The sequence below is a fragment of the Phascolarctos cinereus genome, unplaced genomic scaffold (assembly GCF_003287225.1).
Source record: "Phascolarctos cinereus isolate Bilbo 61053 unplaced genomic scaffold, phaCin_HiC Scaffold_2;HRSCAF=192, whole genome shotgun sequence".
Classification (NCBI taxonomy): Eukaryota; Metazoa; Chordata; class Mammalia; order Diprotodontia; family Phascolarctidae; genus Phascolarctos; species Phascolarctos cinereus.
The window spans coordinates 228,543,058-228,681,263 of record NW_027555625.1 but is presented as its reverse complement, the minus strand read 5'-3'; the positions used below and the strand labels follow the sequence as shown (position 1 = coordinate 228,681,263).

General features: G+C 42.5%; 3 protein-coding genes across 3 annotated transcripts; all 3 read left to right on the top strand.

Annotated features, from left to right (window-relative positions):
• Positions 1–3,169: 3,169 nt before the first annotated feature.
• On the top strand, positions 3,170–5,166 carry TP53RK (TP53 regulating kinase). The gene is made up of 2 exons (XM_020983743.2): positions 3,170–3,527; positions 4,625–5,166. The coding sequence occupies exons 1-2, from the start codon at positions 3,212–3,214 to the stop codon at positions 5,101–5,103; spliced, it is 795 nt and encodes a 264-aa protein (XP_020839402.1). The 5' UTR covers positions 3,170–3,211; the 3' UTR covers positions 5,104–5,166.
• A 32,378-nt stretch (positions 5,167–37,544) lies between these two features.
• SLC13A3 (solute carrier family 13 member 3) lies at positions 37,545–115,835 on the top strand. The gene is made up of 13 exons (XM_020984139.2): positions 37,545–37,704; positions 73,032–73,297; positions 75,969–76,132; positions 85,803–85,869; positions 87,717–87,902; positions 90,167–90,292; positions 91,686–91,781; positions 92,946–93,050; positions 97,140–97,237; positions 99,487–99,599; positions 102,669–102,830; positions 106,322–106,459; positions 112,400–115,835. Exons 1-13 carry the CDS (start codon positions 37,594–37,596, stop codon positions 112,583–112,585), a joined length of 1,818 nt encoding a protein of 605 aa, XP_020839798.1. The 5' UTR covers positions 37,545–37,593; the 3' UTR covers positions 112,586–115,835.
• Positions 115,836–127,099: 11,264 nt separating this feature from the next.
• On the top strand, positions 127,100–135,588 carry OCSTAMP (osteoclast stimulatory transmembrane protein). Its single transcript, XM_020984138.2, has 3 exons — positions 127,100–127,253; positions 131,889–132,882; positions 134,209–135,588. The coding sequence occupies exons 1-3, from the start codon at positions 127,210–127,212 to the stop codon at positions 134,584–134,586; spliced, it is 1,416 nt and encodes a 471-aa protein (XP_020839797.1). The 5' UTR covers positions 127,100–127,209; the 3' UTR covers positions 134,587–135,588.
• Positions 135,589–138,206: the final 2,618 nt, after the last annotated feature.

The following is a 138,206-nucleotide window of genomic DNA, read 5'->3' as shown; positions in this document are numbered from 1 at the left end:
CCCTAAAAAACACAATTGGCCAGTTGAAGAAGGAAGTACAAAAATCTAACAGAAGAAAACAATCTGTTAAAAACTAGAATTGGACAAATGGAAACTAATGTCTCTATGACAGAGCAAGAATCAGTCAAACAGAAACAAAAAAATGAAAAAATAGATGAAAATGTAAAATACCTCATCAGTAAAACAACCGACCTGGAAAATCGACTCAGGAGAGACAATTTAAAAATTATTGGACTACCTGAAAATCATGATGAAAAAAAGAGCCTGGACAGTATCTTTCAGGAAATCATAAAGGAAAACTGCCCGAAGTCCTAGAACCAGAAGGGAAAATAACCATAGAAAGAATCCACCGATCACCACCTGAAAGAGATCCCAAATTGACAAGTCCAAGGAATATAATAGCAAAATTCCAAAATTACCAGATGAAAGAGAAGGTGCTGCAAGCAGCCAGAAAGAATTTAAATATCATGGAACCACAGTCAGGATTACACAGGACCTTGCAGCTTCTACATTAAAAGACCACAGGGCATGGAACATGATATTCCCTTAAGGCAAAGGAGCTTGGAATGCAGCCAAGGATCAGTTACCCAGTAAAAATGAGCATCATTTTTCAAGGGAGGAGGTGGATATTCAATGAAATAGGAGACTTCCAAACTTTCCTGATAAAAAGACCAGAGCTCAACAAAAAATTTGATCTTCAAGTACAGGACTCAAGAAGGACTTAAAAAGGTAAATGGGACAGAAAGATACAATATGTTGTTAATAAGGGGGGGGCTGTTTAAACCCCTACAAGGGAATATGAGACTTGCAACCCTTGAGAACTGTATTGTTATTACACCTTGTTAAAGGAGTATACATAAAGAGGGTGGATATTAGTTGACTTTGATGTAATGATAAAAAAAAATCTAATCAAGTGGGTTAAATGGATCCAAATAAGTGGATCAATCTAATCTTAGAAAAAGTACTGAGAAAGGAGGAGGCAGACAAGGGTAAATTACATTACAGGAAAAGACACAAAATCCTATTACAGCAGAGGGAAAGAAGCATTGTTTGAACCTTACTCTCATCAGATTTGGCTCAAGAAGGGCATAATAATCAGTTAGGTATAGAAATCTAACTTGCCCTATAGGCAGTAGGAGGGAAAAGGGGAAAGAAAAGGGGGGGGAAAGAAAAGGAGGGGGAAAGAAGGGAGGGAAGAGCAGTAAGACTAAAGGGGAAGAAAAGGGAAAGGGATAATAAAAGGGGAAGGGACTGAAGGAGGCAGTGGTCAAAAGCAAAACACTAGTGAAGGGGAGAAAGGAAAAAGGAGAAAGAAAAGCATAAATGGGGGAAAAGGATGGAGAAAAAGACACAGATAGTAATCATAACTGTGAATGTGAATGGGATGAACTCTCCCATAAAACGGAAAACATTGCAGAATGGATTAAAAACCATAATCCTACAATATGTTGTTTACAGGAAACACATTTGAAAAAGTGACACATACAGGGTAAAGGTAAAAGGCTGGAGCAGAATATATTATGTGTCAGCTGAAGTAAAAAAAGCAGGGGTAGCAATCCTGATCTCAGACAAAGCAAAAGCAAAAATAGATCTAATCAAAAGAGATAAGGAAGGAAACTACATCCTGCTAAAAAGCGCCATAGACAATGAAGTAATATCATTACTAAATATATATGCACCAAATGGTATAGCATCCAAATTCTTACAGGAGAAGTTCAGGGAGTTACAGGAAGAAATAGACAGAAAAACTATACTAGTTGGGGACCTGAACCTCCACCTCTTGGCACTAGATAAGTCTAACCACAAAATAAACAAAGAAGTTAAGGAGGTGAATAGAACATTAGAAAAGTTAGGTATGACAGACCTCTGGAGAAAACTGAATGGGGATAGAAAGGAATATACTTTTTTCTCGTCAGTACATGGCACATACACAAAAATTGACCATGTACTAGGGCATAAAAACCTCACAATCCAATGCAGAAAGGCAGAAATATTAAATGCATCCTTTTCAGATCATGATGCAATAAAAATTATATGTAATAAAGGGCCATGGAAAGATAGACTAAAAAATAATTGGAAACTAAATAATCTAATCCTAAAAAATGATTGGGTCAAACAACAAATCATAGAAACAATCAATAATTTCATTCAAGAGAATGACAATAATGAGACAACATACCAAAACCTATGGGATGCAGAAAGCAGTTCTTAGGGGAAGTTTTATATCTCTAAATGCTTACATAAATAAAATAGAAAAAGAGGAGATTAATGAATTGGGCATACAACTAAAAAAACTAGAAAAAGAACAAATTAAAAATCCTCAACTAAACACCAAATTAGAAATATTGAAAACCAAAGGAAAAATTAAAATTGAAATTAAGAAAACTATTGAACTAATAAATAAAACTAAGAGCTGGTTTTATGAAAAAAACAATAAAATAGATAAACCTTTGGTTAATTTAATTAAAAAAAGAAAGAAGAAAACCAAATTACTAGTATCAAGAATGAAAAGGGCAAAGCTACCACCAAGGAAGAGGAAATTAAAACAATAATTAGAAATTATTTTGCCCAACTATATGCCAACAAATTTGACAATCTTAGTGAAATGGATACATATTTACAAAAACATAAATTGCCCAGATTAACCGAAGAGGAAGTAAAATACTTAAATAACCCCATCTCAGAAAAAGAAATTGAACAAGCCATTGATGAACTCCCTAGGAAAAAATCTCCAGGGCCAGATGGATTTACATGCGAATTCTATCAAACATTTAAAGAACAGTTAATTCCAATACTATATAGACTATTTGGGAAAACAGGTGAAGAAGGAGTCTTACCAAATTCTTTTTATGATACAAATATGATGTTGATACCTAAACCAGGAAGAGTCAAAATAGAGAAAGAAAATTATAGACCAATTTCTCTAATGAATATGGACGCAAAAATTTTAAATAAAAAAATTTTAGCTTCCAATTCTCTCTGCCTCCAGCCTCTCCCCCAACCACTGAGAAGGCAAGAGCTAACAGAAATAAATGCAGAGTCTGGACTCTCAGACCCCTCCCAACTCCCCATCTCTAAGCCCGTGAAAGTTCCGAAGAGGAGGCGCAGCTTCCGGAAAAAGCCGAAGCATTCCGAAGAGGGGGGCCAACCACCGAGGGCTTCCGAAAAGAGCCGAAGAATTCCAAAAAGCGGTCGTGGAGAGGCGGGCAAGATGGCGGCCGTCACTGAGACGGGGAGGGAGGCGGCTGCGACGGCGACTGTGGCAGAGACTGCGGGCTTCGCCGTGCCCCAGGAACAGGAGCGGAAGCTAGAACGGGAACGGAAGCGGAGCAGTGACTTCCTGCGGGGCCTGGAGCTGGTGAAGCAGGGGGCAGAGGCGCGCGTGTACCGCGGCCGCTTTTTGGGCCGCGCGGCGGTGATCAAGGAGCGCTTCCCGAAGCGCTATAGGCACCCGACCCTGGACTCGCAGCTGAGCCGGCGGCGTACGTTACAGGAGGCTCGGGCCCTGCTGCGCTGCCGACGCGCCGGTGAGCGCGTGCGCGCGTGTGTGTGTGTGGGGGGGGGTGTGGGTGTGGGGGGCGGTTGGTGGGGGGGCAAGGGGCGGGGCATTTATCCAGCGTCTCGTGTGGGCCTAGCGCGGTGCTTACCTAGGCGAGGGCCTTCCCCTGCCCTCGAGGAGCTTCCATTCTAATGCTAGAGGGCTACCCACCTAAGGAAGAGAAAGGGGCGAGTGGGAAGGGGACGGGGTTTTGGGGCCCAGAAGAGTAGGACTTTCAGGCCCTGCCCTCCAGCAGCTTACCCTCCTGGTGGAAAAACGGAGTATACACATACTAGTAAATACAAAAGCTCCAGAGTAAGAAAAGCGGCTAGATGGTGCTGTGGATCAAATGTGGCCTCAGACACTAGCTGTGTGACCCTGGGCAACCCATTTCACCTCATTGTCCCCTTTCTCAGCTGTAAAATGGGGATGATAGCAGCACCTTGCTTCCAACGTTATGTGCAGATCCAGCGAGCTTAGTGATAAAGTGTTATATAAATGCTACACATTATTACTGTTATGTAGAGCATAGCCTTAGAAGCCGAGGAAACTGCTACGTCTGGTTGGGAAGCCTTAATTTCAAGTTTTTATTAACAGAAGAACCGCAGTTTACTGTGTGTAAGCTCCTTGAGAGCGGGGACGGTTTTCTGCATTTTCACTTTTCAGAGTTCCTGGCCCCTGGCAAAAGCATCCATCAGTGCTGTACCCTGACTGCAGGGAGGTCTTCTTTCTTGTACAGAAAGTTTAGAGAAGATACAACCCCAGTCCTTCTAGTTTTGTTGCTCCTGCAGAAGTTACTTGGCACAATAAGAAAACTCTTAGACCTTCACAAATACATTTAATAAAAGCTTTCTCTTTTTTTAATTTTTCATTCATTTATTTATTTTTGGTGAGGCCGTCAGGGTTAAGTGACTTGCCCAGGGTCACACAGCTAGTAAGTGTCAAGTGTCCAAAGCCTGATTTGAACTCAGGTCCTCCTGACTCCAAGGCTGGAGCTCTATCCACTGTACCACCTAGCTGCCCCCAAACTTTGAAAAATTATTAAAAATAATAAAAACTACCTTTTCCTGTTTGTCTCTCCTACAGGGATATTAGCCCCAGTTGTCTTTTTTGTGGACTATACCTCCAATTGCTTATACCTGGAAGAGATTGAAGGATCCTTGACTGTCAGAGACTATATTCAATCAATTCAAATGACTGAAACAGATCCTGAAAAACTCTCCCTCTTAGCAAGAAAGATTGGGAAGGTTCTGGCACAAATGCATGATGAAGATGTTATTCATGGAGATCTCACCACCTCAAACATGCTTCTGAAAACGCCTATTGAACAACTGAGCCTGGTACTCATAGACTTTGGGCTCAGTTTTATTTCTGCCCTTCCTGAAGATAAAGGTGTAGACCTTTATGTCCTAGAAAAGGCCTTCCTTAGCACACATCCCAACACTGAGACACTGTACCAGGACCTTCTAAAAAGTTACTCATCAGAATCCAAAAAGTCAGGCCCTGTGCTAAAAAAGTTAGATGAGGTGCGACTGAGAGGAAGAAAGCGGTCTATGGTTGGGTAGAAGATTCTGTGGTAGTACCACACAATTTATTTCCAAATAAATTTTTCAGGGAAGCTACCAAAACTTGTGTTGAGGTTTTATTTTTAATTTTTTTCTATTCTAAACTTAAATACCCTCAAAAAGAGCATTTCTGTACATACAGTAGAACATAAGAAGAGGATCTATGTGAAATTATAAATCTATTTCATACTACTTTTTAAAAAGTATGTAATTCTATAGTTACTTTCAAAATTCTCCTGCTTGTCTGTCCTTCCTTCTGAATGAACATCTTTCCATTCTGTGAATTTAAAAAATGTTACAATGCCCCTCTTTTTTTAGTATCTCCATTGCTAACCCCCCTTACTTAACCTTACTCCTTAAAATTAAAAAAAAGAAAGAGAAAAAAAAACCTTTGTAACATAAGCATAGACAAGCAAAACCAATTTATATGATGTCCAAAAATATTTGTCTCTGTGTCTTGTGGACATCATCAACTCCCCCTCCCCCGGGTGGTTTTACATGCTTCATCATGCTTCATGCTTTGATTATCCCTGCTTCCCCACTTCAAACCCTAGAACATAACCAATCCACCCCCCCCCACACACACACACTTGTTTTTTCTGTCAATACCTAGTGAAGACATTAAGATTCTGAAGAGGCACTTATTTCTTCTCTCTTTATTAAGATATCAGAACTATAACTTCCAGTTGCTCAAATAAGTTTATTTTTGTCTCAACTCATTGAGAGAAAACTCAACTCATTTTCTCTCAATTCATGTTTATATTTAAAATTTCTACTCAGCTCTTGTCTTTTCATCATAAATACTTGAAATTTCTTTTCCACCAAAGGCAATATCCCCCTGTAGGATTATACGTAGATTAGCAGGTTAATTTCTTGATCATAAGCCTTTCTATTTTGCCTTTTGGAATATTATATTCCAAGATCTTGCATTTGTAGTAGAATGGGATGTGCCAACTATATAGTTCTTAGTACTTTTAACTGCTTCATTCTGGATACTTGCAGTATTTTCTCTTTGATGTGCAAGCTCTTGATTTTAGCTACAACATTCCTGGGACTTTTCATTTTGGGGTTCTTTTCAGGAGGTGTTCAATGGATTCCTTTTGTCTTCACTTTGCCTTATGGTCCTAATAGATCTGACAACAAGCATTTATTAGATCTGAGCAGTTATCATTTACGATTTCTTGACATGTAGTGTTCTGACTTTTTATTATGGTTTTTAGTAAGTTTAATGAATCTTCCCTTGATCTGTTTTTTAGGTCAGTTGTTTTTGATATTAGGTATCTTATTGGTCATGTTGCAAAACAAACAAAACACAACAAAAAAAACAAGTAAAAGCGGTGGGGGAGAACGGTGGGGGGAGGCAGGGGGGGACTATGCTTCACTCTGTCCTCAGAATCCATTAGTTCTCTCTTTGGGGGAAGATATCATAAGCCCTTTGGAACTGTACATCATTTTATTGATCAGAGTAGCTAAGTTTTTCATTGTTGACTATTACAATATTGTTATTACCATGTACAAATGTTCTGGTTCTGCTCACTTCACTTTTTGTGAGTTCATATAAGTCTTCCCAGGTTTTTCTGAAATCATCCTGCTCTTCATCTCTTATAACACAATTATATTCTATCATGATATATACCATAACTTGTTCAGCTATTCTTCAATTGATGGGTATCCTTTCAATTTCCAATTCTTTGCCACCATACATACATGTAGATCCCTTTTTCTTTGATCTTTTTGGGATATAGACCTATTAGTTGGGTTGTTGGGTCAAAGAGTATGTAGTTTTATAGCCCTTTGGGCATAGTTCCAAATTGTTCTCCATAATGGTTGGACCAGTTTACAATTCCACCAACAGTACATTAATTTCCCTATTTTTCCACAGGGGGAGTCCATTTTGAAAGCTTTAAGCTACTTATTCTCCAATTCTTTCCTCTAAAACTTCTGTTTCTTTTTTGGCCTCTCATTTCTTCTAGGTATTCATACAGTCCTTGTAGAAAATCTTATTTTTTACTTTCAATCTCTAGTTTTCATTGTTACAGAGCTACTTGCTCTTTTGGAGTGATCTTTAGATTTGTAATAATTTTTGATACTGGTTGGTGTTTGATTTATTTATCTGTCTAGCTTTAGTCTCTGAATTAGGGTTTTGTGCCAGGGCCTAACCTGCCTCCCCTCTCCCCCTTGTACTTTTTTTTTGAGGGGGGAGGTTAATAGGTTCTGCTTGGTCTTATTCTGGTTGACCTGGGTTTCTCCACCTGCCAGCATTTGATCTCCCTTAGATCTTTGAGATTGAGCATCATGAGGAGGATCTGGCTGGCCCTAAGCCCCAGGTCAGGAATTAAAGCTAGAGAGATAAACTAGATTTTCAGGGCCCTCTCTGGCATCTCATTTCAAAATGTTAGGGATCTCAGCTTCTGGGCCTAGGCTATCCTGGTCTGAGCATTATGGCACCTTGCTGGTCACTGTTTCCTCCCTGAACCTTCCAAGTTTTCCACTCTGGAGTTTTCTGATCACCTGGAAGTTATCTCAGGGAAACTTGTCTACGCTTGTTGCTTCCAAACACTGAGCTTCGAAGGTTATATATGTTTTGCTTCTGCTCATTCTCTGGTCATGTTGGGAGGCTTGGCCAATGGGCCCCCTTTCCTATTGCCCATGGGCTTCTGGCTGACTTTTAGTGCAGTTCTGAGGTGGAAGAAGTCACTGTAGTTACTCATTGCATGTCTTGCTTATTTGGTCTCATTCAGACTTCAGGGTTTTGCTGGATTAGGTTTGTGAAAGCTGGTCCAGAAGCTGTGGTGGGATATTTCTGAGCAGTGTTTTGGCATTTTCCTTCATTGTCATCCTCTTTGCCACTGTAGATTGTTTTATCAAAAGTTATTCTCAGGGTGGTCCTTAGTGAAACAATACATTAAATATGATTTCTTCACTTGTCTTTCAGAGGGCTCCAAGGGATTTAGGAGTAAGGCTAACTTGTTTTCCTGCCACCTCCATCACAGCCTGCTAGACAAACCACCTGCCCTCCCCCTCCAGAGACTGTGTCCTGGAGGAACTGGAACCCAAGACTCTGCCTTCTCCCCACTCCCCCTTGGATAGCTGCCTCCCCTGGAGCACTATTTTAGGAGAGTTCCATCTGTGCTTCATTCACTCTCCTTTTCAGCTACCACCTTCAACTGATCAATACGTATTTATTATAGGCATACCTCATTTTGTTGCACTTCACAGTGTCATTTTTTTTTTTTACAAATTGAAAGTTTGTGGCAAGCCTGGGTCAAGCAAGTCTGTCAGCGCCATTTTTCCAACAGCATGTACTCACATTGTGTCTCTATATCATATTTTGGTAATTCTTCCAATATTTTCAAACTTTTCCATTATTATTATTATATATTCTGGTGATCTATAGTCAGTGATCTTTGATACTACTCTTGTAATTGTTTGGGGGTATCACAAACCATGTCCATAAAAGACAGAGAAAATAAATATATGTGAGTTCCAACTGCTACACTGACCGGTTTTTCCTTTTCCGAAGGCCTCCCAATTCCCTGACACATAACAATATTGAAATTAGGCCAATTAATAACCCTACAGTGGCCTCTAAGTGTTCCAGTGAAAGGAAGAGCCCTACTTTTCTCACTTTAAATCAAAAGCTAAAAATGATTAAATTTAGCGAGGAAGCCATGTCAGAAGCTGAGATGGGCCAAAAGCTAGGCCTCTAGCAAAGTCGTGAATGTAACGGAAAAGTTCTTGAAGGAAATAAGACAATACTATTGCACTTAATAGACTACAGTATAGTGTAAACATAACTTTTATATGTACTAGGAAACCCTAAAATTCATATGACTTGCTTTTTTGGGATATTCACTTTATTTTGGTGGTCTGGAACAAAACCTGCAATACCTCCAAGGTATTCCTGTATATACCTATTATATTCTAGACACTGTACTAGGGATACAAGGTGCTAGGGATATAAGGACAAAGGATGAGAACTCTTGGGGTCTCTAGTTCTGACAAGGCCTTTAAGAGATGTTCTAAGCCAGGATTTCTTAATCTTTTGCATGTAATGAACCCTGAGGCATTCTGGTGAAACCAATAGACCCCTTCAAGAAGAATGTTTTTACCAACATAGGATAAAACACATAGGATTAGAAAGGAAACCAATTAGGTTGAAATAGTTATCAAAATATTTTTTTAAAAAACCGAAACATCAGGTTTGTAGACTCCAAGTTAAGAACCTATGATCTAGACCATCACTCTTTTTGCAGAGAAGGAAATAAGGCCCAGAAAGCAGGAAGTTAACAACAACAAATATTTAAGGACAGCTTGGTGTAGCACAAAGTACTTAGCTTTGGAAAGAGAAAAAATTCAGATAAAAATTCACTCTTCAGGAGCTCCCTTTTTAGTAGGTGTGTGGGATATATGTGTGTAAAGATAGTTTCAAAACACAAGGAAGGAATTTAGGGACTGGACGTTTAATTTTATTGACATGGGGAACTACCAGATGAGGAAAATCCCTCTACCAAAGCAGGTGGGGACCTTCTCTGCAATTTATAATTCTAGGATTTGCCCAGAGCAGCTGTTTTCAAAACTTTTGGTCTCATGATAGCTTTATACTCTTAAAATTACTTTGTACTTCCCAAAGAATTTTTTTTTGTTATTGGTTATATCTGTTGATATTTACTGTATTGGAGATTAAAACATCTTAATATCATTATGAAAATAGTTTTGACCTTGAAAGGGTCCTTGGGAGTTCCACTTTGAGAACTGCTGCCCTAAAGTTCACACAGGTAGGATTTAAACCCTGATTTCTCTTACTCTAAGACATTTCCATTATACCATGTTGCCTAACACATGGTATTGCACAATAAATGAATTACAGTGTTAGAAAACAAAATGAAATATGAAGTCTGAGGCAGTAGGTTGTTAGCAGCAAGAAGGATCGGATAGGCTTCCTGAAGGAAGTAGTATTTGAGTTGCCAAAGTTCTCCCACATATTGGGAGAGCTGGTATTTCCCACAAGATACAGCCTGTTTCTACCATTAGTGCCTCTTTCACAGGAGTATCCTGTCCTGTCCATCTTTACAGTACAAAGACCATAGTCAATAGATCATTAAACACAAAGGGAAAATGGAGATAATCTTATAGGTTTATAGGTAGGGACCTTACAGAGATTGCCTAGTCTCCAATTCCCTCATTTTATAGTTTGGGAAAACTGAGACCCAGAGAGTGTCACATAGCTAGTGAGTAAAGCCTAGTACTAGAAGAACCCAGGTCTTCTGACGTCTAACTCATGGATAGAGCTCTATAAAGTTCCTCAGTAATTTAACCTATACAGTTGCCTCTCGGGAGAAGAGTTATTTCTCAGAGGACATGGGATAGATGTCTCATCCGACATTTGGGGAACTGAAGGCATGGAGTGGACCACACAGAAGAATCCCAGCAGAGGGGGGAACTCTGCTCTCCAGCCTCCCCATCAGGGAATAGTCACACAGTATGTACACGTCAGATGGGATTTGCACATTAAGTATACAGGGACTGGCTCCTTGTCCTCTATCCCTGTTTGTTCTTGTCTATCACTTTAATTTGCACACAGTGGGCATCTGGTAAATCCTGAATTAAATTGAATTCAGAATCAAGTGAAATTGAGATATGACAGCTCTGTTCCATTTGGGAATGGAATGTCATAATAACCCTAAAGGAAATATTGACCACTTCGTCGTTATTTAGTCATTTTTCAGTCTTGTCCAACTCTTCACGATCCTATCTGGGGGTTTCTTGGCAAACATACTGGAATGGTTTGTTATTTCCTTCTCTAGCTAATTTGACAGATGAGGAAACTGAGGCAAACAGGGTTAAGTGATTTGCTCAGGGTCACACAGCTAGTAAGTGTCAGAGGCCACATTTGAACTCAAGTCTTCTGGACTCTAGGCCTATCATTCTATCCACTGCCACTTAGCTGCCCTAATATTGACCACATGTATATTTGATATTTCATGGTAAATTGGCAATTAATAAGCATTCTTAAGACAACATGCAAAATCCTTTTCTGTTTTCTCCTCAGAAAAGTAGTAGTGAAAAAGTAGTAGTAGATCTGACATCTTATATGAACTACTCAGCACAAATCAAGCATATTAGTGGCTCTGGGATACCCACACACAGGCTTTCAGACTAGTGACCTTTGCTGTCTCAGAAGCAGCTATAAGTTTTCCAAAACATGTAAAATACTGTGGATGTTCAACTTTACTCTAGAAAAGCAAGTTTTTAAATTTCTCTAAAACTTTTTTTTATTGATTTTTGGATCCTAATTTGAACTAGTTTGAGGGTCAATAGAATGTTGGAGTCAGGAAGACAGATTCTTACCTTTATCTGTGTGATCTAGGGCAAGTCAATTAACCTGTGCCTCCTGAAACTATAGATAATAAGAGCTGACATTTACATTGTACTTTTTCTCATTTGGCTGTCTTACAGGTGTGAAAGCCAAGGCTCAGAGAGCCTAAGTTACTTGCCCACAGTAACACAAATAGTAGATGTTGGTCAGGAATCAGGTCTATTACCAGGATGTAAGAATTCGCTTATCAAGGAAATCAGAGATTTTGGAAATAAATTACTTTCTCTGAAAGGCCTCACAGGGAGTGAACTAAAGTGTGTTGAATCTTGGCCCTTCAATGACGATTTGAGACATTAGAGATCTTCTAGTCTAACAGTCATATTACAGATGAAATTGAGAGCCAAAGGAGATGTGGCTTGGCAAATAATAATTCACATTGATAAAGGTTTGTACAGTATGTTTTACATACCTTCTCTCATCTGATCCACAAGTTGAAAGTAGCCAGGAGCTGGGGATCTCTTGCTTAGGTTATCCAAGATAATTTCATCCCCAATTATTCCTAATGTCCTTGAGGAGAACCCTTGTCCAATTATCCTCAGATATATAGCTGGTGCCTGTGCAAAAGAGATTGAGAAAATATTTGAAAGGGCCTAAAATTGGGTAAGTGGCAAATTAGGCTCTGATTTCTAGTTGTTCATTTATTTGGACCTAATCATCTGGAATTTGATATGGCAGGGATGGTGGGGGTTGAAGTGTGAGATGACATTATACAAGAAGACTTCCGTGATTACTTAATATAAGCTATGGGGCTGTGGATTGAGAAGAAAGAAGACAAAAGAGGGAGTTCACAAAGGCACATTTGAGGAAGACCATAGCATCCTACAAATAAATGGCAGCTAGAAGGAGCCTTGGAAATCTCTTATTTACAGGTGAGAAAGCAGAGGGTGAGTTCCTCTTTGAGATCACGTGTTTGCCCAACAGCTGAGGCTTAAAACCATGGAGAAGATAAGATCCTAAATGTAGAGGGGAAGAGACCCAAGAGGTCATCTAGTCCAACTACCCCCCCACCTTTTTTTTTTTAACAGATTAGTAAACTGGGGGCCCAGGAAGATTGTGACTTGTCCAAGATCAAACAGGTAGAGTCAAAAGTGAATGATGAACCCAGGTTCTTTTACTCCAGAGCTGTCCATTTCTTATTTTAAATGGTAGCACTCCTTTATATAGTGCTTAATTTAAAGTTTACAAAGTTCACAACAACCGTGTGAGCTAAGAGTGCAGGTTTTGCTATCCTCATTTTACAGGTGAAGAAACTGAGGCTCAGACTAGTTTGCAGTCACCGGCTTAGTCAGTGGAGTTAGGATTTAAACCGAGCTCCTCCGACCCCAGGTCCTTCCAGCATGTCAATCATACTGCTCTCAAGCCCAGAAAGGGAAGGAGCTTGCCCTAGGGTCGGGATCACAGGTAAGTGGGCTGTGGTGCTGTGAAAGGATTATCAGTGTGCCCGGATAAGAAGCTCGCCCAGAGGCGGAGTCCATTTCCTTTCATTTTCTTTGTAAAAGGACGGCGTAGGGAGAGGCTTTCCATTCTGCCTCCTAACTCCAACGACGTAGGAATCTGTTATGAAATGAGAGGCGAGCCCGCGGGCGATCCTGCTAAGAGGAAGGCGGGTGGTTTGTTACGCTGCGGTTAATTCTGCTCTGGAAACCAAAGAACGCGGCGTTGCGGAGGCTGGAGCAGCCCGACGAGCCGAGCACGGAACACCCTGCTTGGGCAGCCGCTGGGCGCTGCGCCTCGGTGGCGCAGCGACCTCGATGTGTGAGTTGAGTGTGTAGACCCTGATGTGATCTGTTTGCGAGTTCGAGACCCGCCGGCCCCGCAGAGGTCCGAGCACGGCAGGCTCTCCGTACCTGCTATGGTGTATTTCACTACTCTGCCAGAGTACCCGCGGTGGACCGAGTACCCGCCCTCCCTCCTCCGTGAGGCGCGGCGTTCCGCATCTCCCACCCCCACAGCCCTTTTGGGAAGGGAACTGCTCCGTCTTCTCATTGCGGTCACGGGCCCGGCGAAGATTTTACTTGGGACCAACTCCAGCTCCTAGCCTAGCTCCGCGTTGCAAGCACCAGGTACCAGCCCAACCTGGGCTTATGGTAAAAGGTTGGAGGGAGCAAGGGGCTCTCCGGAAGCGCCTTGAGAACAAGATATACACGGGATTACGTGCCAACAATATAGAGGCAGGATTGCCCTGCCCCTACAAAGACGATATATACAAGATTATTTGCAAACAAGTTGTAGACAGGATTAACAGGCCCAAAGAGTGTTAGAAAACCATCTTCTCACTACGGGGCATTCAGGAGTCACAAAACTGGGCTGCGAATCCTGCCTCCCAACTCTTGGGGCTTGTGAGCTTGGACATGTTGCTGTCCTCCCCTTGCTGGGTTCCAGCTTCCTCATATGAAAATTAAAGGTGATCTCTAAAGTCCTCTCCAACTCCAAAGTCCTCTGTGATTGACCTGACTAGATTATATTAAATTGAAAGGGTTTTGCACGAACAAAACCAATGCAACCAAATTTAGTAGAAAAGCAGAAAGCTGGGAAACAATTTTTACAGAGAGTGTCTCTGATCAAGACCTCATTTTTCAAATACACAGAGAACTGAATCAAATTTATAAGACATTTCCCAGCTGATAAATGCTCACTGGACAGTCAGTTTTCAGATGAAGAAACCAAAGCTATCTACAGTCATATGAAGAACTGCTCTACATCACTCTAAATCACTGATTAGAGAAATGAAATTTAAAACAACTCCGAGGTACCACCTTACACCTATCAGATTGGCTAATGTGACAGAAAAAGAAAATGATAAATGTTGGAGGGGGTAGGATGTGGGAAAATTGGGATACTAATGCATTGTTGATGGAGTTGTGAACTAATCCAGCCATTCTGGAGAGCAATTTGGAAGTATGTCCAAAGGGTAATCAGACTGGCATACCCTTTGACCCAGCAATACCACTATTAAGTCTATATCCCAAGGAAATATAAAAAGAAAGGTGGGGGAAAACACTTATAGTCACTCGGTTATTTTGGCTAGGCAATTGGGGTTAAGTGACTCGCCCAGGATCACACAACTAGTATCAAGTATCTGAGGCTGGATTTGAACTCAGGTCCTACTGATTCCTGGGTGGTGCTCTATTCATTATGCCACCTAGCTGCCCCCTACAATTACTTTGTGTGTGTGTGTGTGGTGTGTGTTGGCAAAGAATTGGAAATTGAGCTGATGCCCATCAACTAGGGAATGGCTGAACAAGTTGTGATATATGATTGTAATATTGTGCTACAAGAAATGATGAGCAGTATGCTTTCAGAAAAACCTGAAAAGACTTACATTAACTGATGCAAAGTGAAGCCAGCAGAACCAGGAAAAAACTGTACAGTAACATTAACATTCTACGATTAACTGTGAATGACTTAGCTATTATATGCAATACAATGATCCAAGATAATTCCAAAGGACTTATAATGAAAAAGGCTATCCACCTCTAGAAAAAAAAAAGCTAAACAAAATTGATGGAATCTTAAAGAGATGGAAACATTCTATTTTGTGTGTGTGTGTGTTTGGGGAGGTCTGTGTTTTCTTTCACAACATAACTAATATGAAATATGTTTTGTATGACTACACATATATAATCTAGATCAAATTGCTTGTCTTCTCATTGAAGGGGGAGGGGAGGAAGGGAGGGAGAGAATTTGGAACTCAATATTTTTAAAAATGGATGTTAAAAATTGTCTTTACACATAACTGGGAAAAAATATTATTCAAAAAATGCTCTTACAATCCATTTCATTCTTTTGTTCCCAGGTGTTTTCAGTGTTTTCACCACTACCTCTTGAGCAGTTGGAGAGTATCCATTGCCTATTAAGCCTCCAAAGGTGAGCCACCTTCTTTGGAGGCTTAATAGGCAATGCCCTATTGCAGTGAGAGCTCGTAGCTCCCCCAAATCCAGCTCCACATTTTTTTCCTGCACTTCTGATTTTATCAGTATGGGGAGCTTCCCATAATGCAGATCAGTACCTTCTCTACAACTCAGAGTCTTAAAGAGTTGGCAGCCATTAGAAGAAATTAAATTACTTGCCCAGGTGTTACAGAGCCACTCTGCATCACAAGTAGACTTTGAACCAAGGTTTTCTGATAAGTCCAGATTTCTATCCACTGTTTGATTCTAATAATTCCACTAATGACTTAAAATTCAGGATCCAAATCAACTAACATTTCTTATGCTCCTATTATGTCATGCTATAAACATTTATTAAGTACCTACTATGTGCCAGGCACTGTACTAAGTGCAGGGGATTCATAGAAAGGCAAAGGACGCTCCCTGCTATCAAGTCACTCACAGTCTAATGGAGGAGATAGCATGAAAACAATGGTGTAGAAGCAAGATCTAGACAGAATAGATTAGAGCTAATCAACAGAAGGAGTTCTCTAGAATTATGGGGAATCAGGAAAGATCTCTTGTAGGAGATGAGATTTTGACACTTCATCTCTCAGCTCCAGACTCTTTCTCTGGCAGGCCAAAAGCTCTGCCTCTTCATATCTGCTTCCTGACTTCCCAATCCCATCTTTTACAGGAAGCCTTTAACAATCCTCCTTAATTTTAGTGCCGACCCTCTTTTATTTATTTATTTTTTTCCCCTGTATATAGCTTGTGCTGTATACAGCTTTTCCTGTAGTATGTATGTATACACACACACACACACACACACACACACACACACACACACAGTATATAGTGTATATAGCAGGGACTATCTTTTGCCACTTTTTGAATCCCTCGTGTTTAGGACAGTACCTGGCACATAGTAGATGTTTGACAAATATTTATTAACTGATTGGCTGACTGTCTGGGACTTGCAGGAAGCCGTAGAAGCCACGAGGTGGAGTGGAGGAGGGAGAGTATTCTAGTCATGGAGAAGAGCTAGTGAAAATTCCCCAAGTTGGGAGATAGTGTCCTATTTGAGGAACAACAAGGAGGTCAATGTCACCAGATCCCAGAATACAAACTGGGGAGTAAAGTGTAAAAAAAAAAATTGTAAAGGTAGGAGGGGTCCAAATTGTAAACGACTTTGAATATAAAGTAGGGGATTTTATATTTGACCCTAGAGGTGATAGGGCGCCACAGAAGGTGGACTAAAGAGGAGACGGGGGAGTGGCTGACATGGTCAGACCAGTGCTTTCTTTTTTTTTCTTTTTTTTGATGAGGCAGTGGGGTTAAGTAACTTGCCCAGGGTCACACAGCTAGTATCAAGTATCTCAGGCCAAATTTGAACTCAGATCCTCCTGACTTCAGGGCTGGTGCTCTATCCACTGTGCCACCTAGCTGCCCCGATTTTTTTTTTAATAGTTCTTTTGGCAGGGCAACTGGGGTTAAGTGAGTTGCCCAGAGTCACACAAGACCAGTGCTTTAGAGAGATTAATTGGGCAGTTAAATGGAGGATGGATTGGAATGGGGAGAAACTTAAGGCAGAAAGATGAACTAGCAGGCTATTGAAATAGTCTAGGGCGTCAGGTGATAAGGGCCTGCACCAGGGCTGTGGCAGCATTGGAGAGAAGGGAATGAATATAAGAGATGTTAGGAATATAAAATCTACAAGAGACTTTGCTTGGTGCTAGGGCTATAAAGGTTTAAAATGATGCAGTCTTTGTCCTCAAATAAATTATATTCTCATTGGAGTATATGACAAAAAAACCAAAAATAAATATGACATAAGATAAAATGTGATAAGGACAAATGAAAAAATGCTACGAAGAATTTGAAAAGATAAAGATCAAATTCGGGGGGGGGGGGAGGAGGATGTAGAGGGAGAGGGAAGGCTTTGGTGGTGTCAGAAATGATAATGATAATGGTCATAGTAATTGTAGCTAACATTTATATAGTATACCGTAAGGACTATACTATATACACAGTGCCGGGCACTGGGCAAACTGCTTTATAATTTTTACATCATTTGATCTTCAATGGGCTTTGAAGGGAGGGAGTGACTTAAATAGAGATAGTTGGGATCCAATCTCTTTCATGTAGTAGCTAGCATTTATTTGGTGCCTACTATACAGGCACTTTACAAATATTGTCTCATTTGGTCCTCACAGCAACCCTAGGAGGTAGGTTCTATTATTTTTCCCATTTTACAATAGTAAAAGAAACTGAGGAAGCCAGAGGTTAAGTGATTCATTCAAGGTCACACAGCTAGTGTCTGAGGCTAGATTTGAACTCAGGTTTTCCTAACTCCAAGCCCAGAGCTCTATCTACTGTATCACCTAGCTGCCTCTGCATATGTGAGGGATAGCACAGATGGAAGACATTATTAGAGTTTGGGGATGCTGGCAAGGGAGGAGTGGTGCTGCCCTTTAGGCATGACAGACTGCTCACAGCTGACCCTTTTTAGGAAGCTACCATAAAACTACCTGTTAGAAATGTACCCTTGACCTTGGTGTTAAAGGCATTGGTTTTGGAAACTAGACTGTAATGTGGTGAAGATGGAATGTGGATGGGGAAGGAGAACAGGGATTGAGTTGGTAGTAATTCAATGTAATTAAATTACATTCAACAAATATTTATTGAAGCTCTACTACGTAGCATGTATGGTGCTGGGTGATGGAGAGACAAAGGCAAAAATGCAGCAGCTTTCAAACTGCACATACACAGATAAAAGTATACAAGATCTGTACAGAGTAGCTACACAATAATTTTGGGTGGTGGGAGAGAACAAACAATCAGTAAGATCAGTGAGGGTCTTTTGTGGGTGTGCACCTGAGCTGTGCTTTGAAGGAAAGTGGGGATTTCATATAGTGGAGAGGCAGAAGGATTCCATTCCAGGTATGGAGGAAAGCCTGAGGGAAGAATGACTAGAGTGTGACATCAGCAGTACTTGTAGCACTACAAATAGTCCAAATCAGCTTTTATGCTGCTGTCTAAAGACTGTCATTGTAGTCATTCGAGGAGGTACAGTATCCGAGTTGTCCACTAGGTGGTGCTCCACTCAAACCTCCAACCCAGTGGTCTCTTCACAGTCTCTCTGGCATGCGTATGGGATAGTCTTCCTAAAAGGCTGTGATATTTTCAACCTGCAATAGAGAGTTCTTAGGCTGCAGACACTTAGCTGCCACCACCAAGCCTGTGGCTTTAAGTGACATACCTGGTTGGGTTTGGAATTGAGCTAGAAAATAAAATGGAATATTAATGAACATGTGAAAATATGGAACCTACAGCCTGTACCAAGTTCTAAAACCGTCATTTTTGTGTCTGAACTGGAATCTTGTTTCTCAGATGGCAACTCTCTCTACATCCACAGGACTCAAGATTCTTAATGTACTGTGGTCCCATGATTTACTGAACATATTGAAATGGAAAGGAAATAGGTCGTACATTCTCATAAAGAGCTGAGTTAACTGTATCTCACCATCTCATCAGCCTCTTTCTACTAGTCTTCTAGATCGTTGGGGAGTTGAGAGGAAATTTCCACACTAACCATATCTATAGTTCATGGAAAGTAGAGGAAAGTGTGTGTGTCCTGTATCCCATCGGTGGAGCCCAGACTGTGGAGAGGGAAGCCGGTAGATGATCACTGGAAATCAGTCTCCTCTTTCCAGCTCACCAACCCAACTAACTTCATATAGTAAGAGTTGGCAGTCATGACACACCAGATTGCCTTTTCCCCTCTTCCATCCCTGCTGTAGGATCAGGTTCTTCTCTGCAGCGCTAGTCTCCAGCGGTTTCAATCATTATAGTCTCCGTTACCGCAGAGGCTGAGGCTGCTGGATCACTTGAATCTGGTAGTTCTAGAGTGTGCCTCCATGTCCAGCAAAAGGTAATTTTATAATCTTAACTGTAAGAATTCAAATCTATCCTTATCAAGTTTCCTCTGATTAGATTGGTCTAATATTCTAACCAGGAGTGGGCAACCTGTGGCCGCAAAGCCATACGTGGTCCTTTGACCAAATCCAAACTTCATAGAAAAACTTTGTTGTCAAGGGCCACACTTGAGGACCTAGAGGGCCACATGCGGCCTTGAAGCTGCAGGTTTCTCACCCAATCTATTAAGATCTTTTTTGGTTCCTGACTTTTTTTTTTTTTAAGTGAGGCAATTGAGGTTAAGTGACTTGCCCAGAGTTGCACAGCTAGTGAATGTTATGTGTCTGAGGCTGGATTTGAACTCAGGTCCTCCTGATTTCAGGGCCGGTACTCTATCCACTGTGCCACCTAGTTGCCCCTGGTTCCTGACTTTCATCCAGCATATTAGCTATGCTTCAGGGTTTGTATCATCTACAAATATATTGTTTCCTACCTATGCCATTATCCATGTTATTGGCAGAAGAGTTAAACTACATAGGGCCAAGCACAGGTCCTTGATGCACTCTGCAATGCCCTATATCATTTCCAAAGAGCCATTAAACCATTAAAAACTACTTTTTGGGTTCAACCATTCAACTAGCTCCAAATTCACCTTATTGTAGCATCTTCTGGCCTACGTTTCTCCATCTTATATGCAAGAAAAACATGGGAGACTTTGTCAAGTGCTTTGCTAAAATCTAGACCATATACTATGGTATATATACAGTATTTCCCACATTTATCAGTTGAATAAGCCTGTGAAAAAATGAAATAAAGATAATGTTGATGTGATATTCTTTTTTTCATTTTATTTATTTTTTATTAATTTATTTTTAGTTTTCAACAATCATTTCCGTAAGCCTATGAGTTTTGTGTTTTTTTTTCCACTCCCTCCTCTCTCCCCTCCCCAAGACAGCACTCAATCTGATATAGGCTATACATGTACATTCTTATTAAACATATTTTCGCATTAGTCATGTTGTAAAGAAGAGTTATAACTAATGGGAGAAACCACAAGAAAGAAGCAACAAAACGCATACACAAAAGGAGAGCAAACAGCATGCTTCAATCTGCATTCAGACTCCACAGCTCTTTCTCTGGACGTGGATAGCATTTTACATCATGAGTCTTTTGGAGTTGTCTTAGATCCTTGTATTGCTGAGAAGAACTAAGTCTTTCAAAGTCAGTCATCACACAAAGTTGCTGTTACTGTGTACAATGTTCTCCTGGTTCTGCTCATTTCACTCAGCATCAGTTCATATAAGTCCTTCCAGGTTTTTCTGAAGTCTACTTGCTCATCATTTCTTATAGCATGATGGTATTCGATTACATTCATATACCACAACTTATTCAGCCATTCTCCAATTGATGGGCATCTTCTCAATTTCTAATTCTTTGCCACCACACAAAAGAACTGCTATAAATATTTTTGTGCATGTGGGTCCGTTTCCCTTTTTTATGATCTCTTTGGGATACGGCCCTAGGAGTGCTATTGCTGGGTCAAAGGGTATGCACATTTTTATAGCCCTTTGGGCATGGTTTCAAATTGCTCCCCAAAATGGTTGGATCATTTCACAACTCCACCAACAATGCATTAGTTCATTAATATTTCTGCAAAAGTATTATTATCCTCATTTTACAAATAAGGAAACTGAGGCTGAGAGAGGTTAAGTAATTTGCCTAAGGCCACATAGATATTAAGTATCTGAGGCAGGATTTGAACTCATGTCCACCTGATGCTAAGTCCAACATTATCCACTATACCACCTAGCTGCTTTTACTTGTATGTTCTAGAATTTTGACAAAAATCAAACTCACTGACCCGCATAGCTCGCAGATTCTCTTGTCTACTCTTTTTCAAACATGTCCTTCTTCTATCTTGTGGGACTTCTCTCATTCTCCATGATCTTTCAGATATCTCTAACAATGAATGACTCAGCAGTCCCATCTGTCAGTTCTTTTCAGTACCCCAGGATGTAGTTTATCTTGGCCTGGTGACTTGAATTCATCAAAAGGAAACTAGGTACTCTTTTACTCTCTCCCTGTTTATCTTGGGCATGACCTTTCTATTAACTTTTTTTTTCTATTCTTTCCAGTCTAAAGATTAATCTTCTTTGTGGAGAAAACAGTAGAAAAATAAGAGCTTAGACATTTGAGAAATATGCTTTTTCTGTCACTGATAGGACTACAACTCTGAGGAATGGGTGACAAAAGATTATCCATATACTTGGGCCACACCAAAGCAAACCCAAGTTTGATAGAAGCTGTTAATATCAGCAGGACAATACCCTGGTCCTGATGTGTCTGAGCCCAGAGAACATCTCAGGAGTCTCATCATCGGTTGTTATCAACTCTAGCTTATCCAAGACACTAGCAACCTATTGTAAGCAACCAGCTTGAGCTCAATGCACATCTTAACCACTCATAGAGCCTGGGTAAAAACCTACAGGAAGATAGAAGAGAGTGGGGTCAGAAAAAAAAAACTGATTTAAAAAAAATTTAATAAAATAAGCAGCTAGTCTGTTCTTTGAAAAAAGAGCTAGGACAACCCAATTGTTACTATCAAAAATGAAAAATGAGAATTCACAACAATTGAAGAGGAAACGAAGGAAATTATTGGAAACTACTTTGCACAATTATATGCCAACAAAATTCATGATTTATAGGAAATAAATAATAAAAGAAAAAGAAAAAGAAACATACAGATTGACAAAAGAAGAAATAGACACTTTAAATAACCAAACTAATCATATTGAACAAACCATAAATGACTCCCCAAAGAAAAAATTTCCAGGACCAGATGGATTTACAAGTGAATTCTATTATACATTTAAAAACAGTTAATTTCATTATTACATGAACTATTTGCAATAATAGGAAAAGCAGACACCTCTTTCAGTCTCTTTTTTTGATGTATCAACGGGACCAGAACTGGCCTCTAACCTGTGGATGGCCAAAGCTGAAATAGAGCAGGCCAGAGGCAGGAGAGTCAGGACACAAACAGAAATGTAATTTATGTCAGAGTGAGGAAAACAACTTGCAAGCAAGGAGGCCCCCCCTCCTGAGGAAGGCTTAACATGTTGGGGTACAGGCAATGCTTATACACTTAAGTGGGCTGGACTATGACATGATCATTCTTAGGTCTTGAGTAGCAGTTTCCCATGGCAGGTTCGGGCATGAACCATGCAGGAGTTCCTGGATCTTGTGGGGATGGTCTCCAAGCTGATTGTCTCACAGTGGGGTATGGTAGCTGGTTCAGTTCATTTAGCTGTTACAAGGAGCAGGGATTGTGAGCAAGTCAAGCAAGGTGATGGACAGCTTTCAGGTCCCTGGGAAATAGGGGACAGTGAACACCTGGTGCTTGGTCAAAGCAGTACACTTTGCTGGGGGTGAGATCATCCAGAGTGCAAAGGACTGTTGTTATGCCAAGCTCAGGGTATAGCCTGCTTGTTGAGCCTTAGCTCTGGGAAACAGGGTGCCTCCAAAATATTTTGACAGATACAAATATGGTTTTGATGCCTAAACTGGGGAAAGACAAAGCAGAGGGAAAAAAATTACAGATCAATAGAAAATTGATATAAAATGTTTAAATAAAATATTAGCAAATAGGCTATCATAGCACATTTAAAAAGTTATATATTGGGGCAGCTAGGTGGCGCAGTGGATAGAGCGCCGGCCCTAGATTCAGGAGAACCTGAGTTCAAATTCGGCCTCAGACATATAACACTAAATAGCTGTGAGACCCTGGGCAAGTCACTTAACCCCATTGCCTAACCAAAAAAACCCCCCAAACAATAAAAGGTTATATATTATGACTAAACTGGATTTATACCAGGAATTCAGGAATGGTTTAACTAAGGAAGATGATGAGTATAATGAATCATGCTAATAATGTAAATGATAAAACATATGTTTATATCAATAGTTGCTAAAAAAAACCTTTTGATAAAAGGTAACCCTTATTCCTGTTAAAAACACTAGAAAACTTAGAAATAAATGGATCTTTTCTTAGGATAGTAATGTTTGTCTGAAACATTATGTGTAATATAGAAAATTTAAAAGTCCAAGAAGATCAGGGGTAAAGCAAGGATGCTCATTATTACTGATACTATTCAACATAGTACCCAAAACGCTAGCCATAGCAAAAAAGACAAAAAAGAGAAATTGAGGGAATAAGAATTTGTAAAGAGGAAACAAAATTGTTTCATTTTGCAGTTCATGTGATGATTTACTTAGAAAACATTAAAGAATCAACAAAAATTAATTGCTATAATTAATAAATTGAACTAAGTTGCAGGATATAAAATAAATCTATATAAATCATCAGCATTCCTGCATCTTATTAATAAAACTCAGCACGAAGAACTATAAAATGAAATTTCATTCAAAATAGCTATGAAAGGTATAAAATATTTTGGGATTTGACTGGCAAGATATATCCAGAACTATGTGAATTTAACTTTAAATACATCTGAAACAGTTATATATTATAAATTTGAATAAATCTCATATATCTTGTATTTGAGACCTTTGTCAGAGAAACTTACTGCAAAGTTTTCTATTACCTATTTCTCCTCTAATTTTAGGTGCATTAGATTTGTTTGCAAAGATGAGAAATAAAGATGGAACTAACTAATAGGAGAAATGTCATTTGGTTATGAATAGGTAAAGTCAATATAATAAAATTCAATAGTATCTAATTTAACTTATTCATTCAGTATCATCCCAATGTAACTATTATTAAATGGAGATAGAAAAAGCAAAAACTATTGGAAAAAACTGAAAAGCCTTTTGGGAGAAATTGGGTATAGAACAACATCTTAATCAGAATACCAAGATAAACTCCAAATGAGTCCATGACTTAGACATAAAAGGAGAAATCATAACCAAATCAGAGGTAAAAAAGAAGTCATCTTTCAGATTGCTGGATGGGGAAGAGTTCATAACTAAAGAAAGGATAGAGAAGATTACAGAAAGTAAAACAGACAATTTTGATGATTTAAGGTCAAAAAGATTTTGAACAAACAAATCTAATGCAGTTAAAATTAGAGTAGAAATCGGTAATGGAAAACTTTGAAATAAGTTTCTCCGATAAAGGTCTCATATCCAAGATATATAAGGTATTGGCTCAAATTTATAAGGAGAAGAAGAGCTATTTCCTAGTAGACAAATGGTCAAAGGATATGAACAGGCAATGTTGAGGAAATCCAAGCTATCAATAATTATGTGAAAAAATGCTCCAAATCACTAATAAGTAGAGAAATTAAAACAAAAATAACTATGAGGGTTTACCTAATATTCATAGGATTATAAAAAATGACAAAAAAGGAAAGTGGCAGATGTTGGCGGGGTTGTGGGAAAACAAGAATACTAATGCATTATTAGTGAATTGGTCCAGCCTGGAAAGCAGTTTGAAATTTTGCTCCAAGGGGCAGGTAGGTGGCACAATAGATAGAGCACTGGCCCTGGAGTCCGGAGAACCTGAGTTCAAATCTGGCCTCAGGTACATGACACTAGCTGTGTGATCCTGGGCAAGTCACTTAACATTGATTGCCTCAGCAAAAACAAAAAAACAAAAACAAACAAAATGAAATTTTGCTCCAAAAATTACTAAACTATGCATACTCTCTGATCCAACTATATCATTACTAGGCCTATAACCCAAAATACTGAAGAAAGAAGAAAAGAATCATGTATATAAAGATGTCTGTAACAGTGCCTTTCATAGTAGCTAAAAACTATATCCTAAGGGGATGCCTACCTATTGGAGAATGGTTAATCAAATTGTGGTATATGAAGGTAGTGGAAAGTTATGGTGCCATAAGAAATGACAAAATGGATCATTTCAGAGGAAATGGGGAAAATGTCTATAATGTGACATAGAATTCAGTGAGAACCAGCAGATTAATGTACACAATGACAATGAAAAAAACTTTCAAAGGCCTTTGAATTCTGATCAACACAGTGTTAAACCAGGAGTCTAAAAGAATGAAGGTAAAACACATCACTCATCTCCTGATAGAGAGGTGACGAACTTAAAATGCGTGTGAGATTCATTAGATATGCATAAGACATACAAATTGGACAGTGGCCAATGTGGGAATTTGCTTTGCTTGACTGTGTGTTTATTGAGAAAGTTTTAAAAATTGTCCTGCGAGGAGCAGTGGGAGAGAGATAATAATTTTTATAATTTAACAAACCACAAATTTATTATAAAAGTAGTTTAATAAATAATAACAAATAATACATTTAGTAAATACTTTTCAATCTTTTTTCTTCTTTTTTTCTTTTGGCTAGGCAGTGGGGTTAAGTGACTTGCCCAGGGTCACACAGCTAGTAAGTGTTATGTGTCTGAGGCCATATTTGAACTCAGGTCCTCCTGAATCCAGGGCCGGTGCTCTATCCACTTCGCCACCTGGCTGCCCCAATTTTTAATCTTTTAAAAAAGTTACTAGGAACATATTGTAAGCACCAAGCTTGATCACAATACCTGACCGTTTCAACTATCCAAACAGCCTGTACAAAAATCTAGAGGAAGATAGAAATCAAAGGGGATCAGCGGGGCACCAATACTTCCAAATTAGGAAGGGATCTAGAGAGGCTTGACTTTGGTAAGCTGCCAGTGCCCAAAGAACGGAAGGGCCATTTGAAGGAGAAGCTCAGTAGGACAAGAGTGCTCACATTAATTGATTGGGATAGGAAACGTGCCATACGAGCACCTCACACAACTTTCACCTTTTTCAAGACGTGTCATGGAAAATTCCCCTATGTATAATGGAATATCTCCAAAAGCATTTCAAAGAAATGCTCAATAGTAGTATCATCACAGAATCTGTATGCATTACTTAGAGTTGTGCTACAGAAAAAGACTGTGAAGATCTGGGTGCCTGTGGACTGCTGGATTTTGAACAGGAGGACAAAGATGGACCAACATTCCATGCCAAGTGTTCAAGATACCTTGGATTATTGGCTAGGCAGCCAGTGCTTTTCAGTATTATATTTATGTAATGGATACTACTAGATCCTCAAAGCAGAAGAAGGCAAAGAGAAGATGGGTTGCTTTTATTTGTCTAGCCGTTTTTTTTAAACCAATTTGATCATATACCTTACCTCAAGGCATCTCAAGAGCATCTGCTACTTTTCAATGACTTATGGAAAAGGTAGTCAGAGTAATGAACCATTTGGATGTTTGGTACATCTGATAACCTCATTGCCTTTGGAAGAATACGAGGAAAGACTGATGAAACTGTTGGACCAGCTAGAAGAAACTAGTTTAAAACCATCAATTGTCCAGTGGCAGTTTTACAAAGTATAAGCACTAGCAAGTCTCTGTGATTGATGTATATTGACTTTTTGTTCCTGGAAAGAGATAATAAGAACATGAACTATAAAAAAAAAGCTTATTAAAAATATCATGAGCCATATTTTAGTGTTGACTGACTATTTCATGTGGCATGCATAAGTATATCCAACCAATAACCAAACAGTAGGAAAAATATTAATCAGTATATGGCTTTCTTTTCAGTATCTCTGGATTTTAGAGATCTGCTACATACAATGAGGGAGCTGGACTAAATAAACAGTCTCTTATATTGGCTCTCTTATATTCTGGAATCCTAACACTTAGCACAATGCCTGGTATAGAATAAGCACTTAGTAAATGCTCTTTGAGAAGCAGCTGGGTGACTCAAGGGTTAGAGCACTGGGCCTGAATCAGGAAGACCTGAGGAAAAATCGGGCTTCAGACACTTCCTAGCTGTGTGACCCTGGGCAAATCACTTAACCCTGTTTACCTCAGTTTCCTCATCTGTAACATGAGCTGGAGAAGGAAATGGTGAACCACTCCAGTATCTTTGCCAAGAAAACCCCAAAAGGGGTCATGAAGAGTTAGACAGGACTGAAAAAAACAAACCCCAAACTAAGATCTTTGTTGATCAATTGATTGTTGATAGATCTAGGATTCTTATAAAACTCCTTCCCCAGCTTATGCCATAAACCTGATTCTGACAAAAGAGCAAAATCAAGCAACCCTGAGTACAGCCTCAGCTCTAAGGGCAGAGAGCAGGAAACAGTGAGCAAATGCTGGCCCGAGCCTTGGGACAAAACACAGCCAGAGGCCCCATAGACTCAGGAACAGGCCAAAAGAGGCATATTGTTTTTGAACTTTCTCCATCACGTCAAGGTGACAGAGAAGCCAGGATCGTAGCTGGGGGCCTAAGAGGACCCAGAATTCTAGCTCCAGGGGTTGCCTAAGCTTTGGCCCCCACACAGCTGCAGAGCCTGGATGAAGGCTGGGTGACCCACGAGACCCTCTGGGAGAAGAGATGAAAGGACTGGTTGGACCCCTGCCTGGGCCTGGGGCCTCGGGCCTGGGTCTCCCCTGCTGTGGGTTCTGAAAAGTCAGTGTTGCTTTTGGAACTCAAAAATCATCAACCAAGATCAGGCTGAAGGCAGCTGATGACAGGGTGAGCCTGCAGCACAGGCTGAGCCAGGGGAGGGAGGGAGCCAGCCTGGGGCTCAGATGCATCTCAGGCAAAGAGCAAAAGTGCTAGAGAGCCACGTTCAGGTGTTAGCTCCATCGCTCATGAGCCCTGTGACCCAGGGTAGCCACTTCAGCCCCTCTGACCAGAACTTCTCTTTGTCTTCAGTGTTCTGCACACAAATGTTTACTGATTGAGGCTGAATTCTTTGACTTCAGTTTCCCCATTTGCAAGATGGGGCTATTAATAACACACTGCCCTCCTCACATGGTTTTTAACAGAAAAATGCTTTGTGAACCTTCAAGAGTGAAAGGGAGGAGAACTTGTTATGGCTACTTCTAGCTGTGTGACCTTAGGCAAACCATCAATCCTCCAAACTTCAACATCCTTCCTGTCTCTCAGACCTGAAACTTCAGAGTCAGGCTGGCTTCCTCACCACCCCCAGCCTTAGCCCAAATCCTATTAGTCACCAAATCTTATCATGACCTCCCTTCTGTATGTTCACACAGCCGCTGCCCTAATACTCATCCCTTCTCCCTTGGATTGTGACCAGGATGATAGTAGCCAGCACTTATATAGGTCTTTAATGTTAGCAAAGCAAATATTATCTCATCCCATCAGATTAGGAGCTCCTTGAGAACGAGGATTTCTTTTACCTCTTTTTTGTATCCCTCCAGCTTAGCACAGTGCCAGGCACACTAGTTGCTGTTGGTCCTCTGTTTTCAAAGAGGACAAATGACTTCAAGGGGTGATGTCTTGACTCACGCTTGAATTGTATTTAAGAGGCAGAATTGCACAAAATTGTCAGCCTCACTGTCTCTTCCAAACTCATGGAAGTCCAGTGGCAGGACAAAAGTCAGGAGGACTGCTGATGACCCGGGATGCAGTGGATGGCCTTGGCATCTTTGATGTCTGACCAAGCTCTAAGTGCTCCACTGCACCAGCTTCAGCTGGTGGTTGGAACAAATTGTTCTCATCCGCCCATTCTGCTGGGAAAGTCTTCTCAGGTAAACATCCCCCTAACTCACTGACAGCGTTTGAGGCCTGTCGGTGACCCCCAACCTGGTTTAGCCCATATGCTCAGACAATTTTGCCAGGATGGGGCTGCTGTACATGCTACAGGTGAGAGTTGGGTGACAGGTGGACACCAAAGGTAGATGAGCAGCCCTGAAAAGGGCTCAGCAGCCCTCATCCTGGAGATGCTAGTCCTCCTGACCACCCTAAACACCCCTGACACAGTAAGTGCTTACTAAATGTTTACTGACCATCTGATCCTCATACCAACCCTAGCGATATTATTATCTTCGTTTTACAGATGAAGAAACTGAGGCTAAAGTGACTTGCCAAGTTGTCGTACTGTTAGTTAAGTATCTGGAGTGGGTTTTTTTGTTTTTTTTTTTGTGGGGGGGCATTGGGGTTAAGTGACTTGCCCAGGGTCACATAGCTAGTAAGTGTTATATGTCTGAGGCCGGATTTGAACTCAGTTCCTCCTGACTCTAGGGTGGGTGCTCTATCCACTGTGCCACCTAGCTACCCCTAGAGTGGGTTTTGAACTTTATTTCTATGTATGCATGCACTTAGTTGCGTTTCTAGATTTAGACTGCCACTGCAAAAGTTTCCTCATTAGTTTCCGTGTCTCAAGGAGACACCAAACCGTCCTCCACACAGCTGCCTCCAAAGATTCTGGGCTCCCCATCGCTGGAGATCTTCAGACACAGGCTAGATAGCTGTTTGTTGTTGGGTTGGGAGCAACAGCTTATGATAGTTCCCCAGGCAGGTAGAACTGAAACTGCTCCCAAGATTTAATTGGCTCAGGAGACTAAGGCTTAGGCTGTTGACGTAAGATCAACTGCATTCTTGACAAACATGCCTTCTCTGTGTGGAACACTCTTCTTCTGCTTGTTGTTGTGTTCAGTTATGTCCAACTCTTCAAGACCCATGGATCATAGCACGCTGGGCCCTCCTATCCTCTCTTATCTCTCCGAGTCTATCCAACTTCATGGTCATTGCTTCCGTTGCACTATCTATTCCTCTCATCCTCTGCTGTCCTCTTTTTCTTTTGCCTTCAATCTTTCCCAACATCAGGGTCTTTTCCAGTGAATCCTGTCTTCTCATTGTACGGTCAAAGTATTTAAGCTTCAGCTTCAGTATTTGACCTTCCAATGAATTATCTGAATTAATTTCTTTAAGTATTGACTTGACCTCCTTGTTGTCCAAGGGACTCTCAGAAGTCTTCTCCAGCACCACAATTCGAAAGCATTGCTACTGGAAAAAGCCATAGGGACATTTTGTTAACTGTTGGATGGACCCTGGCAAAGTCTCATTTCATTCCACTTCTAAACCTGAGGTGTCTGACTGTGACATCATCAGGTTGGCATACAGTATTTGAGAATGGAAGGGACCTAAGGGTCATCCATTACTCTGTTTATTTCAGAACTAAATGGTATCAATCTTGCCTTTGGGAAGGCCAGAAGACCTTAGTTCCTCATTCATTTTTCTTTCTGTTAAGCTGATTTCTGCTCAGGTAAGGATGGGACTAAATGGCCCCTGAGATCCCTTCCATGAATCACTCAATCAACAAACATTTATTTAAGCACCTACTGTGTGCCAAACACTCTGCTAGGCACTGCAGATACAAAGACTATGAATGAAATAATTCCTATCCTGAGGAACTTTCAGGCTAAGGGGGGAGACAAGTGTATAAAACAATGATAATGATAAGCATTTACATAATGCTTTAAGGTTCGTAAAGCACTTTACATCTATCATCTCATTTGATTTATTCCTCACAATAGCCCCATGAAGTAGATGCTATTATTATCCCCATTTTTTCAAATGGGGACATTGAGGCTGAGAAAAAGTGACTTGCCCAGGGTCACACAACTCATAACAGCCTGAGGCTGGATTTAAACTTGGGTCTTGCTTACTTCAAGTAAAAAGTCATTAAAGACAAAGTAGCCCACTAGAGAGGTGACTTTCTAGAGTTCTTAGACCCTAGGTTGGGGGCATTAGGAAAGGCTTCATGTAGAAGGTGGTGCTCTGAGATTCTCTGGGTAGCCTCATGCACCAATGTCACCTTTCTTAGGCTTTCTCACCCTCCCACCCCACCACCTCCCCAGCTAGGCTGCCTATGCTCTTACCAATAATCTCTTCTATTTAAAAACAAGAAAGGTCTTTTAAATGGGTTAAGAAGAAAAACAAGTAAAAACTCCAGTTCCATAACATATTTCTCATGTCCTTTCCCTTGGACCAATAGCTACAATAAAGTAACTAGTTTTCAGGCTGTCTACTCATCTCTACCGCACCTGGAATGGTCAGAGAGAGGACTAAGATGGGACCTTTCTTAGTGTCATTGAAAGAACCACTATGAACCTGGGTTTTTTTGTTTTGTTTTGTTTTGTTGCCTGTGTACTTTGCTCTGAGCCCAGGTCTGTTTACATTTTTTACCAATGATTTGGATGAAGGCACAGATAGAAAGCACTTAGGAAATTTATAGATTTGGGTAGGAAATGAGACAAATATGTGTGTTCTCCACAGCAAGGGGAAAGGGGACAAGAGCAGAGAATCTTTTGGGCATGTCCTATTCTTTTTCTTACTCATCGACAAGGGTAGGGTTGAATTCCTGAGCCCCCAGGCTCACACAGGAGCCAGCAAGCCCAGGGCCCTAGGTCTATAAACCTTTCAAGCCAGCACTTCCTAAGCAAAGATACTGTCTTAATATTGTTATAAATGATTAACAAATGCCCTATAATTAATAACATATTAATTAATAATGTCTAATAATAGATGTTATGACTTAAAGATAAGATGGTCTGGTCACATGTAAGATTGAGTGATGATGGGTGGGTGCTTAGAGTGCTCCCAAATTTCTGAAGTTGGGAAAAATTGCGTAAGGCTTCCAGCACATTGTGCGGACCTCTTCCACATTGTGGGGAACCCTCTTCAGAAAAAATAGGGAGAAGACTTGCAAAGGATGGGTAGGATGAGGTTGAGATCTGCAGACCTGTATTGTTGGAGGAAATTTTTGAATGAATGAGATCACAGATCCATTTAAATAATAATATTTGGAGACAACTTGGCATAGTGGGATAGATTGCTAGGGTTGGAGTCAGGAAGATCTGGGATTTGGTCTGGAGTTAGGAAGACCTCATAAGATTGTTTTGAGACAATATGTGTAAAGTTGTTCACAAACCTTATATATGTTACCTATTATCATTAATAATAATATTAATAATAATAATAATAGTAATACTCTACTAAGTAATAGGTTATTAATCTATGTTGGTGGAATGAGTTCCCAGACAATAAATTCTTCATGATGCTAAAATCATAGATCCCTTGAATATTCATGTTAATATGAAAAAAATCCACTTTTTGATAGTGCTATAAAGTTTATAAAGCACTTTCCTCTCAACACTCTCGTTGTGTATTTAGTTTATTATTTTCCCATTTTTTTTTCACAAGACTCTGATTTCTTTGGCATCAGGAACCCTCAAGCAAGGAAGTTCTCTCTGCTAATGCAAATTCTCAACTGACTTGCAATTTATAGCCATGGAGAGTTGCTTGGGACACTAAGAGGGTAAGTGACTTTCCCGTAGTTCCATAGCCAGTGTGTACTGAAGATAGGACTTGAATGACTCATTATCCTGAGTTCAAATCTGACCTCAGACACTTACTAGCTGTGTGACCCTGGGCAAGTCACTTAACCCAGTTTGCCTCAGTTTCCTCATATGTAAAATGAGCTGGAGAAGGAAATGCAAACCACTCCAGTATCTTTGCCAAGAAAACCCCACATGGGGTCACAAAGAGTCAGACATGACTGAACATGGCTACCTCTCATCCCCATTTTACTGAGTCTCATCTCTGAAAAGTTAAGGGACTTGTCCATTTCCACATAGCCCTGAAGTGGTAATCTAGGATTCCAGCCCAGATCTTGTTACTCTAGTTCCACTGATCTTTCCTTGACACATGACGGCAATTCAGAAAATGGCATATTACTGTCCAGCTGATCCATATCATAATCATTTACTTCTCCAGGGACCCCTGAGGGATGGGGAAGAGAACACTACTCTGTAAGCGGTAGCTTTGTCACCCCCAAACAGCTGCCTCTCCTTTTATGCCTTGATCCCTGGCAGGGTTAGTTTTTAGTATTTTTCTGTTTGTTTGCCTGATCCCTGGGCTCCTCTTGCTAGCTTTTGATGACAACAGCTTTTGCTGTAACTGGTTATCTGTTCGGAGACATGGTGGGTGGGCTAGGAAGGATAGTTTCAAAGCAGGTGGGCAAGAGAGAAACAGAGGATGGATAGGAGCAACAGCTGAATGGTCTCAGAGAACCATGAGGCATGTACTTAGCCTGGGAGGCTGAAGGGACATTATCAAGATGGCCCTTTGCTCTGGAGGGAGGAGGAACAGGGACTTTAATCTAGTCCCAGATCTACTAATGTGACTTTGAGCAAGTTACTGATCTGCTCTAGGCCTCCATTTTCTCCTTTGTAAAATGAAAGGGTTGGTACTTCTAGGGCTGTATCCCAAAGAAATCATAAAAATGGGGAAAAGACCCACATGTACAAAAATATCTATAGCAGCTCTTTTTGTCGTGGTCAAGAATCAGAAATTGAGGGGATGTCCATCAGTTGGGGAATGGCTGAACAAGTTGTGGTATATGAATGTAATGGAATACTATTGTGCTATAAGAAATGATGAGCAAGCAGATTTCAGAAAAACCTGGAAGGACTTATATGAACTGATGCTGAGTGAAATGAGCAGAACCAGGAGAGCACTGTACACAGTAACGGCAACTTTGTGTGATGACTGACTTTGATAGACTTAGTTCTTCTCAGTGATGCAAGGATTTAAGACATCTCTAAAGGTCTCATGATGGAAAATGCTATCCACATCCAGAGAAAGAGCTGTGGAGTCTGAATGCAGATGGAAGCATGCTGTTTGCTCTCTAGTTTTTGTGTGTGGGTTTTGCTTCTTCTTTCTCACGGTTCCTCCCTTTGGTTCTAATTCTTCTTAACAACATGACCAATGTGAAAATATGTTTAATAAGAATGTATATGTAGAGCCTATATCAGATTACGTGCTGTCTTGGGGAGGGAGGCGAAGAAGATTTAAAACTTAAAAGTTTATGGAGGGGGAAGTTAGATTGCACAGTGGTTAGAGCGCCAGCCCTGGAGTCAAAAGGACCTGAGTTCAAATCTGGCCTCAGACACATAACACTTATTAGCTGTGTGACCCTGAGCAAGTCAATTACCCCATTGTCTAGACAAAAAACAAACAAACAAACAAACAAAAAGCTTATGGAAGTGAATGTTGAAAACTAAAAATAAATAAATTAATAAAAAAACCTAAAAGGATTGGATCAGCTGACCCCTAAGGGCCATTCCAGCTGTGCCGTTCTAATTTTCATGTTCTAATGTCCTTTTCAGCTCTGATATTCCATGTCCTGTGATTCCCATATCCATCTTGGAAAAGGGGGTATTGTAGCTTACATTCCCCCTGCTCCAATTGCTAGTGCTATCCCCCCAAATTGTTTTATATTTAACTACTTTGTATTTATTTTCTCTATATACATATATATATATATGTACACATGTATATATATATTTTGTGTACATTTATATATGCATTTGTTTCTCCCATTAGAAGGTAATGTCCTTGTGAATAGGGATTATTTCAATTGTTGTCTTTGTATCCTCCTGGGCCTAGCACATAATGGGCTCTTAGTAAACTGCTTGTTGGATTGGATTGTTTACTGTGCATGAAGTCCCACGGTTGGTGCTGGTGATACAGAAATGGATGAAATCCAGTCCCTACCTTCATGAAGTTTATAATTTAGCTGGGGAGATAAGACACACACACATGAAAAGATAACAATAACAACAGCAGATCGAGCAATCTTTGCTAAGTGTCCAATAAGGAGTAGACAGCAAGTCTAGTAATGAGCTGGAGTAGTCAGGGAAGGCTCAGGGGACATTTGGAGAAAACAAAGGAGGCATTGGAGGAACAGTTAGGATACCCCTTGGGCTTAAGCATGAGACACATAGTAGGGAGTGGTATGAAATAAGGTAGTTTGGGGCCAGATGATGGAGTCCTTGAAGTCCAGGACCTCGTGGGTTATCTGGAGCAAATGGGTTCCCCTCTCCAGCTTCTCTGACAGTTCCAGCTTCAGTAGGAATCATTGAAGGTATATGACCAGGGCTGAGATGTGATCAAAGTACTGTGTTAGGAAGATTACGCTGGCATCAGTGTATAGGATGGGCTGGAAGCAGGAAGACCGGTTTGGGCTAGTTGTTAGGATTATAATTATTATGATGATGATTGCACCTAAGATCTTCCCTTTGCCAGGGCAGCTCTTTATACATCCTTCTATCATGGCTTAATTCCACTCTGGGGGCTTAAAGTGGGATAGTGCTGGAAGAGATTTCCTAGGATCCAGACAGCCTCCCAGCACCCCTGAAGACAAATTCTTTGGGGAAAGGAGGGAGATATTGCTGATTAGGAAAGGAAAGCTGGACAGAGCCTGGGGCTTGAGAGTCAGAGGACCTGAGGCCCACTTTTTGTTCCTGCCACTAACTTGCTGGGTGACGTGGAACAAGTCAATTAATCTGTCTGGGCTTCTCGTCTCAGCTCTTCTATTAATCCCCTATCTCTCATCTGTAAAATGGAGAGACTCACATCTCTTCTAACTGCTTCAGAGGGTTGTGAGGATAAAACATTGTGGCAGACTGAAAGGGGTCTGAAAACTATGAAGCATTATATAAATGCAAAGAATTGTAATTAATATTATTGTTCCTGGAACAGTTTTAGGTTGTGTGTGTGTGAGGGGAATCAATTCCACATTTACTTCTGGCTCTTTCAGAGAGCCAGCAACTCTCTGAGCTTTCCTCTCTGACAAGATTCATCATCTCCCTTTCCTCTAAGGTCCTTCTAGGTCCTCTTACCCCAAGGTTATAAATGTAAAGCTATATGGGCCTTTAGAGATCATCTAGTCCACCCCTTTTGTTTTACAGCTGAGGAAACTGAGGATCAGAGAAGATGTGACTTTTGCAGTGTCACTTGTGAGGCAAATGGCAGATCTGGGACTCAAACCCATTCCTCTGACTTGAAATCCAGTGGTTTTTCCATTGCACTTGAATGCCTCCAAGGATCCTGGAATTTCTCATCTGATTAATCAGTCAATCAATCAATCAATCAATCAATTATTTAAGTGATTACTATATGCCAGATACTATGTTAGGCACTAGGAGTACTAGTACTAAGAATTTAACTATCCTTATTTGCAATGAACTTAATTCTAAAGGGAGCAGACAACAGCAAATATATATAGCACATACAGAAATAAATTTATACAGCAACAATAAATATATACAACAATAAATACATACACCATAATATAAAGTGAATAAATACAAACATACACACACAAAGTAGTTAAATACAAGGCATTTTGGGAGGTAGGACACAAGCAACTGAGGCGATCACGAAAGGCTTAATTTAGAAGACACGACTTGACTGAATATTAAAGGTAAAGTGGCACTGGATGAGGTCGAGGTAAGAAGGGACTGTATTCCAGACAGTGGAGATAGCTGGGGCAAAGAGGTGAAGTTAGGAGATGGAGGGCTGTGTGTGAGTGAGGGAGATGGAGGGCTGTGTGTGAGTGAGGGACAAAAAAGGCCAATTTGTCTGTATGGCAGAGTTTGGGAGGAGGAATGATGTCCAAGGAGGCTGGAAGGATAGATTGGGGCCAGGTTGCTTGGTAGATAAAAGCTAAATTGGTGGTACCACCAACACCTTCCCCCACTCCCAACATGAAAGATAAGCCTTTTGGGAGATAGGAATCTTCCCCTCCTTTTTTTCTTTCGGCAAGTCTTCTCCTTCTCTTTTTCTTTCGGGAAGCCTGAAATTCTGTAAAGGCAATTTCACCGGAAGCCGTGGAAAAATCCAGCATAGAATCCCAAAGACTGTGACTTTTATAACTCCCAATAGGTATCTTCCTCTTGGAATAATAGTTTTCCATAAGATATATTGTAGTCTTCTGATGCCTCTTCGAAGCGAGTTGACCCTGGGTTCTAGAAGGACATTCTGGTGGACTTTCCTAGGAGAGCTAGCGGACCTAAGCTAAGTTCCTTGGTGTTTTTTTTTTCTTTTTCTTCTCTCCAGTCATTCATTTTTAAAGCCTAAAGAACTCCTGTAGACGGAAGGCTTGGAAGGGTTGCGGTCTAGTACCAGCGACATCCCCTACACTGAATGTCTTTGTTAAAGTTACAAAGTATTCCGATCCATACTATTTCATTTGATATTCAACAACCACCTAGTGAAGAAAGTATTAGTTCCATTTTACAAGTGAGAAAACTGAGGCTCAGAGAGAAGTGACTTGCTCGCAGCGTAAGACGAAGCAGTGTCAGAGCCGGGACTTGAACCCAGATCTCTGAACTCTAGGTCCAGGTCTATCTGGCGCCGCAACACCTGACCACTCCGAAGTGGCCTGAGTCCTAAGAGGTTCTTCGGCCGTAAGGGTCCTTGGGGATCCCACTGGGGCAGATGAGGAGCTCTGGCTCCGGGGCCCTTCTCGCCAGGGACCTGCTGCCCCTGGAGTGGGCGGAGGGAAGGAGCTCCGAGGGGGCGGGGAGCTCCGGCTGGGCGGGCGGCTGGGGCCGCCCCACCGCAGACCCCTCCCCCGCGCGGACCCTCCCCCCCGCGGACCCTCCCCCTGGCCATAAAGCCGCTGTCCCCGCGGCCGCCCCACTCCCGCTGCTGGCCCCGCGCTTAGTTGGGTCCCGGGTCCGGGTTCTGCCGGGCTATGGCGGCGCTCGGGGCGCTGGCCACGAAGTTGTGGTGCATCCGGCGTCTGCTGGTGCTGGTGGCCACTCCGCTGGTGCTGCTGCCCATCCCCTTCAGCCTCCCGCCCCAGGTAACGCCGGTCCCCAAGCCCAGCTCCAGCCCGGGGCGCCAGAACCTGCGTGCGTCTTGTCTGTCACCCACACAGGTGGCCCAACTTGCGTGTCCCTTCCCCGCGGGCAGCCTAGCCCCCGGCTCAGAGCGAGAGCGCCATATCCGCGGGCGAGCCGCCCCTCTACTTCCCACGTTCCCTCTTGTCCTCCTTTCTCCCCTGCTCAGGGTGTCCTCCCCAGTCTTCCCCCATCCCGGTTCCTGCCCTCCGCGGTCGGGAATCCCAGGAGTAACCAGCTTCTGCGGGAGAACGCATTAGCTCCTTCCCTTTCTCTTCGACAATTTGTCAGTGCTCTCTGTCTGTCTGTCTCTATCTCTCTGTCTGCTTGACATCCCTTTTCTCAGGTCTCTTATCAGGCTCTGTCGTCTCTGCACCCAAAGAGGCCTTTGGGTCTGGGTTAATTTTATGAAGTTTGGGGGAATCCGGGAACCTTGTTGGGAGGTGTGAGTTTGAGGCTGTAGAAGAAATTTTCTGCTGTGAACAGTTCTTCTGGGCAGTTTTTCTTTGCTGGAAAGAGCATTGGATTGATTGGGAGTCAAGAGAACTGGGTTCTAGTCCCAGCTGTGCCTCTAATTAATTGTACGACCTTGGACAGTCACTTCCCCTCGCTGGGTCTCAGTTTCCCCATTTATGAAATGAGGCTGTTGGACTAAATGATCTTTAAAGACTTTTCCAGCTCTGATATAATTTGATTTCAAATCCCTTGCCTGTGCCCTGCCAACCTAGCTCCCACCTGCTGTGGGAAAATTACTCTCCCTATTCCTCTCAACGGCATATCATATGCTGTTATTGCTTCTACTTGATAGATCACTTCACCTTCAGTTTCCCTTGCCCTTGGAAGAAATAGCCCCCTGTTCACACTAGTTTCTAGGGGTTCCTCTCACTCTTTTCCATCAGTACCTCCCCGTCCCCCCCCAGTGCCCAGGATTCACCCACCTATGCCTTCCTGGGGATGGAGTACCTGTCTTCCCACATTTGGACTAACCCCCAACTTTGTCTCCTTCCCTCTCTCCACAATGGAGTCTATTGTCTCCTAAGCCAACACTGTATTTAGACATCTTTGGACTTAAAGTCAGAAACCACATCTCCCTTATCTTCTGACTTCCGCTTCCATCTTCTTGGTCTTCCTAACTTCCCTGGAGCAGAATTATTTGGACCCCAAAGGGGATAGACTGACTCCCAGAGGTATGGCTTAATGACCACTCTTTGGGGATGGGAAGGGGACTCTTGCTCACCTGGGATGAGTTTCAAGTGGATTCAGGAGAGCCTCAGCAGAAGAAATTTCCCTTTCCCTATCTTGAGGGCTTGGAATGATACATAAAGAAAGCAAAAATGGGTAGACCTTATAAAACATCAGCATTTTAACAGGGGTCTGTCTCTCATACTCACTAGCTGTGAGCAAATCATTTCACCTCTCTGAGCCTGTTTCCTTATCTGTAAAATAGTCATAATAATACTTGCACAGAGAAAGAACTCAGAGTCAAGAAGACCAGTTCAAAGACCCACATCTGACACTTTCTGTATAATTGTCCCTAGACAAGTCATTTCATCTCTCTGTGTTCCAGGCAGCCAAGACTATAAGTTGCAGAAGAGTTAGTTGCTAATCTGTATCTGTGGAGGAAGTTCAGCATCCAGGAACTCTCTGACACCAGAGAAATGACAGGTCTGGATCCCTTCTGGGTATCCCCACCCTCTGCCCAGGCCTCTAACAGCTTACCTTACAAACTGTTATGAAGGAAGCACTTCATAAAATATGAAGAACCGGAGCAGCTAGGTGATGCAGTGGATAGAACACTGGCCCTGGAGTAGGAGAACCTGAGTTCAAATCTGGCCTCAGACATGTAATACTTGCTAAGCTGTATGACCCTGGGCATGTCACTTAACCCTATTGTTTAGCCAAAAAAATAAATAAAAAAGGAAGAACTATGCAAAGATCTAACATTTACCGCTGAGAAGCCATAAATACCATTTAGGTAGGTAGGCTGTGTCCACTCACACTACTTGTTCCAATTCCTCATGGGGAAGAAAGGCAACTGTTTTGAGTTCCAGAACCGTTTGTTTTCTCCACTAATGAACAGTGCAATTGGGAGGGGAAAAAAATAGGCAGAATATTCAGAAAGGACTGATACAATAGATCTCAGGAATTTGCAGTACAAATAATCAATACATGGATTTTTTTTAGCAGATTTTCTTTTTTCTCTCTCCTCTCCTCTCCTCCCTATTCTCTCTCCTCATTTCCCTTATCCTCTACTCTTCTCTTTTATCTGTCCTTTCTTACCCATTCTTTTCTTTCTTCTTTTCTCTCATTTATCTCTTTTCTCCTCTTTTCTATTCTTTTCTCCTATTCTATCTTCCTCTCTTCTCACTTCTCTTCCTTCTTCCTCTCCTCTCTTCTTCTCTCCTCCACCTCTCCTCTTCTCAACTCCTCTCTTCCCTTCTCCCTTTGTCCCCTTCTTTCCCCTCTCTTCTCCTCTACCCCACTCCTATCTTCCTCTTTCTTTCACTCCTCTTCTTTCTCTTCCTTTCTCTTCTCTCTCCTCCTGTCTTCTCACTTCTCTCCCTTTCTTCCACTCCTCTACCTCTCTTCTTCTCAACTCCTCTCTTCCCTTCTTTGTCCCCCTTTTCCTCTTTCCTCCACTTCTCTCTTCCTCTATCCTTATCTCTCCTTCTCTGATCTCTTCTCCTTTCCTCTTCTCTTCCCCTCTCTGTTTCTCCTCTCTTTCACCTCTTTTCTCTTCTGATCTCTTCTCTCTTTCCTCTCCTTCTTCACTACTCCTATCCTCCCTCATTTTTCTCCTCTCATCCTCTCCTCACTATCCTTCCTTCTCTCCTCTCTTCTCTTCCTTTTCCCCTCTCTTCCCTCCTCTCCCCTCTACCTTCCACTTTCTGCCCTTTCTATTCCTCTCTTCCCTTTCTTCTCTTCTCCTTACTTTTCTACTTTTCTCCTTTCCATTCCTCCTCTCCCCTCCTGTACTCCTCTCCTCTCCCCTTTCATCTTTCCCCCATTCTTCTTTTACTCTGTTTTCCTCTCATTTCTTCTCTTTACTCTCTCATTTCTTTTTCCTCTCCCTACACTGTTTCAACCTAATCCCATCAAAGTAGTGCTTTTCATTCCAAAGTTATGAAGGAAGGAAGCATTAAGCACTATTTTAAAATCCTCATTTTTAAGGCAAGAGAAGAAGCCTGCAGAGGAGTTTGTCTTCTCCCAGGTTAAGACACACAGCGTATGCAGAATTTAAGGAACAAATTGGCTCCATCTGAAAGCAGAGAATTACTGGAGGAGACTATACCTTAATATTATTCAACATTAATTTAAAAAACATCCATAAAGAATCTACTGTATAGAGTATCCAGGCAGCTAGGTGGTGTAGTGGATAGAGTACCAGGCTTGGAGACAGGAAGACTCATCTTTCTGAGTTCAAATGTGGCCTCAGACACTGTTTGCCTCAGTTTCCTCATCTGTAAAATGATCTGGAAAAGGAAATGGCAAACCACTCCATTATCTTAACCAAGAAAGTCACAAATGGGATCACAGACAGTCAGATATGACTGAATAATAACTCAACAACAATGACAACAACAACAAATACAGAGTATTCTAGAAGTCTTGGCACAGTTTTATTAAAGCCTAAAACTGTACCAAGACCCTGGTATAAAGCACTGGGCTAAGTGTTATGAGAGATACAAGATATGCTGTATTTCCTGCCTTCGAGGAACTCAAGGCATTATTTTTACTTGGAGGAGGGAGGTGGGGCATGAAGGGATAGATCATTGTGTGTATGTGTGTGTGTGTGTGTGTGTGTGTGTGTAGTGCTCTGAACCTGTCATTACATGGGTGTGTAGGTAACTCCTCTGTACCTTATAGTCTTAAAGAGCTGTCCCAGGCACTGAAAGTTTAAGTGACTTGCTCATGGTCACACAGCTAATATGTTTCAGAGGTAGGATTTGAACTCAAGTTATTCCCAAGTCAAGGCCTTCTATCTGCCATCACACACACACTTGTATCAACAAATCAAATAGAAATCAGACCATGATAAACAGGGAAGTGGAGTATAAAGTGCTATGAGTTCAAAGGAGAGACAAATCCCTTCTGGTCTGGGGTACCTGGAAAGGTTGAAATGTCACTTGCAGTGTCTAAAAGGAAAAGTGAGTCAAGCAAGTGTTTCCTGAAAGCCTCCTCTACGTGTAGTATTGTGCAAGGCTAAATTGTGGGCAGTATAGAGAAAAAGAAGCCAGTCAGTTCCCTCAAGGTATTTGCATTCTAGGTGGCGAGACAAGATAGATAGCTGGGAAATAGCAAAAGATTCGAGATTGGATACAACCAATTAAATTATAAAGCACAGACTCCAAGTGCAGTGAAGGAAGAGGGAGAGAAATGGGGCCTGGGATGGTCAGGAAAGCTTCATGAAGAAGGTGGTGGTCATCAAATATGACTTCCTTGAGTGCAGGCTTGACTATGTCAATCTCCTCCTTATTAGACTTCAGTACCTCTCTATTGCTTTGGAAAAGAAGAGTCCTATAAACTCCTCTGTTTGGCTTCTAAAGCACTTCACAGTCTGGCCAGGACCTACCTTTTCAGCCACAATACTTTCCCTCACTCTACAGTCCAACCAAACTGACCTTTCTGTTCTTCACACCTAACACTACATCTCTCATCTCCATGCCTCTGAGCTGGTAGTCCTCCCATGCCTGGAATGCACTCCTTTCCCTCCACTTCATAGAATCCTTTATTTTTCTTCAAGGCACAGTTCAGTCAAGTGGTGCTTCATAAATGGTACAGGAAGCCTTTTCTGATTCCCTCCCTTCCTCCCTCCCCCTTCTCCCATCCAGCTGTCACTGCCTTCCTTCTCCAAGCTCTCTTGTATTTGTTTGTATTCAATCTATTCTTACATATACATACATACATACATACATACATACATACATATATATATAATACATATATATATATATATATAATATCTTCTGATAGATTATAAGCTTCTTGAGGGCAGGCACTACTTTGATTTTGTCTTTGTGTCTCCAATACCTTCAATATCTAGCACAATGCTAGGCACATAAGCACTAAATAAATGCTGGTTCATTGACTGATTGAAGGATTTGGATTGGCAGGCTCTATATGGGCAATGTCTGCAGAACCAAAGAGAAGTCAAGATGAAGGTAGCCCAGGTTTGAGAGTTGGAGCTCACTGAACTGTTCTTCTTGGGATGCAGCTGTAATGGGTGGGGGAAGTTGAAAAACCCACAACTTTAGGGGTCATGGGCACCAAGTTTGAATCCTGACACTGCTACTGATTCTCTGGATGGCTTTTGGTAAGTCATTTTCTTTTCCTGAGCCTCAGTTTCCTCATCTGTAAAATGGAAATAATGATACCTCCTTTGCTAACTTCAAAAAAGTTATTGTACAAGGAATGAAGGAGAAAATAGGCACCAGAGTGTTTGAACAAACAAAACTTCCCTGTAGGGGACATAGGATGACATCCCATAGGATGTCAGAAAAAATATGCTGGATTTGACATCAGAGGACTTGGGTTCCAACCCAAATTCTGCTATTGCTCATGTGATCTTGGGCAGATCACTTTCCTGAGCCTGTTTCCTTATCTGTAAAATGAAGGGCTCAGTCTAGAGCAGGGGTGGGGAACCTGTGGCCTCAAGACCACATGTGGCACTCTAGGTCCTCAAGTGTGGCCCAAGTTCCCCACCCTTGCTCTAGAGCAAGTGTTCTTGACCTGGAGTCCATGAACTTGATTTTAAAAAATATTTTCATAACTATATTTTAATATATTTTCTTTTGTAATACAAGGTATTTCATTTTACTCATTTAAAAGACATTATTCTGAGAAAGCGTCCATGGGCCTCATCAGATTGCCAAAGGGGTCCACAATACATACACAAAAAGCTTAAGAACCCCTCTTAGATCTCTGTTCTAATGTGCCAAGGCTGTAGACTCCTGAATCCAACGTACCAAGAGTGAATGGTCATTTCATTTGTGACAAATCTCTCTGTGTTTAAACTTGGGATGGCCATGAGTCTACAAACGATCCTCCCCACCCCCCACCCCCCCCAGGGGCATTAACTAGTAAGTGCCTTCCAGGCAACATCAGGAATACTCCATTGTCCGCTGCCATTCAGAGAAAAATCACGGCATTAGCTCAAGTTTTTAATGCCCTTCTGCAGGTTACAAAATATCGTCCTCACTTCATCCTTAAGAGTAAATTAGATCATGTCACATACCCTTGCCCCCTCACTAACCTCCAACGGCTCCCTGTTACTTCCAGGATCAAATATAAAATCCTCTGTTTGGTTTTAAAGCCCTCTATAACCTGGTCCCTTCCTACCTTTTCCTCCTGTGATCCAGTGACATTGACCTTCTCGCTGTTACTTGAACAAGACACTCCATCTGCTTCCAAGCATTCATACAGTCTCCCTCCTCATCTCTGCCTCTGGCTTCCTTTGAGTCCCAGCTAAAGTCCCACTTTCTGCAATAGGACTTTCCTGATCTCCCTTAAGGCTAGTGCCTTCCTTCTGAGATTATTTCTAATTTATCTTGTGTGTATCTTGTTTGCACATAGTTGATTGCATTAGACTGTGAGGTCCTTGAAAATAGAGATGTTTTCCCTCCTTTCTGTGTATCCCTAGTGCTTAGCACAGTGCCTAGTACATAGTGGTGTTTAATAAATGCTTGCTGTTGACCGACTGATTCCTTTGAGGTTGTTGCAAATGTATATTGTACCCATTTTACAGAGGAGGAAATAGGTTCACAGAGGGGGATTTGATTTGCCCAAGGTCACTTGACTGACCTAAGTCTACACTGAAGTAGATGTTGAATGTAACTGACCCTCTAAGAGGCAGTGTAAGCTGGAAATGTAAATAGGTTCAAAGAAATCCCCAGATGACAAGCCTCTACTAGGCCACCGAAGGGAAGTTTAGGATCCGTTTCAAACGTTTTGAGGTAGGTGGCACTGAGGGCAACCCTACCTTCCTATACCCTGCTCTCCTGCCCCCCCCGGGCAGTCCACCAGAGACAGAATTCAGGACTGTCAGGCCAAGACTGACCCAGGGGGAACAATTCTTACATTATGTCCTAACTCGGGAATGTTGTCAGCAGGGATGGAAAGAGAGTGGGATGCCGAGCTGGAATGCTGAGATTGCAAGTTTCCATCTCACCAGGAGACCCTGCTTTCATTACAAAGAGTGCCTTAACTCTGCCTGAAAGGGACAAGCCAGTTTGGCTGGAGGGTAGAGTGTGTGTGGAAATGATGTGAAGTGCTTGTAAGCCTGGGAAACATTGTCCTGGAAGATACAAGTTGGGGAATTGGCCTTGGGAGGACAATAAGATCACGTAAATTACACCCTTGCAAATAAGGAACCCAAATTTACCAGCCTACATTTCTGAAGCAGCTTAACTTCCCTCTAGGAAGCCCACAGAGAGCAAAATAACTCAAACTGAATATCTTTATTACTAATCTGGTTGAAGCATGAATTCGTCAGAGTCAGATAGGCAGCTCTGGATGACGCAGTGAATAAAGTGCTGGGCCTAAAGTCAGGAAGACCTGAGTTCAAATCTGCCATCAGATGCTAGCTGTGTGATTGGGACAGGTCATCTAATCTTGGTCTCCCTTGGTTTCCTCATCTGTACAATGGAGATAAGAATAGTACCTACTTCTCAGGGTTGCTGTGAAGATCAAATAACATAATATTTGTAAAACACTTAGCACAGTGCCCAGCACACAGTAGGTGCTTTATAAATGCTTGTTGCCTTTCTAGAGAGATAGAGGTGTGCTGTAGTAGGAAGAAGGTTGAGCCTGAGTTTGAATCCTGGCTTTGTCACTTATAGCCAGGGGATCTTTGGAAATCCAAGCCACCTTCCTGACTCTTAGTTTTCTCCCCTATAAAGTGGGCACAATAATACTTGTACTGCGTATCTCACTGTTGTAAGGAAAGTGTTTTGTAAATTGTAAAGTGCCTTTGTAGAGGCCACATAGTACAATGGAAAGAGCACTAGATTTGAAGTGAGAGGACCTGGGTTCAAATCCAGCTGCTGTCACTTAGGATTTGTGTGACCTTGGGAATATGACTTAACTTCTTGAGACTTCAGTTTCCTTATCTGTAAAACAAAAAAGTTGGACTAGATGATGTCTGAGTTCCCTTCCAGCTCTTAAATCTACAATCCTATAGGCCAATGCTATAGAAATCTATTGGGATTAAATTTACAGACAAACTGCTATTGCTGCCAGCTCTGAGGCTTCAAACAACAGGGGAAGACAGGATTCTCCTTTAAACAGGGCTGACAAATCTTCATTCCATTCTAAATTGTTTTTGGGATGAGAGGATGGACAAGGACGAGGGTCTTGGTGTCAGAAGAGACTTAGGTATGAAACCCAACTGCAACGCTTACTTACTAGCTATGGGTACCTTACACTGCCTCTCCAAGGCTCCATTTTTCTGTTCATAAAATGTGTCATAGGATTTCGAGCTGGAAGGGACCTCAGAGATTGTGTAGTGGATTTTCCCATCTAGCAGATGAAAAAACTGCTAGCCAGACAGGGTCACAACTGACCCAAGGGCCCACAGATGGTAACTGAGCTGTGGATGTCCAGTCTTCCTGCACTCTTTGGGGCTGAGGGTACTGTGCTTAGTACAGTGCTAAGCATCTAGTAGGTGTTTAATAAATGTTTATTGACTTAATCTGCCATTGTCTAATGGAAAGAACACTGGCTGTAGAGGTAAGGGGCCAGGATTCAAATCCTTGCTCTGTACGCATCTTAGGCAATCCACATCCTTTCTCTGGCCCTCAGTTTCTCCATCTTTAAAATAAGAGAGCTGGCAATTCTTGGTAAATTAGATTATAACACAAAGCGTATTATCCTGCTGGAAAAAAAAGGGTTGGGAAGGAGGAATTGAGCTAAATGATCTCAGAGATCTCTTCCCAGCTCTTAATCTTGTTATCTTACTTCATAGAGCACTTTACAAACATTAATATGCTAAATACTAATAGTGTGTTGAGGGGCACATCATAGGATTCTAGATCTCAAGATGGAAGGGACCTCAAAAACCATCTAGTCCAATGCTCTCATTTTACAGATGGGGAAGTTGAGGCCCAGAGAAGTCAAGGGATTTGCCCAAGGTTGCAAGTGTTGTAGGCATTCGAGGCAGGAGTTAAACCCTGTTCTTCTGCCTCTTTCCACGTCACTATACCATTGCTATTATTGCAATTGCATTTGGAGAATGATGATTAGAAAAAAGATCATTTGAGGCCATTTTCAGATATTCCCTTCTTTGGTGGAATCGCTCCCACATTGATAGCTTCTGGGTCTAGTCCTCTCCCAGTTCTGTGTTTTGGCAGCAAGGAAATTTGGGGCTCTCATTCTCTCTCTCTCTGTGTAAACAGAGAAAAAAAAAAGCCTGGCCTTAGCCCCAGGCTGCTGGGGGACTGGGCTTGAGGTAGGGTGGGGGAAGGGAGGACAGAAGCTGGCAACCCTAGGACTGCAATAGAAGAAGGTGCTAGGGGAGGTGGGGTGTAGAATTTTGTGTTCTGGTGCAGCGGGAGTTGGGAGCTGGAATGGCAATGGGTTGGGCTGGGAGAAGGGAAGAAGCCCAGGGTGGAGGGGGGCCCTTGGCAGGCCTGTGTGGAGTTCAAGATCTGAATAGCAGAGGGTGCATAGTTTAGGATGCATGAGGCATGCTCAGCACCACAAGTGAGAACAGGAAGGGGGAGAAACCCACGGGGTTCCCTCCCGCCCTTCCTTCCATCTTGAATAGAAGAAAGAAGTGCCAAGGCCAATGGGACTCAAGGTAGCTGAACTTTGTTCAGCAGCGTGCCTGAGAGCTCTCTGCGTTTCCTAAGCCCGATGTTTACTTTGGTATATTGCAGAAATACAATCTCTGGGGCTACCAGCATCCATTTGCTGATTAGGAGCCAAGAGTATATAGAATGTAAGCTCCTTGAGGGCAGGGACCATGTCTTTTTTTTTTGTCTTTGTATATATACCCCAGCCGCTAACACAGTGGCAGGTAGATAGCAGGTGCTTAATAAATGCTTATTGATTGATTGATTGTCTGTTGCTATTGGGTAGTGGGAAGCATCCTGGATTTGGAGGAGAACCTTGTACCAGTCCCGGTTCTGCTATTTACTATAACAGGGCTAGCTGTGCTTGCTCTTTTTATATGACCTTGGGCACATTGCTTCATCTTTCTTGGCCTTTGTCCCCTCTTTTATAAAATGAGGGAGCTGGACCAGAGCAAGAGCTCTTAATCAAGGAATGTGGATAGATTTCGGAGCTCTGTGAACTTGGAAGGGAAAAAAAGAACATCTGTATTTTCACTAACCTACTGTTGAGATCTAGCATTTCCTTCCATTTTGAATTAAACCACAATGGCAACAACAAACCAATCATGTTTGGAGAAGGGATCCTTAGGCTTCCCCAGACTGGCAAAGGGGTTCATGATACAATAAAGGCTGAGAATCCTCGGACTAGAAAATCCCAAAGAAATCTTCCAGCTCTGATGATCTATGGCAACTAGTGGTTAGATAGGGGAATGCATCGGTGAACCACAGTATTAAGACCCGTGGAAACACATCCTGATTCTAGTTGGAGTCTTTAACACTCAAATGCAAAACTAGGGTGGGGTACCTGGGGCCTCATCCAGGGCACTGAGATTTATAGGGTGCTGACTGTTCTTGCAGTCCTTCACAGTATGGAAACAACAGAGGTTAGTACCTAATTGCCAAGAATAAGAGGATAAAGTAGGAGGCTGCTACATGGCATGCTCCCTCCTCCATATAGTCCCAACCATTTGTTTCTGTTTTCCATTCCCCCTCCCCCCACTTTGAAATAGGGTCCTCGGTGGTGACTGCACAGTGGCATGTAGTTCCCTCTCACTCCCTTGTAGCTAATGAATTTGTCTTAAAAATCAATTTAGTGGATGGAGCACTGGCCCTGGAGTCAGGAGGACCTGAGTTCAAATCTAACCTCAGACACTTATTAGCTGTGTCCCTGGGCAAGTCCCTGATTGCATAAAACAAACAAACAAACAAACAAATATCAATTTAAGGGCATATTTTGGGCCACTTGCCCTAAGTGCAAAAATTTGTTCATTACAGCTCTCTGTAACTCAAGTATGAATGTAGCATGGGCACAGGACTGGGACCTGGGAGACGTTGCTTCTAGTCCTGACTTAGGCTTTAACTCATTATATAGCCTCAGGCAAATAACTCCCCTCACATATGGACCTCAGTTTTCCCATCTATAAAATTAGAAAGTTGAGCCAGACTAGATCATCTTGAAGGTCTCTTTCATCCTGGACACCTCATGATTCTAAGTCAGATTCTGATCCAAATCAGACCAGTGCTTCCAGGGGAGGGTTTGGTAGCCCGGTCCAACACCCAGCCACAAAGCCACCTCTGGGTGTGAGCATTCCAGCCTGTCTCTGCCTCCTCCTTTTTCAGGCTGAGTTTTTTTATTTGGGACCTCAGGGAAATCATTTTCCTTCTCTGGGCCTCAGTTTCCTCCCCAGTAAGGCTGGCACTAAATGACCTCCAGGCACTCTGACGTGCCATGTTTTAAGCTTATTGATGCCAGGATAGAAAATAGCAGGGTTTGCTCTTGTTGTTAATAAAATCCATTTCACAATGGACCCTTTGACTCTAGCTCTGATGGAACCCCATGTCCTGCTGGGGATGAAAATGAAAATAACTCACCCAGGGGATGAGAGTACATTGAGTTGTACTTATCTCCTACTGTCCCTTGGGCCCTAGGGCTATCAGCTCTGCTCTGAGCCCTAAATAATAGAATGTTGTAAGTTAGAGAACAATTTGGCTAAAGCCCCTTCTTTTAAACAAATGGGCAGCCAGAAGACAGGAAGAGACTTGTCCAAAGTCATTCAGTTGGTAGCCGATCAAGGTTTAAAGTAGGTTGCCTGACTCCCTGTCCTGGCCTCTTTTCCCCTTTGCAGAGATGTCAATCTCAGCCACAAAACTCTTGTAACTGAGAAATGTTTAACAAAATAAATAAAAATGCAATACAATAGAATATTAATCTGTGGTTTTCCAAGTCAATATGCCCCTATAGAGATAATTTCTATTTGAGTTTGGCAGTACTGCCCACAGAATAGTGTCCCCTCTTCCTAGTAAATGGTTATCTAGGTAAATGGCACCTCATTTTTTTTTTATCACTAGATGTCCCCAGCATACCCAAACTGATGAAAAAAGCTATTCATCCTAATTGCTTAATGTGATAGTCTCTAATTCAATCAGATACTGGGCATGGACTGGGCACTCAGCCTTCTGCTCAACTAGATGGGGAAGATAAAGGCATATGAGAAAATCTCTGCCCTCAAGGAACTCCCCCTCTATCTGGGAAGACAATGTTTACCTACAAAACAAATAGAATTGTAATATAAGGTGGAATAACAACGTTTCCTTTTTTTTTTTAAACTATTCTTTTATTTATTTATTTTTAAAATAATTTATTTTTAGTTTTCAACATTCACTTCCATAAGACTTTGAGTTTTAAGTTTTCTCCTCCTCTCTTCCCCCCTCCCCAAGACTGCATGTAATCTGATATAGGCTCTACTTATACATTCATAGTAAGCATATTTTCACATCAGTCACGACAAGATGTACTTATTAAGCCCACAAGGTACAATAGAAAAAACACTCACGCTCAAGTCAGAGGGTCTGGAAATTCTAGAGCAGCAGAACCCACAAAAAGACAGAGTGAAACAAATTTCCAGCCCATGTCAGAGGGTCTGGGTTCAAATCTCAACTCTGGTGTCTGCTCCCTGTGTGACTAGGTAAGTCATTTCATTAGTCTAGATCTGTGAATGGAAGGGTTTGACAAGATAGCCTCCCAGGTTCATCTCTCCTCCAAGTCTATGGTCCCAAGTTCAAAGGTCTGTGTTAGGTGGTGGGGAAGATACACAGTTTAGAGAAGACACAGTATTTGTCTCATAGAATTTATAATCTAGCATCACCATGAGATACCAACACAGATGATTCCATTGCTTTTGCATATAATAGTTGTGTCAGAGGAGTGCTGGGAAAAGGGAGGTCAGAAAAAGTTGAGTAAGATAACTGTGGCCTAGTGTGGTTACTTTGGAAGTGTGACTGAGCGTGACCTTCAAGGATGAGCAAGGCTTGTGCAGGAGGAAGGCAGAGGAGGGTATTCCGGGTCAGTCAATAAGCATTTATTAAGTACCCACTGAGTGTCAGGTACTTCAATAATCTTGGGGAATATAAAGAAAGGCAAAAGACAGGCCGTGCCCTCAAGGAGCTCACAGTCTAACGGGAGAGTGGAGAGAACAAAGATCAGACGCATGAAGATGAGAGCTAGCCTGTTTTGGCAAAGGAGAAGTTGGAAACATGGGCTTGGTGGAGGTGACCGCGGAGAGCAGCTACTAGCTGGCAGGAGAGTTTGTCTCTCTTCACACCACAGCCCTGGGGCAACGAAGGGAAGGAGCTTCGACCTTCCCATTCTCTGAAAGGCACTGTTGAAACTCTTTGTCCCCTCGTCTTGACTGCCCTTTTTGGCCAAAGAGTTTTTATTCTGTGGCTCCACGCACTTTCTTAAACAATTCCCTGCTTTCTTCATGTGTCCTGGCCAGATGGGTAAATAGACTGGTTTAATTCATGGGGACACCTGACTGTTTAGCAAGTGGCTGCTTGCTGTTCCCACTGCAGGGAGTAAGATCACGTTTCATGAGTGAGCCAACAAGACACTACGCACAAAATCGCACGGGAACATGCTGAGCATCTAAGATTCAATCTGGGGGGATCGGTACACAGCACACAAAGTCAGGGCCCAGCTATCCACCAAACAGTGGAGTCATGGAATCTGAGCTGGAAGGGAGCACGTGGAATGTTAGAGTTGGGAAGCATCTCATTCTTTCAACAAATATTCATTAAATGACTCTAGTGCGTAGTGTGCTAAATTTAGCAAAGACATAGTCCCTGGACTCATAAAGTTTATAATCCAGTACAGGGATAAAACGCAAACACAGGTGACTATAATATACAATGTTGCACAGTAAAGGCATTAGAAAAATGCAAAATAAATGTTTGTGAGGAACAAGGAAGAAAGTTGTTATTGATTAGACAAAAATTTCTGGAAGGGGTGGTATTTGAGTTGGGCTGTAAAGTATGGGTAGGAATTCAACAGGAAAAAATGGAGAGGGAGGACATTTCAGGTGTAAGGAACAGCCTGAGCAAAGACGTGGAAGTGGGAGATCTTAGTGCACTTTTTGGGGCTGAAGAGCGGTTTAGTTTCACTGGACTGTAGAATTCAAGGAGATGCAGAGCAGTGACTTGCAGTTCTGGTGCCTAGGTTGAGCTTGGGGTCAGGAAGACCTATGGGAGAGATTTTTTTTCAAATATTTTGTTTTTTTCTAATTACATGTAAAGTGGTTTAGTGTTCATTTTTAAAAATTTTGAGTTCCAAATTCTCTCACTCCCTCTTTCCCCTCCACCCTCATTGAGAAGACAAGCAATTTGATATAGGTTATACATTTGCAGTCATGCAAAATATTTCCATGTTAGTCATGTTGAGAAAGAAAACGCAGACCAAAAAACCCAGCTAAAATAAAGTTTAAAAAAAGTATGCTTCAATCTGCATTCAGACTCCATCAGTTTTTTCTCCAGAGGTGGACAGCATTTTTCATCATGATTCCTTTGGAATTGTCTTAGATCATTGTATTGCTGAGAATAGCTAAGTCATTTACAGGTGATCATTGTATGATATTACTGTGACTGTGTACAATGTTCTCCCGGTTCTGCTCACTTCATTTTGCATCAGTTCATGTAAGTCCAGGTTTTTCTGAAAGTATCCTGCTTATTGTTTCTTGTAGCATAATAGTATTCCATTACAATCATATATTACAACTTGTTCAGCCATTCCCCAATTGATGGATATCCCCTCAATTTCCGATTCTTTGCCACCACAGAAAGAGCTGCTATGGATATTTTTGTACATGTAGGTCCTTTTCCTTTTCCTTTTTTAAATCTCTTTGGGATACAGACCTAGTAGTAGTATTGTTGGGTCAAAGGGTATGCACAGTTTGATTACCTTTTGGGCAAAGTTCCAAATTGCTCCCAACAATGGTTGGATCAGTTCACAACTCCTCCAACAATATATCAGTGTTCCAATTTTCCCACATCTTCTCCAACATTTACCATTTTCCTTTTCTGTCATATTAGCTAATCTGATAGCTATGAGGTGGTACCTCAGAGTTGTTTTAATTTGCATTTCTCTAATCAATAGTGATTTAGAGCATTTTTTTATATGACTATAGATAGCTTTGATTTCTTCATCTGAAAATTGCCTATTCATATTCCTTGACCATTGATCAGTTGGGGGATGACTTTTGTTCTTATAAATTTGACTCAGTTCTGTATATATCTGAGAAATAAGGCCTCAGAGACACTGGCTGTAAAAACTGTTTCCCAGTTTTCTGCTTTCCTTCTAATCTTGGTTGCATTGGTTTTGTGTAAACACTTTTAAATTTAATGTAATCAAAATTATCCATTTCATATCCTGTAATTCTCTCTATTTAATGTTTGGTCATAAATTCTTCCCTTCTCCATAGATCTGATAGGTAAACTATTACTTGCTCTCCTAATTTGCTTATGGCTGCACCTTTATGTTTAAATCATGTACCCATTTTGACCTTATCTTGGCATACAGTGTGAGATGCTGGTCTATACCTAGTTTCTGCCAAACTGTTTTCCAATTTTCCTCTGGGAGAGATCTTAGAAAACTTGGCCCTAGGAGGGTGGGACCCTGGGATACCCCCTTGGAGGGGAGACAATGACACCAGGAAACCCTGAGACTGCTTCTGGAGGGGTTGCTACCTAGGGAAAAATCAAAGACCAGTTAAGGAGGAACTCACCTGCAATCCATGAAGGCTTCAGGATCCCACCTTGACTGGTGTCCACTGACATTACCTTTATTTTGTCACAGGTGGCTTCATGTAAGCAACTCATAACTGGGTGCATTTGTACCAAGGGAAGGGTGGCCCATTCCCCAGAGATTCTTATCCGTACCTCTGCACCGTGGCCAATGACCCCTAGATCCCATGAGAATCATAAGGAGTGAAAGGAAGGCAAATAGGTGGGAGAGGGGTCCTGCAGTGGAGTTGGGGCAGGAGGGGGTGGGGGGAAAGGTACAGTTGAGCACCTGTTTCCTTGGACTCTAGAATTCCTTGAAAACAAGCTTTGGCCAGCCTCTAGCCCCAAGATAGTGGTGGTCCAGGAAGGGATGAGGGAGTGGTGATGGCTGGGTCACAAGTGCGGAGGACTGAGCATTGGAAGGAGGACTTCTGGGGCTAGGAAATGTGCCCTCTCTCTGACAGGGCACTTGCCACCCTTATCTGGTTACAATCAATCAATCAATCAATCAATCTACAAGCATTTATCATAACAGTACCTACCTCCTAGGGCTATTGTGAGGATCAGATGAGATAAAAACTGTAAAGCTCCTAGCACCTTGCCTGGCACATAGTAAGTACTATATAAATGTTGTTATAATAATTATAATAATAATAAGTATTTTATTATTAATGTACTTTCTCTGTGGAAGATGCTGTGCTAAGCACTGGGGATACAAAGAAAATGAAAATGCTTTCAAGGAGTTTACAATCTAATGGAAAAGGTAACATAAGTAAATAGCCGATATATACAGTGTAGTTATAGATATATGGAGGGGAATGATATGAATACATAATATATACATACAGAGAGAGAAAGGGGGAGAGAGAGAGAGAGAGAGAGAGAGAGAGAGAGAATGTTAATAACTGCTAGATTGTTTCATGAATGGACTTGAAAAACAGGTAGAGGAACTTGAATTGAATTTTGAAGGTAATAGAGAGCCAATAGATTTTTGAGCAGGAGAGTAACATGATGAGATCTGCAGAAATATAAAAGATTTATTGAAGTAGAGAGCAAAGGTGGAAAGACTTGTTAAGAGGCTACTGTAGTGGTCTAGATGGTTGGGCGGTAGTCTAGATGGTTGGGCATGAGAGCTGGCACTAGGTTGGTATTGGCCAGAACAGAGAAGAGGAGATGGATATAGGGGATGTCAAAGTAGTGGAAATGACAGGACTTGGTAACTGATTAGATGTGAGAAATGAGGAAGAGGAAAGATGAGCCCAATTTGAATATTAAAGATCATATCATGGAGGAATTAGAAGAGAAACATCAAGAACCTTTCATAGCTATGACTAGAAGGTGATTTCTTAGCCAACCAAGAGATAGAAGCTATAACAAGAGATAAAGTAGGTCATTTCAATTGCATGAAATTGAAAGGTATTTGTATGAACAAAATCGATGCAACAGGATAAGAAGAGAAGCAATTAACTGGAAAGATATTTATATCAAATATCTGTGATATCTAATCTACATAGGCAACTAACAAATATATGAAAAAAGCATTTTACGAAAGACAGTCTATGGATATGAACAGACAGTTCTTAAAAGAATTTCAAACTATTAACAACCATATGAAATAATGTTCCAAATCATTGATTAGAAGAGAAATTTTGAAAAACAACAACTCTTGAGGTTTCACCTTATGCTCAGGAGATTGGCAAAGCTGCTAAAAGACAGGAACAGGCAATAATGGAGAGATTATGGGAAAATGGACACACTATCAAAGAGGTTAACAACAATACATCTCAATGGTGATGGAGTGCTCAGGTGGAGGTGTCCTCTAGACAACAAGAGACATAGCTACAGAGGTCAGGACTGGAGATTATAGATTTCATCTACACAGAGATGGTGTTTGGAGCTGTAGAAGTGAATGAATGAGATTGCCAAGGAAGTGAAGAGGGTCCAGGACAGACCATCTGGGAGCGCTCCAATTATTAAGAAAAAGGATGAGCTAAAGAAAGAGAGGTTGGAAAGATAAGAGGAAAACCAGGCAAGTATAGTGTCTTTGAAGCCAAAGGGGAAGAGAGTATCTAGTTGTAGTGGTGGTGGTGGGGGCAATAATAAGAAAAGCTACAGAGAGGTCACAGAGGATGAGGACAGACTATATGCCATTTGATTTGTAAATTAGGAGGTCAGTGGTAACCTTTGGGTGGACATGAAAGCCAGACTACAAGGGGTTAAGGAGAAAGTAGGTAGTGAGGAAGTGAAAGAATTCAATCTGCTCAGCACAATCATCTTGCCATCTGCCCTGTCCCTTCTCCTCCTCTCTATGTGCTCCCATATTAGAATGTAAGTTCCTTGAGGTCAGAGACTGCCTCAGTTTCATATTTGGATCTGCAGTATGGGGAACTTATGTGGCAACATGCCAGGAAGATGGCTGCAGTATCTCATGGAAAGTCTGAAGGCACTTAGATGGTGAACTCTCACCAATCTGGAACTTAGAACCTCAGGGAGGGAATTAGACTGCTGAGTCAGAAGTGAAGGATTGAATGCCCAACATGGCAGGAAGATGTCCTCAGTCTTCTCAGCAAAACAAGAGGCTGGGTTATTGTTCAGTCATTCAATTGTACCCAACTCTTTGGGACTCTGTGGACCCCAGCACACCAGGCTCTTACATCCTCCAGTCTCTCTTGAAGTCTGTCCAAGCTCACGTTTGTTGTTTCCATGACACTATCTATGCCTCTCATCCTCTACCAACCTCTTTTCCTTTTGCCGTTAATCTTTCCCACTATCAAGGTATTTTTAATGAGTCCTGTCTTCTCATTATGTGGCCAAAGTATTTAAGTTTCAGCTTCAGTGTTTGACCTTCCAGTGACAGCCTGAATTAATTTCTTTAAGTATTGACTGATGTGATCTCCTTGCTGTCCAAGCGACTCTCAAAAGTCTTCTCTAGCACTACAGTTTGAAAGCGTTGATTCTGTGAAGCTCAGCTTTCCTTATAGTCCAACTCTCACAGCCATGCAATGCACTGGAAAAACATAGTTTTGATTAGAGGGACCTTTGCTGGCAAGGTTATGTCTCTGTTTTTCGGTGTGCTGTCAAGATTTGCCATTGCTTTCCTTCCAAGGAGCATCTTGCAGTGATCTTTGAGCCCAAGAGTATGAAATCTAACACTGCTTCCATTTCTTCTCTATTTGCTGGGTCATCTGCTATCAACGTGGAGTGTGCTGGCTATGATTTGCGTGGGGTCAGGGGGGAAGAAAAGGTTTGTGGCAACTGTTGTGGGAAATGTGATAGAGAATCAATTAGGGTAGAGTAGAAAAATTGTCAAATATCAAAAAGAGCTGAAATGAGGGCCGATTAATAATGATAATGGTAACTCACATTTATTTAAGGTTTGCAAAGTATTTTCCTCGAAAGGACACTCTGAAGTTTGTTTTGTGGGTATTATACAAATTTCACAGATGAGGAGGCTGAGGCTCTTAATCCACAGGAATTTTTTATGGGTTAAATCATCTCAATTTCATGACTTTCTCCAATGATTCTCAATATACCTAGAGTAGGAGAAGAGAAAGGAAATGAAGATTAGCCAAGGATAGGGATTTATAGAGCAGGAGCTAGTAGGTCAGTGAGCAAGGGATTCTAGGATAGCTAGTGAAACATTGAAATAGAAATCTGGATGTAGATATAAGTGAATATAGAGTTCAGAGATAGATTGGGAGACTAGGGTTGGGTCAAAAGATCAGAGGTCAACATATAGATGAAGAATAGGTTTAATATGAATGAGGGAGTGGGAGAAGTGGAAGGACAGGAGGGTGTGACCACAGATTGGAATTTTAAAGTTCCAGTTCTTGGAGATGGCACATTCTAAGGTATGACCTTGTAAATCTAGGTGAGCTGGATTGGAGAAGGAAGTTACTGTAGGCAAGGAGGTGGAGAGATTATGTGGTCAGATTGTTAGAGGGATCATTAATTGGAAGTTTCTAAGGATTATGAAAGGAAATGGATTAGAGAAAGACCAGGATCCAAGTGCTAAGCAAGAAAGTGCAGAATAGGAAGAATTTTGGGGCACAGGGGTGTTGTGGTAAATGTTTAACAACCAGCTCTCCAAAAAATGTAGCTACAACACATTATTAAGTTAAATCTGCATTATCACCATTTTCTCCATCACTTTCCTAAGTCTAGACAATCAATAAAATAATAAATCAAATCATGATTTGTAGTGTTTACCAATTTCTGAGATGCAAATGCTCGCACTGAAAATTTAACAATTGGTTCTTGAGAACCAATTTGAGCTGGCACATTCCTGGGGATGGGATAGGAATGAAGATCCAGCAAAGGAGACTGAGGAGAGGTCAGACAGGTAGAAAGAGAACAAAAAGAGAGTAGTGTAATGAAACCCTAGAGAGGAGGGAGTCTCCAGGATGAGAGGGAAGTTAACAGTGATTCATATGCAATAGAGAGGTCAGGAAGGATGAGAATTGAGGACAAGTCACTGGATCTGTCAATTCAAAGATCGTTGGTACGTTTGGAGAGAGCAGTTTTAATTGAGTGATGGGTTTGGAAGCAGGATTGCAAAAGGGATGAGAAGTGAGTGAGAGAAGAAGTTGGAGCATTGAGTTGAAACAGGTTTTTTTTTTAATTTAGTAGTTTAATTCTGAATGGGAGTAGAGATATAGGACAACGCTTGAGGGGATGGTTGGATCTAGAGAGACCTTTTTAAATAAGAAGGAGAGTTGAGTGTATTTGTAGGCAACAGGGAAAGAAATAGTAGTTAAGGAGAGATTTAAGATAAGTAGAGAAGAAATAATTATAGGTTCAATTTTCTAGAGAGTACCGGGGAGGCTATGTTCATGGGTTAGCATGTGGAGGCGTTGGCCTTGGCAAGAAAGGTCACTTCATCAGAATGGAAAAGAGAATAAGGGATGATGTGAAATGGTGATGCCTATGACGCTATGTTTCATCAATTGTGCTCTGTACAGGACCAGGCAAAACACTCACCTGTGTGGGATAGTGTGAGAGGCTTAAGGAGAGAAAACAAGGTTTGGAACAATTGTTAGGGGTATTGGGACAAAGAGTCAATTAGAAAGGAGTAAAAGGGGTTGCTTTGCCACAGTGATGGCCCAAACAAGTTTGGAGAACATAAATAGTGGATCCAGTCACTTCATTTACATGATTTCTTCCAACTCTGTTTAGCAACTGAAAGGGACCCTAGTTAGAACATTGAATTCCATAACCTTGGAACATGTAATATTAGAGCTAGATGAGAGACTCAGAACACAGAATATTGGTTGGAAGGATCCTTGGAATAGTAAACATAAGAACTGGAAGAGACTTTCTTATGTAGACTGTCAGAAATAGAAATCCTCTAGTTCAGTGGCTCTCAAAATTTGGTCTCTGAGACCCTTTTAGAGGGTCTGTGAGCTCAAACCTATTTTCGTAAAAATGCTAAAACCATTTAATTTCTAATATGGCAAATATTGATAGATACAACATACATGAACCAAAGCTCTCTGAGGAATCTTGGATGACGTTTAAGAATGTAAAATGGTCTTGAGACCAAAAAGTTTGGAATGGCTGATCTAGTGCACCCGTCCCTTTCATTAGCAAAGGGTACAACTGTTTGAAAAAGACCCAAACAGGGGAAGTTGTTTGTTCAAGGTTTTACAACAAGTCAGTAGCAGAGCTGGGGCTGGAAGCCAGGACTCCAGGTTCTTAGGCCAGTGACCTCTTCCTTGACCTCAACACTCTAATGTTAAGGGATCCAAGTTAGAATGAGCAAGACTGGTTTTCTTAATTCCAGCAAGTCCTGTAGGTGCATCAAAGAGTTCACCTTTGCTCTGATTTCATCTTGCGTTGTAGGGCCCTTTATCAGTGATGGAATACTGGTAGCCCTGAGGATTCAGTTTTTGCAGCATTAAATGTTACTGCCTGAATTAGTGGTTAAGGTAGTGCAAAAAACTTAGCCCATTTGGGAACTGATGCACCTGAGTCCAGAAGGTGTGAGGGCAAGTGCCAATCTTTCCTTCTCCTTCTTTCCAGGTTTAATGAGAAGGTACAGTTATGACACACCGTATTTTTCTTTTCTGGGTCAGGGACAGGTCATGTCCTACCTTTTATTTCTGGCCAACTTTTTTTTTTTAGATCAGACCTGGAGTTTGAAACTTGATCAATATATCAGCCAGTGTTTTTGTCCACCACCTACTATTTGTTCTGCCTCCATACTGGACACTGTGGGCATACAAGAATTGTAGATTGCCAGATCTAACTTGCAGTGGGACCATGTGGGGGAAGTAAGTCATTTTCTCTCTCTGGGTCCCTGCTTCCTCATTTGCATTATGAGGGTTAGATTAGATCATCTTTAAGGTCTCTGCCATAGACTCATTGAACGTTCAATGTTTAGAGTTTTTGTTTCAAGTCTCTCCCCACTCTAGTCCATTTTCCACTCAGCTGTCAAATTAATCTTCCTAGAGCCCAAGTCTTACCATTTCACACTCCATGCCCCAAATAAGTAAACTCCCATGGCTCCTATCACCTCCAGAATCAAATATAAAGTCTTCTATGTGGCATTCAAAGCCCTTCATAATCTGCTCCCCTCCTGCCTTTCCAGGCTTCTTGTGCCTTCCACCCCCTTGTCCCATGGTCCATTGACACTGGCCTCTGCTGTTCTTCACAGAAGACATTCTACCTTCTGACTCCAGACATTTTCCTTGGCTGTCTCTCAGGCCTGGAATCCTCTCTCTCCTCATCTCTGCATTTTGACTTCCCTACACGCTTTCAAGTTCCATCTAAAATCCCATCTTCTATCTACAGGAAGCTTTGCCCAAACCCCCTTAGTGCCTGTGATTTCTCTTGTTGATTATCTCTAATTAATACTGTATCTTTCTTGTTTGTAAATAGCTGTCATCAAGTTGTTTCCCTCATTAGTCTGTGAGTTTCTTGAGGACAGAGACTGTCTTTTGCCTTTTTGTATCCCCAGAGCTTAGCACATTGCCAGATGCATAGTAGGCCCTTAATAAATGCCTGTTGACTTGTTGACTCAGAGCCCCTTGAGACCTTGCTCTAGCCCATCTTTCCAGAGTGACTTCATGTTGCCTTTCCTCCTGGAATTGACATTGCAGACAAGATGGCCTACTCACTGTGTCCTGAACAAGACATCCCACCTCTGGCCTCCGTGCCTTTTCCTCTAATGTCCTCAGTGCCTGGAATAGAACAAGAAAAATTTTTGAGTCAACAAGCATTTATTAAGCACCTAATATATCCCAGGCACTTTGCTAAGCCCTGAAAATTTGAAGAAAGGCAAAAGATAGTCCCTGCACTCAAGAAACCCGCAGCCTAATGATGCAATGCAAATAACCGTACATTCAGGTCACAGAAAGTGTAAATGTGCTCCCTCCTCCATTTAGTTCTAGCACCATGCCACTGCCCCACCTCCATGCTGAATTATTTCGCATTTATTTTAGATGGATTTTGACTTATCTGTGTACTTGCTATTTCTTCCAGGTAGAATGCAAGCTCTTTGAAGGCAGAAACTACTTACATTTTGCTTTTCTATTTGTAAAATCTAGAAAGTGCCTGACATATGTTCAATCGTGTCTGACTCCTTGTAACCCCATTTGGGGTTTTCTTGGCAAAAATACTGGAGTGGTTTGCTGTTTCCTTCTCTAGATAATTTTACAGGTGAGGAACCTGAGGCAAACAGAGTCAAGTGACTTGCCCAGGGTCACACAGCTAGTGTGTGGGTCTAGATATGAACTCAAGTCTTCTTGACTCCAGGCATAGTACTCTATCCACTGCACCACCTAGCTGCTGCTTGACATATAGTAAATATTTAATAAGTGTTTATTGAATCAATGAATCTGCTAAAGAAAGCTCAGAACAAGAGATGGAAGGAAGCTCAGAGCACAGAATGCCAGGCCTAGAAGGGGCCTCACAGGTTGTTTAATGTTACCTTTTAAAGGTGAAGACATCAGGGCCCAGAGATGTCTAAGGTCACACAGCCAATTGAGAAAGAGAAGATGGAGTTTCTGACCTTAATAAGCTTGCAGTTTCATTGGGAAGGCAAGACTCAAGACATATGAAGCTGAATAATGTGTGATACCAAATATTAAGTTCTGAGGTGACAATTCTAAATACCATCTGAGTCTCCATGAGAGGGGTGCTCAATGATATCCAAACAGGGCAGGCAGCCTGACCAGAGGAGGTGGACCTTGAAGGACGGGTACAATCAGTGTCACACAAAGGAAGTTAGATCTAATAATGCTCTAAGTTGGTGCTCTAATGATGCTGAATATAGTGAGGTAGAAAACCAGGTTAAATTCTGAGTATATGAAAAAGAATGAAGGATTTCACATAACCTCATTTCCATGCAACATTTTTGGGGACAATTTAAAATAGATACATTCGCTGATTTTAAGGCAGGAAAATCTACACACCTTAAACAACATGGTAGAATAGAATGAAGGTTGGCTTTAGGGTCAGAGGAACTCAGCTATCTGCCTACTATCCATTTAATCATGGGTCAATCATTTTATCTCTTTGTGCCTTGGTTTCTTCATCTGTAAAATGAGGGGAGAGTGGACTGGTTTATCTGTCAGGTCCTTTCCAGCTCTGAATTGATGGATGGACAGAGGGCATTTTGGTCAGAAAATAACAATTTTCTTCCCTCACTTTCCCTACTAGGAGCATGTGTGTTCTGTCTCTGAGGTGGGTGGAGGTGAGTGCTCCCCATCTCCATTCTGCTTTGGCTCCTGAGGGACAGGATTCTCTAGGATTTCCCCTTTCTCAAATGAATAAGAGAGATCATTGTTGGACTATCCCTGTGGTCTTGAACACTCCGCTTACAACCTTAACAACCTTTAATAGGCTTTGCCTGCTTTTCTTGATCCCATTAAGAATGAAAGGCCACTCTCTTTCTTCTCCCAGCCATCCATTTTTTGCAGAGGTCTTGAAGGATAAACTTCAGCTACAGTGAGCCAGGGTGGCTTAGCTGCCATCTGGCTTGGAGGATGCCGTGGGGGGAGGTGGTGGGGAGGGTGGTGAATTGCAAGATCACTCAAGCTTCCTTAATAAGGAAGACTCACATTTTTATAGCCCTTTAAAGTTTACAAAGCACTTTCCTCATAAGACCCCTATGAAACACAGAAGGGAGAAGGGAGAGGGAACAAGCATTAGTACCTACTATGTGCCCAGCACTGTGCTAAGTACTTTACAAATCTTATCACATTTGATCCTCACAACAGTCCTGGGGTGTAGGTGTTATTTTTATCCCCATTTTAAAGTTTAGGAAACTGAGGCAGACAGAGGTAAAGTGACTTGCCTAGGGTCATACAGCTAGTAAGTGTCTGAGGCTAGATTTGAACTCAGGTCTTTATGACTCCAGGTTCAGTTCTCTTATTTACTGCACCTCCTAGTTGCCTAGCTAGGACAGCAAAAATTATAATTCCCATTTAATAGATGAAAAAACACCTGAAGCATAGAGATATTAGATGACTTGCCTATAGGTGTCAGATCCAGAATGTCATTCATTCATTCAACAGTATTTATTAAGCACCTACTATGTGCAAAGCACTCTGCTAGGTACTAAGTAAACAAAGATATGTATGACATGGTCCTTGTTCCCAAGAAGCTTACAGTTGCATAGTAAGGACAGAAATAATAAATGACATTGGCTCTTTTAATTTTGCAAAGTGCTTTACATCCATTATCTCATTTCATCCTAATCATAACACTTTAAACTAAGTATTACAGGTATCATTCCCCTATTTTACTGATGAGGAAACTGAGGTTCTCAGAGCTCAAATTCTCAAGAGCTCATGGCTATGTAGCTAAAAAGCATCAGTGGCAGAATTTGAATTCAGGTCTTCTTGTCTCAAAGTCCTGTATCCTGTACCCACTATAGTGACCCCATACGGTGTTGTGACCCACAGTTTAAGAAGTGCTGAAGGAGGGCATGTAGGTGGTGCATTGGATAGAGCACTGGCGTTGGATTCAGGAGGACCTGAGTTCAAATCCTGCCTCAGACACATAATACTTACTAACTGGTGACCCTGGGCAAGTCACTTAACCCCATTGCCTAACCAAAAAACAACAACAACAAAAAACAAAAAACAGCAAAAAAAAAAAGAAGTGCTGAAGGGGTCGTGAGTGGAAAAAGTTTAAGAAGCCCCGCAGTATAATACACTGCCTCTGATCGGGAGGAAAGTTGTGAAACAAAGGAGAATGAGATGTGTGCAGTGACAAGGTCCACACAAAGGACTATAGGAGGGAGGGATCATCTTTACCTGGGACTCTCTGGGAAGGCTGCATGGAGGAATTAGGACCTTAGTTGGGTCTTGATGGAAGGAAGGCAGGCAGATCAACAGATGGAGATAACAAGGGAGAATCTGTTCTAGACATGAAAAATGGCAAAGATACAGATAGGAGAAGGCAGGTCAAGAATATGGGGATAGGGAGTCCTCCAGCTGAGTTGGCATGCTGAGTATATGAAGGGGCATTATATGAAATAGAACTGGAAAGGTAAGTTGGGCCTCAATTGTGGAAGACCTTAAATGCCAAAATCACGAATTTACACTATTTGATGGGCAATGAAAAGTCTATGTCTCCATAGTATAATGGAAAGATTTCAGGATCTGGAACCAGAGTGCCTAGGTTTGAATCCTGCCTCTATTATTTACTCCTTAGTTACATCTCTGGGGCCCTGTTTCCTCATCTAAAACATGAAGGTGTTGAACTCACTAGACAATTTCTCTTTTTTTAGCATTCTTTTTTATATAAAATTTTGAGTTCCAAATTTTCTCCCTCCTTCCCTTTCCTCCCCATAGAGACTGTAAACAATTTCATATGTTATATATGTGCAATCATATAAAATATATTTCCATGTAGAAGAAACAGAACAAAAGGAAAAAACCATGAAAAAAATAAAGTGAAAATAGTATGCTTCAATCTGAATTTACATGCCATTAGTTCTTTCTCTGGACGTGGATAGCATTTTCCGTCACAAGTATTTTGGATTTGTCTTGGATCTTGTATTACTGAGAATAGCTAAGTCATTTGTAATTGATCATAGTACAATATTGCTGTTACTGTCTACAATGTTCTCCTGGTTCTGCTCATTTCACTTTGCATCAGTTCATGTAAATCTTTGCAGGTTTTTCTGTCTGTTCATCATTTCTTATTGCACAATGGTATTCCATTGCATTCATATATCACAACTTGTTCAGCCATTCCCCAATTGATGGGCGTCCCCCCAATTTCCAGTTCTTTGCCATCACAAAAAGAGCTGCTATAAATATTTATGTACATGTACGTCCTTTTCCCTTTTTAATGATCTCTTTGGGATATAAACTAGTTGTAGTTTTGCTAGATCAAAGGCTATGCAGAGTTTGGTTGCCCTTTGGGCATTGAACTAGACTATTTCTATGGTCCTTTCAATTCTGGATCCTATATCTATTGTCTTATCCTAGTATTTGTCCTCATGACCTGTCTCTAGGTGACCCTAAGTCTCCAATTCCTCTAACCTCCTGGGAGTAAATGCAGCGGAGAATGTACTTAGATCCATGGGGTTTCCAAGATGGGTGAAGCTTGCATTTTTTTGAGCTTGGAGCAGAGGCCCCCAAGAGTCTGAGGAATGAAGATTTGCAGACCACAGCTAGTGTCCACATGGGGCTAGATCCCTGCCACAGTCACCATTGAGGTCCCTCTCATCCTTCAGGGTCATCAGGGAAGAGAGATGAGCTTCATTTTTGGCACTGACTCCAATAAGGGAACCAGCTAAGCTAGTGAAACTTCAGTGGTGGGCCAGTGAGGGTTCTTGGACAGGCTTGAAACATGCCAGGGACTGTGCCTCCTTGTTACTTACCTTCCCAAAGAAGCCATGTGAACTGGCCAGGTTGCACAGTTAGAAGGCCTAAGAAGCAGTACTTGAACTCAAGTCGCACTTGACTCCTTATCCAGCTTCCTTCCAACTTGACCTCTCTCATACTGCTTCTGCAGATGGGGGCCGAGCAGCTTAGTCTGAGTGAACAGTGTAGTAACATGGTAGCCAAGGAGCAAATGCTAATCTGGCTTCATGAAGAGAGTCACAGTGTCCAGAACAAGGAAGTTAACATGTCCAGTATCTAAAGAACTGCCCGGGTCTGACTCCACTGAAAGTAGTGTATCCAGTTCTGAGCACTCTGTCTTAGGAATCTTAGGACAAAGAGGGATGCAACCAGGATGATGAGTGTCCCGGTCCAATGCAATGGTTGTGGTACTTATCTGTATATGGGGGCTTGCAAAAGAATTCAATTTGTCTAAGCAGCTTAGGCCGCAAAGTGGATAGAGTGCTGGGCTTGGAGTTAGGAAGATCTGAGTGCAAATTTAGCCTCTGATACTCAACTTGCTGTGTGTGACTTCAGGCAAGTCACTTAACCTCTGTTTGCCTCAGTTTCCTTGAATGTAAAATGAGGATAATAATAGCACCTATATCTAAATGTTGTAAAGTTTAAGTGAGATAATATTTGTAAAAGTACTTGGCACATTTCTTGAGCGTGTAGTAGCTGCTGCAGAAATACTTATTCCCTTCCCTTCCATCTCATGGCTTTGCTTCTGGGAAATGGTCTTCAGGTAGGGCATCCCATGGTCTTTTCAGAGAACAGCCAAATGTAAATATCCTGTTCCAGGATGAACTTTTAATAATGGGAAAAAGCTGGCATTGAGCACTCATTAAGCTATGATGAAACTGTTCCTGAACTTGCCCCTTGCCCTGGCTTTTCCTGGCAGACTTATACATATACCTCCTCCCCCTCTCACATGCCCCCAGTGCAGGGGCAGCAGCTCTACATCAGGCTCCTAGGCTGTGAGCCAGACAACATGACCCTCTCTGATTTCTAGTCACTTGTGAATGATTTGTGAAGGCTGAGGCAGGGCTGTGGGCACCCAAGGCAGAAGGAACTCTCTTAATGAGCAGGGCAAGCAGCTGGTCATAACGTCTGCTAATGAGTTTGGTCAGTCATGCTCTCTCTTGGCAACACTGGCTTGGACCAGACTGGATCCTTGGTTAGTTGGAAAAGTCCTTTGGGGCTTATTTTACCTGCTACAGTGTAGAATGGTCCTGTGGAGTTTGTTTTCTATATAGTGTGTTCTAAGGCCCCTCCCAGCTCTGACATTCTGTGTTCTAAGGATGCTCCCAGCTCTGACATTCTGTGTTCTAAGGATACTCGCAGCCCTGACATGCTGGCAGTCCACTAGATTAGAACATGGAAGTGTCTCCAGTCAGCTACATTCTTGGAGCTCTACTTTCCACAAATGAATCTTCATCTGGAGCTGTCTTTGGACTCTCTTCAAGGCAGGATTTCTATACTTCTGTCATCTGCCAGGACAGGGGTTTTGGCTTCTACCTCTTATCGTCAATATGATCATCAAGCATTTCTTTCCCATAGCAAGTTCACCTCCTCGGTGTTTTTCTTTGGGGGATATCTCCCCTTCTTACTATTTAGAAATGTAAGACCATAGAGAATGTTAGAACTGAAAGTGACCACAGAACACAGAGTCTGGATTGTCAGTGCTGTAAGGTAACTTAGAAATGATCTAGCTAGCGGCAGCTAGGTGGCGTAGTGGATAAAGCACTGGCCCTGGATTCAGGAGGACCTGAGTTCAAATCTGGCCTCAGACACATAACACTTCTAGCTGTGTGACCCTGGGCAAGTCACTTAATCCCATTGCCTAACAAAAAAGAAAGAAAGAAAGAAAGAAAGAAAGAAATGATCTAGTTCAACCTCCTCTAAAGGGTAAGCTCCTTCTTCCTTGCCTCCTTTTCCCTTACCATGCAGTTGAGCTTCTGAACACACCCTCTGCCAGTGGGAAAGCTGGTAGCAGGTCTTGCTATCCTGATCACAATCCTTTAGCTCAGACAAAGTTCTCACTGCAGGCTTGGGAACATGCATGGAGAGGAAAGATTTAGGAGGGGTTGGTGTGGAGGGTGGGTGAGAGGCAGGAGGATATGGGGTTTGTTAGAGCTGGTTCAATCTCTGGATGCTTAGCTCAAGGGAAGATGGGTTCTTCTTAACATTTTCTCCTTTTTCAGGAAAGGGGCAACCTTGGGGGCATTGTGGAAAAAAAACCTAGTCCTTGTGTCAGTCTGGCAATCATCTTCCAGCTAAAAAATTAACCACCCGACGTGGCATTTTCCCTCCCCCCCTCCAGGTCTGCTTATTCTGCCCCTAAATCCCTAGACTTTAATCTCTCTGTAATTTTGTTTTTTAATCCCTGGAAAGGATTTATGGTTCAGAAAAATTGTAGACCTCCCTGGAAGAAATAGAGCATAATGGAGAGTCAGGAGACCTGTGGTCAAAGTCTGGGGACCTTGTGCAAATGACTTCCCTTCTCATGCCTCAGTTTTGCATTCTGCAAAATGGAGGGGTTAGGTCAGACGACTTTTAATTTTTGTTTTGTTTTGTTTTGTTTTTTGTCTTTTTTTTTAAATTTTGGCTAGGCAGTGGGTTTAAGTGACTTGCCCAGGGTCACACAGCTAGTAAGTCTAGGGTCGAATTTGAACTCAGGTTCTCCTGACTACAGGGCCAGCACTCTATCCACCGTGCCTCCTAAAGCGCATTTTTCTTCCTTTTTCTTCTTTTTGTTTTGTTTTTTGTTTTTTGCTAGGCAGTGGGGTTAAGTGACTTGCCCAGTGGAGACAACTTAAAAAAATTTATTTATTTGTTTTTAGTTTTCAGCAATCAGTTTTATAAGATTTTGAGTTCTAAAATTTCCCCCCTCCCTCCCCTTCCCCCTTTCCAAGGTGGCATGGAATCTGATATAGGCTATACATGTACACTCATATTAAACATATTTCCACATTAGTTATGTTATGATAGAAGAATCAGAACAAAAGGGAAAAACCATGAGAAAGAAAGAACAAAAAACAAACAAAAAAAGAGAAAATAGTATGCTTCGATCTGCATTCAGACTCTGTAGTTCTTTCCTGGATGTGGATAGCAATTTCCATCATGAGTCTTGGAATTGTCTTAGATCATTGCACAGCTGAGAAGAGCTGTCTATCAAAGTTGGTCATGGAACAATGTTGCTGTTACTGTATACAATGTTCTCAGCATCAGTTCATGCAAGTCTTTCCAGGTTTTTCTGAAATCCACCTGCTAGATGAGACGACTTCTCAAGTCCCTTGGAACTCTGACATTCTCCATTCTAACATTCCCCTCAGCTCTGGTGTTCTTCATTCTATGGTCCCTTCCAACTTGGACATTCTGGGTTCTAAGGTACATTTTGTGTCTACTGTTCCTTCTTCTTTGCTTTAAAGTCCCTTCCATCTCCAACATTCTAAGCTCTGTTTAAAAGCTCTTTCTAGTTCTGACAATCTCTGTTCTGTATTCCAAAATATCTTTCAACTCTGATTTTCCATAATTCTAAGTGAGAACACCTTTCTGTTTAAAAAAAAATCTTATTATGAATTTAGCAATCATCAGCAAACACAAATGTTTCAATGTAACAAAGAAGAAAAATTTTACTCTGTATGAAACCATGAACTTGTTACATAGTTTGTTTTTAAGTGTACGTTAAATTTCAGGGAATAACAAATTTACCCTTTGTGTCCCCTTCTGGAATTCTTTTTGCTTTCCTTTCCTCCCTCCCTCCTTTCCTCTCTCTCTTTCTTCCTTCCTTCCTTCTCTCTCCCTTCACATTTCTAACACTGCTCACTAATTCATTCCCCACCAATAGAAGCCCTCCCTTGTACCATATAAGTATAAAATAAATACAGCTAAGCAAAACCACATAGGCCATGTCAGTAAATGCAGGTTTTATTTGGCACCTCTAGTCTATCATCTCTTTGTTAAGATGTGGGAAGCTTGATTCTCTACCAATCAGAACAGCTTTCCAAACCTCAACAGAACAGGCCTAGAAAATGAGTTAATTATCTGGGCCACATCAAACTTTGCTTTCCTGAAAGCTAATATCTGGAAAGAAAATGGTAAAAAAACAAAACAAAAGCAAAAACCAATAAACAAAAAATAACCCCTCCTGATCTGAAGATCATTTTTAAAGTGACTAAGTGACCAGTAGAGTTAAAATGAAAAAAATGGAAGCCTTTATTCTCACCAGGGTTTAGACTGCCCCACAGGCTGCCACCTGGGCTTCTCAGCACTTAGAAGTCCACCTTTGGATTCTCTTCTAGAAGGTACTACCTGGGAGGGAGGCAGGGATTCGTAGCTCCAGTGATGAGCGCTTTGAGCTTTGGATAGGTGGTGGAGCTACTCAAGGTTCACCCAGTGAGTCAGCACAGAGCAAAGAGTGGGTAAGAAATTTAACAGAATAATTTTTAACAACCTTCACTTGTTCAGAAGAGATTTCTGCTTAGTGAAGAGACTGGATGATCCTGTCACTGAAAGCCCGTGCCAGCCTCTGCCCTGGAGGGGCCTGGGAAAGGCTGAGGGACAGGAGGAGCTGACCAGGGTACAGCTTTTGTTAATTCCAGATTAGTTGCCTTGGACAGCTTTCTGGCCTAAACCCTAAAATCCTCTGTGAGTCTGGATTCCCTTCTCTATGGGAAGCCCTGAGAGGGCTGGGAAGCTATGTGGGGGTCACTGTGGCCATACTCCAATTCCTAACCTGCTCATGTAGAAAAACTCTCTAGACTCACTCACTACAATAGCCTGAGTGTGAGTGAAAAGATTATCAGCACCAGCCACAGGGGACAGGGATGTTGTATTGTGGAAAGAGCCCTAGATTAGGAGTCAAGCAGCCTTGGTTCAAATTCTGACTGCTACTAACTGGTTGTATGCTCTTCAGCATGTCACTTCCTACCTATGGGCCTCACTTTCCTCCTCTTTAAAATTAAGGGGTCAACTTTCTCATTATTAGGGTAGTTAGAAGGAACAGATATAGACAGATGGCACAAGTGTGAGTTGAATATGAAGGGATGATGTCTTTTCTTTTTTGCTTTTTGGTGAGACGTTTGGGGTTAAGTGACTTGCGCAGGGTCACACAGCTAGTAAGCATCAAGTGTCTGAGGCTGGATTTGAGCTCAGGTCCTTGTGACTCCAAAGCCAAGCTCTATCTACTGTGCCATCTTGCTGCCCCAGGGATGATATCTAAGAAGTTAAATTAAGGGGTGAGAGAGGAATGTACTGAGAGAAAGAGAAAGGGAGAGGTAGAATAGGGTAAATTATCTCACATAGAAGAGGCAAGAAAAAGCTTTTGCAGTGGAGGGGAAGAGGGGAGAGGTGAGGGGGAGTGAGTGAACCTTACTCTCATCAGAATTGGCTCAAAGAGGGAATAACATACACACTCAATTGGGTATAGAAATCTAACTTATTTACCCTACAGGAAAGTAAGAGGAAAGGGGGATAAGAGAAGGGGGGATGATAGAAGGGAGGGCATATGGGGGAGGAGGTAGTCAAAAGCAAAACATTTTTGAGGAGGGACAGGGTAAAGGGGGAGAGAGAAAATAGAATAAACAGGGCTGAGGGAATAGAATGGAGGCAAGTACAGTTAGCAATAGTAACTGTGAAAAAAAATTTGAAGCAAGTTTCTCTGATAAAGGCCTCATTTCTCAAACATATAGAAAAGCCACTCCCCAATTGATGAATGATCAAAAGATATGATCAGTTTTCAGATGAAGTAATCAAAGCTATCTATAACTACATAAAAAATACTCTCACTATTGATTGGAGAAATGCACATTAAAACAATTCTGGGGGCAGCTAGGTGGTGCAGTGGATAGAGCTCCAGCCATGAAGTCAGGAGGACCTGAGTTCAAATCAGGCTGGACACTTGACACTTACTAGCTGTGTGACCCTGGGCAAGTCATTTAACCTTAATTTCCTCACCAAAAAAACAAAACAAAACAAAAAACCAACAACAACCAAACAAACAAAAACCCCCAAAAACACAATTCTGAGGTCTGATACTACCTAATACCTATTAGATTGGCCAATAGGACAGAAAAGAAAAATAACAAATGTTGGTGGGAACATGTGAAAAATGAGACATTAATGCATTGTTGGTGGAGTTGTGAATTGATTAACCCTTTCTGTAGAGCAATTCGGAACCATGCCCAAAAGACTATAAAACCATGCATACCCTTTGACCTAGCAATACCGCTACTAGGTCTGTATCGCAAAACAGCTAAAAAACAAAAAGGAAAAGGATCTTTATGTACAAAAATATTGATAGTAGCTCTTTTCTGGGAGTAAAGAATTAGAAGCTGAGAGGATGTCCATCAAATGGGGAATTGCTAAACAAGTTGTGGTATGTGATTATGATGGAATACTATTGTACTATAAGAAATGATGAGCAGGATGCTCTCAGAAAAACCTGGAAAGACTTAAGTGAACTGATGCAAAGTGAAATGTACTGTGTACAAAGTAACGGCAATATTGTAAGATGATCAGCTGTGAATAACTTAGCTATTCTCAACAATACAATGATCCAAGACAACTCTCAAGAACTTATGATGAAAAATGCTACCCATCCCCAGAAAAAGACTGTTGGTGTCCTGAATGCAGATTGAAGCATACTTTTTTAAACTTTTTTTTCTTGAGTTTTTTTTTCTTGTCTATGTTTTCTTTTACAACATGGCTATTGTGAATATGTTTTGTGTGACTACACACATATAACCTATGGGGGAGTAGGCTGAGGAGGGAGGAAGGAAGAGAACTTAGAACTCAAAGTTTTAGAAATGAATGCTAAGAATTGTTTTTATGTGTAACTGGGGAAAAATAAAATACTAAATAAAAGCTTAAAAAAAATTAAGGAGTTAAACTGGATGATTGATTTCTTTCTTTCTTTCTTTCTTTTTTTTGGCTAGGCAATGGGGTTAAGTGACTTGCCCAGGGTCACACAACCAGTAAGTGTTATGTGTCTGAGGCCAGATTTGAACTCAGGTCCTACTGAATCCAGGGCTGGTGCTCTATCCACTGTGCCACCTAGCTGCCCCTGGATGATTTCTAAGGTCCTTTCCAGATGTAACATTCTTTGTTCTAAAGGTCCCTCTCAACTAACTCTTTATATTTTATATTTTAAGGTCCCTCTTAATTATGACTTTTTATGTTCTAAAATATCTTCCTAAAGTTCTGAAGTCCCTTCCACTTTCAACATTCTGTGTTCTATAGTTGCTTCAGGTTCCAACCTTCCATGTTCTAAGATCCTTCATGTTCTAAGGTCCTTTATAACTCCAACATTCTATGTTCTAAGATTCTTCCCAACTCTATGTTCTAAAGTCCCTTCTAGCTCCAATATTCTCTGTTCTATGACTTTCAAATACCAGCATTCTGTGTCCCAAGATCCTTCCCAATTCTAAATGTCTGTTTTCAGTTCTGTGTTCAGAGGGACTTTCCCGATCTGACAAGAATTTTGTATGTTAAGGGAGTTTTCAGCTCTGAATAGTCCATGTTCTCTGATCCATAACACTCTTTTCATCTGTTCTCTTTCCCTAGGAAGGAAAATGTCTCTTTGTCATCCTGCTGATGGCACTCTACTGGTGTACAGAGGCTCTGCCCTTGTCGGTGACTGCTCTGCTCCCCATCATCCTCTTTCCCTTCATGGGCATCTTGCCCTCCAGCAAAGTCTGCACCCAGTATTTCCTGGACACTAACTTTCTCTTCCTCAGTGGGCTAATCATGGCCTCTGCTATTGAGGAATGGAACCTGCACCGGAGAATCGCCCTAAAGGTGCTGATGTTGGTTGGGGTCCAGCCAGCCAGGTAATAGGCCTTCCCTAGCTCATGGCCCTTCTAGGCAACACGGCTTGATGGAAAGAGCTCTAGACTGGGAGGACTGGCCTCTCATCCACGTTCTAGTACTGAATAGCTAGGTGCCCTTGGGCAAGCCCCTTAAGCTTTGTGGGCCTCAGTTATCACATCTGTAAAATGGGCATCACCAGCCCTGGGTGAGCCTATCTACATTACAGGTTTGTTGTGAGAAGCTAATATTCCAATACCCTATGAAACTTTAAAAAACAAACACATGAGTAACTTAAACTGGGGGTCACTTAATGTCAAAGCTGGAAGGTACTTAAAGCAGCAGTTCTCAAAGTGTGGTCTGGTGACCTGTGGAGGTCCCTGATTCACTTTCAGGGGGTCAACAAGGTCAAAACTATTTCCCCAAAATAATATGTTTAAATTGAAAATATAGTAAATATTGATAGCTATAACCCACATAAACAAAATCTCTTTTGGGGGGTTCTTAATAATTTTTAAGAGTATAAATGGTCCTGAGACCAGAAAGTTTGGTCTTTAGAAAAGACTGCTGCTTTAGAAAATATAATAATAATAATAATAAATATTCATATAGCATTTTTAAGGTTTACAAAGCATTTTACATATATCATCTTATTTGATTCATACATGAAAGTTATGAGTTAGGTGCTATCATTATCTTTATTTTAAAGATAAGAAAACTGAAGCTGAGCCAAATTAAGTGACTTGCCCAGGGTCACAAATACAGTACAGCTGGGTCCCAATTAGTATATAATGAATGCTGTGAAATGGTCACAGGTATTCAGTTCACACTATTTGAAGTTATAATTATGTGAAATACGGCTACTGGTTCTAGCTCAGTGGAACTATGCAGAGCAAATTTGATTACAGTGACTGCTTCAGGGGGTTGACTATTCATACTATTTGGGGACCCCACTGTTTCTGAGGCAGCATTTGAGCCCAGACCTTTCTGACTCCAAGTCCAATGCTCTATCCATACTACGTCATGTTGCTGTCAGAGCTACCAGCTGACCAGTATTTAAGTGCCTACTATGTTCCAGGCACTGTGCTAGGCACAGGGGATACAGAGAAAAATATATAGAGAAATAATCCTTTCTCTCAAAGAGCTTACGTTGTAATGAGGGAGACAGTAAGTACATGTATGTATGTATGCTTACTTATGGCATAAATAATATACAATATTATATATACTGCTATTATAATATGACATATATAATTATTATGTATATAATGTGACATAGTATACATTTATAGCCCAAATAGTATATATTTATAGTATATAATATTATACATATACAATTATTATAATTGTATGATTATTATGGTAGAATTATTATGATGATGCTATGTATAATAGTACAATATAGTATATAGCATAAAGAGTATATAAATAATAATAGTATATATATGTATATATTATATATAGCTTTTAGTATATGTTCATTTATAGCATAAAGTGAACAAACATAAATATATACAAGGTAGTCTGGGAAGGAGACCACCAGCAGTTGCGGGGATTAGGATTGGCTTCCTGCAGTTGGGAGTGCTTGATATTTCTATTATTAAAAAAAAGGGACCCTATGTACCAGAGGTAACAGGACCACAGAGATAATCCAACCCAACCCTCTTAGTTTACATAGAAGGAAAGTGACTTGCCCAAAATCATACAACTCAAATAATATCTCCTGAATCATAACATCTGCATGCAGAAACAGCCCAAAATAATATATTAACAATAGCTCACATTTATATAGAACTTTAAGGTTTACAAAGCACTTTATAAATATTATATCATTTTATCCTTGTAACAATTCTGAAAGGTAGGTGCTATCATTATCTTCATTTTACAGATGGGGAAACTGACACAGACAGAGACTAAGTGACTTGTGCAAGGTCACACAGCTAATAAGTAAGGCTGGATTTGAATTCACATCTTCTTGGGTCTGAGTCTAGGTCCAGAGTTCTATCCACGGTGCTACCTAGTTGCCTCTGATAATAATAAATATAAAAATAACATATTGATTCTAGAATATGAATGCTAGCCATATTATGATCTCCCCCAAAACCAATTCCTATCTAAGACAAAACTGTGGGCTAAATAGACTATGGCACTGACTCAGAGGACTTTTTTTTAGGCTCCTAGGACATTAGTGATATCATTAGAGTCTACTGTAGATATGAGTATTACAAAAGAAGCAAATCCCTTCCCCGCTCAGGCCTTAGTTTCACCATCTGTAAAAGAAAGGGGCTGGACTGGGTGATCTCTAAGGTTTTTTCCAACTCTGACATTTTATGATTCTAGTCTCTATTATCAATTCAACAGACATTTATTAAGACCTGTGCAGAGCACTTTTGTGATGGGAATAAAGAGATGAATTAGACATAGTCTGGATTCTAAATGACTTAACTAACAGTCAAGCAGAGAAAATAAGAGATGCTCTAATAAATATGATAAATGTGTGAGGAGTACACAGTGCCATGAAATCAGATGAGAGAGATCACTTCTAGCTGTGGGGATGAAGGAAGCCTTCATGAAAAATACTGCCTGATGTGTCAGTAAGCAGAGTGGTGAGGGAGGAGGAAACAGGAGGAAGCAATAAAACAATAACCTTTCTCTGAGCCTCCAGGGCCCATTCTTTGGTTTTCTGCCCACCAGACTCATCTTAGGAATGATGGTGACCACCTCCTTCTTGTCCATGTGGCTCAGCAACACAGCCTCCACTGCCATGATGCTCCCCATCGCCAATGCCATTCTGAAGAGTCTGTTTGGGGAGAAAGAAGCTGGGAGAGACCTTGGCTGGGAAAACGAAGAGAATATGGGTGAGATGGGCAGAAAAGAATGTGGGCTGGCCTGGCTAGATTGCTGTTAATTCAAGTTGACAAACATTTATTCAATGTTTGACATGTGAGGGTCGTGTGCTAGACCTTGGGATTCAAAGATAAGGAAGAACACAGTCCTTGCCCTCAAGAAGCATTCATTCTATCTGAGGTGGAGCAGGGCAGGGGTACGGGCCAAGGGGAAGAAACACAACAGGTTCACAGATAAGTATATACAAAGTGGGGTGTGATAGGGACAAGTGCTCTGGAAAATTTCTGGAGGTTGAGAACGTTTTTATCTGGAAGGGAATCAGGGAAGATTAAATAGAAGTGGTGTTAGCTGAGCTGAGCCTTAGGGATACTAGAACTACTACTACTTCTATTACTGCTGCTGCTATTACTTCTTCTTCTTCTTCTTCTTCTACTTCTTCTTCTTCTTCTTCTTCTTCTTCTTGTTCTATTACTACTATTACTACTACTACTACTACTACTACTACTACTACTACTACTACTACCACCTCCACCACCACCACCACCACCACCACTACCACTACTACTATTACTTCTACTACTCTACTACTACTACTACTACTACCACTCCACCACACCACCACCACCACCACTACCACTACTACTATTACTTCTACTACTACTACTACTACTACTACTACTACTACTTACTACTACCACCACTACCACTACTACCACCACCACCACTACTACTACCACTACTACTATTACTTCTACTTGTACTACTACTACTATTACTACACTACCACAACTACTGTTACTTCTGTTACTACTATTACTTCTACTACTACGACAGCTAACATTTATGTAGCACTTTTAAGCTTAAGATGAGACACGAGGGTATATCCTTCATGAATACATCATTGGAAGTCAACATGTAATTTGTTCCCAGTCCAATTTGGCTGGAATGGAGAATGGGTGAAGGGGAACAATGTGACAGAAGCCTGGAAAGGGAGCCAGGTTATGATGACCCTTGAATGAAATGTCAAGCTGAGGAGTCTGAAGAGCTATAATGAGGAATTCTGGTGCATGGAGGAAGGAGGAGTCTTCAGGGAGAGATCTTCTGTGTGGGGAGAGACCCTAATGAATCACCCTGTGATGGGGAGACAGAGATTCCCTTCCCCCTCCTAGATATCTAAAAGTCACTTTTAGGGGGGCTGGCATGGGAGAGGGGATGGAGTGGGTCTGATCCAGGCCAGAAAGGAAAGCCTTAGGATTCTGCCTTTATTGCTGAGTAGAGACAACATTCTTCTTACTTATGGATAGGGCGTAGAGTTTAGTACTCTTTTAGTACTCTCCAGTCAAATTCAGTGATACCAGAGAGGGACGGACCATACTTCCAGACCTCTCAACCACCTAGAAGAGGCAAAGGTAGTATAGAAAGACATATTGATAGGACCCTTGACTCTAGGATGCAAGAAGCTGCCCAGGGGGCTGTAGACCAGCAGCAGGATTGTCAGAGGGTGGTAGCTGGGCTTAGGTGAAGGAGCAGAAGTTATCCACCATGGATACAGAGGGCTGTGGCATGGGGCTAGCAAAGGATTACAAGGTATGAGAGGACCACTGCAGGATGGAAATGTGTTCCCTGAGGCAAAAGGCTGCCTTAGTTATGGATCACAGGGGCATAGATAGAGAGCTGGAAGGCCTTTGGAAGTCATCTTCCAGGCCCCTCATTTTACAGATGCAGAGAGCTGAGGTCCAGGAAGGTTAAATAAGAATTCACATTTTACCTTACATATAGTAGGAAGCTCTTGAATTTTTTGAACAAGAAAGTGACATGGTCAGACCTATGCCATAGTAAGGTTATTGGAGGAGAGCAATGAGAGGGAGGGTAATGCCCTCTCTCCTCCAAAAAGAAGGAAGAGAATGTTAATGAAACATTTATAATCCACAGAAGAAAGCAGATAGAAGTTAAAAAAGAGACATATAAGCAGGACAATATTGGAATAACTGTTGCACTTAACATATTATATTATTATATAAATTATGTATATTATATAATATATTATTATATAAAAATAATCTGTACAAAATTTATTTTCATGATTTCATAATGCAGTTCTTTTTCTCTATTATATATGAAGATAGTCATGCTTGTTAATGTTTGACAAATTCATAATAAAAAAAGAAAATTGAGGTCTTTTTTTTAAGAATTGTTTTGGCAACTGGTTGGAATACCGTTTGGAGAGAGGAAGCCCTAGATACTGAAAGACTATTTTTTTAAATAAGCTTTTACTGATGTCTTTTTTTGTACATCACTGTAGTTTCCCCCAGTATGTTTCTCTCTTCCTATGAGAGAACCATTCCATATAAGAAAGAGCATTTTTTAAGGCAGAAAAAAGGAAGAACAAATCATCAGCATAACTGATTAATACATTGAAAAAATCTGAAAACATGTGTAATGGGAAACATTTATGGATCTGCTACGTCTGTCAAAGGGTGGGGTGGGAACATCTCTAATCTGCTTTTCTTTTTGAGCATGCTTGTTCTGTATAATTTTTGTGATATTTACTTTTGATTTTTGTGAGTGGGAATGTGTATGATTCTTTCCATTTACATTCCTGTTGTCATTGTGTATTTTTTTTCTTGGTTCTGCTTACATCAATTCATGTAGTTCTTCCTATACTTCTCTGGATTAATCACATTTATCATTTCTTACAGCCCGATAGTATTGCATCCCATTCAGGTACCACAACGTGTTTAGTCATTCCTTAATTGATGGGCATCTACTTTGTTTCCAATTCTTTTGCTATTGTAAAAAGTGAGTAGGGAGACAATTAAGGGAACTCTTAAAACAGTCCAAGTAAATCTGAATGGGGGTGAGGGGCAGGGAGGTGGTGATTTGAGTGGAGAGGGAAGATGGATGGGAAAGGTGTGAAAGTAGAATCAATAAGACCTGGCAAGTGATTGGACATGAGGAATGAAAGAGAGGGAAAAGTCGAGAATCATGGTCAAGAATCAAGAGTCACGACATCCGACTTTCAAGCCTGAGTGCCTTCAAGGGTGGTGATTCCATCAGCAGCATAGAGAAGTTGAAGGGGGGACAAATTTAGGGGAACAAACTAACAAGCTCAGTGCTTCATGCATTGAGTTTGAGGTGCTGATGGGACATCTCCATGGAAATGTTCACTAGGTAGTTGGAAGTGTAGGATGGGCATTCCAGGAGAGGTTAGAGCTGGATCTATAGAGCTGGGAGTCACCTGTATAGAAGTGATCATTGAATCCATAAGAGATAGGTGACAGAGTGGAAAGAGAGATAAGGGGGCTAAGAATAGCAGCCTTGAGCATGCTTTAGGAGTACAGGGAATAAGGGGGAGAAGGCAAAACCAATGAGAGATTTAGAATGCCAGGTTAGAGAACCAGGAGAGTACATTTGGTGAGGCAAGCATCTCCAGGGGGAACAAGTGATTGGCAGTGTCAGATGTGGTAGAAAGATGGAAGGAGGATGTGGACTAAGAAAAAACCATCGGTGTTAACAATGAAGTTGTCATCAATTTAGTCACCAACAAGCATTATTAAGTGTTTGCTGTGTGCCAGGCACTGTGCTAAGCTAAGAGAAAGAAAGAATTCCTGCCTTCAAGGAGTTTACATTCTGATGGGGAAGTCAACACATCAAAAAGAGCTGAAAAGCTAGGCGGGGGAGGGCCAGGGAGAGGAGGTGCTCACTTGGGAACATGGTAAAGAAAGTTCAGATGTCAGAAGCAGAGCAGGGAGAAGAATGAAGACTTGGCTGGCCTGGTCATCCTCATCCTTAAAATGAAGGTTCTGGTAGAAACCAATACTCACTCAAGGGAAGAGGTTTCAGGGGACCTTGGAGAGAGTAGCTTCAGTAGAATTGTAAGGTAGGATACCAGACTTCAAGCAGTTTAAAAATGAATAGGTGGTAAGGAACTGGAGATGGTCAAGGCTCGTTATTCTTTCCAGGAGTTTAGCAGTAAAAGGGAAGAGAGATATAAGATGAAAATTTGAGGGGATAATAGAGTCAAGGGAATGTATTTTTTAAAAAAAGATGAGGGAGACCTGGAATAGTTTGTAGAGAGTGCATAAGGATCCACTAAATAGGGAGAGAATGAACATGAAAGAGATGGAGAATGATTAATGGGGCAAAGAGATAGGAAGGGATGGGATCGGGGTACAAAGGAGAAGGTCTAATCTGGGCAAGGAGAAGGGCCACTTTATCCTCTGAGACTGGAGCAAAGGAGAAGAGGAGAGGTGAAGATGTAAAAAAGTGTGGAGAAGTGGAGATGAGGGAGCTCAGAATGGATGGACTCAATCTCAGCAAAGTAGGATGTGAGAAATGTGGAGGAATGTGGGGAGTGGGTAGGAGGTGGGTGTCTGTGTACATTTGGTAACAAAGTCAACAGAGTACAAGAGATACTGTTTCAACAAGTGGTGGGATCATAGGGCAGTCTACGAATCTGGGTGTATTAGGTCAAAGATAGGGCCAGGAAGAGAAGATTCATAGCTAATCCTATTGCAAAGAGAGACTGACTTTTACCCCGTTTTCAGCCCAGGATGAGGCAAGTGTAGTGTAGTTGGAAAAGAACTGGTTTAGGAGTCGGGAGAAACCTAGCTTAAAATCCTTGCTCTAACACTTAGCTGTGTGACCATTGGCAAATCGATTATAACTTCCCCCAGCCTCAGTCTCCTCATCTATAAAATGGAGATAATGATATTCAAACTACGTACCTTTCAAGGTTGTCATGAGGAAAATATTTTGTGAGCTGCAAAATACTATGGAAATATGAGCCATAGTTCTTTTTAGGGAGCAGGTGGAGAATGCTAATGGTGTGAAATGAGTAGGCTTTATAGGGTCATAGATTCAGAGCTGGAAGGGAACTTATGAGGCCACAGAGCACTGTCTCCTCATTTTCCAGATGAGAAAATTGAGGCACAGAGAGCTTAAGTGATTTGTCCAGGTCCCACAGACAACAAGTTTCTAAGGCAAGATTTGAACCCTGGTCTTCCTAACACTAAGTTCTATGCCTTGTACACTAAGCTATATTGACTGTTGATTGGCTAGATCCAGAACTATGGCAAAAGGTAAAGAATGAACCTCAGTGGGCATTCTTAAACCAATAGGTGGTACAGTGCAGGAGTGAGGAACCTCTCAGAGCATAAAACTAGGAATCAGAAAGACCTGAGTTCAAATTCTGCCTCAGACACTTACTAGCTGTGTGATCCTAGGCAAGTCATTTAACCTCTGTTTGCCTCAGCTTCCTCATCTATAAAATAGAGATTATAATAGCACCTACCTCAAAGGGTTATTATAAGAGAGCAAATGAGTTAACATAGGTAAAACGCTTTGTGAACCTTAAAGTGCTTTATGCATTCTAACTACTATTGCTCTTAAAGGTCAGTTGCTCAGAGTTGGCTCAGCAGCAGTTTATTTAAAAAAGATCTGAGAGTGGAAACTGATCAAGAAACTTCAGATAAGTCAACAGCAGGACAAAGCTTCTAGAAAAAGTTAATGTAACCGTGGGCCACGTGGGCTATCTGGTGTTCACATAAAGGGATGGCTTCACCTTATTGGGCTCTGCGCAGACCTGCCTGTGTCTGTGTAGCTTTATAACTAGTTTGGGGTGCCACATTTGGCCACAGAGTTACGAGCTGAAGTGTGTGCAGAAAAAACCGGCATCATGAAGGGTCAAGAAATCATATATGTTACATGGGGAACTAGGTTATTGAACCTAGAAAGAGAAGACCTAAGGAAGCCATTATCACAGTCTTCATGGAATCAGGATTTAAAGCTAGACGAGATGTTAGATATCAACTGATCCAAGAGTTCTTCACCTTGTTTGTGTCATGGACCCCTTTGACTATGTGGTTAAGCCTATGGACCCTTTCTCAGAATAAGGTCTGTTAAGCATGGTGAAAATCATTTTCCACTCATCCAAGTTCAGGGACCCCCTACTGGACAGATCTTGTTAGAATTCTTCCTTTGATTGGGACTGAAATCTGCTTTCTGGTAAACTCTCTCTCCCTCCCAACTTTCCTCCAAATTAGCAGCCATATGCAAGCAGCATTTTGCATGCAGGGAGAGACTTTGTCCACCTTGCCTTTTTCCTCGTGGTCCCCTCCAAGCCTGGGGGCAAAGGGGAGAAGCAGGGATGCGAGGCTGAGTAAATCGTTAAGAGATGGCAACACCTTTGCTCCAGCTCAACTTGTTAACAACAAAGGGTCCTATTGCAGAACCAGGAGCCTCCAGCTTCTGGCTGTCAGAAAAGTACCCTAGGTGCTTCCATGCTCAGTAGAGTGTGACAAAGACTCAGTGAGCCTCCATCACAGCCACTTCCAGTCCTAGTGACTCATTAATGCAACCTCCCCGCCAAAGCCCATGGTTTCCATGGGCACTTTGCCACAATACCTTTTACATAGCTGGCCCCTGCTAATTGCTTGTTGAATTGAATGGAAAGCCAGTCTTCTGAGGAGAATCACAACAGATTACATTTTTATAGTGAAATATATACATACACATTTATGCATACATATGTGTCTGTCTATATGAGTGTATATATCTTTACAAAATTTACAAAGTACTTTTCAAATAACAACCCTTTGAGGTAGTGCAAGTGTTATCCCCATTTTAAAGATGGGAAATGGAGGGAAACAGGAAATCAGAGAGATGAAATGCTTTTTCCCAGGTCATAAAACTAGGAAGTGTCACATTAGGAATTGAAAGCAGATTTCCTCACTCCAAGTCTAGTGGAGAAATCTCTCTACTACATCAAGTTTTCTTCTCAAATAAGAGAGGGCTCCCTGGTGAGTAGACTTCAGTCTCCAGTTGATATCACCATACTCCTCTCTCTGAGGCTTATGGGGATTCTTAGACATAAAAAGAGCATGACTCATGGAGTACCCACCGATTCCTTGGCCTTCACCTTGTCCCTATCAGAAATTTTTACTCTAATCACCAGTCCCCTTTCCTCTACATATCAGTGATCACAAGACTTCAGGGAATTAAACTTCCTTTCTTAGTCCAAATATACATGGAAGGTGCTTAATAAATTACTGAATTAAATAGAGGCTGCATTCCTAAAATGACAGGCAGCCATTTGGAAAGAACTCTGAACTGAAGTCAGAAGACCTGGCTACTAGTGTTAGCATTGAAACTTCCTAGCTGTATGACTATGGGTACAGTCACTTCTAAACCTCTTAGAGCCTCAATTTCCTTATCTGTAAATTGGGGACAATTATACTAGCACTATCAACCTCACAATGCCATCATGTGGGAAATGTTTTATAAACTTGAAGAGGCTAGAGAACTATGAGCTATTTTCATTATTACATATATAATGGGATTATTAGACTAGTAGATCAGGGGAATGCTGAAAACATAACATACTTAAATTTCAGCAATTCACTCGACAGAATTTCAAACTACACTTATAGAGAAGATAGAGAGATAGGTGCCCGATGATAGTATAATAACCAGGTGAATTGGAATCTGGTTGAATGACTGGACCCAAAGCCTAGCTGCTTTCAAGTGGGATGAAAATCTCCAGTGGAGTGTCCCAGGAATCTATCCTTGATCTTGTGCTGTGTAAGATTTTTCATGACATGCTTATCAAATTTGTGGATGAAACAGAGATAATTAGCATATTAGATGACATAAGATCCAAAGAGATCTTGACTGGCTAGAATGGTGGGATAAATTAAATAAGGTGAAATTATTAGCAGCGAAGTGAAAGTCTAAATTTGAATTCCTAAAAATCAACCTCACAAAAGCTGTTAGCTTTTGCAGTGGCCTTGTCACATCAGTAACTCCTACTAAACTTGTGGTCCACTAAACATCCCCAGATCTTTCTTACAGAAACAACAATAGTTTCATTAGAGGTTTTGGTGGATTGTGAGCTTAACATAAGTCAATATTATGATGTGGTAACCAAAAACTAAGGCTTAGGAGAAATCCATAGCATCCAAAACAAGGGCAGTAATTGTTCTGCCCTACTCTATCTTGGTCATTCTCTTGGTCACTCTGTCATCTGTCATTCTCTGCTCCATTCTGGGCACCCCATTTTAGATGTAGTCAACCAGGGGAATGTGCTGTATGAGGATTTCTTAGAAGAGCCAGGGATTCTTAGCCTAAAGAAGACTTAGGGAGATAGGATAACTGTCTTCAAGTATTTGAAGGATTGTCTTGTAAGAGAAGAATTAAACTAAGGGAAGAGAGAACTAAGAGCAGTGTATGTGATTTAGTGTGAGACAGATTTTTTAATTAATATAAGAAAGAACTTTTTTTTTTTTACCAATTAGGCCCATTCCAAGAATGGAATGGGCTGGCTGGCTAGATAATAATCTACCCATCAATGGAAGAATTCTAGTAGAAAGTAGAAGACTTGCTATAATGGGGATTCCTAACCTAAGTAAGAGGTTGGACTATATGTCCCGTGATCTTCCTTCCATCTCTGAGATTCTATAATTCCCTGACTCAGAGGCAAGCAAAAAGGCTAATAGGTAGAGACGTGGACTGTTACATGGAGGGGCCTGGAGCCTCAGCTGATCTTGCTCCCCCTGCTACCAGGTCAGGCTGCTTGGCTGACCGGAACAGGAAGAAGGGCAGAGTTCCTTCTGCCCTGTTAGAGCTGAGGGGGTGACTTTAGCCACATGAGGTGTGCTATTAACTCATTCTCTCGTGTACCAGAGACCTCAGGACTGTTCTCTCCCCTTGCCACGTAGACAGATCTCTTTGGAATTTAACTCACCTCATCTTGCCCTCTTTCCTTCCCTTCTTTTCCCCCTCCCTTCCTGTTCCTGAGGACTAGCTGAACCACTTAGCACCTCACACCCTAGAGAATGAGGTCAAAGAAATTTTTCCCTATCAGGCTGTCATACTCAGTGGTTATAATAATAATAATAATAACAACATTTATGTGCTTTAAATTTTACAAAGGGCTTTTCCCACAACAACCCTGTGGGTAGGTAGATAACTTTCTAGTTGATTTTCAGAAGAAATGGAGCAGGGGATGAAGGGTGTGATTGGATGCTTTCAGGTTTGACAGGCTATGTTCATATCTTCATGTAAAATAGGTGGCAGCCCAGTCGTCATCATCTCCGGCACACTAGAAGTGCCCGTGTGCCTCTTGCTGATGCCAGGAATTCCTTTACAGGACATAGATTAGACTAAAACCGAAAATCCCTCTGCGAGATGGAAGTAGAGATTGAAATTCCTCCAGACTAAAATTCAAATGACTGACTCCAGCTCCTCTTTTGAGAGTGGGCTTTGGTCATCACGAATGGAGATCATTCTGGGATTCTGGGTTTGAACCAGTATTACAGTCTCATTGTTTCCAAAAGAACATGGGGTTAATGTCTGGTAATTCCCTTGTTAATCCCCTATTCCTTCTAAGTCTAGGATTTTTCTGGACAACCTTCTGAAGGAAAAGATTGCCTATGACTTTGGTTCCCTGTTTATATGTAGGGCACTTTAGGTAGTTTTGCAGGTAACTACTGGCCTGGGATCAGTTCTAACTCTAAGCAGGCAGGTAAGGTAGAAGAGTGAATGCTTCTATCTGATTTTGCACAGGACCAGCCTGAATCCTTGGTGGGAGGGCAAGTTGTCCTAACTCTGATAGGACAGTTCAGTGTCTCTTGATTAAACTGCCTTCAGTGACTGAAAGATAACCTGCTCTTTATTTTCCAGCTGCTGTCCAGAGAAATGGCCTGCGCACCATCCCCAATGAAATGCAGTTTCTGGCCAGCACAGAGGAGTGAGTCCTTGACTAAACTTGCATGAGGGTCAGGGGTGGCTCTTTTGCACAAGAAATAGTCCTCTAATGGGATGTGATTTGATAGGTACAACAAAGACTCTTCTTTTGCCCCTGAGATCTTCCCCTCTCCCACCAGCCAGACATGGTATCTAAAATTCCACCATAGAATGATGGGATGTCAGAGCTGGAAGGACCTTAGAACATAGAATGTCAGAGATGGATGGGATGTTAGAGCATAAAATATCTGGGCTGGAAGAGACCTTAGCACATAGAATATCAGAGTTGGAAGGGATCTTAGCACATAGAATGTGAGAGCTGGAAGGAAACTTAAAGATTGTCTAGCCAAACTCCTTCACTTTACAGATGGATTCATTGTGGCCTAGAAAGGAGAAATGATTTGTCTAAGAGTATGCAGTGAGTTCATAGCCAAATAGGCCCTAAAGTTAACACAACTTTCCCAGCCCAGGCTGGACAAATTCCCAGGAGATGGTTCAATTCAGCAATAATTTCTAGAGCTTCTGCTTTGCACAAGGCCCTGTGCTAGGTTGCATAGGTAGGAAGATCAATAAAATCCCAAATGAGCCCCAAGTTGTCCACAATTGAGTGAGGGAAAGTGAACCCTTAAATTACTGTAATTCAAGACAATGTTAATTCAAGAAGTATAAGTGCCTAGAAGATGTGTCCCCAAAGTTCTGTGAAAATTCCAAAGTAGAAGGGATCACTTCCATTTGGGGGGAATTAGAGAAAACTCAAGGGGGGGAGGGATTCAGATTGGGCCTTGAAGGATGTATGAGATTTCAATAGGCAGGCCAAGCCAGTGGCAGGAGGGTAGGGCATAGAGACAATAAAGGGAGCAAAGGGCATTCCAGGCCATGGATGACGGAGAGGGTGAGGGGTTCAGAGACCACGGACTAGTTGTAGCGTGAAGATGTGTAGAAGAAATCAGGGGAAGATGAGGCTGGAAAGGTCCAGATTGTGCAGGACCTTGAAAGTTAGGCTTCAGTGTTTCAACTTAATCCATTAGAATGAAAGCACTTTGAGAGGAAAGATATTTTTATTCCTTGTATTTTTTATCCCCAACACCTACAGTGCTTGGCATGTAGTAGATGCTTAATACATATTTATGGACAGTTACTTGAGAGGAAATTTGGAGTTATGGAAGGTATCTGAGCAGAGGGATGACACAATCAGAGCGGGGTGTTAGGAAGATTAGCTTACTGACTGTGTGCTGGATAGTGGGGGCCGAGACCGGAGGCACTGAGATGAGACCCTTTGGGAGGTGATTACAATAGCCTGGGGCTGAGCTGGGGTGGGGGTGTAAGTGGTAAGGAGGGGACAAGCACTGGAAATGGTGTGGAGACTAGGCTGCTAGACAGAGTTTACAGTTTCAAAGACGCTGCTGCCCTCTCTACTCCTCTAAAAGTGGGAAAGAGTACAGGTTCTCTCTAGGGTCTAGGCTCTGATCCCAGTGAAGCCTGAGGGAAGTGCCCCGTAGAATGCAAACCAGCTCCAGGCCTGTGCTGCTTCAAGCCTGAGCCTCCCCTTTCAGGACTGGTTTTGAACCTTTCTTCTTTCCTCCCCCTCTCCTGCCCTCCCTCTCTCCTTCCTTCCTTCCTTCCTTCTTTCTTCCTTCCTTCCTCCCTCCTTCCTTCCTTCCCTCCTTCCCTCTCTCCCTTCCTTCTTTCCTTCCTTGCCTCCCTCCCTTCCTTCTCAAGGCTTGGAAAGACTTTTCAGGATTCTGATTGTTGCACAAATTTAGATAGCTTTGTGGGTTTCTAAAGAGGTAAAGATAGTTCTGAGCACCCCAGCAGGGCTCTGAACAGCTTCTTGTTTGGCAATGTTTAAAGCAAAGGCCTACCAGAGGATGTGGAGGCCCCGCCGGAGATTGCCACTGCCACAAAGAAGGAGGAGGAGTACCGAAGAAACATCTGGAAGGGCTTTCTCATCTCCATCCCCTATGCAGCCAGCATTGGAGGCACAGCTACCCTCACTGGCACCGCCCCCAACCTCATCCTGCAGGGCCAGCTGAAGAGGTACAGGGTAGGGAAACGTGCCTAGTTCTGGAATTTCTTGTTTTTCTCCCCTTCCAGGACACACTGAGCTTTGGAGAACCTTTATAATAATATTCCAATGCAAAGTGTCAAGTAGAGTTGTCCAGGAATATTCTTGACCCTCTCCCTATTATTTTCTACTGAGAATTATGGGACCAGGGGATGGAAGGAGGTAGTTGAATTCTGTCTATAAAATTTATCCTGGGGGCAGCTAGGTGGTGCAGTGGATAGAGCTCCAGCCTTGGAGTCAGGAGGAACTGAGTTCAAATCCGGCCTTAGACACATAACACTTACTAGCTGTGTGACCCTGGGCAAGTCACTTAATCCCATTGCCTAACACGGCCCCACCCCCCAAAAAATCTATCCTGCTCAGCCCCAGAGAGAACTATGGACATATCAGGATGGGTGGTAAGAGCGAAGGGAGTGGGCACCTGGGGACAGATTTTGGCTCAGTAGGAAGGAGAACTTCATAATTAGAGCTATCCCAAAATAGAATGAGCTGCTTCAATGAGCAGTGAGCTCCCTATTGGTGGAGGTTTTCAAGCAAAGGCTGGTGATCGCTTTCTGGGTATGTTGTGAAGAGGATTCCTGTTTGCGTTCACGTTGGACTAGATGCCCTCTGAGGCCCTTTTCAGCTCTGAGTTTCTATGATCCTAAGACTTATGTGACTAGACTAGCTGATTGCCCTTTCTCTCCCACTCTGAGCCTCAGTGTCCTCATCTGTAGAATGGGGCTAATAATCCATGCTCTGCCTACCTCATAGGATTGCACGAGGACCAAGTCACAGGATCCTAGAATTTCAGAGCTCAAAGGGACCTCAAAGAACTCTAGTCCAAACTCCACCTGAATAGGAATTCTTTGTACAAAGTCTCCAACAAGTGGTCATCTGGTCAAAAGGAATTCATTGCCTCCCAGGGCATAGTTTCACTTAGGGGAGTGCTTGTTGCTAAGGAGTTTTCCCTGATGTGAAGAAATGAGGTCACGGATATAGATGAAACATCTAAACTGTAGGGTGCTGTACAAGCATTAACAGAATCATGGGATTCAGAGCTGGAATGGAGGTCAGAGTGCTTCTAGACTAACCCCACTCCCATTCTACAGAGAGGGAAACTGAGACCCTTAAAAACAAAATGACTCCCCTAAAATCAAATAAATATTGTCTGAACTGGGATTTGAACCCAGGTCATATTTGGGAGAAATTTTAGTGGTAATCTCCTTCTCATTTTGCAGATAAGGAAAATGAAGCCCAGAATGAGGAAGATAGTTAATGGATACATTTTTGTCATTATTTACAGGCAAGAGTTTGAGGTCCCTTTCAATTATGCAGGGTTCCCAACCTTTTCGGTTCCCATCCCCTTTGACTTTCAGTAAATCTTCCCATACCCTTTATTCAGTATGAAAGGAAATAAATTCTAGCATTTGCCATGCATGTACACATAAGACATAAAATAAGAGATTAATTGATTTCAATAGGATAATACAGTTATTGATCAAATATTTCTTCTACCCCTTGGCAAGCTTTTTTAAAAAAAATTTATTTATTTTTTGGAGACAATGGGGTTAGGTGACTTGCTCAGGGTCACATAGCGAGTAAGTGCCCGAGGTCTCCTTGGCAAGCTTCTTATACCCCATGGGAGTTTGTGTACTCAGGCTGGCAATCCTCACAGTACTGTAGGGAATAATACAATAATTAAAATATATTATATTAGAATATTGTTATTAAGAATATATAATAGAATATGAGAGTATAATTAAATAGTATATAATAATAGCTAGCATTTATATAGCATCTACTAAGCTCTTTACAAATATTGTCTCATTTGATGCCACAACAGTCCTGGGAGGTAGGTGCTATTATCATCCCCATTTCACAGTTGAGGAAAATGAGGCAGGCAGAGATTAAGTGACTTACCCAGGGTCACATAGCTAGAAAGTGTCTGAGGCCATATTTGGACTCAGGTCTTCCTGACTCCAGGCCCTGGGCTCTATACACTTCACCACCAAGGACAGATGAAGACCCCACCACATAAAATGGACTATCTAGGCCTTCTAGAACAGGATCAGATTTCTGCCAGGAAGAGAGCAGGATGTTGGAGGCTGGGGTAGGGCATCTTTTTCCCCGATGGCCTCGGGGAACCCCCGGTGTCCCTGCTCTGTCCTCCCTTATGCCCCTGGAGTTGGCTTCCTTGACCTCACAGAGCTCTTCCCTCTCTCTCCCCTCCTGTTCCCTCTCTCTGTCCCTCAAGCTTTTTCCCACAGTGTGACGTGGTGAACTTTGGATCCTGGTTTGTATTTGCCTTCCCCCTCATGCTGCTTTTCCTGCTCGTCGGCTGGCTCTGGATCTCCTTCTTGTACGGCGGCATCAATCTAAGGTATTCATTCCTGGCCGAGGGGCTTTCTTCATTAAATGCTATATGGAACAGTGCGAAGAGCACTAGCTCTGGAGACAGAGGCCTCAGGTTCTAATCTGACCTGTGCTGCTGAGTGATGTTGGGCAAGTCCCTCATTCTCTGTGGGGAGGCCCCAGTTTCTTCATCTTTAAAGGAAGAGGGTTGCACTAGAAGACCTTTGAGCTCCTATCTAGCCCTCAAGTGATGCTCCTTTGATCCTGAATTCAAATCCTTCCTCAGACATTTATGTACACACTTACATTACAGATTTGTGTAACAGTGGGCAAGTCACATGATTTCTGTGAGCCTCAGTTTCCTCATCTCTAAAATGGGTAAAATAATAGCACCTACCTCTCAGGGTTGTTTTGAGGACTCAAATGAGGTAACACGTAAAGTGCTTCGCAAAACTTGAAGCACTATATGAATGCTATTATTCTACCATCAGACACCCTCTATAACAGATTGGGAGGCAGGAGGGTATATGGTTGAAATAACACAAGCCCAAGTGTCATAAGGCCTGGGTTCAAGCCCTGATTCTGCTCTTTCCTCACTATGCATTCCTGGGCAAGTCATTTCTCTCTCTAATCCTCAGGTCCCTGTATGTTAAATGAGGCTACCTATATATTACTTATCTCACTGGGTTGATGAGACAAAAAGAATTTTGTAAATAAGCAACACCAGAAAATACCTGTTATGGGCAGTATGGCATAACAGAAGGAGCCTTGGACTAGACATCAGGAGACCAGAATTCCCATCTCGTTTCTGCCCCTAACTTGCTGTGTGACCCTGGGCAAGTTATGTTACCCTTGATGACAATTTCTTCATGTGTAAAATGAGGTGGTTGAATTTAATGATCTAAAAAGCATCATCAAACTCCATTTATGTTCTAAGGTTCTGTCTAGCTCTGACGTTTTGTGGTTTTAAAATAATTATTAATGTTCTATTATTTTTTTTACATTGTTATCACTTCCTGGTTCTGACATTCTGTGTTCTAAGGTCACTATTCTGTAACACCTCATGGGCTCAATAGATACCAGATGTTCAAGCCAAGGAGATGCTTTTGCTTATGAGAGGCACCCACTGTTCGAGATAAGAAAGTGTGAGATGCCTTCTCCAGTCATGAAAGACCACACCATGCCAAAGTCTAAAGGTGTCTATATACTTTTCTTCAACAGGGTCTTTGCCTTTAGTCAAACTAATACATAATAGGAGAAATTCAGCTACTGTGTAGAAGGCCAGGGAGGGAGAAATTTTGGGATTACAGAGAGGGAGTGCTTTCTGTGACCTGTTGGCCTTTGTACTGTACTTCTTGCTTTCCCTACACATGTGGCCAGCTTTGCTAGACTCCTGACTTCATCTCGCTTTGTTTTAACAGGGGCTGGAGGACAAAAAAGTCACAAATCCGAGCAGACGCTGAAGCTCGAGCCCGAGCTGTGATAAGGGAAGATTACCAAAATCTGGGCCCAGTCAAGTAAGGGTCTAGGTGGGCTGTGGCATGGGGGAAGGGGGAGATGACAAGAGATGAAAAAAGGGGGAGTACATTCTTAGGAAGGCAATACCAGCCTTGCTCTAGGCTTAGCATAATGTCTGACACATAGTATGCCCTTAATAAATGTTTATTGATTTCAGGCCTGGTTTTACCTTTGCTGGAATATGTCCCAGAGGCTCAGGGTGGGTAGAATTACTGCAGGCTTCCTTATGTTCCCCCTTTCCTTTGACCGTATCTGAAGATACACTCCCTTCTCAGACTGTGGACTCCTCTTATGGTGTCCAAATTGGGCTAACTTGGGTAGGATTCTACATCTTGTGCTTAAGGGAATAGGCAGAGACTCTCAGCATGCCAGGCCAGGTGACTAGAAGGTGGGCATTCTAATGATTGGGGAGGGCCCTCTGTGATGTCATTAAGACCTCATATCCATTTTAGTTCAGATATTCTATGTTATAAAAGGTCCCTTCTAACTTGCTCTTCAGCTCTCTTCCCTGGCCCCATCCCTAGGCACCAGCCACCAGCAAAATGTCCCATCCTCCTCTGGGGCTGCCTCCAGTACACCAGCAGATGTTTACCAGGTCCCCTATCATTTTTCTCATAACTACCCCTATTGTCCTGTGCGTGCGCACGTGTGTACACGAACACACACACATCAGAAGCCCTCTGCGAACCAACAGAGAAGGAGCACTAGATTAAAGTCAGAAGAGGGGTCCTAGTCCTGACTCCCCCACAAGTTCTGTAATGATAGACAAGTGACTTCACCTCTCTGGGTCTTATTTTTCCCATCTGTAAAATGGGGATAATGAGACCCTCACTCCCTACCTCACTGGGATTACAAACATTTTGTGATCTATAAAGTATCCTGGAAACTAGAAGCTGTTACTATCATTAGGCAAGATGAGTTCCTTCCTGGGGCTGGACAATGTGATTTGGGCAGAACAAGTGGGTGTGTTTTAAGAAATACTGGGGTGATGAGAAAAGAAAACTAGAGGGATTGGACGCATCACAATCCCCAGATTATTCCTATTAGATGCTCCAGAGGCCATGGGAGAAGGAAGCTTCCAGCCCCTACCCGAGCTGGGCCTAGGTTGGGAGTCTGACAGGGCCAGGGGTACTTTTCATCGCCATCTTTTGTGTGATCCGCAGGTTTGCAGAACAAGCGGTCTTCTTCCTCTTCTGTTTGTTTGCCATTCTGCTTTTCTCCAGGGACCCAAAGTTCATCCCTGGCTGGGCCAGCCTGTTTCCCCCTGGGTGAGATGCATGCATTGATGCCTCTTGGGACAGGACTTGGGCTGATTCTGGGGCCTGGGCTGAGGCTATCAGGGAAATGGGGACCTTGCTTTTGGAGCTTCTAGGCTGTGAAAGGGTCTGTCCGTTCAAGGGGAGGTCACTCAAAGGATATCCTGGCATCATGGAGAGAGGCCTAGACTAGAAGTCAGAACATGAAGTTTCTAGTCATTAACTTACTTGTTGCCTTGGGCAAATGACTTCCCTCTCTGTTCCTCAGTGGGGCCAAGTGTACTAAACGATGTTGAAGTCCCCTTCCCTGGATGTGGAGTCAGGAAAACCCCAGTTCAAAACTAGTCGCAAACACTCACTGGTTGTGTGACCTGAGTAAATCACTTAACCTTTGTCTGCCTCAGTTTCCTCAACTGCAAAAAAAAAATACTAAATGATGTTGAAGTTCCCTTCCCTGGATCTGGAGTCAGGAAAACCCCAATTCAAAACTAGTCTCAAACACTCACTGGTTGTGTGACCTGAGTAAATCACTTAACCTTTGTCTGCCTGAGTTTCCTCAACTGCAAAAAAAAAAAAATAACAGCACCTAGGGTCAAATGAGATAATATTTAGTAAAGTCTATTGCAAACCTTAAAGCACTATATAAAGGCCAGCTGTTATTGTTACTGGAGCAGCAAGGTGGCACATTATTATTGGAGTGCCAGGCCTGGCATCAGGAAAGACTCATCTTCCCAAGTTCAAATCTGGGCTCAGATACTTACTAGCTGTTTAACTGTGAGCAAGTCACTTAACCTTATTTGTCTCAGTTTCCTCATTTAACTGACAAACCACTCCAGAATTTTGGCCAAGAAAACAACAAATGGGGTCACAAAGAGTTAGATATGACTCAAAACAACTTAACAATATCACCATTATTATTATTTCTCTACTTACATGGTATGCTCTATATCCTAAGGCTTTTTCTAGCTCTCACTTTCTATGCTCTGTGTTCTAACAGCACTTCCAACTCTCACATGCTAAGCCCCATCCATAACACTCTCTGATTCTATAGTGCCACAAGGCTTGAGGCTGTAAGGTTGCTATAGAATCCTTAGAGACTAAGAAGCACACTGACTGGGCACTAAGAAGAATGCTCTCATTCCCAAGTGGGAGAGATTGGCCTAGTGAAGTCCATCTGAAGGTTTAGAATGCCGTCATCTCTTCTGGGAAATTCAGACATGTTCAACCCAAACCCTTCTCTGAACTGGGCTCCTGCATATTTGACTCTCTGACCCTGACTGTAATAAGGAGGGCAGACCTATCAATCAGGCCCAGGGAAGGCTCTACCTTGCCAACTACCTTTGGTTTTCTACCTGGGAAATAGAAAAAAAGTTGGGGTAAAGGTTATCCCTCATTTTCTCCGTGCTTGTTTTGGGCCCCAAGTGTTGGGGCATGCACTTTGGCAACTGTTGCCTGTATCAGCCTATCGTTCTCTCTTAGGAATCTTTATACGAAGGTGGACCTTGATCAGAACCTAAAAACCATAGTATAGTGTAATTCAAGGGACCTAGAAAGACATCCCTGGACAAAATATCGCTGGCCACTTCTAGCTTATCTTGGGACCCAAAATTCCCAAATGTCAGTCACATGGTGGGAGCTGTATTAGTGTAAGGGGAAAAATTGAGTGAGGAGGACCTGGATTTGAGGCCTGGGTCTGACACTAGCTATGTGACCCTGTATAAATCCTCTCTATGAGCTTTCTGTCAGTTTCCTTATCTGGAAAATGGGGATAATATTTTTATACTACCTACCTGTAAAACTTAAACCACTTTATAAATGTGAGTTGTGATTGTTATTTTTATTGTAGTTGTAATCAAATTGAGTTGTAATGATATCACCAAGATGTTATCTAGAGAGCATAGCACATTAGGTCCTTAAGAGTACTAATTTTCAAATCAGCAGAGAGGTTTATCCCTCTGTTCCCCTGCAGAGAGATGGTCTAGAGGAGGAACATAGAAGAGGCTCTGACCTTTTTCAGGCTTCTTTGTCAAAGGCTGACCCGGCATGTCATTGTTTTGGTGGAGGGGGTGGATTTGGCTTAGATTATTATAATTCTTTGTTAACAGCTTTCATGAGAGAGGATGTTAGGATTCATCTAGTCCAATTCCCTCATTTTACAGATGAAGAAACCGAGGTCCAGAGAGTTATTTGACTTCATTGGAGATTTTGAGCTGGGAGGGATCTCAGAGACCAGCTAGTTCAGGGATGGGGAATCTGAAGTCTGGAGGCCATGTGAGGCCTTCTAGGTCCTTGGGTATGGCCCTTTGACTGAGTCCAAGTTTTGCAGAACAAATCCTTTTGTTAAGGGGATTTGCTCTGTGAAATTTGGATTCAGTCAAAGTGCCGCACTTGAGGACCCTCTTAGAGGGCCACATGTGGCCTTAAGGCTCAGGTTCCCTACCGATGATTTAGTCCAAACCCTTCATTTTACAAATGAGGCAACTGAGGCCCAGAGAGGTTATCTGACTCACCCAAAGTCACACAGCTGGTAAGTAGCAGATTTGAACCCAGGCCTTATGACTCTAAATTCAGTGCTTTTTCCCCAGTGCCATGATATCTCTCAAGTGAAGGATCAAAATTCATCTTCTGATCTGATTTCTCTTACTTCATATTCCCCATCCAAGAAACTTATAGAAATATTTGCATGATAGCCCAATGTAGACTGAGACCTATCCCAACTCTGCATTGCCATTTGAAAGAGTACAGTTCAGAATATTACAGGATAAAATTGCGTTAAAATAAGGAGGAAAACGAGACCCCTGAAGGAGCAACCATTAATCTCAAAGATACGCAAACCTCCAGAATCGATTACAATCCTGAATAGAAGGAGCCTTCTGGGAGATGCAATGTTTAGGGGAGGGGAGAAGTGTGCTCCTCACTGCCTCTCCTTCCCCTTCTTGCCAGGTCTTAGTATAGTACTTTTCATATCTAATAACTTAAGTGCTTTTTCATTCCATTCGTTGTGTGTCTCTCTCCTTTCTCCCCCCCTTCCCCTCCCTCCTTCCCTTCCCTCTCCTCTCTTCTCTCTCTCTCTCTCTCTCTCTCTCTCTCTCTCTCTCTCTCTCTCTCTCTCTCTCTCTCTCTCTCTCCCCGTCTGTTGGTGTGTTCTCCCTCCCCTTCACTCCTTCTCCCCTCCTCCCCCACCTCCTTTCTCCAGTTTCTCACTCAAAATGAAAATTATTCTCTAAATTTCTCCATTCTCTTGCTGATCTCTACTCAGAGGCACAAGAGACAAGATTTTAACTTGAAAGACCTTTGGGCATTATTCCATCTAATGTCTTCACTTAACAGATGAAGAAACTGAAGTCCAGAGGTTACATGATTTAACCAAGGTCACATAGCTACTCATATAGCCAGGATTTAAGCTCAGGTCCCAGACTCCAAACCTAGTGCTTTCTCCCCCACTTCCCCTTCACGTCCCCGCCCCTCCCCGCCACCCTCCCTTACCCACCACACACACGCGCGCGCACACACACACACACACACACACACACACACACACACACACACACACACACACACACTCATACAGTGCCTTTCCTAGATGTCAAAGAAAGGTGATGACGCCTCCAGAGGCTTCCTACATAGCCCACCCCCACTCTCCAGCCTTTCCTGTCCTTTTCTGGTCCCCACAAGTTGGTTACTCTCCCCTTCACTGCCCTGTATGTCTTCTAGCAGACACCATTTCTTCTCCTGGGGTGAGGTGGGGAACTTCAAATGGGAGGAGGAGGGGAAAGGGGCAAGGTCCCCAGCCTGGGGATGTTATATTTAAATCCCTGGCCTGGGGGCTGTTTCAGAGGAGGTGGGTAGTCAGTTCCCAGCCTTTCTGGGGGGTTTCTGAGGCCAGCAGGCTGTGTGCTGCAGCAGCGGGAGGCATGTATCCCAGATTGCAGCCGAGAGCCAGTTCTGACAATGGCCCCTGTGCCCAGTGAATGGTCAGGAATGCCCAGCTCTCCTTTCACAAGTCCTCATTTGCATGAACCTTTGCAGAATCCCTCCATGCCCAGGCTTCCCCATGGTCCTCATGCCTTCTTTTTTCTTTCTTTCTTTTTTTTTTTGTAGATTTCTTTCTGATGCTGTCACAGGCATCTCTATCATCACGGTGTTGTTCTTCTTCCCATCCCAGAAGCCTGCTCTCAAATGGTGGTTTGACTTGAAAGGTGAGCCATTCAAAACTTCGGGCCTCAATGGGGGTTGACTGACAGTTACATTTACAACAATTTCCATTCATCCACAACCCTCTGCTCCCCCCTTTAAGGCTTATGTGAAGCGTTTTCCTCACAGCAGCCCTGAGACTGGAGGTCAAGCATTATTATACTCATTTTAAAGATGAGGAAACTGAGGCTCAGAGTAATTGAGTCGATTGGCCCATGATCACATAGATTGGCAGTTTCTGAGTCGGTGCTTAAATCTAGGTCTTTTAAGTTTGAGTTCTTCAGAGGCCCGGGGCTCTTTCCATGTGCTAGACGACTTCCCCTGGCCAGTCACAGATCTAGAGTGTGGAGGGACATTAGAGGCCATCTATTTCAACTACTTCATTTTACAGATGAGGAAACTGAGGCCCAAGGCAAGGGGAAGAAACTCGCCAAGTGTTACAAAGCAGAGTGGGGATTTAAACCCAGATTCTTAAGACTCCAAAATGCAGTGTTCTTTCTGCCACACCAGCGTAGCCTCTCTAGGAGCTCAGATCGCCTCTACAGATAAAACGCCTGTAGGGATATCCAAACTGATCATACCACTTGTACCGTCCTAGCAGGGGTGTAGTGAGGGGGGCAGGTTCGATCACAAGAAACCTTAGAACAGAGCATGGGCTGAATGGAACTTGAAGGCGGAGAAAGTCAGAGCTGTAAGAGACCTTCAGGCCATGCATAAAAGTACTCATCCCCATCTGTCACAGCAAGACCAGAGAGAGTGACTGAGCTGGTACTGCTGGGCAAATGGAAAGGCCAAAGGGCTATGTGGTAGGACAGGACATGCTGGTCAGCTCAGGTCAGGTCAGGTCAAATCAAGAACCCAGGAAGCTGGACAAAGGTTTAGGAGAAAGCAGGAAGTTAACAAATCCAGGGTCCAAGAGGGCAGATACTCAGAAACAGGGGAGCCTGCCAAAGTGGGTGAGACCGAGATTCCTCCCAGATCCAGCCTGGGGAACCCATGCCTATCCCCTCCTTACTTCTAGGGTCTGAGACTTGCTCAGGATTACGTAGCCAGTTAGCTATGCCATTCAAATGCACAAATGGTGATGTTTCAGGACCATATCTCCTACTTGTAGGATGTGGTCAGTTTTGGTATTTTGAAGGTCACAAGTAGAAAGAACTCAGGACTTGCATCTGGGGGACTTGGATTTGAGTGTCACCTTTAGTGCTTCCTAACTGGGACTGTGAGCAAGTCGCCTCCCTCTCTGAGTCTCAGCTTCCTCATGTGTGAAATGGGGCTAATAATCCATCAATTATTTGCCTCATAGGGTTGTGGGGAAATGAACATTGTACTATTATCAGAGAATCTTCAAGTTGGAAATGACTCCAGAGGTTTCTAGTCTAATCTATACTTGACAAGAGTCCCTTCTACCATATTCCAAGGGGTCAACCAGACTCCAGTGACAGGGATCCCACCACCTCCCAAGACAGCCCCAAATTCAACTTTAGGACAGCCAGTCAGTCAACCATGTAGTAAGCTCCAATTATGTGCCAAGAACCTTGCTAAGCACAGGGGATATGAAGAAAGGAAAAAAAAACTGTCCCTGACCTCAAGGGGTTCACATTAGAATGCAAACATGTAAATAACATGTAAATATTTAAATGATATGTAAAACATGTAAGTAAGTAGGCCCCAATAAAATTTATCCAGAGTAGATTGGGGGTGATTTTGAAGCGGGAAAGCACCAGCAGCAGAGGGGCCCAGGAAAGCCTCCTGTGTAGATGATCTGAGTCTTGAAAGAACCAGGGAAGCTAAGAGACAAGGTGGGGAGGGTGCACCTGCCAGGCATGAGGAATGACCAGGGAGATGAAGAATCATATGCAAGGGACAGCAAGCAGGCTAGTGTCACTGGAGGGGGTATGTGGAGGGCAGTAGAGGGTGACAACCGTCATTATTGGAAACTTTTCTATCCATTGAGTCTATATCTGCCTCCCTACCACATCCACCCCTTACTCCTTCTCTCTCTGAGTCAAAAAGAATAAATCAAATCCTTCCACATGACAGCCCTTTAAATATTGTTGTTAGCTAAGGCTATTTAAGCTTGGTAGAGAGTGGTCCCATCACTTTAGAAAAGAGTTCTCCTAACATCCTGACCTATTCATGGAAGCCAGCGTCGTTGGCTTGGTCTCTGACCCTGCCTGAGCACTGGGTTCTACCAAGCAAAACTGCGTCCTCATGTTATGATTTCCGGGGGGGGGGATGTTTCTCTGCCCAGCTCCCAACACGGAGATGGAGCCCCTGCTGACTTGGAAGAAGGCCCAAGAGACGGTGCCTTGGAACGTCATCCTCCTGCTGGGTGGGGGCTTTGCAATGGCTAAAGGATGTGAGGTAATGTCCTCCTCCCAGTGTTTGAGAGACCCCTAAGCCGTCCCTCAAGCTGGGGCCTGACCTCAGGACACAACAAGGAGAGGCAGCTCTCTTTTGTTTGGTACTGGCTGCAGGAAGTTCTAGGGGCAGGGATAAGGGGAAAATCATTGATACTGGCTGTGGATTCCCCGCTGCTTCCCTAAGGTGCATTGTTAAACCAGGAGTCCTCAGCTGATTTTCAGAAGTTTCTTGGCTAAATCCTCAGTACCGGGGGTGGGGGTGGGGTTCCGGCTTCTGAGGAGGGAAGGGGTGATTTAAAAAGAACCTGGACTTGAGCATCAGGAGTCCTTGAGTCTGGGACTTGGTGCTGCCACCTGAAATCCGTGTAACCTTGGCTGACTGATTTCCTCTTTCATGATCTGCTTCCTCATTGAAAAATGGGAGACTGGACAGCATCACCTCCAAAGTTCCTTCCCGCCAGACATTCTGCATTCTATGTTCTAAGATCTCTTCCAGTTCTAATATTCTATGTTCTAAGATCCTTTCTAGTTCTGACATTCTGTGACTAGAAGTCTGCAGTAACCAGCCATGCTCAAGAAAGGGTAGAGTCAAAAGCCCTGAGTTCAAGTCATTTACTAGCTAGAAGGCTCTGGAAATCATTTAATTTCTCTAGGGTATAGTTTCTTCTTCTGGAAGATGGGGTTAATTACACCTGCCTGGCCTCTGTCCCAGAGTCATTGTTAGGCCCAAATGACATAATGGATGTGAAAGGCTTTTGTCAATTGTAAAGCCCTCTGTGTATGGTTATAGATCACTTTTCTTTGGCACTTTACAGTTTATACAGCACCCTCCTCACAACAGTTTTGCAAATTGTCTCTATTTTGTAGATGAAGAAACTTAGACTCAGAGGGAAGAGGTAACTTACCTATGGTCACCAAGGAATGAATGAGCATTTTTAGGTGCTTACTCTCTGCCATGGTATATGAACTCAAAAGTGAGACAGTCCCTGTCCTCAAGGAGCTTACATTTTAGCAACATACATATAAAGGGATGGTGGTCAGAAAAGGCTGTTTTGCTTGGGGGAGTCACAGAGATGGTGAGTTGATTGGCAAGCCCCTTCTAGAAACAGGATCGTGGTTTTGATTATTGTTCCCAGAGCAAGAAGATGATCGGGATGAAGTATATTGTGTGTGTGTGTGTGGGGGGGGGGTTGGCCAGATAGAGTGAGCTTTCACCAATCAGGACATCATGGCCCTAGGGCCAGAGTCCCAAAGTGCATTGGAGAGGTGGAACACAAAAGAAGGAGACAGGCCTGGATGTGATTGTTATCATCATTATCCTCTGCCTCACCAAAAGACCTAGCAGAACTATCATTCAGAGCCCCAGAACCTTTGTTCTCAGGAACGCCACACGTGGTTTCCAGCCATAATCCGTTTATTCTCTATGTGTGCAAATTGAGACCTAGTGAGAGGTGGTGGTGGTGGTGACCTGGCTCATCCCCAGGGGTGCACTGGGAAAGAAACCCTCCCATCACAGGGTCCAGCTCCAGGGAAGATCTTTGGACTGATTCCCTCTCCTCCCTTCCCCCCGCCATCCCACAAGGCATCGAAAGCCTTGGTCATTAACATTCTACTTTGGAACTTCTACTATTCGGTTAATTGGATACCATGTCGGTCCCTTCTGGGCCAGAGCCAGAGGCTGACAGAGGGAGAGCAGAGGCCACATTCCTCATCCACCTCTCCCTGGAATCTGGAGGAGGGTGTAGGGTGCTGGAGAGAAGGCTTGTTCTCTATCCATTCACTGACTATTTCTTCACTAACTCACCATCAGGCAGTGAGTGAGTCATGGGAAGAGCCCTGAGCTCTGAGCCACAGGAGGTGATGGGCTCACAGGATTTTAGAGAAATCTGAAAGATTCTACAGAGTCACAGAACCACTGAATAATAGTGGTAATAATTAGAGGGAACCTAGTCAAATCCTGTCATTTTACAAATAAGGAAACTGAGCCCCAGAGAAATCAAGTGGCTTGTGAAAAGTCACGAAGGAACAAGGGAGATGCTATTTGTAAAGAACTTAGCACAGTGCCTGGCACATAGTAAGCATTTAATAAAGGCTTGGTCTTCCTCCCTCTTCCCCCACCCCCATCCCTACCACCAAAGAAATTAATGATTGAGCTGGGATGTGAAACTGTGTCTTCTGATTCTAAGCCTAGGTCTCTAACCCCCTTCAATGAGGAAATTGAAGCCCAGAGATAGAAATGGATATTCTCAAAGTCATACTGCTAGCTAGCAGCAAAGCCAAGACTAAAACCAAGATTTCCCATGCTCTTCTTACCAGTCTATGTTGTCATTCAATCCTCTTATCCTAGGCCCTGTGGGAAGCCATAGGGAGTCAATACATTAAAGGGCAAGTAGGTCTTAGCCTTAGTAACACATGGAAAAGTAAGGATTCAAAACCAGGTCTACCAGTTCCAGATAATTTTTCTTAGGTGCTGGTTATGGCAGTCACAATCTATGTGACCTTGGGCAGATAATTCTCAACCCTAAGCCTTCAGTTTCTTTATCTGTCAAATAAGGATAATGCTATCTGCCAAAACAACTTGGAGGAGGGATACCTATATGTGAAAAATGTAAAGCACTCTACAAATAATAGATAGGGATAAGGACTAGATACGTCATTTCATTGATATAGGGAAATCCAAGATGAGGAAACTCCTTTCACCAATGCAGGTGAGCACCTTCTTTGCTACTTAGAGACTTAGTGATTTGCTCAGAGTGTTGGGAGATTGTGACTTTGCCAGGGTCACACAGTCACGATGTGTCAAAGATAGGCCTTTGAACCCGTCTTCCTAGTAACAAAGCTGGCTCTCTACACTATACAAATACAAAGAATTATCGTGTCAATCAATAACCAAATCAGTCCATATAAGAGGTGTTCAATTCTTTAGCACTTTGGTAAATTATTCCCTTTGCTAATGAGGAAACAGCCATATTGCTAGTGTAGAACCAGCCAAGTGCTTCTCCAGACCCAGTTGGTAGGAATGTTGGTGGAGGGGTGAGTGCTTAAGGTCCTCTCTTCCCTTCCATGGCAGGAGTCAGGGCTGTCAGCATGGATAGGTGGGCGGCTGCATCCCTTGGAGAATGTGCCACCAGCCATTGCAGTCCTGCTTATCTCTGTGGTGATCGCCTTCTTCACTGAGTTTGCCAGCAACACAGCCACCATCATCATCTTCCTCCCAGTTCTTGCTGAACTGGTAAGTGCCCCAAGAGGAGGTCTAAGAAGTTGTCGTCCTCTGCCCCAGCCCATGCATCTGGTACAAGTCAATGGGGGTGGGAGGCTCTCTCCTCAAGGAAGGCTGGCTTATTCTGCTGGAAAAGAGATTGGGAGAAACTAAGGCCACCCTTGTCTACAGGCAGATCCCAGGAGTTTGTTTATAATGGTCTGGTGTTTTTGGTTTTGGTTTTGTTTTGTTTTATTTTGTTTTTTAGGCAGTTGGGGTTAAGTGACTTGCCCAGGGTCACACAGCTAGGAAGTGTCAAGTGTTTGGTCTGAGGCCAGATTTGAACTTGGGTACTCCTGACTTCAGGGCCGGTGCTCTATCTACTGCGCCACCTAGCTGCCCCATATAATGGTCTGGTTTTAAGAAGCACCAGTAAGTCCCTTCCAACCAAAAATGTTTTTCCTACTCTTGATAGGCAGCTAGGTGGCACAGTGAGTAGATTGCCAGGGCTGGAGTCAGGAAGACTCATCTTCCTGAGTTCAAATCCAGCCTCAGACACTTCCTAGCTGGGCAAGTCACTTAACCCTGTTTGCCTCAGTTTCCTCATCTGTAAAATGAGCTGGAGAAGGAGATGGCAAATCACTGCAGTATTTTTGCCAAGAAAACCCCAAATGGAATTAGAAAGAGAGTTGGACGTGAGTGAAAAGTCAGATCCAATCCTTTAGGTTGAGCACTGGGTCCTCTTTAAAAAAAAATTAGTAATATCTTTTGTTTTTATTATTTCACTTTCATTTCTGCATTTACCTCTCCTCTCCTCTACACAATAAGTTAGTCTTTGAAAAGAAAAATTTTAAAGAGGAAAAGAAATAGTTCAAAACTAACCAGCAGATCAACAGTCTGACAGGATATACAGTTTTCCCGATACATAGTCCTCCTCTACAAAGAAGAGTGTGAGGAGCATTTTCCACCCTTTTTAGGGTCAAGCTTGAACACTGTAATTATTAAATTAAATTATTAAACACTGTAAATAAAAATATTATTTAAAAATCATACTTGTATAATAAATACAAAATATTATATGATAGAATATCTTATATAACATTAAATATTATATAATTATTTAAGTATGTGGTTATATTCTATAAGTATATAACATATAATATATTAGTATATATAATGATAAATATATAGTTATTAAATATAAATATTAATTTATTGAAATATTTAAAATTCTTTTTAAGCATGTTCACAACTACTAAGTACCAGAATTAGAGTTCAGATCCAGGCCCTTTGACTCTAAATCCATTATTCTCACCATACTATGGTCAGAAGGGAGGCAGAGAAGAGAGGAGGGGGTGGTGGTTACTTGTGCTGTTAGTCATGGGTTGTTTTTTGTTTTGGGGTATTTTTTTCCTCTCATAACTTTGCTCCAGCTTGTTCTAATGTTAGGATCGAGGTAAAACACAACTCACTGGAGGTCAGAGAGACTAATAGCAGAGAATAACAGGAGAGAGCAGAAATTGCTTGGAATTTGGATTTGGTAGCCCTGAATTCTTAGAATTAGAATACCAGCCCCATTCACTGCTAACCAGCTTGGGCAAGTCGCTCCCCATCTCTAAGTTTTATTTCTCCCTCTGTAAAATGAGGGTGTGAGTTTTCAAAAGGAGAAACACAAATTGTTCAGAGTTACTCTCCAAAATGCTTAGCTTCACTAATAATCGATAGGATACAAATTATGGGTTGTGTATTATCCCATGCAGCAAATCAGTCCCTCAGAAGCAACAAAGCTAACTGCTGTTCGAGTGAAGGAGAAGAAAATACACTCCTACTTTGCTGGTAGAATTGCAAACTTGAAGAATCTTTCAAGAGATTAATCTAGCAGTACATAGTAAAAGTTACAGAAATAATCATTCCATTCTTGGGATTATAACCAGAATGTGTTATCAAAAACAATTAAAAAAAAGCCATCTATTCAAAGATTTTTTTTTAGTAGCATTGTGCATAATTGTAAAAACAAAAACAAAAAAGCAACTATAAACAATCTAAATGTCTAAAAATAGAGGAATAGTCAAAGAAATTATGGCACATTGGTGAAATAGGATACTATAACACAATTCAGACCAATAAGTATGAGGAATGCAAAAAATTTAGAAAACCTTTATGAAATAATACAAACTTCTAAAAAGCAGAACCAGCAAATGGAATTCACATTATCAACAACTAAACAAGAGGAAAGGGCACTAAGAATGAATGAACATTATGTGAAGAAATGGACTATGAAATATTATTTAGTAAAAAAAAAAATAAAAAGGAGGAAGGAGATTAAAATGCCCATATTTTTTTGACCCAGAGATTCCACTATTAGGCATATAGCCCAAGGAGGTTAAATGACAAAAAGGTCCCATAATCACTAGAATATTTATAGCAAAAAAGAACTGGAAACTAAGTGGAGACTCATCAAGTGAGGAATGAATGAGCCAGTTGTGGTGGACTGATATAATGGAATATTAGTATGCTATAAGAAATAATGAACAGGATAATGTCAGAGTATGGGAAAACTTAAATGAACTGATGCAAAATAAAGGGAGCAGAATCAGGAAAACAATATGCACAATCACTACAACAATGTAAATGGGAACAATAAGAAGAAAACCACAAAACTGTATGCTGTGAGATTACAATGAGCAGGCTTGGCACCAGAGAAGAGATATGAGAAGACATTGCCCATCTTTTCTTTGAAGACATGGAGGACTATATAGGGTGAGGAACACTACAGATAATGTCAGACTTTCTGGGGTGTGCTGGCTAATTTTGAGCTTTTAAAAAAAATCTTTTTCATTTTTTGCCATAAGGGATGATTCTTCTTCTGGAGGAGGAGAGGAATACACTGGAAATGTTGCTGATATAGAAACAGAAGACATTGGACTGGGGCAGGCTGCAGATGGTGGATAGATGGAGTTCAGGAGTTCTGAGTTGCACTGGCTAAAGTCAGTTAGGCATCCTCACTAAGTCTCACACTAAATACGGTGAGCCCTCGGGAGCAGAGTTCTATCAGGCTGCCCAACGAGGGGCAGAGCAGCCTTGGCTGGAAAGATAGATCTGATCAAAGACTCCGTGCCAATCAGCCATGGGTTCAAGCCTGTGAGTGACTGCTAGTATATCTAGCTGGGGTGAAATAGGGAGACCCAGTCTCCAAAAAAATCCAAAAAACCCCAACTTTTTTTTAAAAAGAATGAATCAACAACAACAACAACAACAACAACAACAACAAGGATCCTAATAGAGACTTGGAAATGGTTGAAAAGTGATAACATTGTATATGTTGAAATGCAGTTACTAAACAAGTTTAATTGATTGTATTGATGCTTAATGTTAAGATTTTAAAAAAACATTTAATTTTTTTTAAAAAAAATAGAATAATCAAATGAGGAGGTTGCACTGGATGATATGGGAGACCTCTTCCAGCTCTGACCTTCTGTCCAATGTGTGTTTTCTCCCTCCCTCTCTCTCTCTGCCCTCGTCAGGCCATCCGTCTTCGAGTCCATCCCCTGTATCTGATGATCCCAGGCACCGTCGGCTGCTCCTATGCTTTTATGCTCCCAGTGTCAACACCACCCAACTCCATCGCCTTTGCTTCTGGACATCTGCTGGTCAAAGACATGGTAACTTCCTAAGAGACGACTGTGAGCTTCAGCAAGGAGGGAGGGGCGGGCTGCTTAGGGGAGGCTGTGAAGTCAATGCCACTTCTGTGATCTCCAGGAGCCCAGAAAACTAACCTGCAGCTTAGTGAGCCTATGGAAGTGAGTCAGAAGGAAACCAGGCCTGAGAGTCAGAACACCCGGGTTCAAATTCTGACTCTGACACTCAGTATTACCTGTAGAACCTTGGGCAAGCCCCTTCCTCTTTCTGGGACTCAGTTTCCCCATCTGTAAAATGAAGAGTTTATACTAGATCAGCGTTCTTAACCTGGGGTTCATAGACTAAAGGGCAAGTGAATAGATTTCAAGGGATCTGTGAATTTGAACCTTTTAATATTTTCATCACTGCATTTCCACATAATTGGTTTTCTTTGTATCTTGTATAACTAATTTTCTGCCTTTAAGAATGTTCTTCTGAGAAGGGGACTATAGGTTTCACCAATACACCCAAGGAGTCCATGCCACAAAAAAAGCTTGAGACCTCCTGGTCTTGTATAACTGGACAGTTTTCAAATTGCTCTGACATTCTATGTCTTAAAGTCCCTCTTCCCTCTGACAGTCTATGACTCTAGGACATCTCTGCCTTCTTAAACAGAGCAAACAATATTATTTAAGACTAGATGTACTGGAATCTTTGGTGTGGTGTAATGAAAAGAGCACTGGGTATGGCATCAGGGAATCTGAGCTCAAATCCAATCTTTGCTACTTACTACCTAGACAAGAAGCCTAACTTCTCTGGGTCTCAGTTTGCTGATCTGTAAAATGGAGTTGGACTAGATAATGCCCCCAAGTCTTTTCTTGTTCTAAATCTATCATTCTCCTCTCTTCCTCCCAGTCACTTAACTTCTGTCTGCCTCAGTTTTCTCATCTATATAACGGGGATAAGCACCTACCACCTAGGGTTGTATGGATGAAGTGAGATAATATTTGCAAAGTGCTCTAAAAACCTTAGAACTCTATCAAAATGCGAGCTATTATTGTTGGTGGACACTTCCGGGCCATAGGTTTGTTTCAATATTCCCCTAAGTCTAAGAAGGTTGAAGATGGCAGATTGTCTTTGAAGCCTTCATCATATATAATATAAAGCCAAATATAAATGGTTTATTCTTAGCTGTGGCCCTATGCCCCTACCCTCTGTGCAAGAAAATGCTAAATGATTATATAGCAGGTCATCAAATGATGGACAGGAAAGAAAGTGTGCCTTAGTTTTCTTAGCTATAAAAGGGTGGGGGGCTGGACTATAGGGTCTTTAAGGGCCCTTCCAGAGACACAGATGATGAAAGGAAGAAAAGAGAGAAAGAGAAGAAACCTCTGTTTAAACATCGCATACCTCTGTTGGTTCTGTTTCCAGGCTTGACTGCCTGAAGAGTGGTAGCTTATTTAAGTGCTAATTAGTGTCAGGCCAGGGCCAGGAGCCTGGGGAACACTCATTAGTGCCTTTCCCACTCAGTAAACCTCTCTCCAGGGAGGCCTCGATGCTGGATTGCTCCTCCCTGAATCTGGGCTGCAAGTTCTGGGGGCGGCCTTTCCTCTGACAAGCACCTCTTCTCTCTGTACTGACAGCCTCCACCTAGATCACCCCAGGAACAGACAGGCCCCAGGCTTCCTGGATGACTTGTCTTTCAAACAAGGCGGCCCTCAGGATTTAGAGCTGGAAGGACCCTGCACACTTAATTCAGAGTTTCTGAGGGACTTTTAGAACACAGAATGTTAAAGCTAAGAAGGGCTCTTAGGGGTCATGTCATTCAAACCCTTTAATTAGTAAATAGTAATTGAGGGAAATTGAGGTCAGAGAAGGGAATTGACTTCCTCAAAGTCACAAAGGTAGTAAGTAACCAAGCTAGGACTTGAACACAGGTCTTCTGACTCCAGATCTCATGCTCTTTCCATTACAGTGGTCCACACTGCTAGTATCTAATGAGCAGGCTCTTTGGAACTTAAGAATTATGACTAGAGATCCCATAGAAAGAATACCAATTAGATTGTAAGCTCCTTGAGAGCAGGGACTGTCATCCGCAGCACTTACCACTGTGCCTGGCACTTAGTAGGTGCTTAACAATGTTTATTGGATTGGATTGGACTTTCAAAGGTAGGGAGGAGGGAAGGAACCTTGCTTTTTGAATAAGTTGTCCAGAGACTCTAAGTCTCTTAAAAGAAAAGTCATTCTGCTATTTTGTCCCTACTGAAACCCTTTGTTTCTGTGTGGGTTCAGAAGTGTTACAAGACTTCTGCCCTCAAGAGGGTTAGTTCTAATTAGGAAGACAAGTTGTACCAGCGAGTGCTGGTTTGGGAGTTAGGAGACCTAAGTTCTGTTCCCAGCTCAGCTGCTAGTTTGCCATGTGACCTTGGAGAAGTCATTTCTTCACTGTTTTCTCATTTATAGAATGAGAGGTGATCAGGTTTTTTAATGTGAGGCAACTGGGGTTAAGTGACTTGCCCAGAGTCACACAGCTAGTGAGTGTTATGTGTCTGAGGCCAGATTTGAACTCAGGTCCTCCTGACTCCAGGGCCAGTGCTCTATCCACTGCACCACCTAGCTGCCCCATGATCAGATCTTCTTAATTTGGGGGCTGTGGACCCACAACTGGGCAATGGATAGATTTTAGGGGGGGGTCTGTGAATTTAGTTTTTAAAAGTTTTGATATCTGTATTCTAATATAACTGGAGTTTCTATAATCTTTTGTATTTTACTTAATGCATTAAAAAAACCCACTATTCTGAGAAGGGGTCCATAGGCTTCACCAGATAGCCGAAGGGATCTGTGTCACTGAAAAGGAATCCCCTTGATTGCCAAGAACTCTAACTCTGACATTTTATGTTCTGTGAAACAATCTGAGAGTGATTAAGTAATAAACTATATGGTGATGATGGTAAGGGCAATAGGAATTCAGAGAAGGGCAGAGAGTCAGGAAAGAGGGATGGGATTTAAGCTGAGCCAGAAGGTTTGAAGCAGCTACCAGGGCTGAGACCTGCAGCACATCTACCTTCAGTCCTTATAAATGCATCTCTACTCTGACCGATATATAAAAGGTTTAACTGACAGCTAACTAACCCACAAAGGGGAAACTGAGGCCCAGAGAGAGGAAGTAACTTTCTCAGATTCACAAATAATACAGTAAATAGCTGAAGTAGGATTTGAACCCAGAGGGCAGCTAGGTGGAAAGTGCCTAAGGGTTGGGCCTGGAGTCAGGAAGACTCCTGAGTTCAAATTTGGCCTCAGACACTTATTAGCTGGGTTACCCTGGGCAAGGCACTGAACCTAGTTTGCCTCAGTTTCCTCATCTGTAAAATTATCTAGAGAAGGAAATGGCAAACCACTCCAGTATCTTTGCCAAGAAAATCCTATGTGAGGCCACAAAGAGTTGTACACGACTGAAATGAGTGAACACCCACAACTTCTGATCCCAAATCTTGTGTTTTTTCCACCACACTGGGCTATGTTGCTAGAATCTAAAGATCTGGGGTCAAGTTTATTCAACAGAATAAACTTTAAGTCAAAATGTTTACATTGGAAGTATGTATGATTGAAGTATGAATACGATTGCACATGTATAACCTATATCAGATTGCTTGCTGTCTTGGAGGGGAGGAAGGGAAGGGAGGGAGGGAAGGAGAGAGAAAAATTTGGAACTCAAAATCTTGTAAAAATGAATGTTGAAAACTATCTTTATATGTAATTTAAAAAAACAACAACAAAATACTGTTAAGTGCAGAAAAAAATGTTTACATTGGAAGAAGAGAAGGAGACCAAGTAGGCTGAGAGGCTCAACAGTCTTTCCTCATGTGTACAAAGGGGATTGTACCATAGGTATGGAAGTTTCAGCTCTAAATCATGAGATCTTTATTGTCTTCTGCAGCCCTGACACATCCTCTGCTTAGCCCAGAAATGTTTAACTCGGGCAGAAACCACAGCTGGTCTTGTTTCTGTCATGCTTTACAGTTTACAAAGTGCCTTCCCTGAGGTAGCTCATTGAGGTTTCCCAGAGAACAGACAAGAAAACTGAGGTTCATAGAAATGAGGGGACTTGTCCAAGGCCACACAAGTAACACACGCTAGAATTGTCCCTCAGACTCAGATTTTCTGATTCCTGGTCTGATGTGCTAGGCTGCCACTCCAAGGATTGAGAGACATTTGCTCACCAAACTCCTGCCTGACCTTCCACCCGATTTCCTCAACCATGTATTCATCACCTCTTGGGCCTGAGCAGCTGAGCAGAGCATCCCGTTTCACAAGACATCTCTGGCCCTCCACTATTTCCATCTTGGGTACCTCTGCTTCAACCAGGGCCAAGTTCACATCCACCCTGGGGATGAATGGAGTGAATACCCTTGTCCTCCTCCCAAAGAGTATTCATAATGTACAGAGCAAAGTTTAACTGCAAATAAAGTCTGCCAGCTTGGAGATTCAGGCCCATGAAAGGCAGTATTGCATCATAGATAAAACCTGGGCAGGGAATCAAGGAGCTTGGGTTCTAGATCCTGCCATTTACAAGCTGAGTGACCTTATCGCTTCCCCTCTGAACCTCAGCTTTTCAACCTGGAAAATGAGAAATCTAAGTTAGATCATCTCTATGATCCCTTCCTGCAACTAAGTTTTATGTTCTGATGTCTCTTCCAGCCCTGCCAGTCTATGTTCTAAGGTCTCTTCCAGCCCTGCTAGTCTGTGTTCTAAGGCCCCTTCCAGCCTTGCCAGTCTATGTTCTATGGTCTCTTCCAGCCCTGCTAGTCTGTGTTCTAAGGCCCCTTCCAGCCTTGCCAGTCTATGTTCTAAGGCCCTTTCCAGCCCTGCCAGTGTGTGTTCTAAAGTTCTCTCCTTCACCGAGGTTCTACATTCTACGCCCCATGTTTCATTTTAGGTGTTATTCCATTTGTTTCATTCTTTTAGCAAACAGCATAACTAAGAACCTGCTCTATGTAGGGGCCTGTGTTAGGTGCTCAGAAGGAACAAAGATGAGGGAAAGGAAGAAGCATTGAACACTTACTGTCTTCCAGGCACTGTGCTAAGCATGTCTACCCCCATTGTCTCATTTGATCCTTACAACAGCCCTGGAAGAGAGGTGCTATTATTGCCCCCATTTTACAGACAAGAAAACTAAGGTTAGATGTCTCACCTGAAGTCACACAGCTAGTGTGTGAGGTCAGACTGAACTGCTGTCTTCCTTATGTCAGGCCCAGGGCTGTATCCACTGTGCCGCCTGGTTGCCTTTAAACAAGATAAATAAGTCTTAATCCTTGCCCTCAATGGGGCAATGCTCTTAAGTGGGTCTAAGAGGGTTATTAAGGTTCTCATGCTCTTTCCTATAAAAACAGTCACAATTCCCTTTATGTATATATGGACAGCGCTTACCTTTACATCTCTTCACCTTAACCTGAAATCTGTGAACTTGGCTTTTTTTTTAAAATATTTTGATAAATGTATTTCAACACAAGTAGTTTCTTCATAATCTTATATATTTTATTTTATGTACTTAAAAACGTTCTTCTGAGAAACAGTCCACGAGCATCACCAGACTGACCACCAAAGGAGTCTATGACATAAACAATGTTAGGAGCCCCTGTCTTACATTCTCCCTGATAAGGATGTAAGTCAGGGATTATTATCCCCATTTGACTGATGAGAAAATTGAGTGCTAGAAAATTTAAATGACCTAGCCATCAATGGAATAATGAAAGAAGCAGGGCTTTGTTTCAAGTTCCTTAGGTTGGAACCTTAGTCTGAATATCCACTGACTATGGTAATTGTAGATGTCGCATAACATCTCTGGGCCTCCGTTTCCTCATCTCTAAGATGAGGGTTTGTACCAGATGTCCTTTGCATCACTCTGCTGGCCTTATGACTTTCTGTGAATTCAGTCCAGAGCTGTTGGGTGAACCTTTTGGTCGTCTGGGTTTTGTGTGTTTCAGGTACGAACAGGCCTCCTGATGAACCTCGCAGGCGTTTTGCTGCTTAACTTGGCCATAAATACATGGGCCCAGAACGTCTTCCAGCTGGGGACCTTCCCAGCCTGGGCAGAGGATCACTCAAGCAATGTGACCACACTTCTCCTTGATGAGTACAACACCACTCTTCGGCCCCTCCTCAATGTCTGAGCCCCTCCCAGTAGGGTTGCTCGAAGGACTCACTTGGAATGGGGCCCTTCCCATCCCAGCCAGGCCCTCCCAGAGGGCATCTCCCACACCTGGTGCTCATCTGCAACTGGCTAGTCAAGCAATTTTGTTTCTGATCAAATAACTACCAGGTGAAGAAGACCTTCAGGACTTCTGCAGAGGACACATTCCTCCTCTACCAACACCCTCCACTCCAGCCCCCGACTCTCACAATACAGGGCACAGCTACACCTTGGACCAGATATTCCAGGGAGCTACTTCCTTTACCCCCAAGGTCTCTCATTAGTATTCAGTTGGGCCTTGTTTCTGTAGGCCTCAGCAGCTGTTGAAGGATTTGGGTTGCAAGAAATCTTCTTTCTGTGCCCCTCCATGGTTTACAAAGTGTTTTTTCACACAAGTATCTCAAGTGTTATTATGCCCATTTTACAGATAAAGAAACTGAGGCTCTGAGATAGGAAGCTACTTGCCCATGGTCATAGTTAGAGTTAGATGCAGAATTTGTACCCAGGTCTCTTGACTCCACATTCTGCACTCTGTCCACAACACCATGTTGCCTTCCCAATGAGGCACACGGCCTCCTATAAATTTAGATTAAGATGAGTCAGTAGCTCTCCTGCCATGGCCACCTCTGCTCCTTGGGTTGGCACTGAAGTAGAGTAGAAAATATTACTTGACAGATAAGAATTTGCATTTCTTTTACAGGATGTTCTCCTCATTAGATTATTTCAGTTCCTACAATGGTTTTTAGAACTATCATTTTTATATCATAGTGCCACCAAATTTCAGAAAACCTTTTTTATTTTGGAGCCAAGTTAAATTCTAAGCACATGTACACACGTGTGTGTACATACACACAGCGCACCAACACACACACACACACACACACACAGATTAAGTGGGCTTTTGCAGAATGCCCCATTGTCAATTGAGTACAGGGCCACAGAATCATAGATTTCAGAGGCCACCTAGTTTCACTCCCTCCTTTTACAGATCAGGAAATGGAGGCATCTCAAACAGGTCAGTGTCACAAGGGAACAAGGGAATAGTTAAAATGGAGTATGTTGATTTGGATATCAAGGCCGTTGAGTCTCTTGTGCAGAATCACACAGATGGAAGGGACCTTGGAAACTTCTAATACAACCCTCCCTGAGCAAGAATCCCTTCTTCAGCATCTCATGGAGGAGTATCTGGCCATTGCTTAGAAATCACCAGTGACAGGGAACTGCCACCTCCCAAAGCAGCCCTTTTCCAGTTAGGGACAACTCCAATTATTGAAAAGTTTTCCCTGACATGAAGTCAAAATCTGCTCAACGTCTATCAAGTGCCCCTAGTTTTGCCCTCAGGAGCCAAAGTGAGTGAGTCTCACTTTTCTTTCCATGCAACAGACCTTTCTTTCAGCTTAAACACCCTGTCTCTCTGGTTAGCACTGCTGCGGCACCATCCCTAGTCTTCAGACCTTTTAAAAAGAGGATTAAAAACCAATCTAGAAACCCCACTCAGAGACCTTATCCCCCAAGCAGGAGATAATCTAAAGATGTGGTGACTAATTCCCAGTCCAAACTGGGCATTTTAGACAGGACTGCCCTGCCATCTCCAGCATCCCCCTGAGCAAAAAAGGCTAACCCTTAACTGAAGGACCAGATCCGGTTCATTCTGATTTTCAGAACTTCAAGTCCTGGGTCAGAGTTGTGACTTGGACACCCCCATCTCTCTTGGGGAACCACGACTCTCTCTCTCTCTTTTTTTTTTTTTGCAAAGCACTGTGATAGTAGCAGATTTCCAGAACACATAATCAGGGAGGCAGCGAGAACAAACACACCTACAGTGGGCTTCTCACACCGAGAACATCCAGGAGCAAAGGGTGAAAGACATACAATATGGCTCAGAATTCTCAGTCTGAGACAGTGACTTTCTCTTTCCCCCTCACACATGCACACTGACTTCCCCTTGGAGTGTTTATAGAAAGGAGAGGTACGTCCTTACACTTCTGGGCCAGACCTTCCCCCTCCTAATATATATACTTCCTTCAATGGGATGAACCTTGCTGGAAGTTAGTACATGCTATCCCAAGCAATGTTATTTAAATTTATGAGAGGAAAAAAAATTGCTGATCTACCACAAAGTCTCATCTGGTTGATTTTTGTACTTTCAATGAAAGGATTTATAGGCACCAGTGATTTCCACTTATTCTTCATCTCCATTTATAAATCGTTCTTTCTTTTTCCCTCAGAATCATAGAGTCAGAGAATGTCAGAATGGGGATGACCTTAAAACAGAGAATGTCAGAGCTGGAAGGAGCCTTAGAGGAAAGAATGTGGGAACTGATTTTTCATTTTTTATGTCACAGGCCTTAGAACGTAGATTGTCGGAGCTGGAAGGCCCCTTAGAACATAGAATGTCAGCTGGAAGGGACTTTCCAGCACAGAATAATAGAATTGGAAAGGCTCTTAGAGCAGTGAATATCAGAGCTGGAAGGGAGCTTTCCAGCAATTCTACCTATTCCAACCCCCTTATGTACCCTATAGGAGAAGAAACTGAGGCCCACAGTGACTTACCCAAGCTACAGCAGTTGGTAAATGACAGAGCCTGGATTTTAACCTTAGTTCCTTGACTTGAAGCCTGGGGCTCTATGCAGCACACCTTGCACTTTGTGTATGCTGGGAAAGACCAAGCTTTCAGGTAATGAGATCAGGGAGTGAGAACTAGGAGGGCCTTGGCTTTTTGCAGGCTGGTGACTGGAGGAAATAACCGCAGGTGTTTATTTCTATTTTGCTTTAATATAAGTATGCCTGTGGGGTGCCTACCCTCCCTCTCCTCAATCTACCCCACCTACTTGTTTATCAGTACCTGAAAGTGCTATAATTTTGGATAAGGCCTTCTATCCAACAGTTAGAAAAGAGGCTAAAAAATGTCAAAAATGGGCTAAAAATCAGGGGCTAAAACTGAGTTATACTGTGGGATAAACGACTGATATCACAACCTTTCCAGGGCAAGGCAGGGCTATGAGCCCTGCAACTACACCAATAAACACTCAGTCTACCTTTAATCTCAGTTGCTGTTGATAAGGCAATTCCCTTGTAGTCTTCTGATGGGTTAAGGGGTGGGACCGTATCCAGAATCTACCTGAGGGCCTAATTCCAGAGCCCAAGTGCAGACATCTTCAGATGTCCTGATTTTCAGAGCATTCTTGATTATAAAACCTATACAATAAAAGACCTTAATTGGAACCGTACACTGCTGTGGTTTGATGTAATTGAAGCAGAATAAGCATAAAACAGTTCCCATCTACAGCATTTTATGGGTTTACAAAGCAGCTTTCCCCACAGTAACCTGAGGTGCAGACAGAAAACCACTCACTCAGGTAGGTAGAATATCCTCATTTTATAAATAAGGAAACAAACCAAGAGAGATAACATGACTTTTCCAAGGTCACACAGCTAGTAAATGGCACAGATTCACGGATTCAGCTTAGAGTTGGAATAAGCCCCAGAAGTCTAGGAATCCCTATTTTGCTATCCCCAACATATAATCATCCAGCCTTTGCTTGAACATCTCCAGTGATAGGAAATTCACTACCTACAGAGGCAACCTATTCCCTTGTGGGCAGTTCTGCTTGTTAGCAAGTTCTTCACTATGATGAGCTGAATTTCAATTCACTGTTCAACTTTGTCCTTTGAGGCTAAGCAGAATAAGTCTAAGCCCTCTTTCACAGGAATTATTTTCAGGTGCTATTACTAGTCCAGGTACTAGAAGACACTCATTGTGTTGTTCCCCTTTTCCTCCACCCCAGCTCTTCTCTTTTCCAGACTAAACATCCCCAGTTCCTTCAGCCAAGACTCATATAACTGTCTCTCTCTCTCTCTCTCTCTCTCTCTTTCTCTCTCTCTCTCTCTCTCTCTCTCTCTCTCTCTCTCTCTCTCTCTCTCTCTCTCTCTCTCTCTCTCTCTCCTCTCGTTTTCTGTATCTACACACACACACACACACACACACAACACACACACACACACACACACACACACACACACACACACGCCTCCCTATCCTGGTGACCCTCCTCTGTTTGGTTTCAATCCATCTTGTCAATATCCTTCCTAAACTGTTCCCCAGTTCCAGATGCAATATTTCATGTAGGCTCTGAGCAAGGCTCCCTGAAACTCCTGGGCTGGGATTTTCTCAATAACCACGTCTGTACTGCAGTGGATGGTGAATGGGGAAAGCACAGGACTTCGGACTTGCAGCCAACAGCAGCCTCTATTTTGAATTTTAACACACCAACGGCCCCTAACACACTGGTGGCTTAAAGCCAATCCCAGCCCCTCTCTACAGCTCACATTTCCCTGGCTATATTCATGCCAAACAACAGCTATTTTTTCTGAAACTCACCTGCCTGCCAGGAGTCATTAGGCTGGGGTCTGTAAAGAGCTTTGAGATTTGAGGGGAAAGCTTTGCAAAGAGAAAAGGCATTAACATTGTTACAATCCTGTTAATGGCAGCAGAGAGAAGTGGACCCCATCAGGACACCCAGTGTCCTAGGTCACGCAATGCCTGGCAGGGGACTTTCTTTTTGAAACAGAAACCAGGAAGCAGCTCAGAAACCCCATAGCCAGATTTGTTGTGTTAGACACAATGTAGTCTTACAGCCTTTCATCAGATCACACAGGGCAGGCAGGGATCTAGAAACTAGGTCATATCCCTACCCCAGTGGACGTTTCTTTATTGCACACTCACTCTCATACCAGCTCTCAAACCTCACTTAGATCTTATCCAACACTGACTTTTACTGTCTAATTTCACCCAAATGTATACTCAAAACAGTTTTGATTATTCCTTCTATGATACTATGCTTACATCTCCTAGGTAGGTCTCCCAAACCATTCAGCAACATACACTTGTCCTGAGACTGTCCAGATACTCCTGATACCAACTCCTCAAATGAATTACATACCTTTGTTTCTCCTGGTTGTTGCCCTGATTCAATGAGAGAAATGGCAGGAATCTTCTATGATGGTGTAAATACTTACTCCTTTCCTGTTTCAGGTCCAGAGCACCTTAAGAACTTGACAAACTCAAAACTGTAGTTTTGCTCCCTCCTTTCCCTCTTCCCACAGGTAGAGATGCTAATAACTACAGTGGGAGTAGGGGGTGGGGGATAACCCCAGGGTTCAGAGAAGCCACACCTACCCCACAAGTTCCTGGCTTGTCCTGAGATAAGGACTCAGCTACAGCCATGGACAGGTTTGGCAGATGCTCACAAAAGATCATGTGAAGAGCCCCAGAACTTAGCACCCAGCTCCACATACATGCTGTTGTTATTTAGTCATTTTCAGTTGGATCTGACTCTTTGTGACCCCATTTGGCATTTTCTTGGCAAAGATAGTGGAGGGGTCTGCCATTTCCTTCTCCAGCTTATTTTATAGAGGAGGAAACTGAGGCAAACAGGGTTAAATGATTTGCCTAAGGTCGCACAGCTAGTAAGTGTCGGAGGCCAGATTTGAACTCAGGGAGATGAGTCTTCCTAATTCCTAATCCTGGCACTCTCCTACCGGGCCACTCCACACATATCCAACTATCACAAAGCTTAAAATTCCACCATTCCTTCTTGGTGGTAGGGCAGGAGACGGGGTGCTATAAAGGCTTTTCCAGCTGTCCAGAATCAGTCACTTACGAGAATGCAATAGTTCCTGAGAGGAAGGTACACATTCTACTCTTTTCAGGCAATGCTTTAGGTGAAGAAGACTGGATTGGAGGTGGGAGATGATCTGATGACAAATTGTTTACTATAGAATCCTAGAATCTTTGCTAATACTCCACTTTCCAGATGTCTGATCTCTGTCTAGTTCTCAAAGAAAACTTGGACTTAGTAGATGAGTAACCTGACAAAAGACTCAGTATGATCATAGGGTCAAAGATCTAGGGCTGGAAGGGACTTCAGAGATTATCTAGTGCAACCCTTCCTTGAATAAAAATTCCCTCGATAACATCCTCAGCAAGTAGCCATCCTATCTCTGTTTGAAAGTCTCCAGAGATGAGAAGCCCATGACTGCTCAAGACAGTCCATTCCATTTTTGAACAGCTCTAATTGTGGGGAAGTTTTCCATGTATCATGCTTCTCTGCAGTGTCCTCTCATTGGCCCTCTGGGGCCAAGCAGAATAAATCTAACCTCTCTTCCACATTACTACATGAAAGCATTTACATACTTGAAGACTGTTCTCATGATGCTCCCAAGTCTTCTGTTCTCCAAAGAGTTCAACAGGATCCTACCTCCCCTTCTTCCTTCCTTCCTTCCTCCCTCTCCCCCTCCTTCCTCCCTTCCTTCCTTCCTTCCCCTTCCTTCCTTCCTTCCTTCCTTCCTTCCTTCCTTCCTTCCTTCTTCCTTCTTCTTCCTTCTTCCTTCCTTCCTTCCTTCCTTCCTTCCTTCCTTCCTTCCTTCCTTCCTTCCTTCCTTCCTTCCTTCCTTCCTTCCTTCCTTCTTTTTTCTCCTTCTACAAGTATTTATGGAGAGCTTATTATATGCAAGGCTTTGTGCTGGGCACCATGTCTGCCTCCAAAGAACCCATAGCTAGTTTGAGTGAGACAAGTCTCATACACGTGGAAAAATAATTAGCAGTATGTGGGTGGTACACAAAAGTCAGGTCCATAGGAGTTCAGGGGAGGAAAAGATCATTGACATATGAGGTAGTCAGGGAAGACTTTCTGGAGCAGATAAAAATTGAGTTTGACCTGGAAAGATACACAGGGCTTTTCTATAGACAGAGGATAAAAGGGCATTCTGGGAAGGGGAAATGGCATAAACCATGACTGGAATGAGAAGTTATGTTTAGGGAACAAGGAAGCCAGTTTGATGGAAGAGGAGGGGACCAATGGGAAATAGGAAAGGTATGTAGGGACCATACTGTATATGGCCTTGAATGCCAGAATGAAGAATTTGGCCTTCATCTTCTGGGTCATTTGGAGGCATGGCAGAACTTTGAGCAGGGAAGGAATGTGATGGAAGTGTAACAAATGAATGGAAGGAAGGGGCATGTTAGAGACCAAGAGATTGGTTAGGATGAGCTGTGATTACAGAAGAAACCAATAAGGTCATCTAGCCTAACCCTCTCACATCACAGGTGGGAGAAATTAAGACCCAGAGAGGGGCAGTGATTTGCCCAAGGTCACTCAGCCCATCAGTGGTAGATGATAACCATGATAGTGATTATTGTAGCTAAGAGTACCTTTGTCTCAGGGCAGCTCCTTGTCTGGTCCACCAATCACTGCTTCCTTCTGTCTTGGATCTCAGGATGGGCGACTGGATGGAGAGTATGGGAACAGACTGCTGAACAAGAATTCAAAGTTTCATGGGATTTTTTAGGTGCAAGGAAGCTCAGGGGCCATCTAGTCCAATCTCAACCTAAACAAGCATCCCCTCTACACTATCCAGTGGTAAATCAGTACCTGCTTGAAGACTTCCATTGACAGGGAGCTCATTACCTGTTGAGGTAACCTATTTTATTTTTTGATACTTTTAAGGATTAGGAAGTTTTTTCTTGCATCAAGTCAAATCTTCACCTCTGTAACATCTATCCATCGCTTCTAGTACTTGTCCTCCAGGAGCAAGCAGAATCAGTATAATCCTCTTCTCCATAACAGTCCTTCAAATACTGGATGACAGCTATTATATTTCCCCAAGTCTTTTAGGAAGACAAACCCATGCAGTGGTAGGCTTTCTGACAGGCCAAGGAGGTGGCCTGGTACCTGTAGGGGAGCCTGCGTCTGCCTTTTCATCAGAAAGGCTACTTCCCATTATGCCTTTGCAGGAAATAGCCTGTTGGGGATGGTGGGGGGTGGAACTATGAGCTGCCATTCTTGCCCTGGGTTTTTGAGCAGAGGCTATACTGTAAGACCAAGCATTCTTGGCAAATACCAATAGGAATGGAAGAGGTTATTATACTAGAGGCAGGGGTATACTGGTAAATGTTTAACAACTGGCTCTCCAAAAAGCACAACACACTTATTTTAATTAATTTTAATTATCATTAATTTAATAATTAATTTAAGTTTAATTTTCTCCATCACTTTCTTTAAATCTAGACCAGGAGTCCTCAAACAATGGCCCACAGTTAGGCTGTGGTTCTGAGCTGAAGGTTGCTGAACCCTAGTCTAGAACCAGAGATATCAAACCCACAGCATTCCCAAGTATGCAGGAATCATATTAAAATATAATTGGGTTATATTTAATAAAATAAACAAAATACAATAAAACATAGGTAATATCACATTTTAAAACCAAGCCAATATACACTTATAAGGATACTTATGTAGGAGTTAAGTAGCCCCATTTCTGTTTGAGTTCAGCACCTTTGGTCTAGGTAATCAACAAAAGAATAAACTAATCACTGATCTGTAGCATTTGCCCATTTCTGAGGTGAGGATGTTCACATGGAAAATTTAACAATTAGCTCTTGAAAGCTGCTTCCAGCTGGCTCCAGCACACCCCTGGGTGGGGGGAACAGGGCTTAGTGGAAAGGATGTTGGGAGGCAAAATGCTTGATTTGGATAACCACTCCTAGCACTGACTCACTGTGAGACCTCAAACAAATCATTTTCTTTCTCTGGGCTTTAGTTTCTTCTACTGTAAAATAGAAATAATAATATTTAAAGAATCATAGATTTAGAGGTTAGCAGGGACCTTAAAAGTTATCTATCAAATCCAACCTCATTAAAAAAAAAAGACAAGGAAGAAAGAAAGAAGGAAAGGAGGAAGGAAGGGAGAAAGAAAAAGAAAGAGAGGGAGGAGGGAGAGAGAGAAAGGAGGGAAGGAAAGAAAAAGAGAAAGAAGGAAAGAAAATAAGAAGGAAGGGAGAAAGAAAAGGAAAGAAAGAGAGAGGGGGAAGGAGAGAGAAAGAAAGGAAGAAAAAAAGGGAGGGAGAAAGGAAGGGAGAAAGAAAAGGAAAGATGGGGAGGGAGGGAAAGGAAGGAGAGAAGGAAGTAAGGGAGGAAGGAAGAAAGGAAGAGAGGGAGGGAGGGAGGGTGAGAGAAAGAAAAAGGAAAGAAGGAATGAAGGGAGAAAGAAAAGAAAAGAAATAAAGAGAGGGGGAGGGAGGGAGGGTGAGAGAAAGAAAGGAGGGAAGGAAAGAAGGAAGGAAAAAAGGGAAGGAGGGAGAAAAAGAGAGAAAGAGAAAGAAGGAAAGAAAGAGAAAGAAAGGCTGGGTCTCCCTATATCACCCAGGCTGTAAGTACACTGACTATTCATGGGCTGACCCCAACACTGAGCCACATGGAAGTTTTGACCCGTTCCATTTCCCAATTAGGTAAGTTCACCCCTCCTTAGGCAGCCTAATGACCCTCACTCTCAAGGGTCACCACATTATTCCTTCCCTGTTCAGAGTTCTGTCAATGCCTCCCTGTGACTTAGAAGATGAAATCCATTCAGACTTAGTTCAAACACCTCATTGACTCAGCCCTATTGCAGCTCAGAATTCGGAGTCTAGGAGATCCCTAGCCTGGGTTACAGTCGAGTGCTACCATCTTGGCTTCCAATCTCTTTGTTTTAAGGAGGCCTGAGAGTTGTGACTTGCCCATGATCACACAGCAAGTGTAGGAAGGAGCTGAACCCAGGTCTTCCTGACTCCAAGTTTAATGCTCCAGTCTCTACAGCCTGCTCTCTCTTCACTTTTCCATGCTTCAGTTACCTCCTCTGTTAAGTGGGAATAGTCATAATCATAGTCATAATAATGCTTAGAGAGATAACATCCTCCAACTCTTTCGTTTTTACAGATTTGGAAAGTGAAAGTCTTCTGACTCTAAGCCCAGTGTTCTCATTACACCATACTTCCTTTTCCCTTCACAAGTCAATCCACCTCAGGGGACCTTGGTTTGTTCCTCGGTAAAATGGGACTAATCATACTTGTGCTCTCCGGACTACTGTGAAGGAATAATGATAATGATGATAACAATAGCTAGCATTTATAAGGTGCTTTAATGTTAGCAAAATACTTCACAAATCTTATCTCACTATGTGCTCACCACAACCCTGGGATGTAGATGCTATTACTATTCCCATTTTACAGATGAGGAAATGGAGGCAGACAAAGGTCTGATGTCAGATTTGAACTCAGGTCTTTTTTTTTTTTTTGCTTTTAGGCAATTGGGTTAAGTGACTTGCCCAGGGTCACACAGCTAGTAATGTGTCAAGTGTTTGGTCTGAGGCCGAATTTGAACTCAGGTCTCCTGACTTGAGGGCCGGTGCTCTATCCACTGCACCACCTAGCTGCCCCTGAACTCAGGTCTTCCTGACTCCAGGTCTGGTGTTCTATCTATTGTAGGCCTACACAACATTCGGCCCATGGGCCACTTATGGTGAAAGGATTTCAGGCGGCCAGTGAAAAATGTAGAGAATATAAAACAGGTCTGCACAACATACCGCCTGTGGGCCACTTTGGCGGGCCGTGAGGGGCCCGAGGGCAGTATGTTGTGCAGGCCTGCAATTGCAATACTTAACTGCCACAAGAAATGATGGGAAGAAAGTGCTTCATAAGCTGTAAAACTCCTAGGCAGGGGTTCTCAATCATTTTTGTGTGTGTTATGGATCCATTTGGCAGTCTGGTGAAGCCTACAGACCCTTTCTCAGAAGAATATTTTTTAAATGTATAAAGTAAACTACATAGGAAACCAAATATTGAAATAGTTACCAAAATATCAAAAAAATGAAACAACACCAAGGTCATGGACCCCAGATTAAGAACTCTGGCTCTAAAGGAAGATGAGTCTTGTTCACAGCATGTTAAATGAACTGATCTCTGAGGCATAGCCTACTATAAGACTGGGGTGGCTGGAGCAGGGGCTAGCACCCCTCCAGGCAGATATCACCACTGGCCCTTCCTCTTCCTCCATGCTCTATGCATGGCTGTACTCTAATGTCCCTCCTAGCTCTTAAGCCCAAGATCCTATTTCTGGAGAAGTTTCTTTTGCCCCAAGTGGAATTTGATTTATTATTTTAAGATGTTGCAATTGCCCAATCAGTCTCATCCCCACAGCAACTCTAGACCAGAGGTCTAGGGGATGAGGAGGGTCAGGAGGCCCACAAGAGAAGGTATGGGCTGTGAAAGGGCCAGGTTGTGTTCCTCTGACATCATCCTCACAGGTCAACAATCATAACTTCCCTTTCAAACCAAGATACAGATGAGTACTCAGGGAGTTTATTAAAACTCTCCTTGGCTCCACACATTCAACACTGAACCTTTGCCTCATCAAATTTAGTCCTCATTTGATGATTCAGAAGGCAGTGAACAATCTCAAGGGTTCTCAGGTCCTAAACCAGCTCAATCTATAAATGAAGGGGATGGCTACCCTTCTGTCCTCAAAAAGGAAGGGGAGGGCATCCTAGAATTCTTAGCCTCAATATCCTTCTTTGGAGGTCTTGTAGAGATATGGACATTTTCATTAGGAATAAGTGTTATCTTACTTAGGACAAGTGGTGAACAGATCATCGGGAATTCTTTTGGCCTTCCCAACCCACCTCCTTTTCCAGTCACATCTCTCTGATGACACTGAGAGGATCTTCGCTCCTAACATACTGTCCTAAGTCTACTGGTGCACATAATTCACCTTCCTGTTATCCTTTGGATGACCCTCAACTTCAATTTGTTAAACACTGAGATTCCATGACTTATGGAGAAGCACTTTATAATTGCTGTAAATATGCTGACAACCTGGGGTAAGTCTCATTCACCCTGTGGCCTTTCCACAAAGGTGGCAAATTCCTTAGGCAAGCGTACCTATCTCTATTTTATGATTTACTTGATATTAATAATCATAGGTTTATTGAACATAATTTTCTCTGTTATTGCTCTGTTATTGTTATTATAAAAATTTTTAGGAATATTCATGTCACTTTTTTGTTAATAATGTCTTAGGTTGTTTTCCAGTTCTCTGCTCTTTTAGAGACCTTGGTAACTGATTCCTTCAATGCCTTCGTAATTGTGTAAATTCCAGTGCAAACCTCCTCTGGGTATACTTGATCTTGTCAAGCTGCTCTTCTCATTTTTATATATTTTTATCTTATTTCTACTTTTTTATGCAGTACATCAGGCATTGTGGTATCTGAGTCCAAATGTGGTGGCTCCACTGCAAATGATGGAGAAAAGACATAGACATCTTTACAGATCTTTTCCGCTTTTCATTTGTTTGGTGTCTTCCAACCTGTTTCATCCTTAAATTCACTTGTGACGTTTTTGATTGGCTGGCTTTCTCACTAACCTTTCTGTAAATTTGTTCTTCCCTCTACTACTTCTTGCTGTTTTATAAGGGGATACTAGTTATAATCATCTATCATCCTTCTCCATAATATTTGACAAACACATTTTCATTCTCAGCTGACAAGTGCCTTTGCCATATCTCTTAGAATCATCAAATCTTGGAATTTCATAATTACATAGAATGTTAGAATCATAGAATCTTAGAACAAGGCAATCTTGAAACCTTTGACCCTCAGAATCATAGACCCTAGGAGTAGGCAGAGTGTGGTATAGTAGATGTAGGTTGTGGGGTTTGGTTTCAGCTCCACTGCACCTCCCCCTCACCCCTCTAATTATCTATGTGATCGTGGACATTAGTTTTCCAATGGGAGACCATCAGACAATAATACTTTAAAAAGTGACAATAATACCTATACCTCTTACTTCACAGGATTGCTGGGAGGAAAGTGCTTTCTAAACTTTAAAGCAGATATGAAAAAAGAGAATCAATAAAGCATTTTGGTAGTTGAAAATAATTTTTGAAAACCTCAAAGCATAATAAGAATTAGTTATAACCTACAACTCATAGAATGCTAGAAGCTCAGAGCTGGTAGGGCCCTCAGCAGTCTGTAATCCCTTTTACAGTATTCCTTATAGCTTCTGCTTGAATACTTCCAGTGACAGGGAGCTCATTATCTAAGGCACAATCAGTCCCATCCTGAACACTACTAACTACTGAGAGGAGACATTTCGAGCATAAGATGCTACCAGCGGCACTGAAAATAATTAATTTAATAAAATTATCATTAATAATAGTGTTCACAACTATAATTTTTATATTTCTCTTGTACCTTTAACTTTTTAAAGCACTTTTGCATCTATGTTCTGTATTAATATTCATAACTGTGAGATTTCTAGGCCAATTTTCATTATCTCCATTTGACAGATAAAAAAATTTAGGCTTCAAGAGGGGATGCAAATGATACAGGGTCACCCATGGCAGCCTTTCAGATATTTGAAGACTGCTGTCATATTCCCCCTAAACCTCTTCTCAGTGGATGGAACACAGTGGGCCCTTAATCAATGCTTGCTGCCTGACTTCTTGCTAAATGGTGCAGGGCTTTTGCTCCCAGTTTTCATTCAGCATGGGCTTCAGTCCTTTTACTCACCTTGAAGCTCTTGCCTTGCTCTGGACATTCCTGATCATTTGGTTGGAACAATGCCTACCCCACTACCTCGACCAACCACAGGGCTAAGAGTCTGGAGTGAGGATGGGGCCCCTCCTACCAGCTTCAAGGCTACCTGAACAGTGGCATATGGAGAGGCGGAGTGGTATATATAGTCATATTAGGTGTCAGAGCATCTCGGTCCAAATCTTGGTCCTCCTACTTAATATATGGGTGACCTGAGACAAGCCATTTTTAATCTCTTTGGACCTCAGTTTCTTCCTCTGTAAAATGAAGGGGTTGGACTAAGTGATCTCTTCCCAACTCTAAATCCTATGTTCCAATTTGGAACTATGCACAAGAGACAATAAAACTGTGTATAAACACCACTGCTAGGTCTGTATCTCACAGATGAAAAAAAAAGGAAAGAACGTCCAAAAATATTTATAGCAGCTCTTCCAGTGGTGGCGAAGAATTGGAAATGGAGGGGATGCCCATAAATTGGGGAATGAATAAATAAGTCATGGTATATGAATGTGATGGAATAGTATTGTGCCATAAGAAATGATGAGGGGGATGGTTGAACTGGATGCAAAGGGAAATGAGCAGGCCTAGCAGAGCATTGTACCCAGTAACAGCAGTATTATAATGATGTTCAGTTGTGAAAGACTCATTTGATCAATGCAATGATCCAAGACAGTTCAAAGGACTCATGGTCAAAACTGCTATCTACCTTCACACAGAGAACTCATGAACTCTGAATACAGATTGAAATATACTTTTTCCTCTTTTTTGTTTTTTGCAATGCAGCTAATTACAAAGATATGTCTTGCATGACTTCACCCATGTAATTGATATCACATTGCTTGCCTTCTCAATGAGAAGGGGAGGGGATGGAGAGAGGGAGAGAATTTAAACAAATGTTTAAAAAAATAGTTTTTAAAAAATCCTATGTTCCCTGACAGAAGCCTTAAGAATTTTATAGTTCTTCATCCACACTGTGCCCCACTAATCCCATCCCTCCTCCTACCCAGTGTCTGGTGATGTCAAACAGGCCATAAGCAGAGGGTGGGGGTGGGAACCATTTTTAAAGGTCCCTAAAGCAGAAGTGGTTACTTCCCCCACATCCCAGCTGATCAGTTCCACTTACATATGTACTTCCTCTTCTGCTAAGGCACCTACCTATCTTCTGTCTGATTTGTGGACAAATATTATTCTAGGAGCATGAAGAATCTTCAGAGGACTGAGGAGCAGCTGGTCAGAATGAGGTAGGCTGGAGTACGGGGAGGGGAGGTTTGGATTACAGGATACTGCCCCAGCAGGTGCCTTCTGGAGCTGGTCCTGGACAAAGACGAAATCCACAGGCACCTGCTTGGTGGTTTGTGGGATATCCCAAGGCCACCGTAGCGTAAAGTATCACTCCCTTCAGCTGGCCAGGATATTGTCATCCCCTTCTGCCTGACTAAAAACAACTATCCTCAGAGCCATCTGGAAAGCCTCTTATAAAATGAACATAGGTTACCTGGGGGATGAGAGAGTTCTGGGTGGGAAGTTCTATCTATGACCACAATTGTGGTCATAGATTTGTTATATTGGTCTGAAAATAGGCTGTGACTTTAAAATGAATCTCTGGAAAGAAAACATGTGTGTGTGTGTGTGTGTGTGTGTGTGTGTGTGTGTGTGTGTGTAGAAATTTTAAAATGAGACTAACAAGAGGCCACAGTTCAAGTTTTATCTAAGCTACACTCAGGCAAAAGTACATCCTACATTTGGAGCAACAGTTTGTTTTATCAGATTGGTTCCCTGTCCCCGTGGAAAGCCGAAAGCAGAACTGGGACCCTGGATAGGGGGGATCTGGAGGGAAGAGGGAAGATGTTGTAGCATTGAGGATACCTGAAAAGGGAGGTCATTCCTAGATGGCAGTGGGTAGATGCATTAGCTAGGCACTACATGTCAACAGGACATTTGAAATTGGCCTCCGAGGAGAGAGGTTCTCCATGCCCTGTTTTGAAGATGAGAACACCAAGGGCTGGCCAATGACAGAAAGGGGTGGTTTATGGTGTGAGATCAGAGTCAGAGATTCCCAGGTAGGTCCTGGGCTGCCCCTGAGAGAATTTCAGCTCCCTATGAACATGGGAGGAGATGAGGTCAGCATAGGTATAGTCATGAAGAACAGGTGGGTTCTGCTGTTGGGACATAGCAATGCTTCCCCGGACCTCAGGCACCTGGTCTGGAAATTAAGAATAATAATCCCCACCCAGATGACCTCCCCAGGCAATCTGTGGAAAGGTTTAAATGAAATCATAGAAGGGATCTTGGACCTTAGAGCACGGGACGTCAGAGCTGGGACCTTAGAACACAGGACATCAGAGTTGGGAGAGACTTCAGAGAAGCCATGATCAAAAGTGAGAAGGATCCCATTAGATCTTGGAACACAATATCTGACCTGGGAGGAACCTTAGACTTTAGAGCAGAGATGATCAGAACCAAGAAAAGCTTTGGTCCTTAGAATACTGAGTATCAGATCCAGGAGTGCCCTTAGTCCTTGGGACAGAGGTGATCAGAAGTGAGAAGGACTGTAATAGATCTTAGAACACAGGATAGCAGAGCTAGGAAGGACTTTAGACATTAGAGAAGATCAGAACGAGAAGGCCTTGAACCTCAGAACATAATATCAGAGCTGGGAGCAGGGTTGGGGAATCTGTGGCCTTGAGGCCACATGTAGCCCTCTAGGTCCTCAAGTGCAGATCTTTGATTAAATCCAAGCTTTATATTTAATCAAAAGGCCACACTTGATGACCTAGAGGGCCACATGTGTCCTTGAGGCCACCCCTGAGATTTAGACCATAGATCAGAGGTGATCAGAACTGAAAAAATCTCAGGCCTTCAAACACAGAATTGGGATGGACTTTAAGCCTTCAAATAAAAGTAAAAGCATTTTATAAATTGTAAAGCAGTGTATTACTATGATCATCTCCAATTCATAATAAAAGCAGGCCTGTGACTGGTCCACCCACACAATACTCCACCCCAATGGCATGCCCTCCTTCCCAGACCATGGGTCACTTCCACATCTCCTTATATGGTCATGTGGAGAAGTGCCTTTCTACTTGGAGTTAGAGCTCCTCCCTGGGTAGCAAGAGAGCCAGAGGGCCAGAGGATGGGGACAGCAAGCTAATCAGAGATGATGAGAATCACAGTTCCTCACTCTGAGTATTCACAAAGCACTTTCTTCACACTAGCTTTAGGGGAAAAAGAGGCTGCCTTCTGGATGACTCTGAGGATAGTTGTTATAGGTCAGGCAGAAGCAGACTTGGCCAGCTAAGGAGAGTGATTTTTTTCAGTCTAGTTTTACAGAAACAGAAATTGAGATTCAGACAGGAGAAGTGACATGCCTAAGGTAACACAATCATTAAATATTACAGTCAGAATCAAATTCAGGTCTTCTGACTACTTCACTATGGGATCAAAGATGGAGAGGGAGAAGTTAGGGTCTGGAGACCTAAGAAGGGGGAGATTTTCGAGAGGATGGTGCTTTTCATTAATTCACTCCCTCCCTCCCTCCCTTCCTCATTTACTTATTTATTTATTTGTTTGTTTGGTTATTTGTTTATTTAGCTTTTTGGTGAGGCGATTGGGGTTAAGTGACTTGCCCAGGGTCACACAGCTAATAAGTGTTAAGTGTCTGTGGCTGGATTTGAATTCAGGTCCTCCTGACTCCAAGGCCAGAGCTCTATTTACTGCACCACCTAGCTGCCCCTCCTTTCTCATTTATTTATTGATTTATGCAACAAACACTGAGCACCAACTATAGGGAAGGTTAGTCAGTCAAGTAATATTTTGCAAGCACCTACTGTGTGCAGGCACTGTGTTAGGCACTAGGGATAGAAAGAAAAGCAAAAGATAATCCCTGTCCTTAAGGAGCTCACAGTTTAATGGGGGGTGGGGGTGGGGGGTGGGATGAGGACACAACAAACCAAAGGAAACAGAAAAGCAGAAGGGTGGGGGAGGGGAATGGAGAGAAGGTACCTGCTCTGGGGACAAAATGAAGAAACAGAGGAGTTTTATAGGATAAACAAAGATAAACTGACTATACTGCCAGTTTGCAGGCTAGTTTGAGGAGCTAATAGGCAGCATGATTTAGTGAAAAGAAAACTGAACCTGGAGTCAGAAGAGAGCTAACTTCAGATACTAACTTCAATGCTTTTTAGCCGTGTGACCAAGGGTGATTCATTTGACATCTCTGAGACTCAGTTTCCTCAGTTATAAAGTGGGGCTAGTAATACCTTTACTACCTGCTTCAATATAGAAATATAGACTATTTCCACATATAAACATGATATAAGGCAGAATGGGAGGAGGCCATGATCTAGGTACAAATTCAGTGTTACAGGAGTTCAGAGAAGGGAGAATCACTTTCAGGTATAGACACTCAGGGATGGCTTCTTGGAAGAGGTGGCATTGACCTGTCAACTATCAGAAGACTTAGATTTAGGAGGAAAAACTTAGAGATAAACTAGCCTAGTCACTTCATTTTACAAGTAAGGCTCGGACTGTTCTGAGGCTCAGAAAAGTTCAATGACTTGCCCAAGGTCACACAGGTAGTAAGCAACTGATATTTGAACCCAGGTCTTCTGATTACAAAATCAGTGCCCTTTCTACTGTGCCATGCTGCTTCTCAAATACTTCAGCCTGGTATTCAAGGTTTTCTATAATCTGGCCCTTACAGAGAGAGAGAGAAAGAGAGAGAGAGAAGGGAAGAAGGAAGGAAGGAAGTAAAAGAAAAAAAAGAAAGAGATGACTGGATGGATAACTAGACAGAAAATTGGATGGACAGCTGGATAGCTATATAGAAAATTGGATGTATAGACATGGATAGATAGATGGATAGATAGATAGACAGATGATTGGATGGATAGATAGAGCATTTATTAACCATTTACTATGTGTCAGGCACTGCGCTAATGTCAGGCACACGAAAGCAAGAAAACAGTACAGCCCTGCCTTCGAGGAGCCTAATAGGGGAAGATAAAAGATAAAGTGGAGCTGGAAGAAGTGGGGAGGATGCAGGAAGGGAAGCAGGTAAGGGGGCAAGGCAGTCATTGTGGAGATGAAGTTGACAGAAGAGGAATGTGTAAGTGATGTTGACACACTGAGGCTGGGCCTTTCCGTGACGTGGTGGTTCCATGGTGGCAGACAAGGATTTGCCAGTAAACAAGTAGGGCTCAAAGTGCAGGTATGTGGAAAGGTAGGGAAAATCTAGAAAGACTGTTTGAGGTCAGGTTTCCTAGGGCCTTGAATGCTAGACTGAGGCACAGTGTTACGGAACAGAGAAAAACAAAACCCTCTGATTTAGAGTCTGAAGATTGTTGTTGGTAGAATGGAAAAAGCATGGGTTATGGAGTCAGAGGATCTGGGTTTCAGTCCCCCTTTACTATCCATATGACCTTGGGCAAGTTAGTTACCTTCCTGAGCCTCAGTTTCCCCATCTTTCAAATTAAGGGGATAGTCTTGATGGCCTCTGAGGTACCTTCAAGCTGGAGAGCTATCATCCTAGGAAATCCCAGCTCTTCTTTTTGTTACCTGTGTGCCTGTGGTCAATCAACAAGCATTTATTAAGCACCTACTATGTGCTGGGACAGATACAGAGGCAAAGGCAAGACAGTCCTTGTTACCAAGGACTGTGCGTATATATAGGTATATACAAGCTAAACACATAGATACAAGGTAACCCTGAGTGGCGGGAAAGTACTAGCAGCTAGGTCACAATCTCTCTGGGCCTCAGTTTCTCTGTTTATAAAATGGGGGTGGGGGTCTCTAAGATTCCTCCTACTCTTAAAATTTCATGATCTTTTGGCTCTTCCTGAGCTCACAGAGGTTTCCTCCTGGTCTCCCCCACACAGGAGGTGGCTTTGGCATTCGGGGCTTCCAAAGGCCCAGGCACTGCTGCTGGCAGCCTGGGAGGTATATTCAAAGCCTGTCCCAGCCAGCTGCGGGCAACTATTAATTCAGCTTCTGCTGTGCGCTCTCATCTCTGGGGCTGCTGGTGGGCTCGCCTACAACTGGTTGACTGTCTCCCTGGTCTACTCAGTAAGGACCTCTGTGACAGGAGCCATGGCTTGTGGCTTCTTGCTTTTCCTGGCCCTGGGTCTAGTCCACCCAGCCCGGTGTCTGCTTGCCATCACCGTGCCCACATTAGGCACGAGGCAAGGGCGCCGCCTGCTTCTGTCATCTGGTTTTGCCGAGCTGGCCACTCATGTGGTACCCAACATTCTGGCCAATGTGGGTGCTACCACCCAGGTGCTAAGGTGTGTGGCCCAGGGCTCTCTGGAGAGCCTGCTCAACTCTACCCACCAGCTAGAGGCTGCCACAGTGGCACTGGACCAGGCAGCTGGGCGGGGACTGACTCTGGAGACCACTAGCAACTGCTCTGCCCTGTATCTCCAGATGCTTGTGGCCACCCAGAGAGTCTATGAGGATGTGTCGGCCCTGGAGGCACTGGTCCGGGGACTGGCTCTGGGCACCAGTCGGGTGCTGGCTGGAATCTTCATACTCTCCCTCCTGTCTGAGTCTACGTGGTATCTGAAGGGCTATCTGACCAACCTGCAGTTTGATAACCTCTATCACAGCAAACAACTGGAGCAGCTGCTCAGAGAGAACCAGGACAGTCCCCTGGCAGCATCTCCTCCAGCTCTGGTCCTCAGGACGACTGGCCTGAAGCTCTCCCGGGCTGAAATTTTCCACTGTCTCTTTCGCCTGGCATTTCTGGGTATGCCCCTGGGGGCCATGGCTGTGATTGTGGCTGCAGATTATGTGGCCTTCCTTCTGGCGCGCATGGCTGTGGACTGGGCCCAGAAGCTGCCTACGCTGCCCATCCATCTGAGCATCAAGTATGATGTGAGTGGAAGAGGAATGGAGGGAAGGGGGCTGGAGGCAGAGGGCTGGGAGGCCCTTGGGTTCCTAATATGGTTTGGGAGGTGGGGAAGACCCAGTGCTTGGGGGAGGCCTTCAAAGTGATCATCTTCAATCTGCACACAAACTTGCACATAGAACATCAGAGCTAGACAAGGTCTTAGATTTTTTTTTTAGGCAACTGGGATTAAGTGACTTGCCCGGGTGTCACACAGCTAATAAGGGTCTGAGGCCAGATTTAAACTCAGGTCCTCCTGACTCCAGGGCCAGTGCTCTATCTACCTGATACCCCCTAGACAAGGTCTTAGAATGTGGTACATACACAGAATAGAGAAATGGAATGCTGGAGTGGATAGATAGTTGGTTCTTGGAATCAGGCAGACCTGGGTCTTTCCCAACTCTCAAATCTATGACTTCCATTTTGTAGAGGCCATGTGTCATCCTAGAATGGAGGTAACCCTTGAGCTCCCAAAAGCTGGGCTGGCAGAATGTAAACTCTTACTACGCTGAACAAGGCTTGAAGTTTAGACCACCAGCCAACCAAAGGACCTCAAAGAGCTCCCTCATCATGGGGTTGGCCACCGAGGGAGGAAGGTGTCAAACTTCCTTCAAGAAATCAGACCATGGGTTTAGTTCTGGAAGATATTTTGGAATACAGATGCCAGAGCTGGGAGGAACCTTAGGATATAGAATGTCAGAGCTGGGAGGAACCTTAGGATGTAGAATGTCAGAGCTGGAAGGAACCTTAGGATGTAGAATGTCAGAGCTGGGAGGAACCTTAGGATGTAGAATGTCAGAGCTGGGAGGAACCTTACAACACAAAATATTAGACCTGAAAGGGACTTTAGAACACACAGAATGTCAGAGATGGAAAGAACCTTAGAACATAGAACGTCAGAGCCAGAAGGAACTTTAGAACATAAAATGTGGAATTTTACAGCTTGGAAGACCACAGGAATTCTCTAAACCAGGGGTGGGGAACCTGGCCTCGAGGCCACATGTGGCCCCTCTGGGTCCTCAACTGTGCCCCTGTGACTGAATCCAAATTTCACAAAACAAATCCTCTTAATAAAAGGATTTGTTCTGTAAAACTTGGACTCAGTCAAAAGGCCATACCCAAGGACCTAGAAGGCCACAGGTTACCCACTCCTGCCTAAACCAATTCCCCCTCACTTTAAGGAGGAGGAAACTGAACAGAAATGAATTAGCCAAGGTCACAGTCAATCAGTGTTAGGGTCTCCTGAGGAATGCCTAGGAGAAATGGCTTCTACACTATACCCTCACCTTTGGTGTCTCCCCCTACCCTTCTAGGCCAAGTACACAGTCCTTGCCTTCGTCTCCTTCATCTTCAATCAGCCTTCTGAAGAGAGATCCTCGGACACATACCAAGACTCATATAAGTGGGAGCTACGCTTCACCTCGGCCAGTTGCCAGTTACACTCAGCTCATCCCCCACAATACACAGCTGCATTGGCCGCTGGGACCCTCTTCCTCTTTGCTTCTGCCACAGTCTTCCTGGAGACCTATGCCCGCCGGCTGGGCCACAGAGTGGCTGCCTCATTCTTCCAGGCTCGGGAGGAGCAGAGGGCCCGATACCTGTTTGCCAGGCTCCACCGAAGCCATCAGAAGAGGCAGGTAGAATCCATACATGCCCGAGTTTCCTCTTGCTCACATTCCCTAGTCCCCTAGTCTGGATTGGGTCTGGGACCATTCAGACAAGTGAGGAGTTGAGGATTGGGGGGGTACCTTAGAATGCTGTGAGAATCTCAGGGATGCTCCCCTGGGTCACCCCCTCAGACCTTCTGAAGGAAGACAGAGCCCCCTTTCTAGGCTGTCAAATTCTTCCCACGTAGGATTTGAACCCAGCTGGAACACCCAAGCTGGAAGGCATCTCAAAATGAAAGTCAGAAAAGAAAGGAATGGACCTCAAAACAAACCAATTGATCCGCAAGCCTTTAGTAAGCACCTACTATGTTCTGGGTACAGCGCTAGTCAAAAGGGACACAATGACAAAAAATGAAGCAAGCCCTGCTCTCAAGAAATTTATGTTCTAATCCATCCTTCTCATCTTACAGAGGAGGAAACTGAAGACCAGAGAAGAAAAGTTCTTAGGTTCATAGCTCAAGAACTGGAAAGTTCTAGAACCTCAAAGGCCAGCTAGGTCAACCCTGCCATTTGTATAGATAGAACTGGGTTCCATAGAGATCAATGGACTTCTCCAAGGTCACACATATACCAAGTGATGGTGGCGTGGTTTGAACCCAGATAGATATTCTCAGTCTAGAACCAATACTCTTTCCCTCCTTAAGCAGATGGTAGCAGAGCTAGAATTCAAACCTGAGCCCTCTGGCTCCAAAACTGGGGCTCTTCTTCTTCCACCACACTGTTTTCCCACGGCCTATTTTAGACCCTCCTGAATTCTCAAAGCTCTCTTGACTCTATTTATATTTTTCTGCTTTGTTGCTTTAGAGCAGGTAACAAGGTTTATGGTTTGACATGCTTTTCTAGCTCTTCTGGTCAGTTTTGACCATGGTTCCGAGCTGTTTTATTTTGCTCTTTGATCATTTCCTGATGGTGACTCATCTCCCCAAATCAGAGTTCCATGATGGCCAGACCTGCGTCCATTGCCTCTGTCTCCACCCTACCCTGTCCAGGGTGGAGCTGAGCATTTAATAAATATTTATCAATAGATGTGTCTATTAAACTATGTGTAAATAATTCCGGCTTTCATTTAAATTAAAACTGTATCTTTTAAACTTGGTGTAGGGAAAGACTAATTCTACTCTCTGCCTCTTAGAGAATGAGGAAAACAAGGAATGTTTAGCCTTGAGAAGAGAAGGGTGGAGGGCATGATTATTGACTTCCAGCATCTGTCACAGGGAAGAGACGTAAACTTGTTTTGCTTAGACATGGGACTTGGACTAATGGGGGAAAGCTACAAGGAGACTTATTCCTTTACTTTATAAGGAATAATTTTCTAACAAATATAACTAGTAATGGGTTCTCTATCATAGGAAGTATTCAGACAAGAGGCTGCCAGGAGATGGTTCAGGGAGTTGCTATGCGGAGTAAAGGGTTGGAACATGTTCCTCTAAGGTCTCTCCCTATCACTCCAAGGTTTTGTGAGCTTCTAATTGGAGAATCCTAAGATTCCAGACTGTCTTTAATAATCAGAAAGTCTGTCTACTAATCACAAAGCAGAGATCACAGAACTGGAAGGGACCTTAACAGTCATAGAATTATAATTTGAGAACTGGAAGGGCCAACCATCCATGAAAGAACTCTTGGCTCTGATATAACAAGAAAGTGGTCCTCCAGGCTCTAAGATCTCCAAGATAGGGAAAACCACCACTTCCTGATATAGCCCATTCCACTTTCAGGTATCTCCAATTATTACAAAGTTTTGTTTTGTTTTGTTTTTCTGATGTCAAGCCTAAATTAGCTTCTTTGCACCTTCCTCTCATTGCCCCTGGTTCTGCCCTCTAAGGAAAACCAGAACAAACTAGTGCCTCCTTTAAATGATAGCTCTTTATTACATGGAGGTAGTTCTCATGGTCCCACAAATCTCTTCTTTAGGCTATAGAGCATAAACTCAAGGCCCATCATTATCCGTTGTTTTCACGTCTACTGTGATTTTAAAATTGTGATGCCCAGAACTCTCCATATAATATGCCAGGTGAGGTCTGTTGGGGGATTATCAACTTCCTGTTTCCAGAAGTTATGTCATTTAGTCCAAAACACATATTTGACAGAGAAGGAAATTTAGTCCCAAAGAAGTAAAAAGCGTTTGCCCAAAGTCACATAGATAGTAGATACAGAGCCAGGATTTGAATTCAGATCTCCTGACTCTCAGCCCAGTGTTGTTGTCAGGTTGTTTCAGTTGTGTCTGAGTCTTCGTGACCCCATTGGGCTTTTCTTGGCAAAGACACTGGAGTGGTTTGCCATTTCCTTCTCCAGATCATTTTACAGATGAGGAAACTGAGGCAAACAAGGTGAAGTGAATTGCCCAGGGTCACACAGCTAGTAAGTGTCGGAGGCCAGATTCAAACTCATGAAGGTGAGTCTTCCTGATTCCAAGCTGTACCATCTACCTGCCCTTACTTATCCAGTACTCTTCCCTTAAATACTAGTAAGGACTTTTGAAAGAACCCAACTCCAATGCAGCAGCTCATGCAGGGGAAGGAAGATGAGATTCTTCCTGGGCCAGTCAAACAGATACTGTCCTTTATAGCTTTGAGGCCAATGAGGAAAGATTAAGTATGGTGCAGGAGTAGATAAAAGAAGAAAGTCTCTTCCAACTCTAATGACTTATGATTCTTGATGAAACAGAAGTCCCAGGTGGGCAGCCCCATTTACTGCCTGGGGTCCTTTCCCCACTGACTTCCTTCTTCGGCTGCTCGATATTTATTCTGAGGGCCCAAGAGAAGGGAAGAGGTGGAGTGGAGAATGAGCCCTTGACTTGTCAGGAGATCTGGGTTCACATCCTGGCTCTGATACCAGCAGTGTGATCCTGGGTAAGTCAATTAACATTTCTGAACTCCATTTTCCTCCTATATAAAATGGGTCTAATAATAATAGTCAACATTTATAGAAAGCTTTAGGTTTTGCAGGACACTTTACATCTATTCCCTTATTTTATTTTCACAATGATCCTGCAAGGTCAATAATATTATTGTCCTCATTTGACAGATGAGGAGATTGAAGCTGAGAGAGATAAAGTGACTTGCCCAGGCAGGACTGTGCGACAGCCTACTCAAAGCACCTCAAGAGAAGGGATTTTTAAAAACATTTCAGTACGAGCATTTATACCTGGGAAATTGGCAAACATTACAAATCAGAGCTTGATTTATTGATTATTTAGACCTAAGAAAGTCATGGAGAAAATGTTAATAATACAGGTTAAAGTTTTCTCTTTTTTCTTTCAGGTTAAATTCAAAAGTGAGTCTTGTGTCCATGCCCCTCCTTTTAAGACCTGGTTGTTAAACATTTACTATCATACCCCATGTCCAAAGTCCCCCCATCTAGTAAGTGTCTAAGGCAGGATTCAGAATCAAGTGTTCCTGACCCGAAGTCTGATACTCCATCCATTTTGCAAACCTAGTAGCCCTCTGGAGTATATTTCTTATGTTACCTACCTCACAGGGCTGTTATAGGTAAAGTGCTATAAAGATTTGAGTTATCATTATTATTATTAAGGGATAGTGTGGAGGTTGATTATAGTTCCCTGGTCCTGGGGGAGAAGGGGAAGGATGATGGAAATCAGAGGACGATTCACCCTATCAGTGAGTCAGGCCCATCAGGACCGACTG

Bases quoted from the DNA above. Each gene is read 5' to 3' on its own strand.
- OCSTAMP (XM_020984138.2), top strand. From the start codon at position 127,210: ATGAAGAATCTTCAGAGGACTGAGGAGCAGCTGGTCAGAATGAG. The intron at 127,254-131,888 runs GTAGGCTGGAGT...TCCCCCACACAG, and splicing joins GAGCAGCTGGTCAGAATGAG to GAGGTGGCTTTGGCATTCGG. The intron at 132,883-134,208 runs GTGAGTGGAAGA...CTACCCTTCTAG, and splicing joins ATCTGAGCATCAAGTATGAT to GCCAAGTACACAGTCCTTGC.
- TP53RK (XM_020983743.2), top strand. From the start codon at position 3,212: ATGGCGGCCGTCACTGAGACGGGGAGGGAGGCGGCTGCGACGGCGACT. The intron at 3,528-4,624 runs GTGAGCGCGTGC...TCTCTCCTACAG, and splicing joins GCTGCGCTGCCGACGCGCCG to GGATATTAGCCCCAGTTGTC.
- SLC13A3 (XM_020984139.2), top strand. From the start codon at position 37,594: ATGGCGGCGCTCGGGGCGCTGGCCACGAAGTTGTGGTGCATCCGGCGT. The intron at 90,293-91,685 runs GTATTCATTCCT...TTGTTTTAACAG, and splicing joins TACGGCGGCATCAATCTAAG to GGGCTGGAGGACAAAAAAGT. The intron at 93,051-97,139 runs GTGAGATGCATG...TTTTTTTTGTAG, and splicing joins GCCAGCCTGTTTCCCCCTGG to ATTTCTTTCTGATGCTGTCA.